At 47.4% G+C, this 143,279-nt stretch overlaps 3 protein-coding genes across 9 annotated transcripts; 2 read left to right on the top strand and 1 right to left on the bottom strand.

Moving 5' to 3' along the window:
• The first annotated feature begins 25,304 nt into the window (after positions 1–25,304).
• TMEM63C (transmembrane protein 63C) lies at positions 25,305–141,763 on the top strand. Of its 7 annotated transcripts, XM_074996722.1 has the most exons (25): positions 43,206–43,250; positions 47,330–47,388; positions 115,846–115,959; positions 116,440–116,656; positions 117,951–118,030; positions 121,845–121,932; positions 124,298–124,335; positions 125,487–125,629; positions 126,035–126,086; positions 126,765–126,873; positions 127,542–127,615; positions 128,068–128,148; positions 128,740–128,860; positions 130,351–130,484; positions 131,026–131,148; positions 131,702–131,855; positions 132,390–132,496; positions 133,647–133,733; positions 136,246–136,311; positions 136,664–136,826; positions 138,137–138,242; positions 138,682–138,849; positions 139,170–139,285; positions 139,977–140,048; positions 140,331–141,763. In XM_074996722.1, exons 2-25 carry the CDS (start codon positions 47,354–47,356, stop codon positions 140,541–140,543), a joined length of 2,661 nt encoding a protein of 886 aa, XP_074852823.1. In that variant the 5' UTR covers positions 43,206–43,250; positions 47,330–47,353; the 3' UTR covers positions 140,544–141,763. The 7 variants fall into 7 exon arrangements, with proteins under 7 accessions (XP_074852830.1, XP_074852828.1, XP_074852823.1 ...); XM_074996729.1 differs by lacking the exons at positions 43,206–43,250; positions 47,330–47,388 and adding an exon at positions 25,305–25,325; XM_074996727.1 differs by lacking the exons at positions 43,206–43,250; positions 47,330–47,388 and adding an exon at positions 25,306–25,325 and having other exon boundaries at positions 116,429–116,656.
• Positions 35,812–42,119, top strand: CIPC (CLOCK interacting pacemaker). Its single transcript, XM_074997511.1, is given in 4 exon segments — positions 35,812–35,871; positions 38,702–38,796; positions 38,798–39,083; positions 39,086–42,119. Coding segments are annotated over 4 exon segments (924 nt in total). The 3' UTR covers positions 39,569–42,119.
• Positions 54,260–59,042, bottom strand: ZDHHC22 (zDHHC palmitoyltransferase 22). Its single transcript, XM_074998785.1, has 2 exons — positions 58,481–59,042; positions 54,260–54,525 (listed from the first exon to the last, which is right to left on the bottom strand). The coding sequence occupies exons 1-2, from the start codon at positions 59,040–59,042 to the stop codon at positions 54,260–54,262; spliced, it is 828 nt and encodes a 275-aa protein (XP_074854886.1).
• Positions 141,764–143,279: the final 1,516 nt, after the last annotated feature.

Raw genomic sequence — 143,279 nt, 5'->3', positions numbered from 1 at the left:
TTTTTTAGATGTTCTAACAACGCCTTACTTTGGGCAGGGACTTGAAAGACAGGGGGGTCGCTCTGGAGTCAGGGACATACTTTCATTTGTCCTCAGGAAAAGCCACCCAGATGAGGCCAAATTAGAGGCATCTGAAAATCACCATTTCCGTAAGTTCAGAAGAGGAAGTTACTCATCTTGTGCAGTGACAGGGGTTCTTTGCGATGTGTCCCCCCATGGGTGCTCCACTCAGGATGTTAGTGCATCCTTGTGCCAGCAACTGGAGGTTTTCCATTAGCAGTGCCCTGCCATGCCATGCATGCACAGTCTATGCTTCATGCTTCCATTGGTGTAGCACAGCATGGCCCATCTGTTCCTTCTCTACCAGGGAGTCTCAGAACAGAACTCCAAGGCAGAGAAGATGAGAGATGGTAGTGAAACACCCACAGGGGGGACACATCACAAAGAACCCCCATCACTGCACAAAGTGAGTAACTTCTTCTTAGAGTGATGTCCCCATGCAGGATACTGCTTGGCCCTCTTGGATTATGGCCTGGAGCTGTGGTCGATCTTGCTCTGGCAAATAGTCCATAAGGCCCTGCAGCTTGGAATATGTGGTATGGTCATAACTAGCCAGCACGGCAGAATAATTGACTACCCCCAACTGAAGAACAGATGATGAAGACTTCTCGTTTAGGCATTTATGTTCTTTATAATGAGGAGCTGACCTGGTCTGCATCAGTTTGGAGCGGGAATGGACTGTGTCAACTACCAGAGAATTTGGTTGAGGATGAGAGAAAAGAAAGTCCATGATTATGCAATGATTATTTTCAATGACATGGCTGATTGTCAAATACTTGTACACGTTTATCAAAGTCTTAAACAATAATTAAGCATTATAATTCTGAATCATCTTTGATTGATGGACACGAAAGGCCAGTACCTCCAGAGTCTTGGAATGGTACTGTGATTATGTTAGAGTTTATCTCTAATTGCTAAATCTAGAGATTATTTCTCTCCTTTCCTAAGGGCTGTCTCCTCTTAACTACTTATAAAATGGATCCCTCAGCAGTATACCCCAACTGAACTTCAGTGATCAAAATGCTGTGTGTAAGAAAAACTTTAGCTTCTGTTTCAAATAAAAATTATGTTAGTTGAAGTTAACTGCCTCTAAAATATTTGTGGCCCTGACTAGTGTTTATTAAAGATCTTGACCCCTTGCACACTTGAGGAAAACAGTGAAGTAAATGGGAGTTCCAGGTGTGCAAAGAATGTGAGTGGCCCACTGGAGGTACTTGTAGCAAAAGCCCCATTTTCAGAGTGAAATTTAAATGTGAATATTTCATCCTAAACTGCCCTTCAGTTTTATCTAAGAACATTTTTCTTAACTTCCTGTCCTAAACTGTCAGGTAGTGCTGCTGTTATATTCCACCCCCAAAGTGACTGTGTTTCAGTAGTGAGTAAACAGCCACTTGTTTATATACATTAAAAAAAAAGATAAAGAGCGATGCAAAGATGATCTGTAAAAGCATTTTTCTGTTCTTCGGGATGAAAGATGTAGAGAAATCCATTTATCACAGATTAGTAGTTTGCAAAAACAAAATAGATAAATCATAATTATATCAGATTTGACTTTCACTCTTGTCTCTCCACATAGGCATACACTTTTATAACGGACTTGTCCTTCTGATCTTGAAGAACTCAAAGGGAAAAGCAAACAAACTGACAATCAGAATAGGTTGCTATTTGATGCTGTGAGGTGCAGAAATCTTTTTTGCATAAATCAGAAGGTATTTCTCAGAATAATCCAGTAATAACAAATTCAACAGGTAATTGGTAGATTTGTGTTTTGTTCTCTCCCCTGTCCTCCCGCACCTGGGCTCTTTTCACAGACATTTAATTTATTGAAGAATTACTAGTTGGCAATATGGAGACATGGGATTTTGGTTAATATTTCTGGACCCACCTTACAACAACTATAAAAAAACCTGTAAAGCATTTTCTCTTCCTTTCTTTTCTGTTTGCTCTCTTTCTCCCTCCCTCCTGAGCCATATTAAACAGAGGAGTGGATCGAGTGCTGTCGCATAGAGACAGTCTCCTCTCAGTACCTGCCCTGTATACTAATGATGTGCTGCCATCCTGCAGGCTGGGACATGGAGTCAGTTTTTCAAGTCATCTCAAAGCTGAGAATCAAAAGCTGCAGTACTCACTCAGCAAAAAGAAAAGCATATTGGCAGATTGCACTGTACAGGTCACCTGAGTGAAACCCATGGAAAAGAAAGAAAAATTCCTAAACTATATGAATGCAACAGAGCCAGGGCCTTTTCCTGGGAAGTGGGGTATGCATGCTGAATTCCAGCTATTCACTTAAATAATATTGCATCATTTACAAATTTTGCCATGTCATTGCTCATTTCCTTTTCTACATCACTGCTTGATATATTAAATAACAGTCCTAGCACAGTACTTTAGGGTGCCCCCATATTAACCTTTTGCTATGTAGAAAATTTAACCATTTCTGCTTCTTAGTGAGCATTTAATTCATAACTCTATTTTATCTCTCACCTGAGACAGTTTATTATGCTTATTGGCCTCTTCTGACATCACGCTGCAAGATTAATTATTTGTAAAAGTGTGAATCAAGTTCAACAATGAAACCTGTAGTCTGGGGAGTAGGGCTGTCCAGGGGAAGAGGGCAGCAGAGCAACCCCCCACCAAAGCCCCAGGCATGGAGGCCCAGGGCAACCTCCACCCTGGTGTCCCAGGCCCCGCCCCTCTCATGCTCTGTCTCCTCCCCTTTAGCCTTACCCCAGCTACAGGGGCGGGGCGATTACCTGGGGCTGGGGTTTGCATACAGTTGCCTTCCTGTGTGTGTGGGGAGAGGCGAACCCCTGTCACTGCTGCTGCCACTGCCGCATGCAACTCCTGACCCCAGGTAATTCTCCTCCTTCCCGTCCATAGGACAATTGGGGCAGCCACCACAAGGTCCCTAAAAGCACGGAGCCTGAAACGACCACCCCACCTCAGCCTATGGACAGGACAGCTGCACCTGGGGGTGTGGCCTCCCTCCAGGCCTGCTGTGGAGGAACCACTGCCCACCCACTGATGGAACCAAGTAAGGCTCACCAGATGGGGTGAAGTGGCTGAGTGGCGAAGGTGATGGACTGCTACTCCCTTGTATTCTGCCTGCATGGGTTCAAATCCTCTCCTCAGTGAATCGTTAGGGTTGAAATTGCTTTTCAAGGCAATGTGTACCTCCAAGGGGGGAGGGATAGCTCAGTAGCTTGAGCATTAGCCTACTAAACCCAGGGTTGTGAGGTCAATCCTTGAGGAGGCCATTTAGGGATGAGGGCAAGCAGATGTCAGGGATGGTGCTTGGTCGTGCCAAGAGGGTGGGGGACTGGACTCAATGACCTCCCAAAGTCTCTTCCAGTTCTAGGAGATGTGCAAGGGACACCCACCCTGATGGATGAAGAGAGGCAGGACATGAAGTTTAAAAGGTGGGCCCTAAAGTTCAGTTGAATGAGAGCTGGCAAAGGAGACTCATGTCTACAGTTGTAGCTTATGCCTGCAGGGTCTGCTGAGGAGCTACAGGGACAATTAGAGCTGGCAGCTGACAAGGATGCCAAAGAGCTGATAACTGTGTATCCTGGGAAAATGAAGCACTCCCATGAAGTGCAAGTACAGAGCAAGGGGACCATTAGAAGTAGTTCTGGGACTCCAGACAATAATGTGATTGCAGTGCCAGAGCGCTGGTTGACATTTTTCAGCGGGAACCCGGCTGCCCCAAGTGGTGGAATCCTCCACCATTGTTAAGACCCTGGGCTGGAGCCTGGTGGAGTAGGGTGGGCCCAGGTCCACATCCCCTATGGCTGCCCCACACCTGAGTTGGCTGCCTACCTCCCTTAGGTGAAAAAGTTTTCATTTGACTGCTGTCCTCCTGAGTTGGGATGTCAGGTGAAAGACTTCATATAGCCAAAGAACCTGAGTGCCTAGACCGGCTGGTGCTCTGCCTTGTCTAGAGGGTCAGAGCCTTCAAGGCCGCTAATTCACCTTTAAGCCAATCTTTGCAGAGATGCAGCAACAGAGAGGTATGGCAGGCGTGGGCAATAATTTTTGATGCGGGGGAGCCACTCCAAGAATTTGGAAAGTGGACAAGGGCTGCACTCTTCCATGATATTAATGGAAGAGGTGTGGGAGGAGTTCTGGGATGGAGATGAAGTGCAAAAGGGAGCTTGGGGTAAGGGATTGGAGAGTAGGAGAGGGTGTGGAGTCTGGGAGGGAGTTTCAGTGAAGGATATGGTTGTGACCTGGGGCAGGGGACTGGATTCAGGGGTTTGGGTTGTGACCTGGGGCAGGGGATTGGGATGCAGGGTCGAGGAGACGGTACGAGTACAGGAGGAGGGGCAGAGAGTTTAGGTTATATGGGGTAGAGGGGCTGGAGTAGAGAGGGCAGAGGGTTAAGAGGGGAGAGGGTCTAGGGTGCCAGAGGCAAGCTGTGGCCAGAAGACATACCTGGATGACTCCTGGCCAGCAGCCCAACTGATTTCACAAGCAAGCTCTTTGCCAGCAGAGCCATGGCATGGGCTGTATGCATTCTGCAACTTGCAGGGTGATGGTGTGGCCCATGTGTGTCGACAAGCTTGGGGGGGGGGGGTGCTTCAAAACAGGAAGCTCCCATTGGCAGAAACAAGCCAGTGGGATTTTGCTGGGGGGTACCATAGACAGGAGAAGGCAATGCCTACCCAAGCTGCCTCACCTGGAACCATCCATGCTCTATCGGAGGCCCCCAGGCTCCCCGACCCAGCCTGCTCTTGTGAGTGGCAATGGCTGGAGAAGGCAGTCTGGGAGCTGGGCAGCCATGCTGCCCACTGGCTCCCTGGAACTCTGGGGCAGGCAGCCACACTGCCTGCTAGTTACCTGGAGCTCCAGGGCTAGGTGCAATCATGCTGCCCACCAGCTCTGTAGAGCTCAGGAGTTGGGGACAACTGAAGCCATGCTGCCCACCAGCTCCCTGGAGCTACGGGGCTGGCTACAGCTGCACCACCCTTGGTCTCCCTGGAGTGTCAGGTCTGGGGCTGGCTGCAGCTGTGCGACGACTGGCTCCCCAGAGCTCCATAGGCTGGCGGCCAGTGGCCCCATTGGGTATGGGTGTGGGGGCTTGTGCTGTGGCCATAATGGAGGGTGGGGCCTCAGGCAGAACGGATGTGGCTGAGGGTCTTGCCTCTCCAAGATGTGAGGTCACCACCCACCTATGACTTTGACCAAGCATGGCAGAGGAGTTAAGACATTGTCAGAGAGACATTATATAGGAAAGAACAGAGGCAGTGTGAAAAGGAAATGGGGTTGACTGCAAAGAAAAAGGGAAAACATTATTCAGCACATACACACACACAGAGCTTCCTGTATTACCCCACAATTTTGCCAAAGAAAATGGTCATGGCATCTAGATATAAGACAGACCCTATCAGGGAATATTTTGAAGAAATTCATTCCACGGGTAAAAAGGAAAACATGGCAAGTGTAAGCAGTGCAAGAAGATGATGCAGGGCCTAGTTGCAATAATGAAATATCATGAGGAAAACTGTGTATGTGGAAAAATTACATGGATGAAGATATGGATATAACTGTGAGGATCAACTGGTTTGTAAATTAAATATTTCACTTTAAAATGCATCATTTCTTCAAGACACTCTCTAACGTCTTTTAGTATAAGTGTGATTTGACAAGTAAATTCCTAAGCTGTTTGCTGTGTTGGCTATTGCTAGAAAAAAATAGCTTAGCTAATCCTTAAGGCGTGTTTAATTAGTTAACTATGTTTAGAATCTGTCACTCAAGTATACAATACAGAAAGCTACAGTTAGAGAAACTAGAGTTGCTAGTTGGTACTGAGTGTTGCCTTCTTATTTTATATTACATAATAGATGCTCCTTATTTTGGAACATCATGGCCACAGACCCAGCCCCTTATGGTGATGCCATAAGTCTGTGTCATATTTTACTTCAGCATAACTCAGCTTTTCCAAGGAAACCCCATTCTATACTTGTTTTCTCAAAAACAGACGTGACAGTGATTTCTATGGGGCTTAACCCAAAATTAAGTACACTCTAAGCACAATCAGTCTTAGCTTTTTTGGTAACTTGATTTAAATCAAGATGCAGTCATGCACCTGACAAAGTGGGTCTTTGCCCACGAAAGCTTATGCTCCAAAATATCTTGTAATCTATAAAGTGCCACAGGACTTCTTGTTGTTTTTGAGGATACCAACCAAAGCAGCTACCACTCCAATATTTGATTTAAATCAATGATTTTTGGGGCTGCTTTAATCATGATTTAAATCACTGATTTAAATCAATCCACCCTGCGGTTGACATCCTTGTTATTTGAAATGTTCTATTTATCCATCAAATGAGAACAGCATTAAGTTGCAGCAGGCCAGGTGTTCTGACACATACCACCCCTAACTAAAAGTCTGACTCCTGCTTTCTGCCCTGGAACAAACATGTCTAGGAGAGGAAAATGGGCTTCATGTCCTATTCACTCCAATGAGACTGTCAACAAAGGAGATAATTAGAACTGACTGTTTGTATTCAGAAAGCCATCCTGGTAGGAACAAGACTGCCATCACTAACTCATTTCATATTGGGCCATTGTTTATAGATAGCACAGTTTTCATAGTTTTGGAATATTCTATTACTATTGTACATCCATTAGCAAGACTCCTTCTACTCTGACACCAAGAAGACTTTACCCACATAATCCTTGATCTCAGATATAACGTTACTATTATGTGCTGTGAGAGAAAATAATGCCCCAGTTTTAGCAATGTTTGGAATGTGTACGATACTACTGAGAGAAAGTTTACTGGTTAGACCAGGAAATTAGGAGCAAGGGGTCCTGGGTCTTCCTGTCAGCACTGTCACTCACTCAGAACGTTCATTCTCTACAAAAAATGTATTTTAACCAGTGTTAATTAATCCATATTATAATCATAGTGAAGAAAAGAGAGTTGTAGTTTTAACCAAAATTAGCTAGACTACGTGAACCTTATGGTTAAAAATACACCTTTTTCCCTGATGAAGACATAACCACAGTGTACACTTTGCTCAAGTAATTTTTTCTGCTTCCATTTCCTCATCGGTAAAATTATTATAATAGTTAATTACCTAGCAAAAATGTTGTTTGTCTTAATAAATGTTTAGAAGGCTCTTCGTGATCCACAGATGACAACCGCTAGAGAAAGACAAAGGATTATTGAGGATGCCCACTCAATGGGGCATTAACTGTGACAATGAGTTCATCCCACAAAACTCTAGAGGAAGATTAAAAAGCTAATTAAAAATGTGGAAATGAGGCGAGATTTCTCTCATCTCTGCAGAGCATCTTGCTGCACTGAATGTTCAAAACACAGATCTGTCATATGAAGGCCAAACAGAGCTTCCACAACTCCAAGAAAACAGTTCCAAAGACTAGTTACAGAGAGTTTGTGTTGGCCTGTATCTTCACGAAATAAAAATGAGTCCTGTAGCACTTTAAAGACTAACAAAATAATTTATTAGTTGATGAGCTGTAGTGCAACAGACCCACTTCTTCAGATCTGGAAATTCTGATCTGTCAGTTGCTTGTAGACTGGAGGCCATCCAGGCAACTGATTAAATTGAATAAGAAAGCTGTAACAGGCTTCAGACAACAGGTAAGTGAGAACCCTTCTGAGGACTTGGGAAACATAGTCAAAAATTACCAACAGTCTCCTGCGTAGCACCTGCATACTGCACTTCTCTTATCACACAGGATACTCAAGAATAAGTTTTTTACTGAAAAATTAAAAGCTAACCCACAAATTGAACGCATGGTACTTTTGTATGGGTTATTCATGGATGCCAGCGCCATTCTCTCTGCAGAAAATCCCAGAGTTTGGGTTCTCCAAATGCTTCAGCATTTTTCAGACTGCCATATGTGTGTCTTTCACCACACCAGACCTGACCTAGTGTATCTGAAGTGGTTGTTAAGGTGACCGCTGATGTGGAAAGCTGACTTAGAAGCGTAACAGTTTTAGATTTGCTCTTTTCAGACGCTGCTGACTCTGAGAAGTACAGATGGAACACCTTCTTTTCCACCTTCCACTTTTTGATTTCATTCGTTGTAGGGATCCATGACAAGTCAGAGTTCAAACTGTTTGTGTGACCCTCACAATGCAGTTCATTTGGGAGTTCAGGGTGCGGCATATAACTCTTATTGTCAAGAATGTGTACAGGAAATCCCCAACTTGTGCGTGAATTATGTTCCTGGGGAACCAAGTGTAATTCGAATTTTGCACAAGTTGAGGTTGGGGCAGGGCGCCAGCTCTACCCCAAGGAGTCACTGGGGCCAGGGAATCCCCAGACTTAGGGCACAGGAGCTGGCGGAGCACTGCGCTTCCCTTCCCCCATAAACCAAGGATTCCCCATCTCCAGTGGTGGCTCTGTGGGGCTGGAGCTGGTGGAGTGTTGCGCTCCGCCAGCTCCCATCCCGCTTAATGCCCAGGGATTTCCCAGCCTTGGCAGCTTCCTGTGTCTGGAGTTGCCACTGGGGTCCCCCTCGACTTGCATTAAAATGAGAAACATGCAAGTCGAACTGGCATACCTCAGAGGTCTACTGTACACGGAATCTAATCCCTCTTAAATATGAAATATTCTTGTACCAGGGAGGACGTTCCGTGTATAATTACATTTGCTGCTTCTGATTAATCTACAGTTGAGAGGTGATGTGCTATAGCAGTGATAGCAAAGGACTGGGAGTTAGGATTTCTGGATTCTGTTCCCATCTTTCCCAGTGACTTGCTGGGCAAAACACTTTATCTTCTGTGTAAGACAGCTATACAATTTACTTACCCCATCCCATAGGAAACCTGTGAAGCTTGAATGTTTGTGTTTTGAAATATGGAATTTCAGTATGTTGATTGGCCTATTTATTTATTTTGAAAAACCCCCATTGCTTTCATTACAAAATAAAAATATTTTTAATTCATTTGATCAAAGATCATATGGAAGAAAAAGGCAGGCTTTGCAAATTCTATAACATAGGATTTCACATCTTCCTCCAGAACAACTGATATAAACCACTACAAAAAAGAAAAAAAAGGCAGTCCAGTAGCAATTTAAAGACTAACAAAATAATTTATCAGGTGGTGAGCTTTTGTGGGATAGACCCACTTCTATACATATACGGCTGTGGTCTGAAGAAGTGGGTCTATCCCACAAAAGCTCACCACCTAATAAATTATTTTGTTAGTCTTTAAAGTGCTACTGGACTTCTTTTTTGTTTTGATAGTATATAGACTAACACAGCTATCTCCCTAGTATAAACCACTGTTAGAAACAGGATGCCAGATTGGAGGGGCTGTTGGACTTCCATGGATATTTAGATCTAAAGCTCAAGAAATACATGATAAAAGAGGGAAACCAGAACAAGAGTTGCCCTTCTCTGCTACTGACTCCTCATTTCATTTTAGCGAAGTCCATTCACTTCTGTGGGCCTCAGTTCCCCCTTAAGTGAACTGGAGTAATATTTCCCTACCTGACAGAGGTCTTATGAAGATACATTCAGTATTTTATGTAAGATACTTTGTATATTGTGATGCAAGACACAACAGAAAAGTCTATTCTTTTTTGTTCATCTTTCTAGAAGTAATCACTCCTGCCCACTGCCTGCAACAAAAATTATATATACGTTTCATTTTTCTTCTATTTTTTGTGGGAGATCTTGGGCCGGCTTCTCCGCTGTCCAGTACTTCACATCTTCCATATTCATTTACACCTGTACAAAATCATTTCTCTGATTTGATGTTTTATGTCCATATTGAATAGATGCAATGACTACAGTACTGTAAGGTACTAGAGAATTAGATCCCCCAAATTCTGAGGAGGAAATGGTGGGTGGATGGCATGCAATGGCGAACCTACTCCTCTGTACGCACAAACAAAATCCACTTACATAATGAATAATACAATGAAAAGGATATGAGTATAAAACAGGAGACTTTCAGAACCTATTTGGCCAGAGCCCCTTTTGTGTCACATAACTCCTGCTTCCCAACTGTAAACAGCAAACCATGAATTTCTAAATTCTCTCTCTCTCTCTCTCTCTCATACACACACGCACACCCCTCTTCTCACTCATACACACACCCACATACACACACGCACACCCCTCACTTCTCCCTCCCATAGACAAGTCCAGGGTCTGAAACAGGAAACTAAGCAAAAACGATACAAGAAAAGCACATTTTAATTTTAACTACACAGCTGTTTCTGGGTTCTTTAAATACATTCCGCTCTAAACGCTTCCACACATGACTATCCAAGTGCCCCAGGCAAGCTGAGCCACATCTATAAATGCCTTCCAAAAATCTTATCTGGCATCATCAAAGAAATCAAACCAAGTTGGTAAAAAAGTTATACCAGGCAAAGTGCATGCTTATCCAAATGTCCTTGGATAGACTCAATTATGAAGCTTTAAGTGATGAGTTACGGTGCCTTGGTTCATTGGGCAGATAGGAATTTTCAGACAGGGATAAAAACAGATTCCTTTTTCCTAATCCTCTCCCTCCACACACACACACACATACAACTTAGGAACCCAAGAACTCCTTTCATCTGGTGCCTATGAATGACACTGTACTACAGTGATGTAACCATTGGCCTATTCTCCATGTGCCATCCTTGATGTTGCTTCACTGTTGAGAAACCAATATGGAGATTCCAAGGATTACCAGGAGAAAAACTTAAAATATAAAAACTCACCACATACACCTAACTGCTTCATCTTCTTGGGTTCTTTTTCCCTTTTGGTTTCTGAAGTTGAGAAATAACCCTGCTCTGAATTTCAGGAGTTTTTTACTGCCATCATGTGGAGAATGTCCTAAGTATGCAACATTTTCTTCACATTTTTTTGCTCATAGATTTTATTTTACCTACTCTTGGCAAATTGAGGCTTTGTCTATATTGGAAATTGGACCACAAAGCTTTTGTCCTTCACAGGTGCTTAAACCCCCTTCTCCTCAACAACAAAAGCTTTACTACAGCAAGTACTAGTGTAAACAGTGGTTTGTCAGCAGACATCATTCAGTTTTGTCACTGCACTCCCTAACTTTTAGTGACTTTTAGACCCTGGTTGCAGCCCCCAAGTCAGGGACCATGTGCTGGGACTCATAGCACTGGCTGCAGGTCCCAGTAGAAACCATGGGGCTGGGACACATGGCCTTGATTGCAGTCCCCAACAAGCCAGGATTGTAGGTCTGGAGAACATGGGCCTGGTTTCGACCACCAGCAGAAGCAGTAGCCTTGAGACGCCCAGCTCCAGCTGCAGCCTCCACCCCCAAAGCCCAAGACAGTGCAGGGCTATGTCATACAACTCTGGCTGCAGCTCCAGTACAAGACAGCCCCTGCCAAGCCCCACACTGTGGAAATGGGTCACACAGCCCTAGCTGCAGCCCTTATCTTGCTCCCCAAGCCCAGGACACTACAGGGCTCAGGTGAATTGCCCCAGATGCAGCACTCAGTTGAAAGTGACCATCAGGCCAGCTGAAGTAGGGAGTAAAGGGGACAATTGCCATGGGGCCTGTCAATTTAAAGGGCCTGGAGCTACAGCCATTGCCACAGTAGGGGTTGTGTAGGTGCATCATGCTCCAGGTGGCACTTCAGGTTGCCTGGAGAGGCTAATCCAGCTCTGCCTGTTCCACCCAAGGCCACACCCCTTCCAGTGAGTGCAGAGCATACACACCCCCATCTTTCTCCAGGGCCTAGCTATACTGTCGTCCCCACTGGTGGCCACAGCTCCAGCCCCCAGCCAGAACCAGGACCAGCAGGGCTAAGATGTGCTGCCCCAGCTGCAGCTCTCCATCCCCCACCCCTGGAACACATTGGGACTGGGTCTCACAATTCTAGCAGAAGCCATGAGTCAGGGATTGCAGGGTCCTAGTTCCAGCCCCAGTTGCAGGGCAGGGGCACACCGTCCAATCTCCATCCCCTGAGGCCCTAAAAGCCATGGAGGTCTCGTAAAGCCACAGAACCCATTACAGTTGTGACCTCCACAACTAAATTGTAGCCTTGCTTATAGATCAAAAATCATAAACAACTGCCAAACATCAGCATAACATAATCTTTTTCTGGGGAGCTCTTATAATTCCATGGTTTGGAGCAGGACACTGAAATCTGGCTGAGGAATAATGCGACGAATAGGGAGTTGCCTTTCTCTGGCCTCATTAAAATCCATTCAGATTCAGACAAATTATGAACGGTTGAAAAGCACCAGTTCTCAGCTTGGTTTGGATTTGCTGGTAAACATTCTCAAGACCCCATTAATTCTGCCTTATGTTTCATTGCAGCAGCCCGCACAGAGTGGACTTCAAAATACCCTTTTGCCTACAAGAAGATATGTTGCACTGGGAGCTAGGAGACTGAGTTTTATACTCACCTCTTCCAATTACAAATGTTAATAATTCTGTAGCCCTTTTTACCTTAACAATGAGAAGGGATGATTTGATTACAGTCTATAAGTAAGTTTATGATGAATAAATACTTAATGGAGTCTTCAGTTTAGCAGAGAAAGATACAGTAAACCCTTTTGTATCCGGCAGTCCTGAAGCGGGGAGATTGCTGGATAGTCAAATATTCTGGATAATAGAGAGATATTCCTAGCAATGCATAACACTAAAGAAAAACAAGATTAGCTATTAAGATGCAAACAAAAATGTATGCAGAGTACTTTATTTACCAACAATAGTATACTGTAAATGTATATGGTAGTTGCTGTATTTATTTTCATTATACTGCACTTATGGACAATGTAACTAAACTTTATTTATGGTTAAAATGCCAGTTATTTGAGAATTCCAGATGATAGAACGCTGGATATGAAGGTGTTTTGTGTATAACACAAGCAAGCATCTGTAAGTTGAAGGTAGACAAATTCAGACTACAAATAGGGTACACATTTTTAAATGGTGAGAGTAATTTTCTATTCAAATAATGTAGCAAGGGTTGTGGTGGATTCTCCATCACTAATAATTTTAAAATCAAGATTGGTTGTTCTTCTGAAAGATATACTCCAGGAATTATTTTGTGGAAATTCTATAAACTGTGTTATACAGGAGGTCAGACTAGATCAGTGGTACCCAAATACAAACTTCAGGACCGCCACAGCACCACCCACCCCCAAGAGCCAGGCACACCCCCACAACTGCCAGCGATGCACCAGAGACACTGTCAATATTCTGGAGTTGCACGAGCCACACCTGGCCCCAGGGCTGGAGACACGCTGGGCCCCAGGGCTGGAGATGCACTTGGCCCCACTTATGGAGATGTGCCAAGTCCCACAGCTGGAGATGTGCTAGGCATTGTGGCTGGAGTCATGCCAGGCCACAGCCTCCGGGGCTGCCACCACTGCCACAATATGCTTATCCCACCAAGCGGTGGGGTACATGCATGGAGTGGGCAGAAGGAGCTCCATTTCATCACATCTTGGTGTCCCGTTTGCCACATGTGGTAAATAGGAAGCATATTGGATATGGCTGGATTAGATGATCACAACGGTGCCTTCTGGCCTTTGCATATATGAATAATCTTTGTTATTTAGCAACGCCTCATATGGTACTAAATGGCTGCACAACTTGAGAACAGAAATCTGATCTCGAATGTGGCAAACCCAAATAACAGCCACTAAGCAACATGTAGTACAGAAAGAGTATTCCGTGTATACAGTTTTTGCTCCACTGTCTGCAAAACAGAGCTATTCCAGCAGAGTTAACTCAGTTTTGGTATATTTTGGCTGTGTTTACACTAGCCCCCTCCTTTCAGAAGGGGGCATGTTAATGAGGCAGTTTGGAAGACACTAATGAAGTGCTGACATGAATATGCAGTGCCTCATTAGCATAATGGCAGCTGTGCACGATTTGAAAGTGTCACTTTTGGAACGCACGCTGCCTATGTAGATGGGGGCCTTTCAAAAAGACCCCCTGACTTTGAAAGCCCTTCTTCCTATTTGGTTTTAGGAAGAAGAGGCTTTCAAAGTTGGTGGGGGAGTCCTTTTGAAAGGCCCCCATCTACATGGACGACGTGGATTCCGAAAGCGGCACTTTTGAATCGCGTGCAGCCACCATTATGCTAATAGGGCACTGCATGTTCATGTCAGTATTCATGTCAGTTCATGTATTATTTTGGCTAAGATTACTAGTCCAACATTAATTCTGCCATATCCTGCATATATATGTTATAAAATAGTCTTTAATTACATGATCACTTCCTATTTTTTTTCCATGAAACCACAGCATCTTTTAACAGGACAGATGGTGCCCCACAAATAAATCAAGGTTGCGCAGTGAAAGGTTAGGCATGTAATTTTACATAAACTTGGTATAGCCCTCTTAATCCTGAAAAGAATATCAACAAGGGGTCTTTGACTGGGTTTGCACTTACCTTTGGTATTATAATACAAAGTGACAGATGACACCTAGTGGTCATTAAAGATAATTGTACATGGCTACAGAGAGTCATTTTTAATACACAATTCTGTAGCTCACAGAAAAAAATCATACAGAGTTAAGATGTAGCAGGGCAAAGTATAAGTCATAGGACAAGGCACTATGCAACTTCCACAGTAAAAATAAGCTTTAACAGAATTAGTCTTTGAGATTTATGAAATAACTAAAAAACGTAACACACAACTTTAGCTCAAAACTAAAATACCAATACAAAATAATTTCAGCTGTCCAAGAACATAAGACATAGTCACGCCAAATATTTTAAGTGCCTACTCATGTATAAAATGCTCCACGCTAAGCTCTCTATAAAAACTGGCTAGCCTGCAGATTTGTAACTTGTTTGCACACTGATTGATTGCACTAAATACTCACTTGACTTTCAGCTATTAGCACAACAATAGACTGTTAATATTCTGATGTTGCTGTCTGTATATGTTGTTTACCTCCCAAACTTCATGAATACTTTGTGTACCTGTTTTGGTATGGTCTGTGTGCCTACTGTAGCCACTTACTTCTCTGTTTACTGTCGCTCAGTTATACACAGACTGTAGCTCCTGAGCGGCAAGTGGCTCTTCAATGAATCTCTTGCAGTTTTGCAGCACATGATATTAAAACACTGTGATTTCATTCCCTCGTGGTGGTCATTGGATAATGAGTAGAACGCCTGCGTGTCACCCTCCTATTTGTGAGTCCATTGATGGTGGAGAAGCCCAATTCTGGAGACACAGGTCATATCACAGAAGGGGCAGTTGTTGGTAGCTGTGTGAAGGGCCTAGGGCAGTTTTTGCCACACTTTTCTTTTTCTCTGCCTCTCCTCATCTGCACTGCGGTGAGACCTCTCAACTTGTGCCACCCCCTCAGAGACTAATGCTCACCACTGGCAAGGTTCTCCCAAGTGTTGACACCAATGCAGCACTTTTTCATGTGTGCCTTCAGCATTTCCTTAAACCACTTCTTCTGGTCCCCAAGATCCTTCCTTCAACTCTGAAAACAGAGTCTGTTTTGGGAGGCGGTGATTAAACACCCGAACCACATGTCCAGTCCAACAAAGTTATTGGTGAATGATAATGGATTCAACGCTGACCACGTTCGCCTCTTCCAGGACACTCCCAAGAGATATTTAGGATTGTCCTGAGGCAGCACTGATGATATTATTTAAATGCCTTCATATGATGCTTGTCTGTTGTCCAAGTTTCCCATGTGCACAGTAGTACTGGAATAATCACTGCGCAGTATACAAGGAGCTTTGTCTTGGCATAGAAGTCCCAGTTTTCAAAGACCCTTTGTCTCAGGCAGGTAAGAGCATGGCTTGCAAAGCTCAGACGATGCTGAATTTCTATGTCAATGTCAATTTTAGTGGAAAGATGACTTCCAAGGTATAGGAAATGCTCCACATTTTCCAGCAGTTCTCTGTTGACGTCAATAGAAGGTACATGAGATGGTCCTGTCAGCGAGGAGTGGTGGAGCATCTTGGTCCTTCTGATATTCAGTGTGAGGCCAAGATTTTCATATGCTTTGGCAAAGGTGTTTAAGATGGTCTGAAGGCTATGGGAGAAAGAGCAGCAGCCTTGTTGTCATCTGCATATTGGAGCTCTATGATCAAGGGCATGGAGGTCTTGCTTTTAGCCTTCAGTTTCCTGAGGTTGAACAGCTTCCCATTCATCCTATACACAATCTTCACACCATCTGGAAGCTTGCCATCAATGAGTGAAAGTTCATGGTGATGATGATGCAGAAGAGTGAGGGGGCAATAACAAAGCCTTGTTTGATCCCTGTTTTGACCTCAAAGGGGTCACTTTGGGATCCGCTGTTGCTCAATACTACAGCAGTCATGTTGTCGTGAAACAGCCTCAAGATGCTAATGAATTTTTGGGGCAGCCGATCTTTGAGAGGATAGTCTACAGGGTGCTATGTTTCACTGAGTCAAACGCAATGGTTAGGTCAATGAAATTCAGGCATAAGGCTCGGTTTTGTTCGCGACATTTTTCTTGCAGTTGCCGGGTGGTGAAGATCATGTCCACTGTTCCTCAGAAGAGTTGGAAGCCACACTGAGATTCTGGGAGAATTTCCTCTGACAGTGGCAGGAATTGGTTTGCCAGGATTTGAGCTAAGATTTTGCCTGTCATTGCCAGGAAGGAGATGCCACAATTGTTTCCACCGTCCAAGTTGTCACCCTCCTTGAAGAGACTGATGATCAGTGTGTCGCAGAACTCTTGTGGCATCAGCTCCCTATCCCAGATCTTCAGAATCAGGAGGTGGAGTTGTTTATGGAGCTCTGATCTGCCTTCTTTGAAGACTTCAGCGGGGATTCCATCTAGTCCAGTTGCTTGGTGCACTTCAATCACTTTGATTGCAGCTTGAACATCATTCAGTGTAAGAAGTGTTGTAAGATCATCCCTAGGTATTTTCTTGGCCTCTCATACAAGTATAACCCTCACAGCCTACCCACCACGTGCGGCAGGGGCTGGCGCCAGCACTGGAAAATAATCTTGGCCTCTCCTGATATATCCTGTGCACAGAAGAACCCACCACCCACTGTTGGGGCTATTTTTTCATGGGTAGATGCGATTGCCGTGCTGATAATAAAGAAAGAAGTTTCTCACCCTCTCATGCAAGCATGACCCTCGCAGTCTAGCTGTCACGTGGGGCAGTGGGGCAGGGGCTGGCGCCAATGCAGAAAAAAAACTCAGACTTTCCTATTATATCCTATGTGAGGAAGAAGCCACTACCTATTTTAGAGCTATTTTTTCATGGATAGATTTGATCGCCACACTGATAATAAAGAAATGAATTCAAAATGGGGCCAGGTGCCCACTTCAATTTCCCCAGTTTTCTGGTGCTGATTTCAAATTCGCGGACTTCCTGTTACCTTCTTCATGCACACTTGGAGCACAACAAAGATGGAAGCATCCAGAATGGACAACCATGGGCCATTGTGAGATACATACAGGACACCTCTGCAGGCCAATAAAGTCAATTTAAAGAAGTGGAATTTCCACACTAACATTAATTTGACCTTTTAAATTCAAACTTGATGCTACATCGACTTGCTTTGTGGGTGTAATAATATCAACTTTAGTGCTCCCTAAAATCAACCTAATGGCATTCACTGTAAAATTGTAAAATCGAGCTAACTGCCTTAAAATTGACTTTATGATATAGTGTAAACATAGCCCTAAACTATTTTGGAGAACAAAAAAAGTCAAAAACAGCTACTCTTTATGCCAATGACGCAGAAAAGGACAAATGCTCTCTCTCTGAGATACCAAAGGCCATTGAGAAGGAAGTAGGGGCTTTCACCTTTGCAGTACTAGACAGCTTCAGGGCAGACTATATGGAGGAGAGCACATGTGCTGGGTCACTCCAATTGGCAACCATTGACTGTTGCAGCAGTGCATTGTGGCAACCTATCCCACAGTTCCCTTATCCCATAGCATTGTGGGTATGCTTGTTGGTCTTTGACATCATCTTCCCACATTGCATTTTCCTCATTCCCCTCCCATGCTAAGCAAAAGTCCATTTTCTCATTGAAAGGAAGGAAAAGTAGGGCATCCAAACAGACGGCAAGAAAGTTTACACAAATGTCTTTCTTCCAAAGCTGAATTCTCAACTGGCCATCCGACGACTGCATCCGATTCCCTGAAAATTATACAGGGCCACAGACTGTCTTCTTAAGTTAGGAGAAAAAGAATAGAAAACTGTAGCAAAAAGGATTTTTTGGTTTTCTCCTACATGACAGATATTGCCAACACAGGTGCAACAACTGTGTTCTCAATTGGCCGTCCACTGAGTGTCCCAGCTCCCATCATTGCACGTGATCCCTAAAAATAATGCAGGGTACCAAACTGTACAGTAAAGTTAGAAGAAAGAGTATAGAAAAGACTCGGAAAAAGAATTTTTGACTTTCCCCTTCACTACACAGATAATACCAACACGGGTGATGTCAGTGAAATATCATATACTGAACATATAACACAAACACGAATCTCAGCTAGACCCACCCGCCACATTTCTGAGGGGTCAAAATAAGAAGACAGATAGCAGATATTAGCAAAAAGATTTTATAACCCCCGAAATATAAAACCAGAAGGTGTCTGCAAAAGACAGCAAGCTCCGGAAATATTTTAGGAGGGAAGTGAAAAAAGGAGGAGTTCACCTCTACTGATGTCAGGGAGACCACGGCTGATGAGTAAAGTAACAATCCACCAGAAAGCACATCACAACCAGCAATCCTATTGCCAAGGAAAAACCAGCAAGAAATGACAATTCAAGCAATCTACACTCCTGGGCCCTAAACACACAGCCCAACTTCTCCCACGGAGCTCTGAAAAGCCCCTCTCCACCAGGGGGCTGGTGCACCAAAGACGAGCTGCACCAAAGCCAGGCCCAGCCTGGTCCCAGACCCTGTTGCTCTGATTTTCAAAATCTCACACCTGGTAGAAACCCCCATGGTACAAAGGAATGCAAGAACCACAGACAGAAAAAGTGCAGCAGGAAAACGACGCAAAACCAGATGTCGGAACTAGCACCGGCAAGGAAAAACAAGCAATTCATGGAAATTCCAACAATGCCCCATTCGGAGCCCAAAACATGGAGTCCAGCATCTCTCGGCTGCCCCAGAAAATGCCCTGCTGTGAGGGAGGCCACGGCTGTGGCCCGAAGCATCTTGCCATCACCTCTGTAACACATAAGGAGGGAACGAAGGGACCGTTTCACTACAGAGAGGAGGGGTCCTCCTAATCTGCCCTGTTCTCCCAAACCCAGTGCTGCACCCACTGGGCTGGAGAAAAAATACAGCCTGTGGGAAAGACTTGGTTGCGGAGTTTCTCATGGCTCCACCCTTGGCAGCTGGCCAAGGCTGCGCACCAGCTTAGCCCCCACTTAAAAGCAGAGGTGCCATGTCCAATGGTATGCTGGCAATAACAGGCATGAGTGAAACTGTCAGGGGTGGGATTTGAACCCATGCCTCCAGGGGAGACTGTGACCTGAACGCACCACCTTGGACTACTTGGCCACCCTGCTGGGAGGCCTCTCTCAACAGACAGGCAGGCACTCTGGCCCACTGAAAGTCAAGCCTCTTGGCCCCAAGACAAGCTCTGCCTCTCTCACCCAAGAGGAGACAGTGGCAACCCAAGAAACAGCACCATTGCCAATGGTGGGATTTGAACCCACACCTCCAGAGGAGACTACAACCTTAATGCAGCACCTTAGACCACTCAACTACCCTGATGGCCAGAAAAGCCTTCCCGCTTCTTTTCCACCCATTCCTGGTGGCAGCGGCAAAGGGACACAACCCAGGCGAGCAGGTGGCCTGCTTTTCCAACGAGGCCCCAGGTAGGACCTGGGGGGGCTGGGCTGGAAAAATTCCTGTCAGCAGATCAACAGGAAAACCCTCAAAAACAACTGACGCAAAACAGCAGGAAGCCTCCCTCCCCCCACGAGCAACAAAAGCCTGACAGCCCACTCTCAGCAGTAGGATTTGGAAGCCACACCTCCCGATAAGGCTGCAGTGTAAAGGCAGCGCTCTGCACTGCTCACTCATCCTGACCCAGCTGGCAAGATGTTCTCCTGGGTCACAGTCAAAGAAAAATGCCATGGCACGGCGCACTTCTGGCCTTTTCCCCTTTTCATTATTAAAATCTCCCAGATGGTCAGAGCCATACAAGAGCGGGCAGCAAAAAAACACAGCCCAAAAGGACACTCAAGCACATGCAAACAGGCCAGTTTGGCAGGCAGAGAAGGAAAGCCCACTGCTGAATGAACAAGGCGTGAGTCCTTTACTTTGGGGTGAGTGAGTTTGCTTGACTCTTGCTGCACATTCTTCTTCTCTTTCAGGTTATTTGAGTTACTGTCTCCTTTGGGATTCTGCACCTGGGAACTCTTTGAGCCTTTGTTGCCTTCCTCAGCTTCGCTTGAATCAGCCTTGTGATCACCCTCTGGGACGTTCTTGGATTTTAAAATGAACATGAGAACCATTAGTGTAACCACTATCCTAAGTTTCCACCAAAGTTGTGCCAGGTGGGCCAGCTGAGGTGTCTAATGAAAGCTGGTGATTCACTGAATCTCTTGATGCTGCTTATATGTCTGTAAGCTCTGGGGATGTGAAGTTGTCAGTAGTGGCTCCGTGCTTGTACTTGAAGTTGGTTCTGGGAGATCACCTCAGGAGGCATGGCAACCTCCTAGTCAGATGTGCTTCACAGACAAAGGGCCTCATTGGACTCCAAGCCACGTCGGAAGCAACTGGGCTGTGGTCGTGTGGCCTGTGAGACTGACAGAGGTGGAATGGCTCTCTCCTCCACCAAAGAAAGAACATGGACAGGTGACCTCCTCGTGTGATTCTCCATTTTCAATGTGCTCCAGGACAGGGAGGAACAACAGATTGCCCGTCACATCAGCAAGCGTATAAAGGGGACCCTGACACTCCTCCATTTTGCCTGCACAGTCTTCAGTCTCCGGTCTGTGGTCTTCAACTCAGCTTATCACTTCAGGAGCGCATCTGCTATGAACTCAGCCTGGAAGGATTGCTCACCCATCCCCACAGAGGATATCCTCCAAAGACTTTTCAGAGAGCAGCTTAGTCTATCTGATGCAGCTTCCATCAAGAGCTTTCTGATCAATTTGGGGGGTGGCAGAGAAGAGGACATGGCTCCCTCCAGGGAGGCCACTGGCAACTAATCTCTTCTGACAGCAGGCAGCGCTCCACCCCTCCGTTGCTTCTCTTTCAAGTTTTAAAAAAGCACAAGTTGAAAAGGGCATGGAACAGGGCAATAGATGCGAACAGACAGAATTAGCATGGCCAGAAAGGGCTCCACATCACAACCAGAATCCTATTGCCAAGGAAAAACCAGCAAGAAATGCCAATTCAAGCAATCTATGCCTGGGCCCTAAACATGCAGCCCAGCTTCTCCCATGGAGCCCTGAAAAGTCCTTTCCACCAAGAGACAAAGACGAGCTGCACCAAAGCCAGGCCCAGCCTGGTCCCAGACCCTGGTGCTCCGATTTTCAAAATCTCGCACCTGGTAGAAACCCCCATGGTACAAAGGAATGCAAGAAGCACAGACAGAAAAAGCGCAGCAGGAAGACAACGCAAAACCAGACGTCGGAACTAGCACTGCAAGGAAAAACAAGCAATTCATGGAAATTTCAACAATGCCCCTTTCGGAGCCCTAAACATGGAGTCCAACGTCTCTCAGCTCCCCCGGAAAATCCCCTCTCCACCAGAGAGAGAGAAAGAAAGAAAGAAAGGCCAGCTAGTAGGAATCAGGGCCCCTCCTCTTTGGTGTTAGGAATAATGGGCTTTGAAAGACTGGGGGGGGTCCTTTCAAATGGCTCCCATCTACACAGGAGGCACGCCATTTGAAAGCGGCTCTTTTGAATCACCATAGCCGCCATTATGCTGATGAGGTGCTACATATTCATGAGAGCACCTCATAAGCATCTTCTGACCTTGCTTATTACCATGCCCTTTCTGAAAGGAAGGGATTAGTGTAAACACAGCTATACTGTTTTCAGAATGTCTTATTATTTATAAAGACAGGTGATTAATCAGCCTACATGAGGCCTCCAATCAGTTTAGACACAGTCCTAATAACGCAAATGACAAGTACATATAAGGTGCATCTACACTAGGAAATAACTTTGAACTTAACTTCAAAGTTAGGCACTACATTTAAGTAGCCAGCAGGGAGTCTACACGCATTTTCCCTTACTTCGAAGTTAACTTCGAAGTAGGGAGCCCAATTTCGACATCCTTACTCTATTCCCGGGAATGGAGTAGTGCCCTACTTCGAAGTTTAACTTCAAATTAGGGTGTGTGTAGATGCTCTACTTCGAAGTTATTTTTGTAGTGTAGACACAGCCATAGTGTTACACACATATAGATGTGCTGGTGTGTGTCCCCGGAACTGTTATAAAAATTCCTCAGGTTTTTTTTTCCATTTACACTCTTCTTCTTAGTCCTGCATCTTTCTCTCGTGTACAGCCATTCACTAAGTTCTTTTCCTCAAATCCCCACTCAAGACCAATTTTGCTGTGATACGCAACAAAACTGGAACCTTTATAACAATAAATGTCTTTGGGCAATATCACAATATACAAAAGAAATGTTGAACCATAAACAAAAAGGCTATCTGCAGTGATTTGATTCCAATGGCATTTAGAAAGGCAGACATTTATTCAAGGGTGCAATATAAGGGACACTGGGGGATCGGTAACCTGCCACCAAAGTTTGAAAAAAAGCCCTGGATTTCATACTTGGATTTCTTGCCGCTCGGCTGCTCGCAAATAATTGAATTCACGAACATTAAGTTCACAAACTGTGAGACCCTAATGAATAGAAAGATGCATTCAGGGTTTTCAAAACTCTCACCCTCATTATCAACAAAATACATGTATTACACAGGAAAATAGCTTCAGCAATTCTCAGATGTACACAGGAAGAAGCAAAAGCCTTTTCAGCCTTGTCAATATCCACATAAAAGCTTATGGTAAACCAGATGCTCACATATGCAAAACTGCGTATAAGAGCACAAAGGAAATGGGCCTCAACATCTCACAAAACTAAACAAAAAAAACAAACCATCAATATTTTAGTGAAAGGAATGGGGTGGGCATCAAATTATTTGCTGTTTGTTTCAGGTAAGTATTTAAAAGTTCCAATGCTTATCCAAACTATCCAATGGATCCTTGAGATGCCACTGTCCCCACCAACCTTTTTTCCAGTCTTGTCTTATGGATGGAAGCCTAGTGTCATTCTTCCTAAATACTGGCATCATGTGAGGTGAATAGTTGCTCTTCACCATTTCTGAAACACATTCCTACACACAGAATGCTCCACCCCCTTCTTTTACCAACACCCAGGTTCTTAATCATATCCTGAGAGCTCAGGAAGGGATACCTCTAAGAGTCAGAATATGATTGGAGAAAGCAGGGACAATCCTGTGAGGAGATAAATTAAAACAGTATTATTATCATCTTTCCTCCTTTCCCAAATCTGAAAATGGAAAGAGATCCAAAACACTGAGGCTTGAAGTCTGAATCTGACACACACTCTGACATATCCCAACTCAAAAGGAGAGTTGTTTGGATTTAATGTTCTAATTCAGGACCAACACTAGTGCATAAAGCCTTGAATAAACAGGGAAGCCTACCTGTTTGCTTCCTTGTGTCCTTTACAACACCTGAGAATAATGAAGTTGGAGGTGCTTGCCATTCTGTGGTATAATTTCAATAGGATAAGAAATGCCTGCCTCTTCTGGGTCATCCTATCAGCTGACACTCCAAGCATTTTTGTCCTTTTCCACTTACAACTGCTTGTTTGGGCTGAAGGTGATTTCCTCCTCTTATCCATTCAGTAACTTGTTGGGCTATCTTTGCCATTTTTAATGCAGATGTTTCAGATTCTTAAACACAAAGGCCACCTCAGTGTATTCAATATTGTTTCTCTCCACTTTTGCTCATAGAATTTATTTTAGACTTTATTTGAACTCTCTATTAAATTGCTCTTCATATCCAAAGGCAAATTATCCTGTTCCTGGAAGACTTTCAGATGGAACATGTAAATCCCCATTTCTGGCAGAGTTCAAGGGACTATTATAGTCACAACATCTTGTCTCCTCTCCATTAGGCCTGAGCACCCAGTCTCTCTCCGGATCATTGGGCCTGGTTTCTCTAGCATTTATGGGGCATCATACTAGCTGGTTTTCCCAATCATTTGGAGGGAGTTTTTCTTACTCTTCACGTGTTTTCTAGGTCTCTTAATTTTCTCATTTTGCTGTTTCCCCCTCTCTATGCAAAATGCCTTAACTTTCTGGTGTTTCCTACCTCATATCACCCATTCCTTAAAGGTGCTCATTATTTTGTCCAGAAAGACTGTAGAGGCCCACTCAAGGAAGCTGTGTTGCTAACCCTTTATACTGTACTGATTATCCAACAGCCTCAAGAACATATGGTCCTTGCCAGTCTACAGACTCCTTTCATCCTGCAGTCATAAATGGTTCAAAACCCACAAGCAGACATTTGTCTAATACAGAAGACTTGCACAGTGTCATGTATGAGACAATAGTTGGGTAGGAATAATCTTGGTGCCCTTTAATGAAGATGCAATGTCCTGCCAATTCAGTGGTGGTGACAAATCATGGCCAGCCTGTGGTACTTTCAAATGGAAAGGAGTGTAATCCTGGCAACTTCCAATCCCATCAAACCTCTTTGGGTGCCCCAAACCGCCAAGTGCACATAACAGCCTTTGGCTCATATACTCCATGTTTTTTCTGAGGGTGGTACATGTTACAAAGCACGTGCAGCTCCCTCTCCCTTTGCCAGTACCCTTCAATCTCCTGTGCCTCATGCCCACTCCTGTGCCCCAGCTGAAATACAAGATGGGCCGGGGGCACCGTGATCCAGGACGGAAGCACGTCGTCGCACATACTACAGCGGGCGCGCTAGGGCGCCTCCCTCACGTCCCACGAGGAGAGGGAAGAGGCACAATGGCGCTCAAGCAAAACGGACAGCACACCTGGCCGCGCGTGCGCAGCAGAGCCGTTCAGCTCGACCAGAGAAGGCGCCACGCAAGCGCACAGACGTTATCCAGGTGCTGACTCAGGGCTCAGCCTACACAACCCCATTGAAGCCGCTCCATCCGCCATCTTAGATGCGGGGAGAGGCGGAAGGGGAGGGAGAGGTCATGTAGGCCCCGCCCACTCCAGGCATGGAACGGAAGCGGGCAGGGCGTCTTCAGGCGATGGGAGGGGGGTACTATGGTTTGCGGGTTGGACGCATGCGCGGCTTGGGAGGGAGGTCGGTGGGAGCTGCTAGTATCACCTGTGCCCAGGTGGGTGAGGGGAGAGGCGGGCAGGGCTGGATTCGCTGGTGCACAGGGGGGCTCCGTGAAAGCGATGGGATAGGGGTTGCGGTAGCTCAGTGAAGGGCGGTGAGCGCGGAGCGGGCGGAGGCCTGTGGGGCAGGGACGGAGTGGTGTGTGTGCAGGGCCCGGGGCACGCTCCTGGCGGTGGCTCAGGAGGTGGGTGCTGTGTGGGTGCGTGGAGGAGGGACATGGGGATCAGGGTGCGCAGAGAGGGGGCTGCGTGCCCCGGCCCTGGGGTGTCCCGTTTGGGCAAGAGCGGGGGTGTGGTACTGCTGGTGCTTGCAGGCTTAGCCGGGAACACGTGAGGCTGCTGGGGAAACGGTGCTGATGATAATGACACCTCTTCCGTGCGCTGTTCTGAGATGATCCCACATCGTGCTGGAAAGCCCTCCCTTTTTAGTAGTCTCTGTTACCCACACCGGGCGCTAGAGAGAGCGCCCCAAAGGCCGACTGACTCGAGTTATCCCTGGAAGGAAGCACACTGGTGTGACAGCTTCTAGTGCCTAGGTTATGCGTGTGAATTGCTGCTGCCTTCCCTGTGCCTGAATTGCTCACGACATCGTCCGTTCAGTTTACACCAATGGGGGTGGGATGTGTGAATTTCATGTGCCATTGAGCAACTGCTAGATGGTAACCACTTTCAGTGACTCAATGACCTGAGTCAGACTAAAAGAAGTAAATTCAATTTTTGAGCTTTAGCATCCTATTACAACTTTAGAATTCCATAGCTCCCCATGCTTTGAAAAAACAAAGAAAAGAAATGGTGTCTGGGAGAATGAGCAAATGTTAATTGCTTTCCTTGTCACACGTCCACATTCTTCCCCTCTCCGGAATGTGTTCAAGCTCATGGATAACATATTCCTGGCTTGCCTCTTCCTTATCCCTTATAGAGAGAAACCTTCCTGCATGATTCCATCTCTTTTTGGTTAACCTGTTCAGTAGTTAATGTGGGTTATCAGTATTTATAAACTGATTAAAAAGAAATACCTCTATCTGTTTCAGGAAGTGTTAAGTGATCAAGAAAGAGATTGAGTCAGTGATTCCATTTCTCATATAAACCAACTTAATAAGAACATAAGAAAGGCCATACTGGGTCAGACCAAAGGTCCATCCAGCCCAGCATCCCATCTGCCGACGGTGGCCAATGCCAGGTGCCCCAGAGAAGGAGAACAGAAGACAATGATCAAGTGATTTATCTCCTGCCATCCATCTCCTGCCCTTGTTCTGAAGGCTAGGGCACCATACTTTATCCCTGGCTAATAGCCATTTATGGACCTAACCTGCAAAAATTTATCAAGCTCTTTTTTAAACCCTAATAGAGTCCTGGCCTTCACAGCCTCCTTGGGCAAGGAGTTCCACAGGTTGACTGTGCGCTGTGTGAAGAAAAATTTCCTTCTATTAGTTTTGAACCTACTACCCATCAATTTCATTTTTTCCAACATGCATTACCTTACACTTACCCACATTAAATTTCATTTGCCATTTTGCTGCCCAATCACTCAGTTTGCTGAGATCTTTTTGTCGTTCTTCACAATCCCTTTTGGTTTTGACTGTCCTGAACAACTTGGTGTCATCTGCAAACTTTGCCACCTCACTGCTTACCTCATTTTCTAGATCATTGATGAACAAGTTGAACAGGATCGGTCCCAGGACTGACCCCTGGGGAACACCACTAGTTACCCTCCTCCATTGTGAAAATTTACCATTTATTCCCACCCTTTGTTTTCTGTCTTTTAACCAATTCCCGATCCATGAAAGGATCTTTCCTCCTATCCCATGACCACCTAATTTACATAAAAGCCTTTGGTGTGGGACCGTGTCAAAGGCTTTCTGGAAATCTAGGTATATTATGTCCACTGGGTGCCCCTTGTCCGCATGTTTATTAACCCCTTCAAAGAATTCTAATAGATTAGTTAGACACGACTTCCCTCTGCAGAAACCATGCTGACTTTTGCCCATCAATTCGTGCTCTTCTACGTGCCTTGCAATTTTATTCTTTACTAGTGTTTCTACTAATTTGCCTGGTACTGATGTTAAACTTATCGGTCTATAATTGCCAGGGTCTCCTCTAGAGCCTTTTTTAAATATTGGCGTTATATTGGCCGTCTTCCAGTCATTTGGTACCGAAGTGGATTTAAAGGATAGGTTACAAACCACTGTTAATAACTCCGCAATTTCACATTTGAGTTCTTTCAGAACCCTTGGGTGAATACCGTCTGGTCCTGGAGACTTGTTACTATTCAGCTTATCAATTTAACTCCAAAACCTCCTCTAATGTCACTTCAATCTGAGTGAGTTCCTCAGATTTGTCACCTAAAAAGGCTGGCTCAGATTTAGGAACCTCTGTAACATCCTCAGCCGTGAAGACTGAAGCAAAGAAATCATTTAATCGCTCCGCAATGGCACTGTCTTCCTTGATCGCTCCCTTTATATCTTCATCGTCCAAGGGCCCCACTGCTTTTTTAGCGGGCTTCCTGCTTCTAATGTATTTAAAAAACATTTTACTATCGTTTTTTTAATTTTTGGCTAACTGTTCCTCAAAATCTTTTTTGGCTTTTCTTATTACATTATGACACTTAATTTGGGAGTGTTTATGTTCCTTTCTATTTTCCTCACTAGGATTTGACTTCCACTTTTTAAAAGCTGCCCTTTTCTCTCTCACTGCCTTTTTAACATGGCTGTTTAGCCATGGTGGTTCTTTGTTAGGTCTCTTACTGTGTTTTTTTATTTGGGGTATACATTTAAGTTGGGCCTCCAGTATGGTGTCTTTAAACAGTTTCCATGCAGCTTCCAGGGATTTTAGTTTAATTACTCTACGTTTTAGTTTCTGTTTAACTAGCTTCCTCATTTTAGTGTAATTCCCCTTTTTGAAATTAAATGCCAGAGTGTTTGACCGCTGCGGTGTTCTTCCCAACACAGGAATATTAAAAGTTATTATATTGTGGTCACTATTTCCAAGCGGTCCAGTAACAGTTACCTCTTGGACCAGATCCTGCGTTCCAGTCAAGACTAGATCGAGAATTGACTCTCCCCTTGTGGGTTCCTGTACTAGCTGCTCCAAGAAGCAGTCGTTTAAGGCATCAAGAAATTTAATCTCTGAATCCCGTCCTGAGGTGACATGCACCCAATCAATATGGGGATAATTGAAATCTCCTATTATTACTGTGTTTTTTATTTTGATTGCCTCTCTAATCTCCCTTGGGCCATTAATGTGCAGTAAGTATTTTCATTTATTTCAAATGTTATTAGTTTTACCTGTGATGTCAAATGCCATTGAATATTTACCTTCTCAAAATTTATTCCCCATCAGTAGTAAGGATGCCTCAGACAGAACTTAAATTATTCTGTTTTCACAGTCTAGGCAGACTCTGGCTTGCTCTGCCATAGTTACATTGGCTCTAAATGCTAACAGGTCAGCAGATGCGATTAAACATGCAGATAGCAGGAACTGAGGCGGGGAAGAACCATTCAAGACACACTGATGCTTAAGGTGAAGAGTATACCTAGCTTATTTTTTTGTACTATAACAATAATTTTACCTCAGCACTTTTATTTATTTAGCCTTTGTAAGTCACTGCTATAAGATGTCAATGCCAAGAACTTACACATAACTAACCCTTTAGAAATTCTGCGGTGTATAAGGAAACCACTCAGTTATTAGACAGAAAATTTGTAGTGGATGTGAGTACTTATGCTTCAAGGCATAAATCAACTACTAACTGTCATGCGTTAAGAAGAAACTTGTTATGAATAGATTTATTCTAGTACAGGGTTTATGGCATCATCTTGCAGTGTCTGCTTTTGGAGACAATATTGGGGTTCGCTCCTGTCTTCCCATTTTATAGTTCACTTTTCATAGCAGAACTATTCTAGAGAAGAAAAAAACTTTTAAAAACATTTCCTATCTGGGTTTTAAATGTAAATAACTTCTAAAATTGATTTTAGTGTGTTAATATGTTAGTCTGGTTCACCTTTTGTTGCTCATGAATTAGCACAAATCGGTTGTCTGGATTGCACACACTTCGTGAGAATATTTGATTTCAAACCTCTTGTGTGGGTTTTTGGGGTTTTTCTCTTTTTAAATCACAAGAATATTTCAGTCAAAGTATTAAGCTTAGTAAATTCTTCTGTCCTACCAAACGTTGGGTATTTGACTGGTTCAAAAATAATTGGTCAGTTAACCTGTCAAATGTCAAATTTGGTCAGATGTTTCAAAGCATGAATATATTAGAACAGTAACAAAGCATGAAATGCTTGGTATTCTGTAGACTTAACCTTAGATGCTCACGCATGATAACAAAAGACAAGTTACTGGACTGAGTTATTTTATTTCAGAAAAATGAAAATTACATTTTAAAAAGGTGGGTTTTTTACACAATAATAGTTCAGCCTTGCATAATGTTCATATTTAAATGCTAAACAGTTAAACGGACATGAAATTAAACAATGAAATACATACTCGCTATAAAAACTATTTTAAAATTCACATATGCTAGATGAGCAGAAGCTCAGTTCTTCAAGTAGCTTAATGGCTTTACAGCTGTTCGCCAAGGGCCACATCTACGCTACAGTGATCCTTCAAAATATGATCTTTTGGAAGATCTTCTTTCAAAAGAGCATGTCCACACACAAAAACAGCAGATCAAAAGAGCAATCTGCTCTTCGAAGGAGAGCCTCCATGCAGCCCCTGTTCTTTCGAAAAAGCAGGCCAGGGATTGAAAAATCCGGCACCATTGGAACTGCTCTTTTGAACAGAGGGCCCCCAGAGCATCTACACGTGCTTTTTTCCCCGAAACAATCTTTCAGAAAGAGGTGCTCTTCCTTATTTGGGAAAGGAGGGGCCTCTGGAAGAAGCACCACATTCTTTAAAAAGGAATTCAAAAGAGCGTATTTGTGGGTGGATGCTCAGCTTGCTCCTTTGGAAGAGGGCCTGATTTTCCGAAAGGACTTGCTAGTATAGATGCAGCCCTTGTGTTAAAGGAAGAAGCTCTTTTCCACAATTCCCTTCTGAATTAATTTCTGTATATTAGTCTAGGCCGGGGGCTGCAACTTCCAGCTCCACAGCCAGATGCAGCTCTTTAAGGACTTCTTTGTAGCTCTTGATGCTATAATTGCAAAGTATTTAAAAAAAAAACCTGTTTTTGATGAACAGTGAACATCCTGCCGCAAATATGTCTCACATTACAAATCATTATGTGTGCACTGTTCTTAAAATAGTTATTACAAAAAGTATGGTTTGACATTATTTAAGGATCATTTCATATTCCTGTGCATTGCGGCTCTTGAATATTTTTTTACTGAACTAAGAACTTGGCTCTTCTTGCTATTTTGGTTACCAGCCCCCTTTCTAGTCAATTTACATTGTAGGCACTTTGGCAGAAGAGACTGTCTTTTAACTTGTTTAATGTGCTTCATAAACTGCTAAGCACACTGATAACCTTGTACACAAATAAAGGTATAAGTATGTGCAGTGTTTGGTTGTAATCTTCTAATCAAGATGTTGAACTTCTTGTTCTCCTTTTTTCCCTCAGCAGTAGCATGAACATGTGGTTAAATAATTTTTCTCCAATGGGACCATCATGTGATCAAAAATTGTCCAGCTATATTGGGCCATTCTTGCTGGAATATTTGGCCATGGTCAAATGATAGTCCTTCAGTTGATGTTATTTAAGTAAACATATGAACACTCTGCCAATATTAGTCACCTTAACTTTCTCTTAACAAAAGTTTGACTTACCTTATCTTGTCTTTAAGTGAAGAAATAGATCTTCATTTTCACAAGTTTGAGTTATACTTCTATTCTAAAAGAGCAGACTGAAAGGTATGAGTGTGTGTAGTGTGGGAAGTATCTTCATTTCCCTTATTTGAATAGTTTTCTTAGTGTAATTTCAGACTTCAAGCTTTCATGTTCTTAGAGGATGTGGGAGAAAGAGGCACTTTTGAAAAGCCTATTCCAGGAGCACTTCACCAGTGTAGTTACACAGGTAGAACGTCTTTGATTGAGCATGCTCTCAGCTGCTAACATCTGTAATTTGGCTGTGATGGGGTACGCCAGCCCCACACAGGTGAGGAGGGAAGGAGCTAAGCTTGCTGGGTGGAGAATGCCCCCTCCCCATGGCCCTGCTGGGCATGCTCCAACTGCAGCCCAAATATAAAGGCCAGTCTGTTAGGGCTGGCCACCAGGGGAGAAGGAGCCCCTGCTAGAACTTAGGAGTAGCAGCTACAACTGTAGCAGCAGCTTCCCAGGGAGCAGCACCAAATGCAGCAGCAGCATCCCGAGGAGGAGCAGCCACAGCTGAGACAGCGCACCTCATCGGAAACTGGGTAGGAAGTAGCCCAGGGCATGGAGCCTGGAGGTGTCCTGCTAAGTCAGTGTGTTGCAGTGGGAATCCCCACTGAGCTGGTGGTCAGGGAGACACGCCCACTACTAACAGGGCCCTGGGCTGAAGCCCAGTGGAGTGGGAGGGCCCAAGCTCCCCAACCGCCACCCCCATGACCACAAGAAAGGGGGAGCACTGACCTGCCAAGGCCAACCAGACTGCTGGGGCCTGCGAACACTGACTAGGCTGTTGGGGCCTGAAGAGGCCATGGGGCTGAACTGAGGGGTTATGGACTAGGCCTTTGGGGCCTGCGGGCGGCGTGATAATCCTCAGAAGAGGCACGGGGCTAGAAGTTCTGACACACTGGCATGATTTTAGTTACTGGATATCAGCTTATCAAGGGTGTGGCCAAGATCCGTATGGTCTCCTAAAGTTTGCTTACAGCCTCCAGCCCTGTTCTGTGCTGTTATTTAGCTGTAGATTACCCTGAAATGTCTTCTAAGAACCCAGTAAGCAGTGGAAGTGTTGGTAATGCTGCTAAACAGTATTGACCTCAGTTGGCACTGGTCAAGTCCCAAGGGTGCTGGACAGAGGTGGAAAAAGTACCCAAAAGTTTACTTGGGTAAAAGTGTGGCTGCTTTCACTTCTGGATACTTGAGCACAATAGTAATGTGCGCACATGCCTGTGTGTACTTTTACGCATGTAGTTTTCTAGAGGGACACTGGCGACTTGTGCTTAAGTAAATTCTACCCTCTGCAGCTGTACTTCTACTCAAGTAAGCTGCAGAGGGTAGAATTTACTTAAGTACAAGTCGCCAGTGTCCCTCTAGAAAACTACATGCGTAAAAGTACACACAGGCATGTGCGCACATTACTATTGTGCTCAAGTATCCAGAAGTGAAAGCAGCCACGCTTTTACCCAAGTAAACTTTTGGGTACTTTTTCCGCCTCTGGTGCCAGAATGGACAGATTCAACCTGTTCTGGTATACTGTATTGGTAAAATGCTTCTGGTGTGGACTCAGCTTATTCCAGCGAAACTGCACAAAACAAGCTATACTGGCCAAACTACAAACAACTGTATCTATACTGGAGGGTTTTTGCCGTCATAGCTATGTTTGTCGGGGATTGTGCCAATATCCAACATAATTGTTCTGGCAAAAGTCTACCATATAAACATGACCTAAGCAACCTTAATTCTTCATCATACAGTGTTTTGTGTTTGTTTTTTGCTTGAACAATCTGCTTTGTAGTCAGTTTTCTCTATGGGGAGCAATGGGAATCAAACTACGTCTTTAGTTTTCTGCCTACACTTTAAGATGCTTCTGTTTCCTAAAGGTCTCCAATTAACTCACTGACAGCATTCTGTGTGAGAAAATTAAAATATACATGACTCATCCACTTTACATGAAGGACAATCGATTTTAATTACAGATAAGTTATATATTTTATATTCACTGTTCTTATCTGTGTCACCATACTGTTGAACTTTGCAGTAATCAGACAGAGCCAGGCATTGCCTTTCCATAGTTCAATACAAGAAATTACATTTCCATTTAATAACTCAGATGTACATAATAAGGAATTAGTAACTTGTTTGAGTCTTTAATAGAGTTAGAAATATTTCTGCAGAGTCTTCTCCAGATCAATCTGTCTTATAGTATGCTAAATACTGTACTCTCAAGTATGAAACAATTTTAGTTTAGTTCAACTCAGTAAGATTGGCTGAGTTGTGCTCTCTACTCCTGCTTTCAGCCAAGTAATACAGTCGTTCGTATAAGACTTTCTGCCACACATGTGGGCCAATAGGATAAGTATGCAGATTCAGCACTATGAAGTGTGGACTAATGGGGGTAGGGGTGTCTGTTAAACCCACTGGTCACAAAAGTAGTTCCTTCCTGATACTTTCTTTTGTGGTCATAATGAAAAATGTACTGGTCAAACAGGTGGGGAGAATATAATAATGTATTGGAAAATATTTTCAAAATGTCCTTCTGAAAGGAAAACAGCTCTTCTTAAAGGTTGGTGTTCATTTAACTTGTGGGTACAGACGTAGAATCATAGTATCAGTAAAAAGTCCATTAGAGTGAGTCTCTGCCTGGCCAGAGGCAGGCTAACATCTCCAAGACAGACTGAACATAAGGTTCCTAAGCCTCAGACTCCTTTTTTTTAAATCTCTTTATTTTAAAAGGGTCTTGGAAAAATATGTCATGCTTAGAAAGCTGAGGTGCCATTAGTATTTTTTAAATGAAAATTTTAGAAATCAAACATACTTCCTGCATTTAGGCTTTGTTACTTCACTAGTACTATCCTCTGGGAGTTCTGTGCCAAAAACTAAATTCTGCACAAAATAATTTTAAAATTCTGCTGAATTTGGTGTATTTTATTTGTCAAAATAACACAATATAATCACACCCGTTTCAATTCTTTTGGTAATATATTTCAAAATACCTGTCAGCAGGTATGTGTGTGTAACAGTACAGATAATGAAGATTCAAGAGATTATTATTTTGTGTGTGTGTGTGTGTGTGTGTATATAAATATAGATTCCTTACTCGGCATATTAACAGAGCTTTGAATAATAATTCATTTAAGGTTCCATACAGAACTGTATTTCTGCACTCTTTAGAAGCAGTGCAAAGGCTCGTGGGAGTTAAGAGTCATGGAAGAGATGAGAGGGAGGGCGGTAATTGCTGGAAAAGAGTCTGAGGGTGCATAAAGGAGGGATGTTGGGTATGGGTGGGAGAAGTATGGAACAGGGTTTTTGGTGGGGGAAGGAGAAAGGATTGTTGGGGAGCTGTCCCCCCCTCCATGGTGACTCGTGGACTCATAGCCATTCACTTAGGCACATATACCACTGTTCCCATGTGTTCCTGCACTCCCACTCAGCTACCTCCCTTCCTGTCCCCATATGTCCCTGCATTCCCACTCAGCCAACCCCTTCCCATGTCCCTTTATAGCCTTGAACGCCCCTACTCCCATTCAGCCCTGGCTCAGTGCTGTCATCCAACCAACTCTTGTGCCCCTACCTCAGCCTGTCCCTGCACTAGCCCTTCTGAACCCAAGTATATGTGCCCCGCCCCAGCCAGCAGCCCTGTAGGTCACACTCTGTAAATCCCACCATATCTTGTGCCTCTTCACCGGACCCCATAGGCAGGGTATTGTAAAGAAGACTGCCTCTCTCCTTCCTCCATAGTTGGCTGAGCTATGTGCTCTCTCTTCTGGCACTGCAGAGGCCCCTGGTGGGCAAAAAGTGTAATTGTTGGGCTTTCCCAGTGAAAAGGACTTCTGTAGGAGGTTGTGGGGGCGAAATCTGCAAGGGACGTGAATTCTGCGTGTGCTCAATGATGCAGAATACCCCCAGGAGTCCTTTACTCAGCTTAATGAAACTAGAATAGTCACTTTTACTTGCTAGATCTCAAGTATTATGAAGGGTTTTAGATTCCAGTAGTATAAGCAAATGTTTTAAAAAAATGTTTAATTGACTAATGGGGGAGGGGCATCTTTTAAACCTGGACATCTGTTAAATCAGAGGATTTACTGTGACCACCCCCCGCCAGTCTCCCTGTCATACACCCCACCCAAAAAAATGCCTGCTACTCACTGCCATAGGAAGAGCCTAGAGGCCGCCATCACAGCTGGGGGCCCCGCTGGGCAAGGCAGCAAGGGTCCTGCCGCAGCTGGGGCTCCACTGCTACCACCTGGAAGAGCCGCCACCACACGCTTCTCCCACCAGACATGAGGTGCGTACAGGTGTGCTGTCTGTCTGCGTACACGCTCCACCTCAGTGGGAGGAGCATGTGGTGATTCTTGGGGAAGAGGTGGTGGTTTCCTGTAGGCTGCAGTGGCTCTGTAAGCCCATTGTGGGAAGTATTTAGGATTTTACGGCCCTGGTTAAGCAGCGTTCGGGAGCAAGTTTCGGGGCTCAAGTTGTAACAGCTGCACGAACTCATTGATTAATTTCTCTTCCATGTTCTGTCAGTATATGAACACATTATAAGCCACTTGCGAAACATGTACAACTCAAAATAAGATGCAAGGGAAGCCATGTTCCTTCATCTCTCATCTGAGCGAGAGCAACATTTCCTCAGCCTTCCAAATGAGTGAAAAATTCATGAAAGTGCAGTGGGTAGAAATGGATGAGAAACGTCCAAGGAGAAAACACAATCCAAGCGTAGTCATTCCTGACTTACTTGTGAGATGTGACAAGTTCACAGCCCAGCATGGTTTCAAGCAAATTTGTTAAACTTGAATATTGATACCCAATAAAAGTGTGACTCTGGTAAGATGAGTAATGAAAGAGATTTCTGGAGTATAGGAGGGGTAGCCGTGTTAGTCTGGATCTGTAACAGCAACAAAGGGTCGTGTGGCGCCTTATAGACTAACAGAAAAGTTTTGAGCATGAGCTTTCGTGAGAATAGACTCAATTCATCATCACTTGACCAGCATCTGATGAAGTGAGTCTGTGCTCACGTAAGCTCATGCTCAAAACTTTTCTGTTAGTCTATAAGGTGCCACATGACCCTTCGTTGCTATTTCTGGAGTAGTCATTTGTAGACAAGTCAGTGGATTTATTGCTTTGTGGTCCCACACAATTCTTATTGCAACAACTGAGATACAAAAAAACGTTTTTAAAGGAATCACAGGTCAGCCCATCAGCATTCAGTTTCTCTCTTCTCTGTTTCAGAGCAGGCCAGCAGCTGTGGAGAACTACTAGAACAGCACCATCTTCCTACATAGAAATTCAGACTAGCTCTGCAGCTCAACTGTGCTAATGTTAAAGTGAAAATGTGAGCTACTGTAATTTTGCTAAAAACCGACTCAGTTCACACTATTAAACTCAGTGGTGCACACATGCATGCATAAAGCCTTTCTGGACAAGCTCTGTATTTAAGCTTGCTTTCAAAAAAAAAATTGTAAAGTAAAGTTTCCTAATGTGGATCGGCTGAGATGAATGGAATAACTTAGGAGAAGGGAGAGAGGCTGAGATTTTTGTAGGAGAAGAGAACGTGGTGTCGGGGACAAGGGTAGGTGAATGTGGAGGGAGGAAATGAACAATGTTAGAAAAGATTTATTTGGGGGAAAGGGATCCAGGAAAGTGTAAAAGAGCAAGATAGATTGTAAAAGCATTAACCAGATTGGGGCAACTTTATTCTATATGTTGTACCAGCTCAAGTATAAACAGCAGTGTACTGATTGCAGCACTGGCAATTGTAGCGAGGCTGCACCGTGCTGAGTTCAAATTTGTCTGAAATTATTGGGTATGTATATGGCATGGCTCAGTCAGACCTCTGCTGATGCTACCCTTGCTTTTGCAGCTGCACTACTATTTATACTTGGACTGGATTGATGAGAGGTAGCATAAGGATGGAAGCAGAAGAACTACACCCTTCATGCTTGCTGTAGATGTAGTTGAAGGCTTCCAATTCTACCGTCCGCCTGTATTTCTAAGGTGTTTATGGGATAACCACCCCCTCTATTACCATACTCTGAGCACCTCACAACACCCTTGTGAAGAAGAAAGGTAGTAGTAGTCTTATTTTACAGATGAGAAACAGTTAAGTAGTTTGCCTAAAGTTACATAGTTGACATGTGGCGTAGCAGGGAGTTGAGCCTGAACCTTTTGGGTCCCAGACTAGCAGCCTAACCAGAGATCAACCTTCCTTTCCCATTTGCTGTTCATCAACACATTTAATGGTGTGGTTAAGTACTTTGCTAAATACAGATGTCGTAACCTTTATTTGAATACTTCACAGCATTGGCATCTAAATCACCAGACATTAAATGTAGATGAGACAAACAAGTGGAGAGTAAGATGGATGTGTTAGCATAGGTTTAGCTGAGGGCACAATTTTTAGCCAATTAGCCCCAATGTGATCATTTGTAATTAAATCAAGATGGTTGATGAGGTTACAAATATTTCATTTTTTTTTTAATTGTCAGGAGTGTAGCTTTAGGAAGAGAGAAGTGGTGCAGGTGTTTTTTTCCCCACATTAATAGACTTTAAGTATGTCTACACATGACGTTGCACCAGTTTAATGAAAGATGAGATTGAAAGGTTGCAACTTTGTGTGTAGAGCAGGCATTTCTCCTTGCCTCGTAGTCATTGGGTATACTTAAAAGCTAGGGTTGTATAATAATGTGGCTTCAGTAAATGTTAAAACTATAGCACTTGCTATAAGAAAAGTGATAGGATTAGCTTTGCTACAACTCAACTAACATATCATTTTAAACGTGCAGATAAAATGTTTGTGTAGCATTCATCCAAGTGTTTTTGTTGGTTTTCTTAAAAAAAAAAAAAAAAAAGGTTGTGACATTCTTTCAGAGTTTTCTGGACACTTGGGCCACATCTGCACAGCACTGCTGCCGGCAGCACTGTGCTAATGACAGTTCAAGAAATTGCAAATGGAGAACCATTTGCAAACTCTTGTGGCTAATTAGCATAGCCATGAGAGATTTCACTATTGGCGGGGGGTGCCAGCAGTACACAGGCTATGTGGGCGTGCCTCTGCCAGCTTAGCCACCCTCTGTCACCAGTCCCTCAGGCGTAAGGGACTGGCAACAGAGGGGGCTTAGCCAGCAGAGGCAGGTCCACATGGCCTCTGTGCTGCTGGCAACTCCCTGCTGACAGCGGAATCTCACGCAGCTATTTGGTGCTGTGCTAAAGGGCCATGTAGACATGGCCTGTAGTTTTCATATTGTATCCTCAGGTCCAGGGTTGCTCTCAGCTTGAGCTAGCGTAAATAAGAATGCTAAAACTGAATGGCTTTTAAATGTATTTTCTGTTCAAGAGTAAGTAGGTTCTGAATTACAGCTTTGTCACTAGCAGTGTCCTCAGATATCACAAGAAGGGAAGAATAAGTTTATATGAAGTAAAACCTACTCAGATTGCATTACAGTTGGCAGCATTTAACAATGTCTACAAGCATGGGACCAGGCTTGCCTGTTCTGATAAAGTTTTTCTAATATTTTTTTCTTACACTGTTAGTTGTGCTAATTCCATTTTTTCCACCCGTACTTCTCAGGGAAGCAGTTCATCACACCTTCAGTCTTGGACTGTTCAGCCATCTTTTGAAGTGATTTCAACTCAGTCAATGCTAGTGTTTCTTCATCCAGCAATCTCCTATTCACCCTAATCTTGTTGGTGAAAAGAGAAGTGACTCTGCTAATTACCTGCCCATCCTAAAAGCCTACATTACACAAAGACAGCACTACATCTCTGCAAAAGAGATTTTCTTGCATCTGGAGAGAAGAGAGAGAAGTGGTGGACTGAAATGGCTTTGCACAGATACTGCTATGTGCAGTAAGACTAGTTTATTGTCCTCTACTGCTTGCTCCCAAGTATCACCTGACTTTAAGCTTTCTCAGGACGCTAGTCAACAAAGTTCTCCAGCTTTGGTGGCTGGTGGGGAAAAATGTCAACTATTGATGGTTTTCAGTGTATATCTGCTGACAATCAAAAGGGACCATGTTTGATTCCCTTTTCCCCTACTGGACTCCTCCAGACATCAGACTGCTCATTTCCTGAGATAGAAAATCCAGTACATCATATGATGCAGTTTGCAACCTACAGCCCATCCATGGCAGCAGGAGAACTTTACGCTACTCCTGAGCTATTGTTGCAGCAGCAAAGCAAGCGCAAGCGCTTTCAGAATACCTTTGTTGTGTTACACAGGTCTGGTTTGCTGGAGATCACCTTGAAAACAAAGGAGCTGATTCAACAGAACCAGGTAACGCAGATTGAACTGGACCGACTGAAACAGCAAACGCAGTTGTTCATGGAGGCAATGAAAAGCAACGCTCCTGAAGCCTGGGCACAGCTAGAAGCATCTCTAACAGGATCAGATAAAGCTGACAGCATCCTTGAGGCTTCTACATGTTCCAGCATGTAGTACAAAAGATATACAGCTGTTCAAGTGATTCCTGTGCCTCAATTCCCTCTATTTCAAGTTTTTACAAGAGCATTTTCTTAGTTTGAGACTGCTTTAAAAACTCATTCACAAAGCAGCATGTCATTAATAAACTGTCTCAAATGTCAGTTGTGAAACTGACACAACAGGAGACCTGGCAGGAATTAGCACTGTTCATGTGACTTGGAAGTGATTTTAAAGTGCTCTTCTTTGGACCATATAGCTGTGACAGTGCTATGATATGTGTTCACACTCTTGTGATGAAGAACATTCAAATGGCTTGGTCCCAGCAAGCACCTTTTTTAACCCCATCTCCATTAAACTAATTCACAGAATAGGACAAGAGATCTGGTCTAGTGTAGCCACCTATGAATTGTTTTGGGGGAAGAGGAAACTCGATGAGTAACATGCTATGTCTGGCTTTGTGTTAATACTCCAGAGACATAAGATGACCTTGCTTTTGGGTTATCACCACATTGAACAAGTGGAGATATGCTTGCATTAAAGCTTCACTCCATATATGAGTAGAAACAAGTGTAATAAATAGTTCTAGGCAGCCTGCCTAAGTTAGTTTCTTTAAGGTTGTAAGCTGGATGAAAATCTGAAAGCATTAGACCTGCACTTGAAGTGTTCGTTCCAAAGTAGGTTTATTTGTACTGCCCGTTAATGGCAAACTGTATAAGCAAGGTGATGTTGGATTTCCCAGGTACGCAGCGAGTTAAACGCTGACTTTTAGTTTTAAAAAAAAATCAGCTACTGAGGGATTTTTTTTAAAATTACCAGACAATGAAGATGCATAGATTCCAAGGCCAGAGGGGAATATTATGATTTAACTATTATCTCCTTTATAACACAGGCTGTAGAGATTCCCTTAAATATGTTCATAACTCGACAGCTGGCCACCTGCTATGCATCCTCTGTTCTTGATCAGTGTTCCCTTTAATTTTCCTTCTAATTTATTCCACCCATGGATGGAATAAATATTGTTTGGTGCACCAATGCATGTGTGAATGTGAACCATCAATAGAAACACATGCTGCCCACTTTGGGTGCCTCTGGGTGCTCTACTAATCAGCTGAGTGACACCTGAATCTCTCCTGGGCAGCTGTCCAGGTGCTTAGCTTACAAGGAACACAGGTCTTGATCCAGTGAAGAGAAACTCTTTTCTGGCTGTGAAGTAATCTTGCTAAATTTAAATTAGGAGAAAAATGGTTGAGTAGGTTCTTGAGTGAACCTGTTTTCTTTTTATGAGAAACATCTGAGTGCATCACTAGAAGAGACTCCGGTCACCTTGGTGACATTGTCCCAAGAATATGATCTGAATTACCTTAAACACTTTTTAATGTTCTCTTCAAGGTGAGCATTATCATTTTTAACCTTCCTGTCTTACAGCGTGCACTCACACGCTGACTCTAGTAAAGGCATTAGACATTAGTTTTGAATGAACTTGGCAATCTTGTTTCAAAAGCTGTTCTACAGATCCACACATGTTGTTTGAATTTCACTTGTCACTGTTCTTTGTATTCCCTTCAACTTGAGCCATGTCTTTCAAATACTCCTGTATAAGGAGATTTGAAATATGGTCATCTAAGAATGAAGTGAACAGTCTCTCCTATTCTAAATTATACGATCAGAGTCTGGTCCTTTCATTTGACCATCGTTTTAAAACAAAACTTGCATGTCACGTGATCAAGTATTGCTTGGACAATCTTACATTTCCTGTATGTATTTCAGTTTCTCAAAAGAAAAAAGATCTTCACTTACAAAATTTAGAGTTGGCTTTTTATCTTTAAATTCAGCAACTTGACCCATTCATTCTTCTTATGTCCTTAGATGAATGTTGCTGGATGCTCTTAAGAATTCTCCTACAGCATAACCAGTACCTTAGAAAACTTTGGTGGTAGGAGAAGAGTCTCTTCTTAGCACCTTGCTTAGTTCACTGAAAAAGAGTTGCATATTTTCCTGAACCACGTCCCCAGTTAAATTAACAAGGTTATTAATAAAGCATGCTGAAGGGTACTGATTGTAGATGCACAAAATGCTGACAAACCCCAGTTTATGCTTACATCTCTTAGTTGCCTTTATTGCTGGAAGCCTTACTGAAGCTTTTTTTCCTATCCCAAGTTGTAAGTTCAGTAAAATAAATGGGCATGGAGCTATGATGAGAATTTGTTTTCATAGACTTGATCTGAAGCTGAAGACGGTTCTAGTCTTAAGGCAGAGGTCTTGGGCTCTGAAAGGTCACTTAAACAGTTTCTGTAGCTTTTGCTGTTGCTGTTATCACCAACTGGCTGGCATGGGAAAAGCTTGTAAAAGTTTTAATATACATCTCGAATTTTAATTGCTTTCATGAAGTTTTTCTAAACGTTGTTAACTGTGGTTTAATGTAAATATTTTCTGTACCTCAAATGCATTGCAAAAACTGAATGCTGTAGTAGAAGAACTTGATTTAAAATGTGATTTTTTGTAAAGCTTTCTGTGAACAGACTGTGAAATATTAATGAAATAAAGTATATGCCTGATAATTATGCATTGCGAGAATACTGTTAAACTGTGGAGTCTTTTACCATAAAACAATCTCTACAAACAAACATCTGGGGGAATTCTGCACCACTGGACTCATGCAGAAGTCATACTTCAGATTTTTTTTTTTTCATTACAGAAACATTCAGCTGGAAAGGAACTGTAGTTACACATTTGACCACTAGGGCCTGCTGTCAAACCAGGGGAGAAGGGAGTGGAGAGGCTGTATTCTTCACAGGGTCAGGTGCGGTGATAAGGAACATGTACAGAACAGCACGTAGAGCTGCTGGAGAGTCATACAGGCTGGGGTTCAGAGTGTTGGGGGCACGGCAGCAGTGGCAGCTCAGTACCTATAGGGTGACAACATTGAACCCAGGCTGAATAGGACTGAGTGTAGAATCATGTAAGGACAGGGTGTGGGCCCATGGGGATGTGGGAGGAGAGGTGGCTGAAGGAGAAAGAGGGTAGGGATAAATGGATATGGGGACAGGGAGCTGAGTGGGTACATGAGTACTATGGCATTGGTGCCTCACTAAAATGGGAGAGGCCTGGGGTCAGCTAGTGTCTCCCTATGGGAGGCTCTCTAATCCTCCCCCACCCCAAAAAAACCCTGTTCCCTGTTGTTCCTACCCATACTCAACAACCCTCTATGATCACTCCCAAGCTCCTTCACAGCTATTACACCTCTGCTGTGCAGCTCTTCTGTTACTCCCACCCCCGCCACCCCAAGTCTCCCCCAAGCCTTTGCAATGCTTCTGAGGGGTGCAGGAAGTATACTTCCATATTGTAGGTTTAAATGAATTATTAGCCAGAGTTGTATATTAATATGCCTAGTAAGAAATCTATTAAAAAGCATTTCCTGAATATTTTCATCAATATTATTACAAACATACATGTTGTTTTAAAATAAATTAGCAAAATAATTGAAACTGACATAGTTATATGGTTATCTTAACAAATAAAATATGCCAGATTTCACAGTTCTAAAACATTATGGGCAGAATTTTCAAATTTTTATTTTATTTTGTTTGTTTGCTTATTTTGTGCAGAATTCCTCTAGGAGTAACAATAACAAACAGCAGTAAGTTGATAAGCGGCTGGATACCAACAAGTGGCATGTAATAGCACATTTCTTCAAAAGGTACCACAAGATCTTTAATATTAACCTAGGCCTATTATGGCTCCACTAAAGGGACTTAGGATTTGGGATAAAAAGAGCTAAAATTAGATTTCTCAAAACATTCAAAATATGCTGTAGTGAAAAATCTTGCACTGGCACAGAAATGGGCTAAATAAACAAATCCTTTATATCTCAAATGTTCATAATAATGTTACAACTGCAAGAAGCATGTTGTCTGTGTGGGGGTAAACACCTACCCTGGTTGCTAATCTTGTCAGACAAATATGCAAAAGTTGAAATTGCAAACTATGAATGTAGGTTATCTCCTTCAAAGAAAAAACAAGAGTTTTTTTCAGGAGCCAAGAATTTCAGTCACTCTGGAAATACCATCACTGGACCTAACCAGGTTACTCACAGAATCACGGGCACTTTCTCATGCTCCTCTACTAACATCATATATGCCATCACGTGCCAACAATGCCCAGATGCTTTGTATATTGGACAGACTTCTAACTCCCTTAGACAAAGGGTCAATGGGCACAAAACAGACATCAAAACACTCCAGATCCACAAACCAGTTAGTCAACATTTTAATGGAATGGGGCATTCTGTCAATGACCTAAAGGTATGTGTGTTACTGAAAAGGAATTATTGCACCGTTCTGGAAAGAGAGAGAGCCGAGCTGGCTTTTATATTCAAATTCAGCACATTAACACGTGGTTTAAATCGTGATGGGAACTTTCTGAGTCACTATAGGGGCTTGTCTGCATACTTGGCTCAATCTAATTCTTGACCTTCCCCCCCACCCGTCCACTCTCTGATTTGCTCACCTTGATTATCTTTTTCTGATTTGTCCTCCTTGCTTACTGTTTTTGGTTCTCTGTGCCTTAAATATTGAGTCTGTTCTGGTCTGGCTATGGTCTGAAGAAGTGGGTCTGTCCCATGAAAGCTCACCTAATAAACCATTTTGCTAGTCTTTAAAGTGCTACTTGACTGCTTTTTGTTCCCCAAGAAGGATGTTCTTGGATCATACCGTCTATGCAAGTGCATCCAGCATTGCCAGCTATGACTTCAGAAAGGTCAAGTTGTCAGATCAGTGCTTAGGGTAAATTCGGCTCCCAGTTTTCCCTGCTTTGAGCTTCTCAAATGCCAGATAAGGAACAGAAAGCTCGACACTGTCTTGCCAGGGGTTATCCTGCCAGGCAGGAGTCTCTTGCATCCATAGAGGTAGCTGGCTTCTATGCTTTCTTCCTCATAGTTCTTGCTGTAGAAGTGGAGAAAGCCAGATTGCAGCCACTGTAGATGTGTGGTTCTTTGGGATATGCCTAGATGACAATGTCTTTAGGTTTTGGTTTGTTTTAAATCAAGTTCATAGGTTATAAACCCAGAAGGGACCATTGTGATCTAATCTGATGTGCATAACATAGGCTTCAGGGCTCTGAATTAATATTAGTTTGAGCTAAGCCATATATTTAAGACGACCATACCAGAGTGATTTAAAAGTTGCCCAAATTTTTCCAGTGATTAATTGCCCTCACTTTTTTCAAAATATATGCCTGATTTTAAGACTGAATGTGTCTAGTTTCAATTTCCAGGCACTGGTTCTTATTACATTGTTGTCGGCTAGGCTGAAGAGTCCTCCATCAAATTTCTTTGCCTGATGTAGATACTTAAAGTGTGAACAAATTCCTCTCTTTAATAGGGTAAACAGAGTTCAATCACTGTAAGGAATGTTTCCAATCCTATCAATATGTTGCTTCCTTCTTGACCTCTCTGCAGTTCATCAACATCCTTTTTGAGTTTTGTGTATCTGGGCTGAATTCAATGTTCCAAAAATGGTCACAACCAAATACAGAGATAATGTAATCTCTGTCTCCCTCTCTCTCTCTGCTTGCTGACTTCCTGATTTATACATCCTATGACTGTATTAGCCCTTCTGGCCCCAGTATCACAATGGGAGCTCATGTTCAGTGCATTCTCCACTAGGACCTTCAACTCTTTGAGGATAGACTGAAAGCTGTTTCAATGTTGGACAATACATTCCTCCAGAACACTTGAAAAAATGTGCCTGTCTCACTTCTAAGGCAGACATCAATACTAGCAGCACGATCACATTTTTTAACATACATTCTTGTTTCATATTCATATGATTATTTTGGACCCCTTAAAAAGTTGCCACAAAAATGTCCTTGTTCTCAGTTTGCAAATCAGTTCACTTTACTACTAGGGCTTCACAAATACCGAGCAGTCCTATGGCAGCTTAAAAGCCACATTTTAACACCAGCTTTAACTGCTGCTTTATCTTGGCAGAAAGCCCTACTGTATTGCTTCTGTCCAACCTTTTTAATTAACAAAGTTCCATCTAGATACCCTTTCTATCCTGTGCATAATGGCCTCACACCCTAAACCACCCTGTACATCTGGAGAGCAGGATTTTTACTTTTCCTCTCTTCTGACAGACAAGCTGACAAGTACAGTCCCTGCTTGGCAACCTCACATAGAGCAGATGAAGCTGTTAGTTTTTCTTCCAGGCACCTCTTTTCTCAACTCAGCCACGAAGTTCCTCTCTTGCTGGTGCTATAGATAAATAATCTGAGTGACAGCAATGGCAGGACTGACTGTGGGGCACCAGAACTGGAATAGCAGGGGGCTGCAGTCAGCATCAGTTGCACTGCTAAAGCTCTGGTGAGCAGGACTGGAAGAGCGAAGAACAATGCTGACTTGAGAAGCCCTTGAAAGTTTCACAGCACCTACTTAGCTTGAGACAGTTCTACATTTTTATGAGAGAAATGGCTGGGGATACTGTTGTGTTTTTTAACATGACTTGAGACTGGACTGAACAGGATGAGTGAAAGAAGCTGTACATGCTTCATAATGACTGGATAGTAGCTCCTTGGCAGCAAAAGAAGCTTTGTATTTCAGTTTCAAAAACTGCATGAGCACTGGAGAACTGAATTATTGGTAACTGGGATAGCACTCATGTAAGTAGCAGTGATGCAGAGCATCCCCATTGGCCATCTGTTCTGGGTGCAGTACTGCCTGCATACAGAACTCTTGGTAAGGGCTGCAGTGGCCTCACCCTATAGGTACCTATGCTGCAGTTCCTCATGCAACTCCTGGAAGCAGTGATTTGTGGGAGAGTTGGCAAGGCTTTCTGCGGCCTCAGGGTAATTATAAGGTTTTGACCCCATCTCTCACAACACCCTGGGAAATGTGGCTATTTCTGTATTCTCCAAACAGAAACTGGGCTGCATGAGCGAACAGCAAGTTCTGATCACAGTAAATTTTCTAATAGCAGCCCTGCAAATCAATTTCCAAATGATTCCTCTGGCTCAAGAGTGGTGGTGGCTCCAACAGTATGTGCAGAGAGCTAAAGTAAAAAGCCCTCTGATTAACAACGTTCAGACTGCAAATTTGTGTGCAGCTGTGCTCTTCCCCATCCCCATAGTAACTATCTCTGTGCATTACTCCAAGATGCTGCTCATGGGGTGGAGTACAGCTTTTGTGTCATGTGCTACAAGAACCTGTATGATTATAGTCTGACTGCACTAACAGGTAGTCTGCAGAGATAACATCCAAGAAAACAGCTGAGAGCTTTGCAAGAATTCAGTATCATTTCATTTTTTAAATCTGACCACCATGCACATCTTGCATCAATATAAAGACAAAACCACAAGGACAGATTGTTATCCAAAATTACTTGACATACCATGCCCCTGACATGATAACCATGCGTGGGTCCATCATTTTTCAATGAATGGTCCACTGCACTAACTTCAGTTCCCTTTCTTTATAGAATATGGACACCAAAGGAACTGGCTTCAGTTTCCTGGGTGAAGTTTCCAGTTGCATTCCTAACCATTACAATTACATAAGTTGGTCTAAATATTTCTAATTCAGCCCCCTCCATAAATACCTAACCTTCAGAACTATTTTAATTTGTTCACTCAACATCCCTTGCCATTGAAATAGCCAGTTCTGTTCAGATAGGTAATATTGACCAATTCATTAGGTTGCAATAACTTCTAGATTCCTAATATATGCTTTGGTACTCTATTTCTTCTGCAAGATTTTTGAAGTCTGTCTTTTAATCCATACAGGATCTTGGTGTGTAGTTGACATCAATGGCATGTAATACTTCCTGCTCAATCGTGTTTCAGTAAGTGCAAAATCTTCTTGAAATTATAAATAAAATATGATGTTTTCAAATCCCTCACTGTTCTCAGTGCACCTGTAACTTTAGAAAGTTGGAAAGGATAAAACTTAGGTGAGATATAAAAGAGAGAACTCTGAGAGAGGAACTTGTGGCCATGCAATTCCAGCTTAAAATCTCAGCAATTTGAGATGATGAAAGTAGGAGGTGAAATGCAGAAAATTCCATTAAATTAATACTGCAGGTGGGTGGTAACTGTTAATAAAGAAGAGAAAAAAAAGACACTGAAGAAGGCCAAGAGGAAAGGAATAGTGAGCACACAGCAATTTTAGAATAGCAATCATATGAGAAATTTATTCACAAGGATCCATGAAAACAGACTTTAACTGAGGCAAGGGAAAGGACAGAGCCACAGACTAACCCCTTTTAACAGAATTAAGACTATCTTGAGAGTAAATCTAAACACAAATATTTTAAAAAATATTTTAATTAATATTTTAATTTTAACCCCTTTTCATTCTGATCTAAAAAGATTAAAGTCCATAATGCATCCAGGTGAAGAGCTTTACTGAGTACTTGCCCTTCTCGGAGCACAGGAATGGGCCTAAATTATTTAGTTTAAACTCTATGGCTCACAGCCCATCTCAGAGGCCCTTGGTGCAAACTTGCTGCAGCTAATAATTTGTTATTACTTATGACTGCAGTTGAGGATGCATGGGCTCAATTCTTTAAGCAGGTCACTTCACATTTTAGCACCTTAGTTTCCCTAGCTGGAAAACAGAGAGGATAATTCTTATCTTTATGGTAACAGAGAGGTAGCTGTGTTAATCTATATTTTAACAGAACAAACCAGCAGTCATGTAGCACTTTAAAGACTAATAAAATAATTTATTAGGTGATGAGCTTTTGTGGGGCAGACCCTCTTCTTCAGATCTGGAGATAGTGAAGAAGTGGGTCTGCCCCACAAAAGCCCATCACCTAATAAATTATTTTGTTAGTCTTTAAAGTGCTACATGACTGCTTTTTTCCCCATAAAGTACCGTAAGCATCTCGGCTTACAAGTGCTAAATTATTACTCGTTACATGTCATGGATGTGCTGTCACAGCTGTGCTATTAGACTACCTTAAAAGCCTGAATACATACCTGGGCATCTCAATACTATTTGTAATCATAGTGTTATGCAAATGAAGCACAATAATGAAGCACAATGTTAGCCGTGTTAGTAAAGCTTAGAAAGTTTCCCTTACGTAGGCAGAGATTGCCTTACTATCCTCCCATATGTATTAATACCCCTCCACAGGCACCCCCTTTCATGACATCACAGCAAATGAAACTGGGGTCATAAAATCCTTGAGATGTATAATATTTGCTGTGTTTTCATATATCTGAATGCGGTTACAAGATGTTAATAGGAAAAGCCAATCTGAGCTTGGTCCTGAAAGATGCTGAGCTCACTGTGGCCTGATCTAAGAAAATACTTAAGGATGTGATTAAAACTGAGCAAGTGACTAGTTCAGCTACAGACAATAGGACTATTCACATAAAGCTAAGTATATGATTAAGTGTATGCTGGATTGGGCTGCAAAGCTCTCCATATTATGGATTGAGCCTATTTTCAGTAAGGGGTACAAAATATGTCTCTGGCTCTTAGTCTGCCACCATGTTTGTTTTATAGATGAAATGCTGTGAAATGTAAATGATTGTGTTTGCCAACTTCACTGTCCACATATATAGTTTTCTGAATCAGCTCAAGATTTCTTGGCTAGGATGACTGTAGGCTCAACTCAGACAGGTAGCTCTATATTGGATCCGGTGTTGAGGCTGTGATTGAAGGTTGGGAAGTTTGAAATGGGACCATATGGTTTGTAGTGGGTACTCCAATTTCTTGGTAGGATGAGGAGTTGCCTGGGATTATCTGAACTCAAAGCTATGGTAACTAGTCTCTCTGTTTTCCAGGCGGTGTCATGAAATTGTCAGTGGGAAACACAGCATCTCTGTCTGATTGAATACAATTCATATATCTAAATTCACAATAGTCTAGAGACCTCCAGAATATGGTTACCCAAAGTCAGAGATGATCTTGAGTGTTCAGCAGCAGGGTTCTGGTGATCAGCCTTCCTCCCAGCACTCAGGCTTCAAGCTTGTAGAAATCTTCTCTGAAAAATTTCTCCCAGGCTTTTCCACAGGGCATGTACTAGCTAAACTCTTTTATACATAACTGAAAGTATAACTCAGTGAAATCTCTAATGGGTTGGCAGATTCCATACCAAAATCAAAAAACTCATAATGTCTATTTATCAGTAAAGCAACTCCAGCAAGAAATTTATCATTGCATTAAGTCCTCACCTAACATTATCCCAGTTAAAGTTGTGTCTTTTTTATGTCGCTTATCTATTAGAACACATGCTCATTCAAAGCTGTGTGATGCTCCCTTGAAGTGTCTTTTGACTTCCCAATTAGTCCACTTCTTGCAGGATTTTCTGGAAAAGCAGTCTGCCCTTGTAGAGGCTGGGAACAAGGGTGGGCTGGCAGCCCCTCATTGGTTCCCCTGAGTTCCCTGTAAAGTACAGTACCTGTCTGGGCAGCTGACAATAGCAGTTCAGCTGGCCCTTCCCCTCCTTGCCATGCTGTTCGTGCCTTCCACCTTGCAGCTGCTCCCAGGACCCCCTCTGCTCAGTGTTGGAGGAGGAATGCGGAGAGGGGTGCTGATGTTAGGATATTCCCCTGCCCCAGACCAAGCCCCTTCACCCTGTACTCCATCTGCACAAAGCAGATTACACACAGCTACAGATTCCTCAGTTTGAATTTCCTGATCTGCAATATTTAAAAAGGTAGTGCACTAGAAGTGGAGTCAGCATACTTTAAAGGAAAATATGCATCTCTGCCTTTCTCTCTCTCTCTCTCTCTCTCACCCACACACGAAGGGTGTGGGTGTGGGTGTGTCTTACACAAACATACCCCTTGGCACTGTGCAACCATCTGTGCACCATCCAGAGGAGAGACTGGTGCACTCCAATGGGATAATGTATTTTTACCATCATGTTCACTTTCTGCAGGGAAGTGTTTGCAGCCACTGTCTTGCATCTATTGTGTTTTCTTGTTCCTGCCTCAGTCCATGTTGCTTTGTAGAGTGTGAGGCTACATTAACAATTTGTTAATCCTTGAGAGCTCAGCCAGATCCTAATTCATCATTTAGTAGCAAGACATTCCCTGGGAAATATTCTGCTCTCTGACTCCATCACCTCAGCCAAGTTTCGTAATCAACATTGCTGTGTACAGTATTATATTGTTTGTTTCAAATAATTTAAAACGTGCTGTGTACACACACACCCACAGAGTCTTTTGTCCACTGAGAAAATTTTCAATGGAACCTAACTCCACAATTTACATTAATTTTTTGTGGAATTTGTCTTTGTTTATCATCTGTTCACTAAAGTAACATTTTCAGGAACATAACTACAATGTTAAGCACAGAGTTACTGTGCAGACACCCAGACTCATGTTATTCATGTTCCATATAGAAGAGATGTCAGGTTGGTTTGATAAGTGTGAAACTCTGACAACTGTTGCTCCCAAGGGATTTGCCAACTTTAGATTTTGGATGTTGCAGTTTACAGACTTTGGAGGAGAGCAGAGAAATAAGCCAACATACATTAGCAGAATAATGTTACATTTCCATAGTTCCTTTCGATGCCCAGAAGGTATTAATTTCAAGAAGCTATGCAGGCAAAATGCATTTGATTGCCACTGAAATGTAGCCAGAACAGCTCCTTAGAAGCACATGTTAACACTACACATCTACTTAACTCAAGAAATAAGGAATAATGTATCCAGCTGAATTTGCAGGAGGCATTTTAGAGTGTCACAATATGGTTCCCCATACTGGAATTTGGCTGTGATGCCAGGATTAACACTTGCTAAAAATATTGTGGGTTTGTTTTTTTTTTCAGGATTGAAATGGTCAGGACCTTCCATCAGCATAGATGTCCCTAGTTATGAGGCTCGGGCACTGGTTACTTACTGACTTGGAGAGAATAGTGATTTTTACTGAATCACTACCATTTCTTTGTGCAATACCTGGCTTTTCTTTGAATGTTTCCCCTTTCCAAGTACCGTGTTGATCCTATCTTTCTTAGTATTCGATACCTGATTAAATAACCTGAGGTAGCATATCTGTAGGAAGTGAGCAGCAGGGGCTGACCAAACCTACAGTGCCAATAAAATTCTGCCTGCGGAGGATGAGATTTCCACAACATAATTTCATAACTTCTGCTGACACAAAGTAACTAATGGCTAAAGTCTTGCAAGTCTGCCCCTTTTAGGAATAAAAAATAGACTCCGTAATGAGCAGAGGAAGATGGATCAGCTAGACTGTGAATTAAAAATAATTCTGTTATTAGTTCCATTTTCAGAATGGGAAACTTTAGAAAGACCACATAGCATGCCCAAGATCACATAGTATAACAGTAGCAGAGCCAGGAAAAAAAAAACAGGAGACCTGACTCCTAATTTCTTCCTACTGTGCTTGTATGGTGTTAAATATAATCTTATGCACATACATGTCCACACACCAACAGAATAAAAGGGTAGTTAAAGATCACAACATCCAGAAGGTAACGTAAAAAATCAAAACACTTTATTGTTGTCTGTTAGTGAAAGTGCAGCATATTTATACATGTAAATACTGGTGTGTTCATGTGAACACTGCTTCAACGTGGAAGGGATATTGGCTATGTGTGTTCTACCTACACAGCTACTGATTTTTGCAGTATATTCTCAAGGTTGCACTGCTCATCACGATATACTGTGTGTGCGTTTATTACATGTGAACACTCTGGGATCATGATGAAACTGTGTAAAAGCCAATTGTAAAGCCTTTAAGAATGACTACTGTGCATTGGTATGAGAGAAACACAATTTTGTTTGTGGGTATTACACTCCTCCCGCAGGATAGATTAAGAGCAGTATTCAAGGAAGAACTACACCTTTCGTTGTTTAACAGTGACCCTTCTATAAAGAGAAGTAGTGGATTCCTATCTAGCCCACATGGGCTGGTGCAAAGATGACTACAACAGAGGCATCTTCTCATGACGATAAATCCGTGGCAATAGAGCACTGTGGTAAGTTTTGAAATGCAGTAGTGTCTTTTTTAAGGCACCTATGAGCATGTTATCTCATCACAGGTGTGGTGGGGTTTGCTGCAACACCACATGCTGTGATACTGGGCTGAGGAATCCCAACAGTAACTTCAAAAAGTTTATCATGGAGATACACCATGATAAATATACTCCACTGTACCTGGGCTAGAGGAGATGTCCTAAAGCATTGGTTCTCAAACTTAACTGTTCCCCATTCTTTGCATCTGTTGTAGTTTACATGTGCCCCTTCTCCAAATACCTGGCCAGTTGCTGTTACTCTTTGACCATCCAGCTCTGAAATCAGAGTAGAGAATGTCAACTGCTGGCTGGATGCCCAGCTCTGAAGGTAGTGCCGCTGCCTGCAGTAGTAAGGATGTCATGGTATGGTATTGCTATCCCTATTTCTCTACTGATGATGCTGGTGGCAGCACTGCCTTCAGACCTGAGCATCTATCCAGTAGCAACCACTCTCTGGCCACCCAGCTCTGAATGTGCAGAGTAATTTTTTTTCTACTAAATCTCACAGACCCTGCCCTGAATACATTCTGTGCCCCTCCCCCAGTTTGAGAAGCTCCGAAGAGTCTACATTCAGGGTAATGCAGGAATGTTTGAGGATTAATTTTTAATACTATTACAAAACAAGAGCAAAGTGTCCCTGTCTTTGGAGAACCTCACTGTCTTCCAGAGTGGTCTGAGCTCAGAACACCAGTCAGTATGGATGAACCATCTTTGACCATGTGCTACATCAGGAGGTACATCTAAGTGCTATGCATGCACCTTCTGTCACTCACACAAGTCACCCCCAGCCTATCTCAGTCACACAATCGCTCACTCACAGTCAGCTCTCAGGTGCACCTTTTTCATTCATGCTCAGTTTTCTTTCCTTGTACCTCTGCGTTATTTGCTCCAAAATCCATTATTAGATCTGTTTGTTGGTCCTAGGAGCTGGATACATAGTTGTGCCATGGACTGTGTCATAAGGCAAGGGTGGGGAGGAGATGTTGAAGAAGAAACATGCTGAGAAGCAGACAGTCGAGCTGCAACCTGGTGAGCCCTGTGGTCAGTCTATTAGGTGCTAGGGAAAAGCTCAAAGATAACTGAAGATCAAGAGACCTAATAAGTCCTTTCTATCCCCCATTTCTAGTTTGGGGAGAGTTGACTTTCTCTGCCTTCCTACCAGCCTGTTTCTAGAGTGCTTGGCTGCACTACGGTTTTATTGTTAAATTCTTTTTTCTGTCTCTGGACACTTTAGGCTGCATAAAACTTCAATTTGGAAACCCTCCACAGGAATTTTGCTTGCCATCCCGTCATGATGCTATAGGCTGTCAGCTAGATGGAGAAGGATCCTGCTGCTAGTTGTAGGTGAAGGCATAGGCTAGATAAAAGAGTGAAAAGGACTGTAAAGGAGGATTTGAATATTATTTTTCTGGTAGTACAGTCTATTGCCATGTACACAGGTGCAATGATATGTCTACAAAGCAGCAATGTCTCTTCAGCTACATTTATTATTTGTATTAACATAGTAGCTACGAGTCCTACTTATGAATGTGGATCCCATTTTGTGAGGCACTGTACAAGCACAAAACAGAAAGACAGTCCCTTATGCCTGCTCAGTTTGCTAGCCAATCCCTCCCCCCAGAGGCTGCAGTACTGAGAGATGGAATATCCCAACTCTGCTGTGCTGCAGTAGAATAGGGGGGAAAGTAGGAGTGTATCTCTGTGTGTGCATAGTGAAAATTTACTTATCTTTATGCCTATGATAGTCACTCCCCACATTTAGCACAGGAATTAGAAGTCCTATCAGCCACCTCTTCCCAAAGACATCCTGCAGGTTCTTATTCCAGGGTCGGGCTCTGACCACCATCCCCTTCCGCACCTGGTATCGAGTTTGTCCTTGTATAATCAACAGTATCTGGTGGGAACAGAAGCCAGCACAGGCAAGTCCAATTCCAAGCCAGAGGTACAGCATCAGAATGACAAACATTTCAGAGCTAAGGAGAGCTCCTGCAGTACCAGGGCCAGGAGAGGGAAAGAGAAAAAAGAAACAGCATTTTACACACTCCCTACATGTTAGTATATTGGTCATTCAGAAATATTCAACCCAAAGGGTTATGGAAATGGAATTATATGCTATCACAGTCAAACAACTGGAGAGTTAGAAGGTAAAAGAGAATTAATCATTCTGGTCATTCTAATAGAAATATTTTGTTCATGGTAATCAATGCAACTAACACTGTTGGGGGAAAAGTTAAAATGGTAAAGATTAGACAAGATTAGCGTTCATACTATTAATAGGTGGTGTCAAGACTTACAGGGAAAATTCCACAAAATTTAAAATGTGGTTTAATCATTATTAGTAGCATTTTCAAAAGAGTTTAAATTATGTAGATCTCATCTATATGGGATGTTGTTTCATGGCAAAGCAGATGTGAGTCTACAGTGCATTAGCTTGCCACACAGGAACATCTCATGTACATGGCTACAGCATGTTAAAAGACTTATGGAAATGTTGACTGTTCCAGGTACTTCTAATAACTGTTTTTTAAAAAGTAATGTGTAATTTTGTACACATAAATAACAAATTGGCAGCTCCTCAGCTGGTGCAAATTAGCCTTTCTCCATTGAAGTAAATGGATCTGTGAAAATTTACAGCAGCAAAAGTTCTAGCCAGAGAGATGGGAGGGTTGATATCAGTATATAGGCCAATTGGCACCCATTCAGGATCTGCCAATATTTTAGGACTTTTGTAAGTATTAAATGTATCATAACTAATTCCTTCTGAGGTTTGTAAAAGAACCTCCCTAATATTACCTTTCCCTAGTGAAGAGAAGCATGTAGGAGTGGTGCAGGGGAGACAACTCCAGCTATTCTAATCCAAATCTCTGTCAGCAGGAGTCACCTTCTGGAACAGTGCAGGAGTGCTGGCTAGTTTTATAGACAGTTCTGCCTCAGCCTCTCTCACCAGAAGTCACCAGAACAGGGCTGAGTGGCTGGCTGTAGGATGCTCAAGGTTCCTCCGTTTATTGAAATTGTGTTATACAGGAGATCCAACTAGATGAACTATTTGTCCCTTCTGTTTTTTTTTTAATTTTAAAAAAAAGCAGTAGCGATAGAGATTTGTTCATTATTCCTAATAGTGCTCTGTTACAAGCTGGGAACAGAAATTGTCCTGAGATTCTCTATTTTGGGATATGATGCAGCAACTCGCCATGCTGTGAGTAGAAGAGTCCTTTGACTCTCCTTGCAAGTATAATGATTCCCTGAGCAATAGTTAATGGATGTAAGGTTTGTTAAGCTTATATCTTATTCTTAGGTTACCCCATATCTATAGTTTTGTTAGCATGTCCTATCTGATGTGCATTTACAAAAATACCTCTCACTTGCCCTTCATTAGCAGAGACCATTTTAGACCTAAATTTACTTGTTCCTTGTGAACCTGATATGATCTCATTTTTATTACTGCACATAATCTATCTCAGAAATGCTGACTCATGATACTGAACTATATTCTGATATTCATGATGGCCTCCTGAGCACAGATTCTGGCCGCAAGTAGCCAACTAAGAATTAATCCAGCTGGCATAAAATTAGCAGATCCATCTCCTATTCCAGCAGTCACCTGACACCAGCATAGACAGCATGTCAAAGGAAGGAAAGTGCTGGTGCACTGATCCTCAGTTAATACATGGTCCCTCAGGTTCCATACACTAGCGGCATAGGTTAGAACAGCCTAGGATTTTGGTCTAACATATACTAAGGTTGATGGAGATCAGCCCACGGAGGTAAAGAGCCATAACCAACCCCATGGTGGCCTCCTTACGCCTTCCTCCCAGACTATTTTGTTGTGCCAAGCACAGCTTAGAATAGGGGAGTGTCAAGTCTGGTGTTATTCATTCTGAGGTTTATCCACTGTGATTTAAAATATGGTTCTACTTGGAAAAGTTACTCCATACCAATCTCATGGCAGGGTTCCATGTCTATTGTCTTTCAGTGACTACCATGCCAACATGTGATTTTTTCCCTAGTAAATGATTGCTTATTGGTTTTTAAAAGCCAGTCTTCTCAGCTTGGAATATGAAAATCAAGAGGGGTTCCTGCTGGCTCATGGATCATTAGCAAGATGTTGCAATAAAAATATAGGCTACGTCTACACTACTAGATAAATACGAATTTAAGGCAGTTAGTTTGGTTGTGTCAAGTAACTGTGTTCACTGTAAATAGCATTAGCTCAATTTAGGGAGCACTAATATGGATAGCATAATATCATCAGAACAGGGTGAGTGTAGCATCAAGTTTGAATTTAACTGTTCGGATGAAGGCTAGTGTGGAAGCACCATGTCTTTGAATTGAATTCATTAGCCTCCAGAGGCTGGTTGGCACTGCCGCACCTGGCTCTCAGCTCCCTGCCACTGGTGGGAGCTAGGAAACTAACCAACACCACAGTCTGGTCAGTTTTACAGCTCCTGCAATTGGTGGGGAGCTGGGAAACTCAGTGCTTCTGCTCCTGGCTCCCCACCACTCCTGGGAGCAGGGAAGCAGACCAGCACAGCACCTGACTCCTGGCTCCCCTGAGCCAGGCACACCAGTGCCGGTCAATTTCCCAGCTCCCCTATGCTGCAGGGATCCAGGAACCAGGCAGCAGGGTGAGCCCTGCCAGCGGGCAGGGGGAGTGTAGCAGGACCTAGGGGGAGGGCACAGAATGCAGGGCTGAGGGAACTGTGTGATAGGTTCCCACAATGCACTGCTGCAACAGTCAATGTTTGGCCACTCTAGTGTGGCAGCACTAACTCAAGTTTGTGTGGACTTTGTGGGAAGTGAAGATAATCAAAACTTAATTTATAAAATCCAGAGTTATAAAATCGAATGTATCTGGTAGTGTAGACATAGCCATAGTCAACAACCTAGTTGATGCATCACCCAAAACTCAATCCTCCCCATCTCCCTGAGCTGAGTGCTCCGGAGATTATTCTTCCCAATGTGTCTGCTTTGGGTGTGGGGCACTTTCAGAGATCAACAGCGGCTTTAAAACTGTGGTTTGCAAAGAACTAGCCGGAGGTCGAAAGAGAGCTGGCTGGTCACATCATATTAATTCTCGTGTTTCCACTTGCTAGCTAGCATTAAAGGAAGCTGTCATACTCCTTTCCTATCCCCTATTTTCCTTGCGAGCAGCTGCTGCCCTTGCCACGGGGAGGGGAAGTGTAGGGCTAGGTGTGTGTTGTTTGGGAGCGGAGATGAGGTGGCCCTGGGGGTGGTGATTGGGGCTCCCTGTATGTCTCGGGGAAAGAAATGGGCGCTGCGTGTGTCTTTACTGGGGCTGGAGGAAGGAGCAGGGGATGGGGGGAAAGTGTCCCACTCAGACTTTAGTAGTCAGAGACCCCTGCCGGAGGTGCTGAAGGGACAGCTCCCTAGTCCCCTGGGGTCCCTGCCGGAGGTGCTGAAGGGACAGCTCCCTAGTCCCCTGGGGTCCCTCCTGGAGGTGCTGAAGGAACAGCTCCCTAGTCCCCTGGGGTCCCTCCTGGAAGTGCTGAAGGGACAGCTCCCTACTCTCTCGCAAAGAATGTGCGAACACCCCCCTACCCCCGCAGGCGCCAACTGAGGCGCCCCTCCGCCTTAGGAGGAGGAGTGACTCCTCCCTCCGGCTGCGCTACCCGCCAGCCCCGCTTTCCCTGACACTCTGCCTCAGAGACGGGGGTTGAGTGGTTAGATTTTAACAAATGACGAAGCCGGCTGGGGCTGGAACCTGGCTGGGGCCCAGCCGCGCTTCATCTCAGCAACGTCCTTTGATCAGACTGCTGCACGCCTGCGGGAAACGAACACAAAGCCTCCAGGAAAGAGGTGCCTGAGCATAGGGCCCCTCCCTTCCCCGCCCCTCCCTCAGCTGCCTGGCAAGGAGCAGGACCCGAGTCGGGCAACTGGGGAAGAGGAGCCCGTGTTCCTTCTTGGGAGAGAAGCAGCTTACCTGAGAAGAACTGGCTGATGGAGTGAGGCAGGAGAGTGAGAAAGGCCAGCGGGTTAGCAAAGGACAGAGAAAGCTCTGCAGAAATGTAAGCCACCCCTGCCACCAGAGAGTCGAGACAAGCCAAGGAGGTGTAGAGGCAGAACATGACGAAGTTCCGCATGTTCCTGCTCCCGATGCAGTTCCCTGTGAAGAAACAGTGGTGGTCATGTCTTTGGGTGACTCTGGCGCACAGTCTACAGAAGTGGGTGCTGGGCAAGGCTGAGCCAGGGGACCTGCTTCCATCCGGCCGGGCCACCACCACTTCGGCTCCTCCGCCCGAGTTCAGCCACTTGCCCAGGTCCTCAGGGGAGTTCTGTATCACAAGGATGTAGTTCCCCAGAGCATTAGCGGAGAGGAAGAGGAAGAGGGCCCCATGCAGCAGAGCAGGAGAGAAAAGTGGGGTGGTGGAAGGGTCTTTGAACATGCTGGGGATGAAGAGAAAGAGCTGGAGGACGAAGGTCACTAAGGAGATGCACAGGAAGTAGGCTGGAGCAACAACATTGAGCACCCTGAGAACTAGCATTGTGGATTACATTCCTGCAGGGAGAGCAAGAAGAGAACAAACATCACCGCCTCGGACGGATACTTGATACGTCCATTTCCTTCAGGTTCCACCCCCCGCCGCTCCCCTTTTGCTCCTGGCAATGCCCTCTCTGATGCTCTTCCCCGCCCCCCTCTGCCACACTCACCCCTCTGTAACGCAATCCCCCCGCTCCAGTGGCGTGTGACAGAGACAAGCTCATTGGGGAAGGACTGCTTCTCATTTCCTAGCAGTTACTGTCACAGCCCCGGTGCCGGCTTCCGCGAGCTTGCAGGCGGCATTGCCACTGGGAACCCACAGGCTGCGGTGTCTGGAGCCTGTCTGCCGGCTGCCTCAGCCGCCAGCGCTCCGCTGCTGCCCTTTTCGCTACAACAGGAGTTCCTGGTGCAAGCAGGGTCATTTTTGTGTGTTTCATGTCAGGAGGAAGGCGGGGGAGGCAGGGCGCGAGAAAGGGTGGCTGCTGTAATCCACTGCAATAGGAATCAAATGTGAAGCTCTAATTTATCCTTTGTAGCCACAGACTCAGATTACCACCGCGACTGTTGATCCTATATACGCACAATTAGGAAATGCACAAAGCAAGGCTGAGGGTTGCCCCAGCTGCGCCCTTCGACTTTGGGCGAGGAACTCTGCAACAGCGAGAGTCTGTCTGGCGCTGTTGGCTAGTCAATACCAGTGACTACGCCAAACAAGGCAAATCCCCTAAAAACCGCAGGTACGAGACAGCAGCAGGCTCCAGGTCTGTGTCATTTTCCCCAGCACAGCGCTGACTACGTTTTGCTCTTTCTTTTTCCACCCGTGCCAGACACATTAAAATGTTCCGGAGGTCGGGGGGGGGGGAACCTCTGGCAAATAAAGGAAGCAGGGAGCTGCCTATTACAGCGCTGCCCGCCTTTTACACTCCTTGGCTGGACCTCACCCACCATTGTAAGGAAACTTCAGCCTGGAATTTACATCAGAATTACCTTTGTCCCTTACATCCAAAAGATTCAGTAGCCACTGGGAACTTTCTTTGGTGCCAGCACTAACAAAGCAGCCCGATCCTGCTTCTGGCAGGGCCACTGGGCAGTGTCCAGGCCAGCTTTCCCCCCACGCTCATGGGGCTGGCTGCCTACCTGGCCGGTACACGGAATCGCCTTGAAGTCCCCTTGCTGGCTGTTTTTTAGGGGGGGTTAGTTGTTGCTCTTGTTACCTGTTTGCCGGGAGCTGCGGTGGCCGGAGTCCAGTGGAGCGGGGAAGGAGCTGGCGTCCCTTCAAGGCCAGCTGCTGGCTGAGCAGCAGCCGCGGCGTGAACAACAGAGCCGCGGAGAGCTCCCCCTTAGCGGCCCTCCCAACAGCAGCAGGCTGCTCATGGGGAGCTGTCCGTTCAGCACCCCCGGCAGGAACCGCCCTGTGCTAAATAGGGAGCTGTGCCTTCAGCACCTGCGGCAGAAGCCCCGGGGGTGGGAGGGAGCTGTCCCTTCAGCACCTCCGGCAGAACACTTCCTGTGAGCAGCTATCCCTGCAACCCCAGCCACAGTATGGTGCCCCCTCCGGGTCCCAGCACATGGGTTCCCTCCCACCCTGCCAGCACCTTGTCCCTAGGGGGAAGGTACCGATTATGCGCCCGGGAACCTGGGCTCTCTGAAAGCCCCTTACTTCCACCATCTCTCGCATCGAGGAAAGGGCAGTGGGGCAGGAGACCTAGGGACTGGAAGGAAGAGGAAATGAGCTCCTGCACCCAGAACCAAGAGCAGCTCCTGCCTGCTGCAGCCTGGCCGGTCACCGAGGCACCAAGAAACTGCTGCTCCAACAGGGGCCTCACCAGGGTGGGGGAGAATGGAAACGTCTCGCCTGCTGCAGACGAGCCACCTGAAAGAGTAGCAGCCCTGAGGAACTGTCTAGTGAAGGCTGGGGAGTTCGGAACGCGATCTCCCTCTCTCTCGGCTGGCAGCCTAGCTTTTGCAGGCTGTAAATGAAATCCAGGACCTCTGGCAGCCAACTGTTGAGCACTGAAAGGAGAGGTTACAGTGGCACTGTGCTGTATGCTGAAGGGGTGCCAGGGAACCTATGCACAGAGGTTTAATTACTCCACATTCATATGTGCTGAGTAACTAGCACACCCTTCCCCCATCACACACGCTGAGCACATACCCACTTTCTCACTCCAAACTAGGTGCAGATATACACACACTCCTACAAATACCCACATGCAAGACACTGACACATGCTCACAGCTTGCCAAAGAACTGTCTGCCCTTTGAAAGGGGTGCAAGGAGATTCCTTCACTTAGTGCTTTGAACCTATGGAGACAGGATTCACATTCTGAACTGTTTGCAGGGGAAATAAAATACAGATTGGTGGGAGCAAACTGATCCTAAGACTGGACCCTTTCATAACCATCCTTTAATTCAGGCTCATTAGCAAGCTCTGCTTTCGCCAGGGAGGCCATCACTAACATCTAAATGGAGTGCACAGCAGGGCAGAACTGAGGTACGGTTCTGTGTCTGAGCTTCTAAGGAGATACACACTGCTAGACGAAGACACTACCTGGCTCCATCACACACACAATGTGGTGCTTAGTGACAGTCAGGTGTTTTTTGCTTCGTGTTTTTTTGTTTTATTACATAAATAACTTCTTTCTCAGCTCACTTTCATGATTCAACATTTCTGAGAAAAAAACATTTAGGATAATAGAGCCAGAGAAAACTAGGCCTGTGCACAATGGAGCTGGAATAAGACATGACTGAAATGCACTTCAGCAGAAATTAGGGGAAAATGGGGAAGCATTCACCCAGCCATCACTCCCATCCTGAGGGTCTCCTTGCCATGATCCCTAATAAACACAATCTTATAGTGTTTTCTTGATTCATTGATTTTAAACTAGAGCGAGCATTAAAATAAGGAATATGAGTGCCAGCCCAGCTGCTATTTTTAAATATTCAATGTTTTCTTTGTATGTTAACAGCTTACATCAAAATAAAAGGAAAAATACATTGAAGGCTTTTCATGTAATGAAGGAACATTGACTGAGGGGAATGAATAGCATGAAATACATTAATTCTTTCTATACTTGTAGTACCATGAGCGACAATTTATTAATGAAATGTATAAGAGAAAGTGAACTGCTTTTCCAACTCGAGTGGTACAGTGCCTAAATAAATTATGCCTGCTGTTTTGCTTAACATGCTCATCCAGGTTTTGATCCTCATGGTTTTGTGACTAGCAAAATAATAACTTCATATTTTAAAGCATACTGTACATTGTTTTTCTCTCTTATTGTTGTGTTTGTACTGTGGGAGGAGTGGGAAGAAGGGGGTCAGGATTAAGCCTATTATAACTCCACTGACTTCAGTGGAGTTATATCTGGGAAGGGATGACTTTGGCTTTGTGTGTATGAGAGGGAAGAGAGATGTGAGAAAGGCTAGACAAAATAGGTTGTCCACTCACTGAAATAACAAGAGCAAAGGTTAATTTTTGGATACATATTAAAATAATTTATGCCAACATTTCCTGCAGGAAATTACATTATTCTGTCCTCTCCCCCACCGCGACTCCCTCCCAACCTTGTCAAGTAACCAAATGTCCCACTGGTAAAAGACGCTAAATTTACTGACAGAGAAATGTAACTCCACCTCTCTAAGAGGGAAAATAGAAATGTGACCTAATGTGCAGGAGGCCTGGGTTCTATTCACAGCTCTGCTAAGGCCTGCTGGATCCTGTTGGATAAGTCACTTGACCACTCTGCACCTCAGTTCCCACATCTATAAAACCAAAGACAATAACATTTACCTTCTTCACAAAGGCTTTGTGATTGCTACATGAAAAGCTTTCTGTAAAAGGGATAGGTATTATTAGCATTACCCATTGACCTGGTCCTTCTTGGAGAATAGCAGTGTGAATTTCTCCCATATACCACTCCAGAGTCAGGCCCTAGTGTCTTACTCCTGATTTGGAAGGAGTGTGGTCTCCGTGCTCCCCTTATCCTTTGAAGTCCCTCCTGAGACAGGGTCAATTAGTGCCAAGCATGAAAATGATTTCTCTGATGTGGATAACTGGTCTATTAGAACACAGGTTGAAATTCACTCACTTGTTCCACACAATCAGTCAAACCAGCCATCATCTGGTTTCATCTTTTGGTCACCTCTAACGTGGGCTATGCTTGACCATAGTAGATGAAAGTCTCTATACCCTGTTCCCTGAGACGTCCAATCCACTGGCTTGGCCCATGTTAAACAAAATAAACTGCAGCACCAGTTGATTTATGTTTCACGCTCTGTGGTTCTATACCTAATGAAGCTCATCAATGAACTCTCACTAAATCATATCCAAAATTGTGTGCTATTTTATACTTTTTCCAGTAAAAATGTGCATAGCTTCAAACAGTCCCATTAGGTTTGCATTCAGGAAACAACTGGTTGGCTATATTTTGCAGAAGTGAGTGATTTAATACACGGTATTTGATGCTATAGTTTGGATTAAATGGATCCCTGTGTTCAGTGATGCTTCACATTTTCATTTAAGGTCCAAGCAAACCTTATAACTTTCTAGTTGCTTTTCTCCAGTCATAAACAGTGTTTTCTGTTTCATTGTGTTAGGTAAAATTGATTGCTGATTATATGAGGCAGACAAAGCCTGACATCTTCTGTTAACCGTGAAACAAGGTAAAGCATGAGAGTTGGAATAGCAAGATTACCCTAAATCACTCACCACCCCAAAAGCCCTCATACCTGCTTCAGTGGGGCATCAACAGATGGATATTCAATATCAGTTTAGTTTTTCTTACCTAGGTTGCTGGTTATGCTGTGCAAATTGTGCTGGTGGTATTAGTGGCATTGATACCTGATAATAAGGGAAAAGATGGAGACCAGCTTACTCACATTATGGCTACTTAACAGAAAATAGAAGGTTATGACCTCCCGATAGTATCAGACTTGTTCTGGATTTGAATCCGTAGCCCAGAGATTGAAACAAAGTACAGGTAGTCCTCCAATCCAGCCAATCTTCATCCTCCCTTCTTCTCCATCATTAGTTTTAATGTTGAAAAATACTGAATGACAGCAGCATGTTCCTATCTGTGTGGCCAAGCTTTTGTCTGGTTTACTTGTTTGTTGATGTCTCATTATGTCTTGTCTTTTCCAGGTCTTATAACTCAGCTTTAAAAATATGTGGTGGGCTAAAATTTGGCATACGAAATATTAGTGGGAACATGTTATGTTTTCATACATTGTTGCATGCCAAAAATCAGTCTGGGATTGCTTTAAGGCATCTCACTGGAAAGTTTGCTATCTAAAGACACATTGTTAACCTCCTGTGTTTCTGACATGTTTTTGTATGTCAAACAGACCTATTCAGGTAATTAATCTATGTACAAAATAGGAGAAAATGTGGGGGGCGTATTTTCATTTAGAACCATGTTCTTTTGCACCTGCTTGTTCTAATCTTGTCCAGTGACAGTTTCTTGAGGAATCATTGCACATGGAATTATAACACTCAATAGAATGAGCAAAGCTAAAAAGGGTAAATAATCTGTGAACTGATAAAGATTTAAAGAACAGGCTGTACTAGCTTTTTGGGTGGTCTGAGCCTCTCAGGCAAAATCTCACTTTTAAATTAGTGACTAAATATTAATTTATGCCAAAGATCAGGATAATGTTATTCTCATTAAAAAAGCCAAAAATCAAATGGACCAAGACATATGACTTCTAAAGGCAGCTCTAGATATGGAAAAGTTGTAGTTTAAAATGTATTAGCTATCACATTTTAACTAACATGATTTTAAACAGGATTTACACATGGTGTATGCAGGCCAAGTTTTAAAACATTGGCTGTCTCGATTTTCAAAGGCCCACCAAAAATTTAACCTGTCTATTTGAGAAATTGTCTGTCCCCCTGCAACCAAGGATCTCCCACAACAGCTGAACTCCACTTAGGCCATATCTACACAACCCCTCCCTTTCAGAAGGGGTATGTAAATGCAGCAGTTCAAAAATGCCTCATTTGCATAATGATGGCCACCTGGAGTGTTGAAAGTGCTGCTTTCTAATTGCAACCTAGCTGTGTAGATGGGGTTCCTTCAAAAGGAAACCCCAATTTTGAATGTGTCCTTTGTCCCAGAAAAACTTCTGAAATTGGGGTTTCCTTTCAAGGGAACCCTATCTACATGGCTAGTTAACAATTCAAAAGTGGCACTTTTGACAGTCAGGGTGGCTGCTGTTATGCAAATGAGGCACTGAATATTCATATCAATGCCTCATTAACATTTTCAAACTGCTGCACTTACATAAGCCTTCTGAAAGGGAAGAGTAGTGTAGAAGAGGCCTTAAGGATGTTACTGCAGGCTAATAGGGGAAGGCTTATGATCATGGGAGACAAAACCTTCACAGGAGCCAGACCAAGAACTTGGAACTTTTGCCACAAGAAATAAGAATGGCCACTAGCCTTTTCACCCCCAGAGTCATATAGAAGTCCTATCTCTTCAGTCCACCTTTCCCATAATAGTACCCTCATTCACTCAATTACTCATTTTAAAGCAATTACCTAGCCCCATTTTTGGTGGTAGGAAAAAAAAAGAGCAAAAGACTAGTGTAATATTTTAGGTAATGAAGGATATTTGGATGCTGTTTAGGTGAGGACCATATAAATACCTGGCCAGGTAACTAGACAGATCAAGTAAATATCAGGTCTGTTTAAAACAAATGTACCAAGTAACAATTTAGTGTGTGTTTTTATGTGTCATGAAAGCTGTTGCAGCAATTAACATTTGACTCATTTGCTGCCTGCTGCTGAAGTTGGGAAACACCAATTTTCTATGATCAAATAAACTTCAGCAAGCCAATAAATATATGCTTAAAGAAAATATTGGAAGTGAACTCTCCTATGGAGACAGGTGGAAAAGGAATCCCACATGAAGGGAAAGGTGCGCAGGCCTGAACTTTGTCACAAACAGATGACTGAGAGGCCAGACAGGAAGATCTGTAACAGGAAGTTCTCATGCAGTCCTGCAGAAGGGAGTGGGAGCAAATCAAACAGAGGCCAACAGCAGGGAACAAAACCAAAGGCTCAATCCTGCAAAGTCCTGAGCCCCTTCTGTAATATGCAGAATACCCCCAGTTCTCATGTTCTTCATTGGGAATGGAGAGAGCTCAGCATCTTTCAGGATCAGGTTCTGTTCACCTTAAGGTATGTTCACTTAGGATCACCTCCAGCTCCCAGTGAATTCAATGAGAATTTACCATTGTACCGGAGCTAAAGCCCTTTCAAGACAAACAGCAAAGATACCTAACTACCTCAATTTGATATCTGTAAATCCTTTTGGTAACAGCTGATTCATTTTAAGCTTTTGGGCAAAAATGCTTCCAAAAAGGCAGCAGTCTGACTACTGATGGCAGAAATATTATGGTTAGAGTCAGTAGCTGGTTAGTGCTCCTTTACCGCTTGGCCATTTCCATGTCGGATTCTGCAGAAACAGAGCACTTCTGTCAATATAGAATTTAAAATCATAAATGTAAATATTAGCTACAGGAACAGATTAGAAATCTAACCAGCAAGGGCTGTGTGAATACAATCAGCTTAAACAATCTGCTCGCAGCAGGAACAATCACCATCTCCAAGAGCTGTCCCCTCCTACTTGTGTTTACCGCTGATGCCCCCACATCTCCACCCCCATCTGCCATGGCCTGTTGTTATTTTGTGTTGCATTCTTGATCTAATTTAGATAGTACAGCCCAAGGGTGTGCACACTTAGGGCACCCTCTAAACAGTAAATTACAACAATACAATCTCATATTCGTAGTCAAGTCACTGCTCATGTGTTGAATATTCATTGCCCAACAGATGGCTAGTCTTTTGCTGCCTCCAAAATGGAAATGACCAGTTGCTAAAGATAACATATTCCTTCCCTTTTGCTGTTTCCCTGGGTCTCTTGCTTGTGCTTCCTTGAAGAAACTGCTGCTCCCTAGAGAGACAAACCTCTCAGTCAGAGGTGGAGGGAAATCAGATGTGAAATATGACACATTTCACCATGGAGAGCAGAACAAATTTCTAAAGCAGTGATAGAAAATAGACTCCTGCTGCAATGTGTCTTATGGGATAAATGCTTGTTGCTTCTAGTTTCACTTGTCACTCTCTGCCCTAGCGACTGACTGTCTTTCAGTGGTAGTATAGGAGGGTAAGTCTGTAGACTATTCTGAGTGCTGTGGAAATACAAAATAGTAATATGAATAACATGTGTATGGCACATGTTCATCATATGATGTATATCTGCTAAACAGTGCAGATATCAGTGGTTCTAACTGAAGACTAAATATTTTACACCTATAGAGCTTCTGCCATCATAAAGGCTCCTAAAGCATATATCAATGCAGGGATCATTTCCCACAACCCAACAAGATAACAAGGCAGCAAACATAAACATTGCACTCCTGTGCCTATTTCTGTGCCAGAACATCTATAGTGGGTCTGAGTGCTTTGTGTTATGAATTCACCTGCTTCAGCATGACTCTGTGAAAAGAAAGCACATGCTATCTAGGTACTCCAGGCCCTGCTTATGCTTGCTTGGGTTGAATAACATCTTCTGCAATTAAACTCATTTGCCTTAATGGGAGAAATTAAAGTGCTGCTAGTAGAAATAAATGTGGCAGAATCAGGCCTTCAGTTTGAGATTTTTGAGACACCTGAGCCTGTTTCACTTAGTGGTCTGGTCTGGATAGTCTATTTGCAGGACCCCTGGTGGAAGAATTCTTGGAGCAGGAATTCTGCTACCACATTCTGTGGGTGGCTTGGCTGGGTGCACAATGCTATGCTTCTGTCTGAGGGAAGGCACTGTCACAAACTCAGTATTCCCAGATGTGTTGGATGGAGGGGTAAGTGGAGAGGCACACACAGATCCTGTGACTATGTCTCCCCTGAGTGAGCCATTTGAGTTTATGGTGCTGGGAGACAGGGACTTCCTCTGGTTGCTTATGGATACAGACTATCTCTTCTTGAGGCTGGGCAGCTTTTGACCTTTTTACAAAATTCTTGTGCCCAGCTCAAACATTGTTTCAGCTGCATGTGAATTATATCCCTAGTGCAAGCGCAAATGTGCTGAGAGTCAGAATTCCCCAACACAGCTAAGTCACAGATCCATTCTGTAACGTGGACAGGATCTTAAGCTTGTCTCTGAACTGTCCTAAAGCCCTGGGCCATCCCTCTTGGACTGTATAGTATCCAGGTTGCCCAACAAGGTTATATATAGGTATCAAGTCTTTGTTATGGACTGGGGGAGTGGTGCCCCAACAGGGAGTTTGGAAGCATTTAGTGGAGCAGACAATTGATTGGCTGTTTTCTCACTTCAGTTTCTTGGTGTGTTATGGAAGCTGAAGACTAAACACAGCAGCCACCAGCCCTGTTTAGTTTAAAACAAAATCCTTATTACCCCTGGGGATAAGCCCAGGCAAGGTTCACTGCATTGCTACCAAGAGTCTGGTGCTTCAGATAGACTGGAGAAAGGGGGAACTTTGATCATCTTTCATTTTTTCCCCAATTTTACACCTCAGACTATAGGAAGGTTTTTGAGGTATAAAGATGGCTGGGGGAATTGATAAACTCAGTCCATGTGCTGCTTGTACACTTTGTACATATCATGTCATCCCGATGCCTCCGTACTATGGGAACAGTTATGTTAGGGATTGACGGGGGGGACAAAAATCCAAAAAGGATTTGAAGGGTGCAGAGATCAAGGCAGGGATAAATTATTTCACATAGCCCTGTACTAGAAGTTATGACGAGAAGCAATTGGATTAAATTAGGAGGGGAAAATGAAGGGTAAAAGTCAGGAAAGACTCCCTAGTAGGGAGATGGATCAGGCTGTGAACTGCGTCCTAGGGAATGGGAAGAGAGACCCCTTGCTTGAAGCATGGAAAATGAGAACAGAACGAGGCCCTCCCTCTGTGCGAATTTAACATCAACTGTTTGAAATCCCAGATAAAGCCCATAGATGGTGCTGCTTGTTTAGCTAAAATTCCCCATGATCCCCTACAGTGGGCACTGCACAATCATAGTCAAGGAAGAAGCTCAGCATGCCTAATACTTAACAGAGCTGGAATAAATCTCTCCACTGAGATGATTTTAAAAGCTGGGCTTGGCCCTCCTGGGCAGACAGTGCCGTAGTGGGCAAGGCAGCAGTCATACTCTGCACACTATGTGAAAAACACACAAAAAAAACCTCCTTATGAAATTAACAATGAAGAGCTAGAGAGATCTTGTTACAATGTTGGTTTGTGAGGCACTCAGCTAGCACAGTGATAGAATATAGACAGATACAGCTAATCTCTTCTTCCTGCCCTGGCAAATATACTCACTTTCTCTAAAAATATTTTGCCATTCTGTCATCTCATGGAAAGGAAAAAATATTAAATCATAGAGAAGAATTGGTAAAAATGAAATGTGCAGCATTTCTGGGGCCATGGGTTTTAGGAATGGGATGAATTTCAGCCCAGAATCCACTCTTACCTACCAGCTTAGAGAGAAGAAACAGCCAATTCAGAGTTAATTCAACTTGCCCTAAGAATATGGTTCTTGTGAACTCTTAGGCCAGGTCTACACTGGACCAAAAAGTCAATCTAAGACACGCAGTTCCAACTATAACAATTGCACAGCTGGAATCAGCGTATCCTAGATCAACTTTTCTGGCCATCCCCACAGAGAAAGGTTGATAGGAGAAACTCTCCTGTCGACCCCCCCTTACTCCTCGCGACAGTGAGGAGTACCAGGGATGACTACAGAGCCCTGATGGTTCAATTAGTGCATCCCCACTAGGCACACTAAATTGAACCCTGCTAGATAAGCTCTGAAGAAGGTGATCTTCCGGTAAGTGTAGACATGCCCTTAGGCTGTGGAATCATCTCCCAAGGGAAGCGCTGGTAGCCCCGTTGTTGGAGACATTTAAAAGGGGATTGGACAAAGCCCCAGTGAATGCACAATGAGCAGCAATCATGCATTGTACATGATACATTGATTGTATCATAGTTTCCAAACCTTTACCCTACTGGAACCACTCCCCTTCTAATTAGCTTGGATTTCCTTCCCCCACATAACAATATGGGGAAAACACAGCAGTCAGCCCCATGACATCGATTGGACCACGGCCCCCAGATTGGGAATCCATGGACTGGGAGATCTGAAAGATTCTTTGTTCTGTTTCTAACTTCTGGGATTCCATGATCCAAACAGTGAGCAACTGGATGAGGAAATGCAGCTGGGTTTCGGTACAGTTTTACACCACTGCCCTATGGAAAAGAACATTTTCCCACAGCTGGCTCCACTCTGATCACACAATCCAAATTTCCTCGTACCAAAGGAAATGAGGCATGGCCTCACTGGAAGGACTCCAGCATCAAGCTTTGTAATGCTCTGTGGAGCAGTGGCTCTCACACAGAGTTCTTTAAAGAGCTCCAGGGGAGGAGTTTGTTATTGGCTAGTGCAACTGCTGAAGTGAATCTGTAAAAACCTCACTGACTGAAGTATTGGGATCATATTCAGCTCTGGTGTAAACAGGTGTAATTCCTAGTCACACTAAAGAGATTTCAACCAATTACACCAGGCTTGAGTTTGGTTCAGGATCTCTACAGTCCTTTGCTTCATTTCATCAGTTTACTTGGCTGTTCGCAGTCTGGGTCTGAGAGGGGCTCTAGTCTTGGGAAGAGATTTCCTGTGCCCTTTGAGGGATGAGATGTAAGATGAGACATCTAGCTAATGAAATCCACACATGGCTTGTGGAGATCCCTTTGAGTAGCTGATTACTGTAAAAGGATTATAGTCAGTACTCCTGCCTGAGCGATTATTTCCCTGTTTAACTCCAGAGACCCCCACTACACAGCTAATATATGAGCATCATGCCTTTTGCTCAGTTTAACAAAGAATTTAACTGTAAATTACCAGATTAAGTTACTGTTCCAAACTAACTGGCTGTAGGGTTTTTAAAATGTGGTTTGCTGATCCCTCAGTGATGTGAGCCAGAAAGAGCAGTGGGGAGAGGAATCCATCAGCCCTGACAGGCTGGACTGATCTATTGTTGCAAGCACTGCAGTATGAAATGAGACCCGGTGGGATGTAGTGCACAGAGCTTAGTTTTAACCAGAAACTCATGAATTCTAATCAGAGCTCTTACACTGACTTGCTCTATAGCTTTATGCGAGACATTTCTACCCCATCTGTGCCTCAGTTTCTCCATCTGTACAATGGTGATACAAAGCCTGTAACTGACTCCACTGCAGGGTGCTGCCATGACTGCTGTGGCATGCAGCTCCCCACCTAGATGCCTACCAGTGTTCACAAGCACACAGACAAGTTCTGCATGTGCTCCCAGCAGCAGATCTACAAACTGACTATCCCAGCAGGTGCCCAAACAAACATTCCAACTCAGGGGTGATCCCTTTACTAGGGCTGCCAGAAACCACAAGGTACAAAGCCTTTCAGCCTTATTACACTAACAGTTACAACACAGGCCAGGCCCAGATGAACCAGAGGCAGGAATATAGCTGTAACAGTACCCTGTGGATTCCTCAGGCCTACTGGCAACCAGAAATACCCACTTCCCCGACACCTCTCCTGGAGGCAGAGATGTACTGGATTGCACCCCAGCAGCCAGAGCTCAGTTCTTTTGTGCATTATGTCATTGGGGCCTGAACACACAGTACTCCCGACACCCCATTTGTCCCATGCCTCGTGTGCTCAGACTGCTGGCCTTCTGCTGCCAGCCCAGCTCTCAGCCTTCTACTTCCTGCTGTCAGGCTGCCTGGTCTTTCCTCAGGAGCCAGTTCCCAGGCTGCAGCCTCTGTCATGCTGCTCACATAGTCTCTTCTCTCTCCTGAGCCAGGACCTGTGACCATTGGATGGCCTATTACCTGTGTTTTAATGATTAGGGAACCCTCTGTTGCTGACAGGATGTAGAAATGGTTAATATGGCACCCTCTGTTGGCACTTTCATGTCAGCACAGATGCACTGGGGCGAAGGCAACCACAGTGAACCGGGAGGCTCATGACAGTATTAACCCACCTACTGTGCAGGGGTGTTGTGAGGCTGAAGTAGTTAATGTTAGTAAAGGACCTGAAAGGGAGGAAGGGCTAAGAACAATAACTGACAGTGGTGAAATGAACAGAACAGGTTATCATCACATAATGCATTATGTTTCCATAGTGCCCTCAGCACTCACTTCTCCGCTCATGGATCTCATTTTGGTGTCCCTGGTGGGCTGGGGCAAGTTCAGCAAATAGATTCAGGAACATAGAATCATAGAACACTAGAACCGGGAGGAACCTCAAGGCCGTGTCTACACTAGCCCCAAACTTCAAAATGGCCATTCAAATGGCCATTTCGAAGTTTACTAATGAAGCACTGAAATGCATATTCAGTGCTTCATTAGCATGCGGGCAGCCGCAGCACTTCGAAATTGATGCGCCTCGCCGCCGCGCGGCTCGTCCAGATGGGGCTCCTTTTTGAAAGGACCCCGCCTACTTCGAAGTCCCCTTATTCCCATGAGCTGATGGGAATAAGGGGACTTCGAAGTAGGCGGGGTCCTTTTGAAAAGGAACCCCGTCTGGATGAGCCACGTGGCGGCAAGGCATGTCAATTTCAAAGTGCCGCAGCTGCCCGCATGCTAATGAAGCTCTGAATATGCATTTCAGCGCTTCATTAGTAAACTTCGAAATGGCCATTTGAATGGCCATTTTGAAGTTTGGGGCTAGTGTAGACACGGCCTTGAGGTTCCTCCCGGTTCTAGTGTTCTATGGCCATCTGAATGGCCATCTGAATGGCCATTTCGAAGTTTGGGGCTAGTGTAGACATAGACCAAGAGGCCTTCAAGTCCAGGCCCCTGTCCTCCCGGCAGGACAAAACACCATTTAGACCATCCCTAATAGGTGTCTATCTAACCTGCCCTTAAATATCTCCAGCGATGGAGATTCCACACCTCCCTAGGTAACTTATTCCAGTGTTTAAGCACCCTGACAGTTAGGAAGTTTTTTCTAATGTCTAATTTAAACTTCCCTTGCTGTAGTTTAAGTCCATTGCTCCTTGTCCTATCCTCAGAGGCCAAGGAGAACAATTTTCCTCCCTCATCCTTCTAACCCTCTTTAGAGGTTGAAAATTGCCATCACGTCCCTTCTAAGTCTTCTCTTCTCTTCTCTAAACTAAACAAGCCCGGTTCTTTCAATCTTCCCTTATAGCTCATGTTCGCTAGACCTTTAATCATTCTTGTTGCTCTTCTCTGGACCTTCTCCAGTTTCTCCACATCTTTCTTGAAATGTGGTGCCCAGAACTGGACACAAAACTCCAGCTGAGGCCTAATGAGCACTGAGTGGAGCAGAAGAATGACTTCTTGTGTCTTGCTCGCAACACTCCTGTTAATGCATCCCAGAATCATGTTTGCTTTTTTCACAATAGCATCACACTGTTGGCTCATATTTAGCTTGTGGTCTGCTATGACTCCTAAATCCCTTTCCACAATACTCCCTCCTAGACAGTTGCTTCCCATTCTATATGTATGAAGCTGATTGTTTCTTCCTAAGTGGAGTACTTTGCATTTGTCCTTATTAAACTTCAATCTGTTTACCTCAGGCCATTTCTCCAGTTTGTCCAGATCATTTTGATTTATGAGCCTGTCCTTCAAAGCCGTTGCAACCCCTCCCAGCCGGGTATCATCTGCAAATTTAATAAGCGTACTCTCTATGCCAATATCTAAATCATTGATGAAGATATTGAACAGAACCAGTCCCAGAACAGATCCCTGCGGAACCCCACTTGTTATGCCCTTCCAGCCTGAGTGCAAACCATTAATAACTATTCTCTGAGAATGGTTATCTAGCCCGTCATGCACCCACCTTATAGTGGCCCCATCTAGTTGTATTTGCTTAGTTTAGTTTATTGATAACAAGATCATGCAAGACCGTGTCAAATGTCTTACTAAAGTCTAGGTATACCACATCCATCGCCTCTCCCTTGTCCACAAGATTTGTTATCCTGTCAAAAAACACTATCAGATTGGTCTGGCATGATTTGTTTTTATAAAATCCATGTTGGCTGTAATCTATCACCTTATTTTCTTCCAGATGTTTGCAGATGAATTCCTTAATTATTTTCTCCATTATCTTTCCTGGCACAGAAGTTAAACTGACAGGTCTGTAGTTTCCTGGGTTATTCTTTTTTCCATTTTTATAGATGGGCACTATGTTTGCCCTTTTCCAGTCTTCTGGAATCTTTCCTGACTTCCAGGACTTTTCAAAGATGATAGCTAAAGGCTCAGAAACCTCCTCTCTCAGCTCCTTAAGTATTCTAGGATGCATTTCATCAGGTCCTGGTGACTTGAAGACATCTAATTTTTCTAAGTGATTTTTAAGTTGTTCTTTATGTATTTTATCCTCTAAACCTACCCCCTTCCCACTAGCATACATTATGTTAGGCATTTCTGCATCGGCCTTCTCTAGCTAGTTGGAGCTCATTCTGCGCCTCTGCCTTTCTAATCTTGCCCCTGCATACATGTATTGTTTGCTTATATATATCTTTTGTAATTTCTCCTAATTTCCACTTTTTATATGACTACTTTTTGATTCTGAGATCATGCAAGATCTCCTGGCTAAGCCAAGGCGGTCTTTTACCATACTTTGTATCTTTCCTATGCAGCGGGATAGCTTGCTTTTGGGTCTTTAATAATGTCCCTTTGAAAAACTGCCAACTCTCTTCAGTTGTTTTTTTATTTTAATCTTACTTCCCATGGGACCTTACCTACCAACTCTGAGTTTACCAACATTTGCTTTCCTGAAATCCATTGTCTCTATTTTGCTGTTCTCCCTTTCACTATTTCTTGGAATCATAAATTCTATGATTTCATGGTCACTTTCTCCCAAGCTGCCTTCCACTTTCAAATTCTCAGTGAATTCCTCCCTATTTGTTAAAATCAGATTTAGAAATGCTTCCCCCCAGTAGCTCTTTCTACCTTCTGAAATAAAAAAATTGTCATCCATGCAGTCCAGGAACTTTCTGGATAGTCTGTGCCTCACTGTGTTAGTTTCCCAACATAAGTCTGGATAGTTGAAGTTGAACATGTTGATAGTTGATATCTGAACATGGCCTTGTGTATTCAAAAGTTCTGCAGCTATGGCTCATCATGCCAAAGCGGTATTATGTTACAATTCCACTCATCTATGCTTGTTTCTCATTTTCCATTTTGTCACAGTGAACTGTTCCCTTCCTGAATAAATTACTTTGCACTTACTTTAATAACAATACTTAGACAGCACTTCTCAAAGACAGAGTATCATGTCACAAACACAGACACGAGGCTTGCCTCTAGTTACTTAGAGGCTGAGCTGGGGCTAGAACCTACATCTCTAGGAAGCCAGGTTCATGTGCTAGCCACAAGGGCATGTAATCTCCTTTATGAGGCACCTTGTATGTTTTCTGATTCACATACTACAGTGCTGGGCATGCCACAAGACACCCCCAAGGACCAAGCAGAAATCTTCCTGTGCTCTTTCTCCTCAGTATTAAAGGGAGATAGTGTGGGGGGGAGCAGTTCTAGTTCTTCACAGGTTGAGAGAAGCATTTGGCTTTAGGCCTGTGGTGCTTCTCATTCAAGTCAATACCCTCCAATGACTGAGAACACCAAATCGGTTTCAGGCAGAAAGGTATTCACAAAGAGCTAAACAAATAAACTCACGCCCAAGGAAGGTAGGGAAAGTCACCTAGCAATGAAATACAGGTGGAGACAGTAGTTTTTTTAACCTGATTTAGTGAGCATTGTAGGGTGACTGATCCTGAGTGGTAACTCCCTTATGATTTCCTGTTCCCTGCTCTTGTTCTGCCCCTATACCCTCTCTTCCCCCAAACCTCCTCCCCCTGAGTGATGCAGCCCAGAGTCTGGCTATGACAGCAGTGGTCAGCCCTGTCCCTTGGCATTCACTGGCAGTGGCAGAGAGAAGCAGAGTGACACTTCCTACCAGTGAGTTCATGGGCAGTCCATCCCCCTCCACTGAGCGACACACTGGGAGGTAGAGGAGCAGCGTGAGCTGGGGAGACATTGCTCCACTTTACCTCACTGCTGCTGGTGAGAGTGCAGGGGGTGACTCCTGCTGCTGGCAGCAGGAACCCCCTCTTCTAATCCTTAGAGGCTCTGGCCCCAACAGCTGCTGGCCCCTTGTCCCTTCTACCCACAGCATTTGGGAGGGCATGTGCCCCTCATAAACCCCACCCCCCAATTTGGAGTCAGGAAATCCACTGAAGCAGCCATTGTCACACAAAAGTGCAGGGCCATAAATCACTTGCTGCTATGCAGGTCTATGACTCCAGTCACTGTGCAGGACATGGTGTATGGCTTTGCAGTTATGGGGGTTCCCAGACTGTGGTAGAGTGATAAACAACACGATATCTCTGTTTTGGCACCCAGACTACCTTGCAGTTGGCAGGAACGGTGAATGACGCTCATTTTTTTAAGAACCATGACTGTTCAGCAAGTTATAAGCAGGGACATTTTGAACATTTGAAGTGTCACTAGTATTATCTTCTCAAGACTGGACCCCTAACACAGAGGAGGGCTGGAACAAGCCCCGCCTCTCCATGCCCCTGCTCTGCCCTCTTTCGCAGGCTGCTGCTGGTGAGTGTGGTGGGGGGACCCGTCCTGCTGGTACCAGACACCACCTCTGCTAGTCCCCAGAGCCTCTTGATGGCCCAGAGTATTGGTGAGGAAAACATGTTCCCAATGGAACAGATAATTTCCCAATGGTTACAGCTGCCTGCTGAGTCCTGTATAATATCTGTGAAGCAAAGGTGGGAAAGTTTCCATCGGGGTGGAAGTGGAGTGTCTGATGAATTTGTCCAGACACAAGCACTATTAGAAGAGTTCAGCATGGAAATAAATGTCTCAGAAATGGCTTGAAACACCATTTTAACAGTGAGGCAGGGCAATATGTGGTGTTGTAGCAGGCTTTACCTAGGTCTCCTTCTTTGTGGCCTGATGGGAACTGTGTGGCAATTGCTTGTACGTGTAGGAGTATAACACTGTCAGTGCACCTACTGATTTTGTTTGACTGATACTGAAGTTGTGTGAAACTGTGCCGTAACAGATAATTGGGTGCTTTCAGAACTAATAAAAATTTTGCGAACTAATAAAAATGAATTATGTTCCAAATAACAGAATTTTCTTTTGTAATGAAACCAGTGCAAAAATATGTAATTTTCAAACAAATGCATCAACCATAAAACTTAATAGAATGGAACTAATGAAGAGGAAAGAACATTCCTGTGCATTTCAGCTACTCATACACCAACTGTAGTTTTCATAGATCTGTACGTGCAGAACTGTGATTGTCTTTAATGTCCCCAGGGGCTGGAGTGGTAGGGTAGTTCAGTGACCTCTGATGCCACGTGGAATGTGGAAGGGAGCGTTAGGCTGTCTTGATATTAAATTCTCTATGGGCTTCAGAGGGAGATGAGCCCAGAATTGTAGAACCTCCAGGTCCAGCAGAGTCAGCAGCATCTGTGTCTGCTGCTTGAGATGACCAGTTATGGACTGGTGCATCTTCCTCTTCTTTCCCTGCTGGGATTCATGGGGTTTTCTCCCCTCTGCTTTTTGACTTTTCCAGGCTGTCCGCAATGTTCATCATCCAGGCACTGTGCTCACGCTCCGATGCAGGTCTGCCTTGCAGATGCTCACTGAACATGTCATCCCAAGTCTTTTGCTTTCTCCTCCTCATCTGCCTCACGTGCTCTGGAAATGTGGAGGGGGCGACCCTGTGGGATGCGATGGTAGTAGCTGTGGATAAAATATATAGAGCTACCGTTGCCGATTTATTCACTATGGAAAGCACAATGTAAGATGCTGAACTTATTCCCCTGGGTCCTCAAAATTTTTAGGCACTGCTTTCCTGCTTCTGCTTGCCTTTGCTTGTGCCTGGCTGCTGGTGTCCTGGCGCTGTGCAGCCCCATATGCTGATAGCATGAGTACTGCAAGGGTACTTGCCAAAGTAAGTGCTGAGTCATTTGGGAAAGTGGCCAACTGTGGAGAAAAAAATAATGCAGCCATCCCTGGAGACCTTCAGCAGAGGATTGGATGGAGGATTACCTCTGAGAAAGTTTCACTAAGATCTCTCCAAATGATTCTAAGGGCATCCCTGTGTATGCAAACAAACCACTCCAACCCAACACTAGAGGGCAATGAAAAGCAGACAGCAACTTCTCTTCTCTTGGTTGTACCACTCTTTCTTCTAGCCTAAGTAAAGTAATGAAAAGTCAAAGATGTGCCCTGCTACTCTGAGGTTGCCATTCCTGTAACTGAGAATGCATCTATACAGTTACTCAAGGTTCCTTCCTAGGCACTGGGCTTGCCCGTGTTTTACTGGTAGGACTGGCTGGACTGTGCTCCTGTCAAATACAGTTCCAGGGTCATTGCACAGCAGGATTTCCTGGTCACCTGTCCCCCATATTCCACCTTCTCCCCTTCCTTTCTGTCCATGGTAGGGATCTGCGACTTGGGTTCCTTGGGGTACCCACAGTGTTGTATGGGTGGTGGGAGGGTATCTCACTGAGTGCATCACGCATATCCTTATAAAAGCAGCAGGTCTCCAGCTCAGCACTGGATCATTATTGGCCTCATGGCCTTCTGATATGCTGCCCTCAGCTCCTTTACTTTCATGGGGTACAGCTGGTGGTCACTATCATAACCTTTCTTCTACATCCCATGAGTAATTTACTTGTACATGTCAAGGCTGGTTCAGAGTTGTGCCTGTACAGCCTCTTCTCCCCAAGAGCCAGGAGACTGATTATCTCCTGTCTACTCCAGGAGTTCCATGTTTGAAGTTTGTAGATAGCATGGTCACCTGGGCAGTTGTACTCTACAATCGAGCATTGCTAGGTGGGCTCACCAAGCCAAGGAATCAGCAAAAGAAACTTCACAAAAATTGCTGGGCTTTAAAAGGGAGGGAGGGCTTTACATCTCCGTAACTTCTGGGCAGTGGTGATCAGAGTGGTCAATGTGATTCATTGTGGGACAGCTGCTGGAGGACAGGTAAGGTCAACATAACTGATGGAGTGTCTAGACATGCTCTGCATTGATCTAAGTACATTGACCATGGCTCTATGCTGCTCAGACAGGGGGAGTTACTAATTCACTGTAACAGGGTCCCTAGAGCAGTGGGAGAACAGTTTAAGCGCAGACACATGCACATCATGGTCAACACAAGTTGCCTTGCATGGAACTCACTTTGAAATATAGACCAGGCCTACAACTGACCTGTCATGAAGCTCAGAGATATGGGATTTGTTCAAGACACGGGTTTTTCTGCACTAGGAAAAATCAGACGTGTAATTGATCATTGGCATAGCTCCACTGATGGGAGCCATACTGCAGTGCAGGCATTGCTGTTATGTCTTACCCTGCTCAGAGTCAGTAGTAGAAAACACTTGTGTCCCTGGCTACTATGAGGATACCATTACCACAGCATCCACCATTGCTCTCGTGAGGAGGACTGCATCAGTGGTAATTCCAGGTCCAAACTTTGCCAGTATATATACAGCAGAGTGTCCGACGATGCAAAATCAAAGCTCTGACCACCTGTAGTCATTATATATCTGAAAATATCTGAGGATATTTTGGAGAAGACTATGTTGCTAATACCGGTTAACACATCAAAATCAAACTGAGCAGCCTATAAATCACTACAGTATTCTACGGTAACCCAGCCCTTTACAGTTTGTGGTATGTGCCATTATTGTGGTACACAATATTACCATTGTATGAGACCAAATATACTCTGCCTATCAAAATCCCCTCTGTAGTTTAAGTTGGATAAAGATTTTTAATGTTTTTAATGTTTTGTATCAAATTTTGCACTATTAAACAGCTGTTGCCTTCCATCTGAGAGGTGGCTGCATTTCAAAGGTGAGTGATGTGATCCTTTAGGAATAAAGGTTCTACGTAGATAGAAGATTAACTATATTTAAAGTGAAAACCTTGTCAAAGTAACCAGCTCTTTGTCCCTTTGTCTTTTTGAATATCTTCTATAAATGGAGAAGGAATCTGTCTGACATTCAGCACAGGTATTTTTGATGAGAGGAACACTTCCTATGTCAGACTGGACCATTTTATTAATCCCTAGAGCAAAGGATGGAGCCATTCTGCTGCAGTGGTTACCCAAGCTGCCTCGTGTGTTCCAGCAGTGCAGATCCTCATGCCACTGAACGTTCACTGAGCACTCCATGGAGATGGGGATTGTCCTGCAACATATTTTGAATGTGTATCTGTGAGCCTATCCTGGATGATAAGCAGGTTCTTAGCATGATATGCATCTTCCTTGTGGGTTCTCCCTAGTCACATGGCTAGTCTAGATACTTACCCCGTAATCTACTAACATTCTCATTAAAAGAAATATAATTTTTGGACATCCCCGCAGTTAGTTTTTCACTGCTGGAAGCATCATTACAAATATCATTTACTTAGTAAATCAGATGCTCAGCTAGGAACTTCTTGTAATCCATCAGGAGTTGGAGGACAGGCCTTGTGTACCTACAAGGTCATTTCCCTTATGTTTGCAGGAAAGGATTGGGTTGACTCTCTGGCTTCCATGTCATGAAGGATTTATTAGGAGTCTCCAAGAAGGCTGTTCCTAGGCAAGGATATAATTTCCTTTAAGCAAGCACAAAAGAGAGAGGAATAAATTTTCCGTTGCAGGAATGGGCACAAACTCCCACATGCATGGACCTGCAAAGGGAAAAGAAAGAGATGCACATGCAGAGGGGACACTGGGCATGCTCAGAGAATGTCTGTGTCACAGGACAGATGTGTGCAAATCAGCAGTGGTTAGGGGTACTGTACCTGTCCAAACTGGGGTGCTTGAAGCAGGTGCAGGCCTGCAGGTACAGGCGAAGGTCTCCAGTGAGACGTCTCTTGGATGTTGGGACAAATGCTAAAGTTTATAAGTAACAGCAATTGAAGCAGGGAAGAGAACGTGGAGGGACAACAAGTCAGGCAAGATTGGGGGTGGCTAGTAGGAGGAAAGCAGGGAGCAGACAGTAGTCTAGGATGAAGAAGGGATTACTAAGGGGCAGGCAGCCAGGCTGTGGCTGTTGAGTCTCAGGAGAATGAGGGAGGGTGCAGGAGGACCATCAGAAAGACCTCGAGTATCAGCCTGTTAACTACAGCCACATGCTGTTTTGCCTGTGGGTGGTTTTGGATGCACAGTTATTGGCTGTAGAATTTGTGAATTACGGGTGATGATGCATGGGCAGGAGAGAAACCAGTTTGATTCTCAGAGCCCAGCCAGAGGGGGTAAGGCTGGTATTTTGACAGGCCATCCATTTATTTGTCAGCTGAGCAGATTTCACGTAGAGCCACTGCAAACCATACACACAGAGCCATGTGCTGCCACTTCTACAGTCCGTTGGCAGAGCAGAGCTGGACCGTAATGATCAGGAAACACCTGTGAGTAACTACATAGCATATTTTAAGGTCACCTCTTGGGGCCTGGCCATGATACCTAAGCAGCAGATGATTTTTGAAAATTGGTTTGAAATTACAAGAGTGCACAGGGCTCCAGCATAAGGGAACCAGCCGGGGAACAGATCATTTCTCTGCACACAGCTGGGGCACCTGCTGCTATGCTGTACAGGTCCCAGTGGTTTAGTCCAGTGATTGGTTTTGTCCTGCCCATGGAGTGATAGTCTGGGACACCCTGGAACACCAGCTGAGGTGCTTAAGCTGCCACTGAGCTCCCCTTCTCAGTCAGCCTGGGCCCCCTTTCGCAGGATCTTGCTGAGCCAGGCTCACAAGCCTTCTCCAGCAAAGTACACAGGGAAGGCCACAAACCATCTGCTGATTCAGACATTAAGATCAGATCTGGGAGGACTCAGCTTAAAGGATTTACTACAGTACCACCCCCACTTGAGATACAAGCCCAAGGTTATGTGAAGTTTACCTCCCCCCTCAATGTTTAGGAATCAGAGGTGTAGCCGTGTGTGACAGATTCGGTCACAGAGATCTCTTTGAGTCTGTTACCTGATGGGCTGATCATACCACTGAGCCCACCTACCTGCTCTCTGGGGCACCACATCATCCTGTCCTGCTGAGCCAAAACCTCTGGTCTTCCCCGGTGATAGTACAGAGTGGGGATTGCAATCCACAGCAAAACAATACAAACATTGAGATCCACTCAGCTCTGGGTAGTCTCAGTCAAACTGACGTGACAGAGCACCTGGGTCCACAGCCCCAGCGGGCCCAGAACCCCAGATAAATCTGTCTTATGCTGCATAAAAGTTTATACTGATCAAGTTCATAAGTTGTTTGTTCCCTTTGTTAATGAAAGAGATATATGCATAGCTGTTGTTCCCCCCATCCCCCAGTAACTGTTATTTACGTTAGCGTTAATAATAAAAGAGATTTAATTAAATGCAAAAGAGAAGGATTTAAGTGTTTACAAGTGATGACAGATCAAAACAAGTTACTAAGCAAAACAAAACAAAACATGCCAGCTAAGCCTAATACACTAAAAGATGTTGTTACAAATCATAATTTATCACCCTTGTCTGATTTCAGTAGATTTCAGTAAAATCTTTCAGAGATCAGAGATGTCCTTTCTGACCTGGGTCCAGCAGTACTCCTCCAGCCCCAGTATTACAATTCTTTTGCTTGCAGGCATTTTTGTGCATCTTGTTATGCGTGGAGGCAATCTCAAAAGCTAGATGAAGACAATCATTGTTTACTTCCCCTTCCCTCACATAGACTTTCCCCCGCATGGGAAGTCTTTGTTCAATTCCCCAAACCACAGTGGAAAAGTACAAAATTCAGGATGACTTTCATCACCAGGTGGCATGGTCATATGTCTTTATAGGACCAACTATCGTCCAGGTTTACAGGGAAAACAAGACTATTCACAGACCATTGTCTTGAGTGCTGGACAATTAAATTCCCTGAGTACTGATAATGGACCTTCACTTGCATATTTAGATATGTGAACATGTTTATACTTCACTGAGGAGCAAATATGCTGTACTCCAAGTCCTAAATAAGGGTGGAGGTGAGATGTGGGTGAAGTGTTGAACTGGGAAAAAAAAAAGGAGGGCTGCGTCTTGGTGATGACCCGCACCACTGGGATTGATTTTGCTATTACAAAACTGGTGTAGTTGTAGCCGTGGCTCACACCACACTACTAACAGGAGGAATAGGGTTACACCCAAAAGAAAGAGAAGCACCCCCTGAAATTTTTCTAACTCCCAGTTGTTATCTATAACAGCCCACGGGTTGGGGAATTCATTGGCTGTTCTTTATCCTGATTTCTAAGAGCTGTTATCTATCCCCAGGAAGTGAGAGTTTTGAGTTTTAGGGGACAGGACTTAAGGGTTAATAGGAGTGTGACGTACAGATACAAACAAACAAACTGTCCTGTAGAACATGGAGGTTCAGCGGACCACACTTCCCAGCTGAGGCAGCTTGTGTTCAGAACTTCCCAGTCACTGGGTCAAAGCCCTTTCAGGGGTTCTGGGGCATCTTTGCCACAGTCTTACACGTGACTCTTACAGGCTCATGAAACTAAAGACATACACACAGTAATACACATAGCTATGGCAGGGTACTAAAAGGAAAACCAGAGATAAAAATGCAAATGCTAACTTTTACTTTTGCAGCTGAGCAGGTACAGGAACAAAACAACAAAACACTGCATCTGGCTATCTAAGCTATACTGTTACAAACTTCTTCATGGTACCAATAGGTATTCACACACTGCTCTGTTTAACTCACGAGCAGGCGGGAGGAGCAGCGAAGGGTGATCAGTCCTTGTTGCAGACAGCATCTGGTCTCTCCAGGATTCGGGAGTTGCTCTCCCTCTTTTATGTTGTTGCCCCCCTTTATGGTTCTGCCATTTGCTGGCTCCACCCAAGGCCTGACACATCACATCCTGATTGCTTCTGCTTCTCTTCGCCTGCAGCCCCTCTCAGCCCCCCTCCCCATTTTACACAACCATACATCTCATGCTTATCTTTTCCTTTCAAGGTATGCAGCTGGCACCTCTGGGTTGCTAGGTCAGAGGCCATGGATCTTTCCTATATAGGTTTTTCGTGTTTGCCAAGTTTAGACGGGGGGAAGGCTGCAGATAGTGCGGTCTGCAAGCAATTCAGTAAATTCCGCTGCTGACTGATTTAGACTTGCCCAATTCACTTGGTTCCTCAGTTCTTGGTGTGGGGTTAGTGGTTTAGCCTGTTTGTGCTGAGGCATATTTCCCTATAGCAATTTAAAAGGATCTCTGGACCCTGCCTCCACCCCATGTACCTCACCACATTGTTCAAGTGCCCAGGGAATTCACCCTAACATGCCCGAGCGTGGCCGTTCACTTAAGGGTCACCAGGTAATTTTGCACATTCGTATTTCTAACTTTCAATACAGAAATAATAGAATATAGGCATTGAGGTTCCATGCCACATTCTGCATATGTGAGTTAGACATATGCATCTTCAATAACATATTTCCATAAAGAATAAGGAGGTGCAATGTCACACCATGTTAGTCTGTTTCAATAAAAACAACAAGAAGTCCTGCGGCACCTTAAAAACTGAAAATAATATATTTGAGCAGAAGCTTTTGTGGGCTGGAACCCACTTTGTCAGATACATGAAGTGGAAGCTTCAGTTTGCCAGGTATATATACAAAGATGGGTGTGTTACATTACTCTGTGGAGGACCAGTGCAAATTAGGTTAATTCAATATCTGGATGATAATGTCACACACCCATCTTTGTGTGTGTGCATTTACCTGCCAAACTGAAGTTTCCACTTCATGCATCTGATAAAGTGCCTTCCAGCCCACAAAAGCTTATGCCCTAATAAATTTGTTAGTTGTTAAGGTGCTGCAGGGCTCCTAAATGTTTTTATTGTTAAGGAAAGTGTGCAGACTGTCTTGCATCCGCCAGTTAGAAACTACATAAATTGGGTTATATTATAAACCGACAACAAGTTTATTAACTATGAAAAGGTATATTTTCAGTGATCAAAGATGTAGCAAACAAAACAAAGCAGATTACTAAGAAAATAATACTAAGTACACAATCTAAGCTAGATTCACTAAAAAACTGGCTACAGATCATAATTTCTCATTCTAATTATTTTTTCTGATAGAGTCCTTCAAAGGCCATGTAACTCTTTCACCTGGTTCCAGCAGCTCTCCCCCAGTTTCAGTTACCATCCTTATGTTTCCCAATATTTTAAGTATATCTTTGGGGCAGGGACAGAGTTAAGGCAAGCTGAAGACAACTGTCTTCTTCATTCACTGTATATAGAATTTCCATAAGCAGGAAATCTTAGTTAGGTTCTCTCTGACTCCCCTGTGGAACAGCTAAGCACTCTAAGATGTTGGTTAGTATCAGGTAACCTCTGTGGTCCATGAGTCAATATCATTATGGAGCATCCCAAGGCAGGCCAAGCATTTTCACAGTTCATTGTTGTAGCTAAGGAGCCATTTGCCCTGTCTGATTTTTCCTTTATAACACAGGTTCCTAACTTCAGATATAAAAATTATACATTCATGTGAATGGGATAATTCTAGTCCATAAATCATAACCTTTCCAAAGAGACCTTACACAAGTCATTTTTCATAACACATATCTCACTTATGGCATATTCGTATCATAAGCATATTTTCATAAGGAATATGGAATACAGTAAACTCTTACATATCTGGCATCCCTAGGACCGGAAGGTTGTCAGATATTCAAATATTCTGAATAATAGAGAGGTAAACCAAGCAATGCATAACATTAAAGGAAAACAAGATTAGATATTAGCAAATGAACAAAAATGTATGCAGAGTACTTCATTTACCAACCACAGTAGTACCATACACTGTACGCTTATACTGTATTTGCTGTGTCATGCAATCATTGGGCTGGAAGGGACCTCAGGAAGTCATCTAGTCCAGCCCCCTGCTTCAAGCAGGATCAACCCCCAGTAAGTCATCCCAGCCAGGACCTTGTCAAGCCAGGACTTAGAAACCTCGAGGGATGGAGAATCCACCACCTCTCTAAGCAACGCATTCCAATGCTTCACCACCCACCTGGTGAAGTAGTTTTTCCTAATATCTAACCTACACCTCTCCCTCTTCAACTTCAAACCATTGCTCCTTGTTCTGCCATCTGACACCACTGAGAACAGTTTCTCACCCTCCTCCTTAGAGCTCCCCTTCAGGAAGTTGAAGGCTGCTATTAAATCACCTCTAAGTCTTCTCTTCTGTAAACTAAACAAGCTCCGATCCCTCAGCCTCTCCTCATAGGTCTTGTGCTCCAGCCCCTTAATCATTTTAGTTGCCCTACACTGAACCTGCTCCAGCACATCCACATCCTTTTTATACTGGGGGGCCCAAAACTGGACACAATATTCCAGATGTGGCCTCACCAGTGCCAAATAGATGGGAGCAACCACTTCTAGGTCTGCTTGAAATGCTGTGTTTATTTGTATTTACTTTCACTATATTGTACTTCTGGAAAACATAACTAAGATTTACTTATGGATAAAATGCCATTTATTTGAGAGTTCTGGATGACAGAATGCTGGATATGAGTGAGTTTAAAGTATTATGTCACACATGGATCTGACCCTGCACCCCGGGGAGCTTTGTCCTGACACCGTGCAAAATGACTATGACAGCAGAGGAGGTCAGGAGGGTCTTCTGACTGTGGAGCTGGAAATGAACACAATGAGTCCTTCCTGGGTTCCAGGTGGGAAGTAGCTCCTTTATTACCTGAACAATATTTATTCAGCTTTCCTGGCTTTCATGAACCAGAGCCTGGGGAGTGCACTTTGCTCAAAGACACAATCTGCCACACTCTGCACCTTCTGGCCTCATTTTCAAGAAGAATTATTGTTTTTTTTTTCCTCAAGGATCTAGAGATATGGGTGATCTGGTCCAGGGTCAGGAGAAAACAGATCCATTTGGGGATTCTCTCCAGCCCAGCCAGGTCTTCCTGCCTTTTATGTGGTACTGACTCCAGAGAGAGCTTGATGGGTCTGGAGGGTGAGCTGGAGTTGGGTTTACTTGGGATGGGGAAAGCTTTGCAATAGAGAAAGGGGCAGGTTAGATGTAAGGTCAAGACGTAAGACCAAGAATTCCCAAAATGACTAGTGGTTTTGTTTGCTTGAGTTTAGAGGGGTCCAACCATAGACTCTTCCTAATGGTCTCAACTTTCAGCAGTGCTTGGCACTTTGTGAAAATCAGGGCCCTTTAATGCATATCCAAGTGGGGGGCCAAAACCAAAGGTACCCAAAACCGCGAGTCACTTTTTGACAATCTTGGCCAGTGAATTGAAAATGAATCTAATTCTCATGTGGAATCTTCAGCCTGATTCTCCCCGATGTGCATTCTGTGTCACTATTTATATCTGTGCAAAGCAGGTGCAAAAATGGGTCAGAACAGGAGCATTTCATGGCCAATCTGTACAGAGATAAATAATGTTCCATGCTGCAAGGCAGGAGAAAGTGTAGCTCCCTGGGCCTGGAAGATACTGTGGGGCTGACACCAGTTCTGTGCTACACTTGAGTAAGTTCAGCCGTTCAATGATTTTCCTTTCCCCTTGTTGGTGTCTGCTATGGGAGCTGAAGGAGATGGCAGTCCACAAAGTGAGAGACATTTCAAACATGCTCTTCTTTGAAGTTATTCTTTATACTTTGTACCATGGCAACCTTCTAGAAACTTGCATCCCACTGGGATCGGGGCCCCCTTTCTAGTGAGGTTTTATTTCATTATATGGCACTGTGTCCAGCCTCTTGTTTAGAGCATTTTCCAGTGGAGCAGAGCTGAGCTCTGTGCTGCCTTTTGACTCCTTTCAGGCATGCTAGGATTGGGCAAAGGAGTGCAAGAGAGAGGGATGGGCACAGAAAGAAGAGGCCCTACTGCACAACCTCTCTTATGTTGGTGCATGCTCAGCCTGTGGCCCTCGCTCTTGCTGGGCCTAAGTTTCAAAGTGCTGAATTTTAACCATTGTTGAAAACAGGCACCGTTTCAGCAAACATGAAAGCAGCTACCTGCAGCCTCCACTGCCAATGGTAAAGGACTCTTGGAAACTTTCGGCCCTTCATAGGTAAGGATTTAAAATGCAAAGGCAGGGAATTGGGGATAACACAGGGAGCCTTTTTCCCCAGGCCATTGCCTCCAAACTCTCCCAGGCTAGGGATGCCGTCTCTCTCCTTTTTTGCAAGGTCAGCTATTCTCTTTCAGGGCATGTCGGCTAGAACAGCCCATGAGGGAACAGTGCCAGAATCAGAACAAGGTGCAGAGATTTGCCTCATCATGGGTATGGTGAAAATTCATTCCTGATCATCAGGGGACAGGTATTCCCCTCACCCTCCCTCTTTCCCCTTTAGCATCTGCTCCTGGTTTCTGCACGTGGCCCAGATCTGCACTAGCTTGTCCGGGTGGCCACGTTTCTGTGCAGGGATCTGTAGCAGTCTAGCCTGCGTGAGCTTTGTCCTTTTGTGCAGCTCATCTCCACATCTGCATTGGCCAACGTGGTCACAGGCTGAGCCCCCCGGACCCAGGGACCGCTGACAGGCATGTAGGTAGGCCCCATTCCCTCCAACACTTTTCACGGGTCGTCTGCGCCCTTGGTAATTTGCAGACCGTCCCTTAGCTGGGGCGGGGGCGAGCGGCGGGGCAGGGCTCTTGCTGCGGCATTACTATAGTGCAGAAGGGCGGAGCTGAGCGGGGAGAACCCTCAGGGCGCCCTGCTGCCGGTGGTTCGCACGGAGGCCGTGCGCCCCCCCCTTGTCTCTTCATGTTCAAGCAGAGAAGCGGCTCTGCCGCCCAGGGCTCCCTGGGGAGGGGTTGGGAGGACACTGCACCGAGCGGCTCATTGCCCAGCCACCACCCCGAAAAGGGAGCTGGTCTGGGGAAGGGGAAAGCGAAGGCGAAGGCGGGGGGCGGGGGTTCCTCGCTGGTGCTAAAAGGGAGGCGCCGTCGATGTTTGCATCTGGTACTTTGCAGACGATCCCTGCGCGGGTTTGTTGTGGTGCTCGGGGCGCTTGCGGAGGCTGATGTCGCTCAGCCCTGTTCTTTGCCAGGTCCGGCCAGCTCGTGAGAGCCGCGGGGCGGGGCGGGGCGGTGCTGAAGTGACTGTTGTGCAGCTGGTAATTGGCAGACGCTCCCTGAGCCGGTGGGGCTGGCTGGCTGGTTGCTGCTGCTGCTGCTGCTGCTGAGGCGGACTGAGCGCCCCGCTGCCCTCTTGCAGGTAGGGGACAAAAGCCTTTCATCTCTCCCTCCCCCAGCGCAGGGGGACGCCTTTCTGCGCATGGGGAGAGAGGCTTCAGGGCGCAGGGCAGCTGCTTTCCCCGGAGCCCGCTCTTCCCAAGGCAGGCGCTGAAAGAGGCAATGTTGGCATTGCTCGCCCACGAGGAGGGCGCGGGGTCTGGCCAAGGAGATTGATGGAGGGGGCATTGGGCAGATGGGCGAGGAGGTCGCTCAGCGTGGACGGGCTTTCTCCCCTGCCTGGTTTTCGAGTTAGGCTAGAAAAGGGGCCGCAATGGGGCTCAAACTCTCAGATCATGCGGACCAGTGGCTGAGCTCTAATTCCGTGGCAGCTTGTCCTGGGTCAGCAGGACCTCGTGCAAGAAGGTGCGTTTAAAGCAAAGCAAAAATAAAAATTTAAAACCAAGCCCTGTTGAAAGGAAAGAGGGAGGATCTCTGGGTATCCCCTAAGGTTTGCTTGGAAGATCCTGGCTGCAGGGGGGGAAGCATCCCTGTGGAGCTCTGGGTGTTGGAAAGGGGCTGGAGTTCTTTTCGGCTGCGTAAGTTAGGTAGAAAAAACCCGAAGTACTCCCAGAGCCTGGAGTTGATTTTTCTTGCTAACCCCGGCTTGTACAATTTGGCTGTTTTCTTACACTCATAAGGCTTTCTAATGGCACCTTCTGTGACTTATTGCTACTCCTTATCCTTGTCCACATTTCCCATTTCAAGAAAGCAGGGTGGGGAGAGGGTGATGTATCTGGGATGCAGATCAGCATTGGTTATGGCAATGGGGGTGATTTTTACATAATTACACTTTTAGCTCTTTTCTATAGAGTGGTGATGATGATGATGATAAGTGATATTTACAGAGCATTTCAGCCTTAGATTCCAAAGCACTTGCTTAAGGCAGGTAAGCAATGTTATCACAAGTGGGGAAACTGAGGTATAGCTAGGTGGCTGGACTTCTCTGAAATCGCACAATATGTCAAATGATATAGCCAGGTATAGACCTCCCATCTCTGGACTCCCACTATGAGTCCTTATATGTTGGACTGTGCTGCTCCTTCCCTGCATGGTTGACAAAAATGTTGTGCTGCCTCCTCTGTGTCATTCCAGGGCTTGTTGTCAGTTTCCCACGTCATCATGGCTTCAAAATTCTCCTTCCTGGAGCTGTGCCTGGTGATATGGGAAATGCCAGGAAATGCTTCATACTGACAATGAGAGAGACTTTTTTACCTCAGTTCACATCAAAACACTATGCGGGGGAGGAGAAGGCACTGGGACATTGATGACCCCAAGTGAAAGTAGCTGTGGGCTTGGGATGATCTAATGCTCTGGCCTAGCTGCTCACTCATGGTTCATGACTTCATCCAAAGCTGTCCAGAGATAAGTAACTCTGCTGTCTCCTTTGCTTGCTGCCTCTTTCAATGTAATGAATGGCTGTGGAACACGGTGTGTTTATAATGTACGATCGTTTGCTGATAGATTATTTTTCAGGAGGCAAAGCCTTGGCTGGCCCAGGTTCTGTCTTTGTGGGTGTCTCCTTTTAACTGTTAGATGTATTGATTGTTCAGTGAGATCTTCCTCAGTGTTCTTGTGTTCCAGACAGTTCCAGCAGGGAACGGTGTTAGTGTCTAGATATAGGTTCTCTCTGCAAACTTGGCAATTCTGCTGTGGTGGGGCGGAAATCTAACTAAAATCAGGCCAAGAGAACAAAGAAGCACGAATAGCTCCATTCCCCAGCTCTCAACTGGGGGAGTGACTCCCCTTCCCAAAACATGCAGGGGCTGAAAGATGATGTTCCACTCAAGACAAGGCTGAATTTCTGTCGGGGGTGAGTGACTCCTAGGTATGTGTCATGTGGAATGAGAGGTGCTGGGGAAAAGTGCACAGCTTTTATTGTTATTGGGGAAAATACAGGAAAAAGAGTCACACAGGAGTAGAAAGCTGTGCAATGGACAAGTGCAGCCCACTGAATCATGGGTGGAGACAGGGAGAGCCTTGCTGGTCCCCTGCTATCCTGCCCCTCCTCAGGCTGACGCGTCTAAACTGGCATGGTGCAGAGTAGAACAGGGAGTGGGTGGAGGGACAAGAGGAAATCTCTCAGGAAGGAACTGCTGTGATTGGTCCAGAATACATCCTCCTGCAGGGCAATGCAAAAATCCAGCATTTCAGTGTCTTTCGTCCACAGCCAAAACACAGCCTTTCAGCCTCTGCAGTTTTGCTTCTCTCTTATTTATGTAGCAGTATCTTGGCTTTCCTGCAACTATGGTGTAAGCATACCTGAAGGCATTCAAGCCCTTCATATTACACAGTAACACTTGACTTTTCTGTAATGTGTTCTCCTCTTCAAAAACATTTACAAAGGTTAACTAATTAATCACCAGCAGCTCGAAGCATATGATGATCCTGCAATGTGTGATTGTAATAACAGCTCTGGTGGCCGTTGTTAGTTATTACATATACAGAGGTGTGCATGGTGCCTTACAGACAAATAAAATATGACAGGCTTTAGCTCCAGGAGCTTCTGGTTTGTTAAATTAAATCAGATTTGAGACTGTCTCTCCCCTCTCATAGAAAGAGGGATTGTCAGTGTTTTTCCAGTATTACCCCATTTCTCCAAGAAAATATATCCTTCTTTACATTGTGCTGATTAAATAAAGTATTGCAGAGACAGAACCAACTTTCTACCACCCACAACTGAATTTAACTGATATTAAACTAATCAGTCACGTCAATCCTTATGAAAATGTCAGTATTTTCATGGTGTAAGAGCTAACTATTTTATATGAATCATGTAAACAAAATTGCATTCTACATTAATCAGTCTTGCCTTCTAAGAAGCAGCACTTCTTTACATTAAACATTTACAGAATTTAAATGTGTGTCATTCTTATAGCGTCATTTGGAGGAAATAATTGCATCACTTAAGAGAGAAGCCTGAGGAAAGGCAGGTTTGATTTTAGACTCTTACAAGACTTAAATTGCATTTCTTTTAAATTGTTCATAATTCCTCAATTCAAAAATCTAGAACTTCTAGAAAAAAATCTAGAAAAAGTTTACTTGTGATGTTTGAAAACTGGAGAAATAGCCTTCAATCCTTTGCTTGTTAAGCTCTATCGGGGTAAAGTTTGCAGTTGAAAGGTCTGAGCAGTGGTTCCCAACCTTTTCACTAGTGCGGACTCCCACTTACCCTGCCTCCAAACTGTTTCTGGATCCTCAATCATCCGCAAAACTGTTGGCAGACCTCCATCAAATCAGTTGTATTTTCTGTGATCATTTTTATTTATCTTTTATTTTTTTCGTGAACCCCCCACAACCACAATACTCTCACAGACCTGCAGGGGTATGCAACCTGCGGCTCTGGAGTCACGTGTGGCTCTTTAAGGGCTTCTTTGGCTTCCAGCTAAATAATTGCAAAGTTTTATAAAACAAAAAACAAAAACAAAAACTGCCGATTATTTTTGATAAATGATGAATGTCTAAAAGCCCCAAAGTGAACAGCTCCTATTGAGCTAGCAAATGATACGTGATCTTGAAAGGTTGGATAACTACCCCCAGCGTCCTCCAGAGAGAGAGAAGATACAGGAGTGAAAGTCAGGAAGACAGTGGTGCAAACGCACGCACACAGAAAGTGTGAAGAAACAGATTATGTAAAAAATTTGTGAATGTCCTGCAGTAAACATACATCACATTACAAATCGTGTGCGCACTGGTCTTAAAACAGGGGTTACAAAAAGTATGGTTTGACATTATTTATTAAGGACTGTCTTTTATTCATATGCGTTATGGCTTTTGATTGATTGAGTTTTGTACTGAATTGTAAAAAATGGCTCTTGTTGCTATTTTGGTTGCTGACCCCTGGTCTGGAGTGTTTGGGGCGCGGACAGTGGGTCTGATAATGACATATGGAATTCGTCTGGACTAAGGACCAAATCTGTAAAGGCATTTAGGTGCTTTGAGGTGCAGGTAGGCACCTCCTGTGATTTTTCAAAAGTACCTGGATGCCTAATTCTCAGTGAAGCCAGTGGGAGTTAGTGCCCATATGCTTTAAAAGCCCACCAGATGTCTATCTGCCCCTATAATGCCTGAGTACCTTTAAAAATCCAGCCCTGAGCCATCAGTTCACACCTACCTCTGATTTATAGTTTGACAGTGACAAAGTATGGTTAGCAGGTGGTGACTTTCTTAGTTTATAACTGAACTCCTATCACAGCTAAATGTGCCTGTAGGAACTCTTTGTCTTGCAGTAGCCCCTACGGGCTTAAGCCAGGCCTGGGATCTCCACGTGCTAGATGCTGTGCAAGCACTTAGCAAAAGACTAGCAGAATGTACGCAGACAGAATGGGAAGGGAGCAGAGCCAGAGAGGAGAAATGGCAGGTTACTGGCAGAGCTGGGGTTAGATCCCAGCTCTCCTCATTCCCACTCCAGTGCTGTGGCTCCTAAAACACACCTCCTGTTGGTGCCTTGGGCTTACACAGTCCTGCGATCTCTGTTACTCATCCTCCCGTGTTTGTCACACACTCTTGTTGTGTCTCTGTGTGTGGGTCTTATATCAGACTCTGAGCCCTTCAGCAGAGGGATCGTTCGTACCGCACCAGGCACAAGCCCAGCTGTGGTCTCAGAATACTACATTAGTATAATTTACTGCTAATAAAAAGTGCCCTTTCAAGTGTCCGCCCTTACGGCTCTTGTGGACGGTCCCATGGCAGCCCTCTGCTAAGTAGCACATGGGTGCAATTTCTCCTCGTGCAGAGCATACAGCGAAACCCTTCAAACAAAAGCCAACATCCATGTGACACTAAAGGGCTGGTGGGGCAGAGGCAGGAGCCAGGAACATCAGACTGAAGCAGATATCAGAGGCTGCCACAATGGACGTGACCTCCGCAATGATGGAAGGGCCCCGTGTCATCCCAGTGGGCGCTTCCCTGCCTGGGGCGTGACTAGCAGGGTTCATGCTAAATGCTTCCCTTGGTTTCCTTGCATGGTTCAGGTTGGCTGTAGGGAGATGAAGGTGCTCTGAGCTGCCTGGATCAGAGAGGACAGTAGAGCCCCATGGGGTACTTCACCACCAGAGGCGTTGTCTCATCGGCTTTGTGGCAAGTGCAAGATGCCCCGAGGGCGATCCTCACAGCGCAGTTTGTGGGGGTGGCCAGAAGTTTGCATGCTTGTGCAGTTCTCTCAGACCTGCGTATGTAACCCACACACCGAGGTGTGGTTAACTGTCCTGTGGAGGGGCATCTAGCGTACTTCTCAGAGCGAGTAGGAGTGTCCTCTACAGCCTAAGCTGAGAGGCAGCTGGTCTTTAGCTCACGCTGTAGAGTTGCCTGTGCTAAGCTCCAGAGGTCCCCAGTTCAAGCCTGCATGTGGGCATTACACAAACACAGGCTTCAAAACTCCTTGGAAGAGATTCCTGGATTTTCCTGCCTCCAGCTGGGTTGGGAATCCACTCAGAGCGGTGGTTGGTGGGTGTGTCAATGCATCAGCTTCAGTTTGCCAGCAGAGCTGGGCAGGAGGGAGATACCAGAGTGCTGGAACAGCAGCGTGAGCGTGGGTTTGTGCTTCGAGCAGTTCTTGCCGCACTTGTGACGGGGGTAGCCTTAGAGCTGACTCGACACTTTGGTCACCAAGGGTGTGTCTACTGCAATTAAACACCCCCAGCTGGACCATGTAAGCTGGTGTGGGCTGTAAATTGCAGGGTGGATGTTTGAGTGCAGGCTGCAGCCTGGGCTCGTGGACTCTGTGAGGAGGGAGTGTCCTACAGCCTGGGCCTCGGCCCCAGCCTGACCCTCTGCACCTGAATTTTACAGCCCTGTGGGCCTGAGTTGGCTGACACAGGCCAGCCTTGGGTGTTGAACTGCAGTGTAGACATACGTGGTAGTGGTACCAGCTGTCTCTTCACTCGAGGAGACTTCACTGAGGGAATGGGTGCTCAGCGGCTTATGTTGGCAGGAGGATGGCCAGTTATGAGAGCAATCAGCCCATCAGCTGGAAAGAGTTAAAAGCTGGGGAGGAGAGCAGGGCAAAGAGCAGGGGGTGCACATGGGCTACCCAGCCCCATCCCTGCCCGCCCTGCTGGGGATTACCTGGGGCAGGGGACAGCCAGACAGCGGCAGCCAAAGGGGATCGCCTGTCTGCAGCCTCCCAGCACTCACCATGGGACCTTCCCCACCCGCTGAGCCTCACTTCTCTGTGGGCGGCTGGGGTCTCATTTGCAGTGAGAGAGAGGCCAGAACTGTCTCCTTTGACCCAGACCCAGGGGCGTCTGGAACAACTTGTGTAGCAAAGGTGCTGAGATCCATTGAACCAGACTGTGAATCCTGCGGTATGTAGTGGAAAACACTTCAAGCTGGAGCAGCAGCTGCCCTCCTAGTTCCAGGACCTGGGCTAGATCCAAGCGTCCCCAAAGCCTGAGGGCATTTGGTGCTGGGATTTGGGTTTAGACTCCGCTCTCGTTTTCACGTGGGAAACCCCCTAATCCTGCACCTGGTCCTGTGCCAGAGTTGAAAATCTCTCACGCCATGTCTTCTATTTTGATCCAATAGTGGGAGGCAGTGGGAGCAGAGCTGTGTCAGCGTGTTGTCTCTAGTCCAGGGTTAGTGGGACTAACCTGTGTAACTGGATTCTGTAATGGAGCCTCAGTGACTGGCCTGAGGGGTAGGTGGCAGAACAGGACGTGGGCCAAGTCCGTCCTAGGGATGAAGCATGCCCACGGTTTGTTTGTAGTGGTTTGAGTTTTCTCCAATGGCACCTCTCTTGGCGTGTAGATTAAAAAGTTAAAAGGCACCTGCTCTGCAGCTCGTGTCAGGTGCCTGCTGCCTGGGCCAAAGGAAACATCCTGTCCAGAGGATGCGTAGCTCACCCCTTGCTTACTCAGTGACAGAAATGGATTGGCCATGAGGAATATGACTAGCAAGTGTGGCAGTGCTGGGGCTTTTGGAGATCCAGCTGGGCCCCTTTCTCTGCTGGCGGGAGAGGGGCTTCCCTTCGATGGCCCTGCAAGGGTGACTGGGGGCTAACAGCCTGCTGCAGCTGTAACTGCCCACAGGCGGACTCAGGCCTCTGGGATCTCTGGAGCTTAGTGCATGGGCCTCTGCAGCTTGAGCTAAAAACTGAGGCCTTCTCAGGTGAGGCTGCAGAGGACACTCATTCTTTTCCTCTGTAAGTGGTCTAGGTGCCACTGCAGGGTGGTGAACGGTGCCCCTCGGAGCGTGGATTACACAGCTCCCACTGACGTCCACAGCAGATGGGTGGGTGCAGCTCAAGGGCTTGTCTAACAGCTCTTTCTGAATAACTCTGTGTTCCAGGCTAACGGTGTCTTACAAGTTCAGTAGTCCATTCCTCTCCTGGGCACTTCCTCTGCTAGAAGAAGCAAGCGTGTGCAATCCCAGGCAGCGTCTCCTCTAATTTTTTCCAACCCTGTGTAGAATAAATTTTCTTATGTGCATAGACGCATGTACAGATGTGAGCCACCAGTGGTAACACATGCTGACTGCTGTGGGCAGCTCTGTGCTCTCTGGGCAGCATTTCAATCTCTCCTGGAGGCTGCCCACAAGCGCAGCTAACAGGAACTACTGATCAAGACCTGTATCTTCACAGAACAAAAAAGCAGTCCGGGAGCACTTTAAAGACTAACAAAATGATTTACTAGGGGATGAGTTTTCGTGGGACAGACCCACTTCTTCAGATCTGGAAATTCTGATAAATGAAAACTGAGGTGAAGGGGGTTTAACAGAAAGATAGAAAAAAATGAAATCAAAGCTGCCAAATCAGTTGTTTCATTTTTTTTCTATCTTTCTGTTAAATTCTGCTTTTGTGTTTAGTGCAGGAAACCATTTCTCTCATAACTCCCTGGCTGTCCCCCTGCAAAACCTAGGAACTGCTGAGTCCTCTGATAGGACCCAGGCCTGTACCCAGTGCCCCACAATCTTGTGGCAAATTCTGCTGCAAGCTGCATGTGTTGCTGCAGCTTCACTTAAATCTAAAACCAGGATTTCATGGTGAGTCACGTGGAATAAAACCATCCCAACAGGGGCCTCTGAGTTGTTCATTTTGATACTCAATTTCCTTTCCCCACAGTCAGTTTTCCGAGTGGTGCAGATTTCGGTACTGACAGGGCAGGGCTGGGTTGTGGAAGCTGCCCCGGGGTGGTTGGGGATTTTGGCAGTTGCCTAGGGGCCAGAGGGGAGGAGGGGGGGACTGGCACCTGACAAGGTGTAAGAGGCAGCGTGAGTTTGTGAGAGAATGGGTTAGCTGAGCAGCTCCCCAGGTGGGCTGGCTGGTGGTGTTTGTGACCCGCCCCTACACACACACACACACACAGAGAACAGCACACAGCTAGCCATCTTGGGTGTATATTAAAAGTCCTTTTGTAAGCTGTCTCCCCCGTCGGCCCAGCCTTAGCACACTTGAGTGCGAGCTGGCAAGCCTGGCCTCACACACTTGCAAGCTGTCCCTTGGCCAAAGCTCACCTGAGCTGAGGAAGCGGCGGAGATGCCAAGTGACGCCTTTCCAGCCCTCTGGCTTGGCTTGGCTTTCTGCTGTTTTCTTTTGCAGCGCAGCATTAACAACACGGAGAGTCTGCTGGAGGCGGCCCGGGGATGCAGCTTTGCCAACTGGGCAGAAGGGGCTGAAGCTTATTACCCTGAGTGGAGCGCTGGCAGCACTTCAGCAACTGCTGAGCTAGGCTGGCTTCACCAGATGGGATCGGCCAGGGATGTATGTGGCTTTCTGTAGCCTCCCCTTCCCCCCCGCCCCGGATTTCCTATCTGTGATACTGACACCCTTCTCTTCTGTCCCTCCCATGTCCCTTTGTGTAAAGAGGGTCCCTGATGTCAGAGGCTGAATGTGGAACATCCTATGATCCAGAGACTTCAGGCCTGACTGCCCGTGAAGTTAGCTGCTTCTATATGCAACTTCCCCCACTGTTTGCAGGGTTGATTTCTTCACATTAGCTCATCCTCCCCACTCCCCAGATAGCCCAGGGTGTGCTCAGCTCTCTCACCTAATCCAAGAGGAGATTCCAGTTTGCCCTGCCAGCCCACTTTCTTTCTCCGCCTCTTCTGGTGCCTCCCACGCCTACCAGCCTGGCCTGTGCATGTGCCCTGACCTGGCCATTTCTGCTTTGCTGCCAAGGGAACAGTCTATGTCTTGTGTTTTCTCGGCCGTATTAATCAGCTGTGAAATTCCTGCAAGTATCTGGGAGCTGCAGCTAACCCGATATTGCTGTGAACATGTGTTTAGAGAAGCAGAGCTCGACAGCTCTGGTCCTGACAGAAGGAAAGCCTGACCCTGCATAGTGCTGTGTCCTTAGGATAAGCCAGCTGGGGTCATGCAGGGGAGGAAGTTCACACTGCCTCTGCCTGCCTCCTTCCCTCTTTCTGAGCAATACAATCTGCAGAGGGGTAAATCCAGGATTTCCAGCCCCCTGAAAGTGATCCTCGGAGTGTGTGGGGATGAGGGGAAGGAGCTTAGCTGCCTGCAGACACATTACAACTTACTCATCCAGCACTGGCTAGAGATGTACTGAAAATTCCCAGCCCTAGCACCTTCCACCTTTTTTCTAATGCCCCAGCTGCTCCTTAGCAGAGGTTTTCCCCGGGGGAAAAAGGCTGGCGACTGCATGCCTGTGGCGTGCCTGCCCATGGGGAAGTGGCTAAGGATTTGCTCGGCTGTGTGTGGGGGGTGGGGGTGGGGGGGATTCCCCTGCAGTGATCAGGACAGGGTGTATTCTCAGCACTTGGCATTAGCATGCTGGGAAGAGGTGGAACACAGAGTGCTCTTCAGAGCTGCATGACTGCGCCTCTCTGTGTGCTTAGAAGAAGCCATGTTGTTTAGCAGTGGAGTCTGTCTTCTGGGTCCCCCCCAGGGTGTGAGGGCTGGAGGGCCGTTGTGTGCCTCCGTGAACGGGGAGGCGGCCCCAGCTGGTTGCCTCGTCCGCAGCCTCCGGCAAGAGAAACGCACCGACTGCTTTCTCCGAAGAGAGCTTGCTCGCCAGGCATGGGGAGCAGTGAGCTGGTGGGATCACTGGGTGGCTGAATGCAATGGCCTCCCCTGGAATCGGCCTGACTCTGGGCCTGGCACCCCGTGCCTGGGAGAATGCCATGCAATCGCTAATTCCCACTGTGCTAGAGCGCTTGTTTTAATCTGCCTTCAGGAGAGAGCATCTTCGCTGGCAAAGCTCTCCTAGCTCCGGCGGGAAGAAAACCACCCACCGACTACTAACCTCTCTCCCTTCAGCCCAGCGAAGCACCGGCTCAGTGGGGCGTCAGAGGGACTGTTACCCCCCCTGAGTCAGTCACACACCCACTACCGCCCCCTGGGGCACTGGAATCAGCACTGACCGAGATCAGCTGCTGCCTCAGTTGAGTCCTGAACACCAGGCCTGCAGCACTGCACCTCCGAGCACTGTGCAGAGGAGCCAGGGCTTAGGGTGTGTCTGCGCCATGGCAGGGCTAGCGAGAGGGGAGGCAAGCAAAGGGCAGCAGAGGTGACATGTAACCAGCCACTGCCTGGCACCTGCCTGCATCCACTAACCACTGCAGCCAGTGCCAGCTAGAAATGGGATGGAGGGCAACTGCTAGCAGAGAGCCGTCACGCAGCAGGGCTGAGATGATGGGCTGACAAGGGGAACAGCTGGCCCCACCCACTGCATCTTCACCCTGCCACCAGCCTTACACACCCACCCCATCCCCAGCCACTGACCCCTCCCTTCTCAAGGCTGGTGGGCAGGTGGCTGGTGAGCAGGATCCATCTGACCAGCAGCAGAGCCCTCCAGTGCTGATGGGGGTGGAGACAATACAGGACAATGTGCCCATTTTTAAGAAAAAGTTTGGACCTCCCCAGGGGGCTTAAATATGGGACTGTCCCTTTAAAAGCGGGACAGCTCATCACCCTATGTTTATTTCCCAGGGGCTTTCAGACCTCCTCTTGGTGGGACTGAGACATCGCTTCCGGGCTGGGTCCCTGGCCTTTCTCCGGCTGGGGAGAAGGGTGTCCCCTGTGTTTGTCTGTAGTAGGTTTGCTGCCTGTGTGGGCATTGTGTGGAGCTGGGAATGGCTGTGTGCTGTATCTGATACTCACTAATCCACCCACGCAGTGCAGCCGCCCACGCCGCCAGCCAGCAGCCAACAATGCCTGCAACCGGCAAAGTGCAGGAGAGGTGAAAGAGGTGAAACCAGATCCCCTGCCCCTTACTGTCAAACCGGGCTCATCTTGTGCACTGCTTCCCGGCTCAGCCCTGTGTGCGAGGCTTCCCCTGCCGCTCTGCTGTTTTTCCTCCTCATCCAAGTCTCCAGATCTGGCAGGTCTGGGTCCCTGTGCGAGGGGTGGAACGGTTGGGTAGCAATGCTGGTTCCAGCACCCTGTGATGAAATTCATCCTCCTCTGTGCAGAGCTCTCTCTCCTTGGCAGCCACCCGGAGCGGGTGACGCTGGTATTCCACTGGGCGGGGGCAGAAAGGGTGTGTCACTGAGTTATGTCCTCACTGGCCTAGAAGATTTAGGTTCCAAAAGCTTAGGTGTTCCATAGCGCTGCTCCCTGTACTGCTTCAGTTCCCTCTGTGATCCCACAGCCAGGAGACAGAGCTGCCATCAGGGACTCCAGCATTGCCCAGTGCATTGTTTCTGCTCAGCTGGAGGCAGGTGGAGCAGCAGGGACTTGTGAGTGGGAGAGACGGGTCCTGCTCTCCGTTTCGGTCTGATATGGCTGCAGAGTCTGACTGTCTTTTCCCTCGGGTGGCTGTTTGGTGTCTGAACTGCTTCCGAGTGGGACCAGAACCCACAACGCAGAGCAGCGTCAGAGCTGGGCAATTTGAGCACAGGGGCCAGGACTGTTCTACTGGCCTCAAAGGGCCTCCCAGAGCAAGGTAGCAGAAGGCGAGATCTACTCCTGCCCCTCCTCGGTGGATACGCAGAAGCCCCCAGGCATGGGGACTGTCAAACCAGGACTAGCTCACTTGAAAGTGAAGGCTGCGGGTGTGAGTGGGGCCAGGGCAGTGGGGGCGAGAGAGGTCACCTTCCCCGAGTGGTACCATTCCCAGCCTGTGTTTGTCCAGCTGGCTGGCTCTTCCCTATGTCACGACCATGGTCTGGGTTGCCCCCGCTGTCTCTCTGTCCCAGCAAGGCATGCACACTGCTAAGCATGCCCCGCAGACACAGTCACAGCTCAGTGGGGGAAGAGCCACAAAGGCCTGGTAGGAGCTGCCCTGTCTGGGTGCAGAGGTTGGGCAATGCACTCCCCTTTGCACCGTGCTTTCTTCCATGTGTCTGGTAATGCACATGGAAAGGGACACCAGGTACTCCCTTGTCTTGCCTGTATATCTCAGTGAAGTTCTCTCCCCCACCCCCACATCAAGAGAACACCTCACCTTTCTTCAGCACTACCAGCACGGAACACCACTGTCAGCTTGCTTTGAACTCTGGCTGGCGTATGTTATTTGATAAGGGACAAGAGTTAAGGCTTCCGTTCTCCCCACACGGCACAGCTCCATGGGCGGCCTCCTGCAGCTTTGGCAAGGGGCACAGAGAGCAAGTGGGTGTGCCAGCCCTCCCCACCACTCACAGCGCTCCAAAATCCTGCCAGTCTTCTGGAAAACAGCCAGGTGTTCTGCAGCAACGTTCCCACCAGCTCTCACTGACTCTTAATAGCTGGATTCCCCCACACAGAGGTTATGTTCTGACCTGGTGCCCAATGCACAGAGACAGAGGGACTCTGCCCAGATTCTCTTGCTTTCACTCCAATGCTCTGGTCTCTGTGTGCATATGGCTGGGATTAGGCAGAGCAGACCAGATGCTGGCGAAAGGGGTGGGCTTTGCCTGACTCTCTGAACAGAAGATGTTTCAAAGCCTTTTTAGATGCTGGCGAGATCATTTATTCATGGCTTCTGTTGTGTTCCTGAACTTGGTATGCTCTGATCCTAACTTTTTGCTGTGCCTCAGTCCCCAAGTGAGAGAACAAGCAATAACTAACAGGGGCCAGGAGCTGTCTTCCTGCCAAGGGCTGAGTGGGGCAGCCCAAGGGTGTTTCTAGGATGGTTTCAGAGGCTGCTGTAAGTCTTAATTTTAGCTGAGACCTAGCAGCTGGCCTCAGCTGGGCATGTGGTTGTTAATTAAGGACCACTGCTGCGCCATGGCTGCTCCAGGATGTGTGGGCACCTCTCCATTTCTACTGGGTGCTGAAGCCCTCTGTGGTATCTACAGCCTGAGGGGGACTGGAGCAGCTGCCTCCCTTTCGACGCGCCCTCTGGAGACTATGTTCCGAAGGGACATTGCCAGCTCAAACGGGGACCCAAATGTAGGTTCAGTAAAAACAGACTCTTGTGAGTCCTAAAACCGGTAGAATTGTTTCTCTGCTTTGGTTTGGTTTTTGAATATATTTGAACAGAAGCCATTTTAATTTAAGCAGATGAACATTCCCCTTACATTGTGTGCAACCCAAATGCTGCATGCGAATTGTGCGCTGACCTTATTTAAACTTCATGCCTAAGCCGATAGCATCCCTAAAGGGACAGCTGTTAACAAGACAGATCTGGGACAAAAGTGGAGAATTTTACTTTCCTGTTCGGGGGCCTGGGAGAGAAACAGTGCTAAACTATTATCCCAGTATGGGCAGGGGCAGGATAACCCAATTGGCGAGCATTGGATTAGGAAGTGGGAGCCCTGAATTACCTTTCCAGCCCTGCCACTGATTTACCATGTGACTTCAGAAGTCACTTCAGCCCTTTCATTTCCCCAGCTGTGAAATAGGAATAGTGATTGTCATCTGCCTTGATAACACCACCGGTGAACAGCATCTGTGTTAAGTATTGCTGAGGCAGTGGGGTGAATGACACTTAACAAATTGGTCCTTGCCTTGGGGATCTCGGTCTGACTAGTTAATACTTCTCTGGGGCTTTCCTAATACAAAGTGCAGCATAAGTGCTAAATATTGTCACTGTAAAGGCACTGAGTGTGCACAGCAGGGTATTGAAATAGAGACCAGAGACTGGAGTCATAGTGGGACGGCTTTGCAGGACGTGAGTGGGTAATGATATTTGTGCAAGATTGGGAAGCAAGAGCCTGGAGGGAAGGGAAGAGCTACACTTCAGCTTGGCCCTGCTCGTAGTGCTCGTGCACATTCTGCTGAGGAACTGGGACTACGCCACCTGCTCACCTGCGCTGGGAGGAAGAGCGGGGATGAAGATCCTGTTCTGCTCTCAGCGTGCCGAGACAAAGAGGCGCCTTTGGCTCAGCAGATCCATCTCATAAATGACGTGATCTGAACCACTTTTCTGAAAATCTCCAAGAGAGAGCCAAGCGTGGCCTGATCCTCCATCCTGACTCCTTCCCCTGCTCCCGGGCAGCCAAACGTCTTGTGTGGAGCAGCGCAGCACGCAGGGAGCAGACTCCTAGCAGCTGCTCAGCACGTTCCCTCCAGAAGGTTTGTGTTCCTCTAAGAAGGGCACTCGCTAAATACAAAAACAAAAACTCGGAGTGTGTCAGCTGCTCTCCCTGAGCAAATTCAGCTGAGACAAAAGGACATTTTTCAACCCAAAACTTCCTTTTCCAAACATTTCCATCAGCTCTGCTAAACGCATACAAATATCTTAATTGCCATCCTAGCTTTCAGAAAATCTTGAGCCCTAATTAGAGTGTCCCTAACTGATTGCATGGCCCATGAGCAGCAGGAATATAGGATTTGTATATGCCCTCTGCTGGGTTTCAGCCAATAGAAGGTAAGTCTCTCCTTTGCATGCACACCCGTTCACCTGCCATTACACCCGGAAGAGGACAGTGGTGATAGAGATGCAATAACCGCTACAGAGCATTTCCTCCATTCTCTGTAACATCATTCCTTTAAGAGATCTGAACTGTGTGGGGTTAAATTCCTATTTGCTGCTTACAAAGGCAGCTTCCCATCCTTCATCGTCCTCACTCCCATCTTGATACACATCACATTTCACAGAAATGCCATGGCTGGAGTGGCAGGGATGTAGCCACACCCCCTTACACCCTGCACAAGGAGAGAATGGTAAACCTTGAGAGCGCGTGCAGGGAGCCCTCGGTTGTGAATAAGTACCCAACTGTGTGACTGTATCAACAAAGTTTATACGCGGGGATCACTTTATCTTCCATGAAGATTCAGCCACCTCTGGGGTGGGATGAGACAGCTGTTTAACACACTATGTACCAGTTCTAAAGAGGAATGAAAGTGCAAGGGGTGGGCCAATGTAAAACGAGGGTGCTGGACTGTGCATGGGAGCTGTGAGGCACAGAGAATTAGTGTTCGTAGAATGCTTTGAGAGCCTGGGATAAGAGGTAAAATGGATAAAGAGCAAAGATAAAAGGTGATTTCTACCCCAGGAGCAGTTTCCTTTGAGAGCTTCCTCACCAGCCAAACATGCTCCCCCAGGCTCCACAGATAACTTCCTATTCCCAAGCAGCCTCCCAGCTCCTTTGGTGAGCCAGCTCAATGCCATGATCCCCATTTGACAGAGGAGGAACTGAGGTGCAGAGAGGAAAAGTGCCTGGCCTAAGGTCACACAGTGACTTGGTGGCAGACCTGGGATTGGAGCCCAGTATCTTCTCAGCCTGTGCTCAGACCACTAACCACACTTCCCAGCCAGGGCTAGGTTCTGCAGAATTGTCTCAGTCTCCTGCTGAAGCTGTTTTTCTGGAGAAACTACATCTGATGCCAGCCAAACCCAAGGCACCAGGAAAGGGCCGTCCCAATCCAATGCTATGCGGTGACGCTGCTCTGACCCTGGCTCTGAGCCAAGCAGGTAGCCAGTTGCTTATAACGTACCCTGAGGGACAGGAGAGGAGGCCCCTCTGCCTCCCTTCCTCCCCACTCATAAGCTGTGTCCTCCCTCGGCCAAGCTAACGGACTCCTTGTAGCGGGAGTGATTAAATCACTAGTGCTGAATCATACAAATCTGATGAATGACTGCAGTGACCAGGGGTGGGAGGAAGGCTGCGGGGAAGGAACAAGGCAAAGTGAGGGAGGCTTGTCAGGTTCCTCTCTCCCCTTGTGCCTGTCTCACTCTAGGTGTGGAGCGTGCCGTTCCTGCTTGGCACCGTGATAGCACAGAACCTTTGGCAGGGGAGCAGGGGAGGTTAGAGAGGACGCCACGTCGTGAAGAAGAACGAGCAGAATGCCAAACGCTGCCTGGGGCTGAGCTGATGTTCTCGGAGGCAGGGGGCAGATGCTGCTGAGGTTGCAGGTGCTCCCTCAGGAGCATTGCCTGTTGGATAGTGGCCCTGGCACTGAGTCTGCTCTGGGGATGCCAGCAGTTTACCTCAGAGCCTCTCCTTTAAGGCCTGGGCTCCTCTCCTTGGCAGTGCTTGTGCAAGCTGCAAGCAGCCATCACATCCCTGCTCAGCGGAACAAGCTGGGCAGTCCCCCTGCTTCTGCCCCACTCTGGTCGTGAGTGGTGGGGTTCCCCGGAGACCTCCACTCCATTCCCCAAGAACGCAGTTGACTCATCTTGTGAGGCGGGTTTCTCTATTTGGCACAGAGGAGAGCTCTGCTGAGTGGATCAGACTTGAGGGTTGGGGCTGGGCATAGGTCACATCGCACATCCAAGGGTACCAACCTCCCCACCTGTGCAAACATTTACACATCGCAATACGTTCACTCTATGTCCCTTGATTTGGGATTGGCTTGGATACTTTGCAGGAGTCAGTCCCTGGCCTGCATGCACTGGCCACTCACTGTGAATGTGCCATGTCGTTCTCCACCTTGTCCTTATGCTTCCAACTTCTCTTTTCCAGTCCCGAGCAACAGGGTGCACCCCCAGCAGCTCCTGTGTGCACAGGAGGTTGGGTGATTAGGTTACAGTACAAAAAGAGGTTCACAGAAAAGCAGAAGTCACAGCTCATCGCTTACCTAACCAGGGTGACAGCAAGAGATCCTGTTTCCCCCTCTCACTCCCTGTTGCCCGAGTGGGGAATGGGAGAGCCCTGGGCAGGGCATGGTGTGTTTGCTTTCCTGCCGTACTGAACTGAAGCACATTAGAGGTCACTGCGCCCTCCTATGCTAAAGCCACGTCTCCCTCTTTTGTGCTGAGTTCAGCACTGGGATATTGATGTGCTTGTTCCAGCCAGAGCTTCTTATTGATCCCTGTCTGTGATTCTGAGTCAAGGTAACCAGCTTAGGTTTCCCTCCCTACCTCTCCAGAATCACCACTGACCTTCTACTAATCACACAGAGCTGTAGATCTGAGCTGTGTCAGCTTGGGCCTGGCAAGAGGAGTTTAAGTGGCACTGACCCTGACCTTCACATTACATCTCTCCCTACATCTCACTCCCGCTTGCTGGAGATAACTCCCCCAGCGAGGACCTAGGCAGGGCAAAGAGAGCTGGAAAAATGCAGCTCAGTAAACAGTGTGATCTAGTGGGCAGAGCACAGGACTGGCCATCAAGGCTTCTAATCCCAGCTCTTCTATTGGCTCTCTGGGACCACCATGGGCCAGTCCCTTAGCCTGTTTGGGTCTGTTTTCTTATCTGTGAGCAAAGCTGATAATCCCCCAGAAATAGATGAGGGTTATGATCAGCTGTAGGTAACTATTGTTCCCCAAAGAGACTGACTGTTCATTTGAATATTGCAAACAATTTGCTTTAATGTGTTGATGATCTTTGAGTATGCATTTTCCACAAATACTCTAATGAGCGAGCATGCTGGCAGACATATTCCAGGGGAAGGGAAGTTAAGTCACTATTGGACAATATTCCTGTAAATTTCCTGTTTTTTGGAAACATGACTATATGCATATCTCACAGAGTTGAAAGGGGCCTCTAGGGGAACCATTAAGTCCAGTCCCCTGCACTTACAACAGAATCTATCCCCAACCCTTTCTCCCAACCCCAAACTAACCTACCCTAGAGCCTTGAAAGGCTCCTTCAAGGATTGAGCTCACAACCTGGGATTTAGAAGGCTAATGCTCTAGCCTCTGAGCTATTTATAATGGGACAGCAAAGTGTCTATATTACACACATCTAAGCAGACAGCAGAACTATACGACGTGTCCACAAATTTGCAGAACTCGTCTGGTAAATCATTTTGCATAACACATCTAAGAGAATCACAGGCCTCTCGTGGACAGTTTGGACAGGGAAAAAGCAGAATATGCCAAATGAATGATGAATTATGCATAAGTCAGCCCATTCTAGCTGTGAGATTTACTTAATTCTTCTCTTGGAGGTAGTGACCTCCTTTGGAGGGTCTTGACTTCCAGTGCAAAGCGTTGTTATTAATCTAGTAAGTACATAAGATGTGAAGGACAAACATTTTGTCCAAAAACAAATGTCCGTACTAAGTGAGAAAAATACAAGGCAGGGCACTGATTTATTTCTAAATTGGATAAAATAGGTAATTTTATTGTGTATCTATTTCTTTGCCATCTTTAGGATCTTTCACTTGTCATCTTGCTTAGACAAATGGTGTACTGTGACTTCTGCTTTTCCGCTAAACTCACGTTTATTGTAATCTCAACCAGACCCTGCCCCCAGCTCATTCTGCTGTTTCATCCACCTGTTGTGGCCTACCTGACACACAGATCGGGAGCTCTGAGCATATCATCTACACGTCCTCCAGGGCTGGTGCCATCAACGTTCAACATCAAAGTGGCGACAGAGAACATTGAAAGGAGCCGCCTTGGAAGGAAATGTAGAGCATCCACACACACAGTGCTCCACGTTGAAATAAGGGGCCAGCAAAGCCCCAAGCCGCTCCCTTAAAGGGCCCCTCCCAGACACACTCGGCCTGCAAAGCACGAGATCCACAGAGCCAACAACCGGTTGCAGACCCTATGAACACAGCATGGACCCCCAGCTGCAGCAGCAGCAGCAGCCAGAAGCCCTGAGCTAAGGACTGCTGCGTGCGGTGACCATAGACCCCCACAGGGGCTGGACAGAGCATCTCTCAACCCCTCAACTGATGGCCGCCATGGAGGACCCCGCTATTTCGACGTAACGGGACACAGATCATCTACACACGCCGTACTTTGACGTTCAACGTCAAAGTAGGGCACTATTCCCATCTTCGGATGGGAATAGCAATTTCAATGTCTAGCCACCTAACATCGATTTCAACGTCGAAATAGCACGCGGTGCGTGTAGACTCGACACGTGCTATTTTGACGTTGTGCCGGCTACTTCAAAGTAGCCAGCTAGTGTAGACGCACCCTTTGTGGGTCAGATTTAAGGACCCTTTCAACATAGGCGTTGTTATTGTGATTCTGACTCTGTGAAAAAGGGTACGTAATTGCTGCCTTCTCAGTTGAGAGAGTACCTAAGCATGTCTTGAAGGACAGAGCTACGGCAGTTATTGGTAAGGTGAAATTTCCACAACATTATTGCTGGCCAAACATACGAAGCAAAGATCACAAAATATTTCGGTGAATCACCTTCATCTGGTTAATCTCACAGTAAGTCGGAAGTACGGTCGTTTGCGTCAGAGCGTTAACAACGTCTGCAGCCTTCGCTCTAAGGAAGTCCAGCTGTTTGTTTTGGATTACCTGAGCGGAAAGGGTGCCTGCAGTGGTGTCAGGAGAAGGAGTTGTCTGGGGTGGGATGAAGGTTGATTTAAAAGTGCTGGGTGATACACTGGCACCATCTCAGAGCTCTAGGCGGGGTGATGGGCCTGGAGGGGTTGTACTGGAGCTGAGTAGGGGCTGGAATCGAATTGCAGAGGGGCAGGGGCTCCAATGGGAGGAGGATGGAATGGAGCTGAATGAGAGGGAGGCCGTGGCTGCTCTCTTTCTGTTCCTAACAGGCTATAAAGTGCAGCTGCCAAATGAAGTAAGCTCAGGGAATAGAGGGGCAGGAGTTGGTGTGAGATGTGCATGGAGCTGAATTTGCAGGGCACAGAAGAGGTTTGCCTTTGGGAGGGAGAGGAAAACTTAGTGGGAAACAAAATGCAGCATTTACAAGAAGAATTTGCTGCTGGATGGATGAAGATCAGCCAAGCTATAATTGGCTTCTCTAGTTAGCTTGTGGGGAAAGAGGCAGCATCAGGGAGCTAGCAGGGAAGGAACATCCCACCCATCCTCCAAGCAGCTGTGTCCTTTGCTCACCAGCTCTCTCCTGTGGCAGGAAGAGTAAGCAGTGCTCCTAAGGAACATCAGACTGACCAAACTGTATTAGATCAAAGGTCCATTTAACTTCGTATTCTGTCTTCCAGCTGTCAGCATTGCCAGGCCAGGTGCCTCAGAGGAAATGAACAGTAACAAGTGATCCATCCCCTGTTGCTCCTGGAAACAGTCACAGGTCATAGGATCTAGCTCCAGAAAAGCCAGTCAGAGGTGGGAGAGGAGCTGCGGGTTGCTAGGAGCCTCATTGTTTATTTGCTGAAGGTCCAGCAGCTCCATCCACCAGAGACTTATTCTCCGTGTTAACAAAAGGGTGATAAATTATTTAGCAACTGGAAATGCCACATGGTGGCAGTTCTGTTGTTTACCTGGGGAAGGGAGTGAGGTAAAGGAGGGAGACTGCACCCAGCAGAAGAACAGATTGAGTGGCACTCTACAGGGAAGAGCCCAACCTTCACTGGGCCTATGCCTTCCTCTGCTCCCTGACACCTTGCCAGCCTTCTGTGCCAGCTTTCTTCTCTTATAAGCCAATGGACTGGGGCACTGGCAGGCTGGAAATAAGACTACAGTAAATTCCCAATTCCCAGCTCACTTTTCAAAGGGCTCACCTTGCTGGCACTCACCTGCCCCAAGACTCACTGTCTCATTCACCCTGACTTGGTAAGGGGAGGAGACAAAGGATGGATGGGAGGCAGCCATACTTCAGAGGTCTCCTCAGCCCTCATGCAAACTAAGAGTTCAGCCCCTGATCCCAATGGGAGCCAAGTGTCTAGGGTGGACACAGCCTTAAGAAAGACACTGTCAGTCCAAGAAGATGACCTAGATAGACTGTCCCCCAATGGGAGGCCAAATTGATGGCCTGCAGCCATCCCACCTGGGGCTGGAATCTTGACACACTTCACGTTTTAAGTAGGATCAGAACAAGTCAGTAAATAGTGGATGTAAGACCTTCAAGGAGAACCCCAGGTGCTGCTGGGAGCAGTTTGGTGACTCAGTCATAGACAATGAGTTGGTGCTGACACCACTGCTCCACTGTGATGGTAGGGGAGCTGGGTCTGCAGGGAGTGATGGGGGTGAGTAGTAGGTAGCACTGTGCTGTATAAGATGTAAAGTCTGAATGCGTGATCTCTCCTGGGGCACATTGACTTTTCCAAGAGTTAGCATGACAACTAGATCCACAAGAGCCTTTCCCAGCCAAAACCCAAGCTGCTTAAGACTTTGTGAGTTCCAGGTTCGAAGGTGGAAGCCAAAACGTTTTGCACACATACCTATAGAGGCAGGTTTTGTTTGCAGAGGGATATGCATTTGGTTTTGTAGCAAAACTAATCACTTCTGGTCCCAGGGGAGCAGCACTTCCAACATATCATGCACATGCTTAGTCCCGTGGGCAAGTCCATCAGGTCAAACAAGTCTTCCTGCTTTCACATTGCTGAGCATGGCAGATTGTTTTGGTTTTCACTTTTATTGTTGCTTGGGTGGTTAGATCGATAACATAAAGCTGACTTCTAGGGAGAAGTGTGGTTTCATGGGTGGCACACTTGGACAGCCTGGTCCTACAGCTGAGCAGCTGCCTAATCTTAATCTCTGTGTCCCTATTTTCACCTTTCTAATGCAGCTTTCCTGCAAAACCAGGGCTATAGTTGCCTTGGAGCTGTTAGTTGATACCTGGTGAGACTGGAGAGAGTCTGGGTAACAGTGAATTGGAGTCTGTCAGTGAAAATGTGACTCTTGCTGTGAAAACATTTGCCCTGGGTCTACACAAGCCCCTCCTTTTTGGAAGGGGCATGTTAATGAGCAAGTTTGAAAGATGCTAATGAGGCACTCCATGAATATGCAGCACCTCATTAGCATAATGGCGGCGGCGGTGATTTGAAAGTGCAGCTTTCTAATCACACGCCACCTATGGAAACAGGGACCTTTCGAAAGGACCCCCAGTCTTCGAAAGACCCTCCTTCCTAGCACCAGATAGGAAGAAGGGGCTTTCAAAAACTGGGGGGTCCTTTTGAAAGGTCCCCATCTCCACGGGTGGCACGATTTGAAAGCTGCACTTTTGAACCGCCGTGGCCACCATTATGCTAATGAGGCACTGCATATTCATGGCAGCACCTCATTAGCATCTTTTGAACTCACTCATTAACATGCCCCTTCTGAAAGGAAGGGGCTCATGTAGCCACAGCTTTGAAGTACCCTGACACGTAGGATGGTTCTTCTGTAAATCGCTGTTTGGTGTTGCTGTTGAACGTTACACCTCAGAAGTGCCTGCCTGCGCTTCAGGGAAGACTGAGCAATCTCTGTCAGGGAAGAGCCGTCTGGGGTTTTACAGGATGAAAGAGGCTTTAGAAGCATGCGATGTTATTACTGAGTGACTCACCTGTGGTCTGGCTTGGGACAGGAGTAAAGACTGACTCACACGGGCCCCTCACCTGGGTTTTCCCACTTATCTTTTGTTGTCAGGGCTGTATCTCCTAGATTTCCACCCTTCCCCTGCAAGAAGGCCCCACGCTGGACCAAATCTTTGGAAAATGCTTTTCCTAACAAGTTCATTAAGATTTACCACAACTCACTTTCCACACAAGCATTCCTGTATTCATACAAAGACTACCTGGTGTTTGTTACACCCAAAATATGACAGGCATGTATATGCACACAGGGATTCCCTGTCCTAGTAACAAAACAGTTTATGAGCATTGGCCAACTTATTTACAACAAGATCACAACTGAGAGACTCCTTCCCATCATGGTCTCACCCTGGAGCATAAGGAGAAGCTCTGACAAAAACCCCTAGAAAATGTTGCTTTTTTATCTATTATATATTTGAGAGAGTGTCTGTGTCTGTCTATGTATCTGTCTGTCCATCTGCCTGTTCAAGAACTCCCCCTAAATGGTAAGACCTAGGACCACCAAATTTGGTAGGCAGCTCCCTCTTATCATAACTTACAGTGAGGTCAGGGTCTGGTGGTGCCAGGACAATGGGATGTGCCTGGAATGCAGCTGTTTCTCATCAAAGGGAAAGGGAGTGGTCTGGTAGCAGGGATAGCTATACTCCAAAAGGGCCAGTGTGGGACATCTAGCAAGCACACCCAACAAGCCTTGAGAGCCACAGATCAGCCACCACCTGGGCAGCCTTGCTCCTGCTGCTCTGAGTTGGCCCAGGGCAGCAGCTGCCAGCTGGCCAGTATGGTCTCCACTGCCCCAGGGTGGCCCTAGGGAGCAAATGCCAGCAGCCACCTCCAGCCTATGTCCTGAGCCTCCCTCCACTTTCCAACTCCTTCCTATCACTCCTGCACTCCCACTTCCTGCCTTGAACGCCAGCTCCTCCCAACCTGCTGCCTTGATTCCTCCACCCCCCACATCTCCAAGCCCCTGTCCTGTCTCCCACAGCCCAACCCCCTTCCCTGAAGGACACAAGTTATGCCAGATAAACCTTTTAGTACACAGTAACATACAAGCAGGGCCACTGCTCATTAGCTAGAGTTAGACAAGGCAGTTTATGGCTGTACTCTGCTCTCGTCAGAGTTTTCCCCCCATCTTACTTTGCCATACGTTTTCCCAACTAACGGATATCTCTAGCCAATTACACATTGCCTCAGTGCCCTGCTAACTGTGTTTTATTTCTGTTCCTCAGCCCAAACCTTAAATAACACAACAGTGCCATGACTGGGGTCACACTGAGGTAAACACCAACATCTTTTTTGTTTTGCTTGATTTCATTTCTTATGAGGACACGTCGTGGGCCTATCACATATGCAGAAGTCCAAATCTAATGTGGGCCCATCTTCCTACAAAACAGGAGACCTGGATGAGGAGGGCTGGACTCAGCTGTCTCAAGAGCCCATCATAACTAGCCCAGGCTCAGCCAGAATCAGTTTGGTCTAGGGTAGCTTGTGGGAGAAGGACCCATTTCCCCTGAGAAATGCAGCAGGGGTTGTGCTGCGTCTCACTCACTACAGTAAACTCTTTCATGTCCAGCAGCCCTGGGACAGGGAGGTAGCTGGATATTCAAATATTCTAGGTAATAGAGAGGTATACCTAGCAATGCACTAGAGAAAAACAAGATTGGATATTAAGAAATAAACAAAAATGTATGCAGAGTACTTCATTTACCAACAGTAGTGTTGTACACTGTAAACTTATACTATATTTGCTGTATTTATTTGTATTTACTTTCACTCTTCTGTACTTATGGAAAACATAACAAAAATTTACTTATGGTTAAAATGCTGGTTATTTGAGAGTTCTGGGCGATGGAACGGCAGGTGTGCAAGCATTTACTGTATCTGGGTGTAACATTGACAGACGTGGGTTGCTGGCCCTAGGGATAGAACCTGTAAGCAGAGGGTCTAAAGCCCTGCACTCTACCACAAGAGCTAAAGGCCAGCAGGCTCTTAGCTGAGGCTGTAGAGCAGAGACTTCACTCACCCCAGATGAGGTCTTAGTGCCTCTGGGTACTACATGGGTAAGTACTAGCCCATCTTTCATGTACATTAGCAGCAGTGACAGCTGCACCCAGCCACTGCTTTGGCAAGCCAGGCAGGAAAGCGGGCAATTAAAGAGAATGGGGGTGCAGCAGGTCTGTATATTTTTGACCTCAAACTTTACTGTAGAAAACCAGAGGGAAAATCCTGTCCCAAAGTCTGCTTTAATGGAGGGTCCAAATACAGCCTCCTCAGAGGTTGAGGATGGAGTCAGAGGGTTGTGGTTCTCAACCAGGGCGGACGGATACAGCAATTCCTGTAGGCATTGGTCTAGTTCTACAAGAGGCTACATTAAAAATACTCGCGAAATCAGCGCAGACTAAAATGATGTGTGTATACAGTTCTGTATGAGATACACTGAAATGTCAGTACAACATTTATATTCCAGTCGATTGATTTATCATTATAGGGTAAAGATGAAATAGTGTGCTGTGACACTGTTGTGTTCTTATGCCTGATTTTGTAAGCAAGCAGGTTTTAAGTGAGGTGGCACTTGGGGATGCGCAGGACAGATCAGACTGCTGAAAGAGGTACAGCAGTCTGGGAAGGTTGAGAGCCACTGTTAAAAGCAGCTTGGGATAATTAAATGCAGTAGATTGCTAGGCCCAGATGGGCTGAACTGATGGCTCAGCAGAAAAGAGAGTGAAATCAAAGCAAGATTTACAGAGCCAGTGGAAACAAGCAGAAAACCAGCACCTGCAGGTAACTGCTAACATGCTAACTGTTAACATGCTAACATGCACCTGCAGGTAACTGCTAACATGGCACCTGTTTTCCAGAAAAGCTGCTTTGAGAATGTGCTGGAGGTCTCAGACCTGGGGGTCTCCCCAGGTTACCAGGGAAAATGGATGGAATTAGAAGAAGGGTAAAATAGTCTGATGTGATAGAGTCCAGCTGACCCAAGGTCTGGAGGGCCGTTGTTGAGACCTGTTGGCGGTATCATTGGATCATACAGTTGGAAGAGATCTCAGGAGGACATCAAGTCCGACCCCCTGCTCAAAGCAGGACTAGTCCCAACTAAATCATCCCAGCCAGGGCTTTGTCAAGCTGGGACTTAAAAGTTCTAGGGATGGAGATTTCACCACCTCTCTAGATAATCTGTTCCATTGCTTCACCACCCTCCTGTTGAAATAGTTTTTCCTAATGTCCAACCTAGACCTCTCCCACTGCAGCTTGAGATTATTGCCCTCATTCTGTCATCTGTCACCGCTGAAAACAGCCTCTCTCCATCCTCTTTGTAATTCTCCTTTAGGTAGTTGAAGGCTGTTGTCAGATCCCCCTCTTCTGTACACTAGATAAGCTTTAAATGCCTAACCCTAGCCTTGTAAGTCATGTGCTCCAGCCCCCCTAATCATTTTTGTTGCCCTCCGCTGGACAGTAGGAAGCCTTTTTGTGTTTAAACACTACTGCGAGGAGCAGAGGCAGCTCACACAATGCCAGCCATGCTGGCTGTATGGCAGCTATGAAATCAGTCCCAGCATGTCAGGGCCAGAAAGTTGTCAACAAGTTAGGAAGGTGTCAGAGGAGAGTGACCAAAGTGAGGGAGGGACTGTTCTGTGAGGAAAGATTACAAGAGCTTGGGAAGCATGGCTTGGCTAACCAATGACTGGGGTGTGGGTAATGGGTCACAAGTGTTTGAAGGGTGGAAGCCCCAAGGAGAGCAGAGGATTGCTCCAAGATATATGGCTAATGGGGCTAGGATGTGGTCATTGACTGTGAATAGCAATGAATAATTTCTAATAGCAAGTTCTGTGAGGCTCTCATGTGATTTCCCAGGGAAGCATAGGGAGCCCTATTGCTTGGGACATTGAAAACTGAATTGTAGGAAAACCAAAGAAATACCTCCAAGTGAATGGTCCTGTGCTGGCAGGAAGATGGCTGGAGGAGCCATCAGGACTTCCTTCTCTGTCATGTCAGAGACTCTGGGTTTTGATGGGTGTGAGTTGTTGGGATGCCACAGAAGGTAAAAGGAAGGTGGTGTGGTAGCCAGCTCAGCAAAGCCCTCACGAGAGAACATCTCTCTCCTTTGTAGCAGCCAGGGAGAACAGTTCAGTGCCTTGCTCCTGTGCTGGGCCACACCGGGATGGCCAAGGTGGATTCCAGCCACCAGGACTGAGTGGGGAAGGCAGCGAGGGACTTTGGTCAGGTATGAATAAAAACAAGATGGCATCTGGAAAGCCAAATGACAACAGATCATGTATCACCTAATGGAGCAAAGCCCTGGGCTGGAGCAGATGGGGTTTCTGCACAGCCAGCCCCTGCCATGGCACCAGCTTTGCGAGGAGAGGTTGTGCGTGGAGAAGCTGTGTGCAGCTCTCCGCCAGCCTCCTGCCCCGTTTCATACGGCACCTCCTGCCCCGAGAGGTGGGGACTGAGTCGTTGGAAGGTCTGCCTCCCCGTGTTCCTGCTCTGATCCCTGCAGTGCCTGCTGCTGGGCAGGGCTGGGGCCGCACTAGCTACGAGCTCACTCTGACGGCTCCCTGCCCTGCGCGCATACCTGTGGTGCCTCATGCTGAGAGAGGGAGGGCTCTGATAGCTGTGGGGCTGGAGTAGCTCCTGCCAGCTAGCGCTCTCCCACTTCCCAACTTCATGCTGCCCTGATGGACTCTGCCCAGGTGTTTTGCAGGGTCTGCGCAGAGGCACAGATGGATGGCCTGAACTTGTCCGAGCTTGCACCCGAGGGTGCCAATCCCATCTCCCTGGACGTCCTCAGCTTCCTGGACCCTCTAGCGAATGGCACAGAGGAGCAGTGCTTCAGCGCCCGTTCCCGCAGCACGGTCCTGGAGGGGCTGCCGTTCGGCGGTGTGCCCACCGTGCTCGCCATCAACTTCGTCCTCTGGCTGGTGAGTACAGCGGCAGGGGTGGGCAGGCCAGGGTGTCCTTCTTCTGCCCCAGCTCCAAGTTCCTGGACAGTGCCCCAAGTGAGCACCTGCTGAGGAAGGAAAGTAGCCGGTCTCAGGGTAGGAGTGACTCAGCGTGACTAGGACCAGGCACAGGACTCGGAAGTGCGCGACGTCACACTGCCTATCCCGTGTGGTCAGGTGATAGAGTGCTCAGCATGCCTGAGCCCCGTCTCCACTGCAGCTACTGGAGCTGCCCAGGTGGTGAACTATAGACCCTGGTTTTCCTGGGGCGGTTGAGGCCGTGTGTGCAGGTGGAGCCCCTGAGGAGAGGCAGGTGTCATAATCGTGGCCATGTGGGTGTATCATGTGAGCCTGCAGCGGGTATCCAATTCTGCCTGTAGTCGTCTGGCTGTGTGCCAGAGCGTGTTGTGCCCATGGTGGGTGTATGGCACAAATGGGCCTGGGAGGCGTGGGTGGGACGTATTACGTGACTATGCTGGGCCATACGGCTCTGACCACAGGGTGCGAGGTAGTTTTTGTGTGTGATTCTTGTTCTGCCCGTGCAGATGTGTGACGGCGGGGGGTTGGCCCGGCTTTCTGAGCCTTTCGCTTGCTCCCTCTGTGTGTAGCCACATTGGCTGTGTGGGTCTGTGGGGGTATAGTCACCTTGGGTGCGTCTACACTTGCATTCCTCTTTTGAAAGATGTATGCAAATGAGGTGAATCACAAATGCAAATGAGGTATAAATTTGCATATCTGGCACCTCGTTTGCATATTCTAATTTCCAAAGAGTTTCTTTCAAAAGAAGAAAGCCAGTGTAGATGCTGCTCTTTCGAAAGTAAACCCATCTTTGAAAGAATCCTTCTTCCCTTTATTTAATGGGGAAAAGGATTCTTTCGAAGATGGGTTTACTTTCGAAAGAGCAGCGTCTACACTGGCTTTCTTTTTTTGAAATTAGAATATGCAAATGAGGTCCCAACTATGCAAATTTACACCTCATTTGCATTTTCCAATTGCCTCATTTGCATGGCTCTTTCAAAAGAGGAATGCAAGTATAGACACACCCCTTGGGTGGCTGCCTGCGGGTGTGTTATCCCCTAGCGGCTGCGGACTTCTGGTGGGGTGTACGAGGGCAGTCCTGAGCAGCTGCAGTGGCGTCACTGGAGCAGAACCTCAGTCTGGCCTTTGGAGGAGCTTTGACTAGTTCTACTGTCATGACTGGGCCCTTCTGAGCGGAGGAGCCTCGACAGAGCTGGTGCTGGGTTCATTAGCCCTTTGCTTTCTCCTGCTGCAGCTCCTCCTCCTGGTCTTCTCCTGCCTCCGGAAAGCAGCTTGGGACTATGGGCGCCTGGCTCTGCTGATGGATAATGACAGGTAAGGACTGAGCTCCCTCCCTGGGGGCGCTGCTCAGACCAAGGAGAGGAAGCAGGCGGGTGTCTCTTCCTGGCCCTTATTCCAAAACAAGCCCAGTGGCCTCAACGTCAGGGCTGCTGGATGGAGCCAGACTGGCAGTGGGGGCAGGGGCTGATCACCTTGGTTCATCCCCAGAGACGAGCACAGTCTAGATGGCAGCAGGGCAAGTATAACCCATACAGCTGTATGGGATTCATTCTTCCATGTAGTAGCACCTAGACCACTGCACAGAGAGTGCATGAGTGTCCTCTACAGTGTAAACTGAGAGCCGGCTGGCTTTTATCTCAAGCTGTAGCAGCACCAACACTGAGCTCTAGAGGTCGCAGTTCAAATCTGCCTCTCGGCTGTTACACAAGCTTTTCTCACAGGCCCTTCATCCTTGTCCCAGAGAAGCACTGGCTGGGTGGGAAGACGGTTCAGCCTCTGCTGTCCGTTCAGCCTCTCTGCTGAGCCTTCCAAGGCGGAGCCCGCTAGAGCCCGTTGTGCTGCAGGGTTTCGAATGTGTACCCGCTTTGGGGGCAGTGCAGCCACTGGTGAGCCCTGGAGCCCTCTCCTGCCCCCGCACTGCAGGTGGCTTGAAGGGAAATTCAGTCGTGTGGCAGTGCTGTCTGTGTGCTGGCAGGGCCAGGTTCTTTGGAGGGACACTGGTGGGTTCATCAGAGCCAGGGCAGCTTTGGCTTTCATTTGTAGGTTCAGAGCTAAGGAACAAGTTTCTTCCTTGTTGCACTGCAAGGTGAAATAACAAAGCCCTTATGAGTCCTTTAGGATGTGCGGCAATTAATGAGCCACTAATGTTATGAGGGACGCTATCCTCTCCCTCCCTTTCATCCCTTAGCTATAGGCCCTGACCCTGATCCTGTGCCTGCTGAACTGAGCATGGGGCAGAACAGCTACTGATGGAAACAGAAGGGCCTGGCCATTTGGCTGGAGACGGTCATCAGTGGGGGCATCCCTGAGGGTTGTGGAAAGTTGCTGGCAGGTGGCTCAACACTCTGGCCTGCTGGCAAAGAGGGTGCCAGGGCCAGAGGGGCACAGAGCATACACCTGAATGAAACGTGTGTGCTGTGATACCAGCAGAGAGGGGGGCGGTGGAGGAGTTTGGAGGTGTGGGTTTTGGAGGCAGGATGGCGGGGGGTGGGGGTGGTGTGAGGAGCGTGGGAAGCGTCGGTGGTGGGTGGTGATCATTGTTGTTACCGTCTTGCTTCTGGTCTGAGGTGAGGGTGAGGGTGAGGGTTCTGGGGAAGTGCAAGTGCAAAGGACTGCAGGCTGGCCGGTGATAGCTAGCTGGGGAGGTACCGCTCAGAAGAAGGATTGTCAACGAGGTAATGGGAAGGATAAGCTGGGAGTGATGTAGTCTCCTGGGTGGTCACTGACATGTCTAACTGTCCTTTTCCCCTCCCGTTCTGAACCAGCCGAATCCCGCCAAGCACGTGGAACTCCTATGAGTAATGATAATGGTGATCTGGTGGTTTTGCTTTTGGTGCCAGGGTAAATGGCCTTCCTCGGAAAGAAAGAGAATGAGTAGCTGCTTCCCCAGAGGGGCAAGAGGTGTTTTCGCCAGCTGCTGTGTGATTCTGGTATAGCTGTGGGGTTCTCCTGGTGGTCTGGTCAGGGCAGAACTCAGGAGAAAAATGTGATCATCACAATTAAAAAAAAATCAGACCCAATGTTTGGTACTGAGCAAAAGAACGTGGGGAAAGCTGGCTCCTGAGAGATGTGGGTCTCCAGTTGCAAGTCTAACCCCGCTTTGATTTGCAGCCTGAAAGCAGACCAAAACATCAGGTGCTCTCCCCACACGCACCATGTTCCCAGCACCTCACGGCCATCCAGCTCCCCACCCCTGCAGCTGTTCCTCTTTCTTTCCCTGGGCTGATATTTTTGGAGGGGGCTGGGGGAAGGGTGTCTCTGAGAGGCATGCGGCTGGCTCTAGGGAATTCTTTCCAGAATCCTCTTCTGATCCTCATTATTCTCTGATTTTTCTCAAGCACGGGCTTTGGTTCTAAATCTGGAAATGTGTCAGGGATTTTTTTACTCACTGGAGAGATTAAAGAGATAGTCAAGATTTAAAACTACAGACATGATTAAAAATAAGGTACCAGAATGTCACATAGCTGACAGGACTGTAAAGATCCAAGTCACTTTTCCCCAGTGGTCCCCTGTTTGCTTTACTCCCTGAATTTTACTCTTCCTGGGCAGTGATATTAGCCTGGTCATGTTCACTTCCTTGTTCCTGTCACTTTCCCTTGCTAGTCACCCAGCACTGGCCCAAGATTGCTGGTTTGAGGCTTCCTAGGCTGCCAGGAAGGGTGCAAAGTGAAACAAAAATGTTTTCCCATTCAACAAATGGAAACCTGGCTGTTCGTAAGGGAACAGATACTGATCTCGTTTGTAAAGCACCCTGAAATCTACTGATAAAAAGCACTAAGAGCTAGTTATTGCAATAGTGTTGTCATTTGATTATTAAGTTTTGAAAAACCATTTCTCTCACACAACCTAAATGCCAGCACAAATGACCTAACATTGTCCCCTTAAGAGTTTAGTCTCTCCCCAAGCCCCTTCTATTCTGCTAAGATAGTGCAAGTGGTGTCCTAGTGGTGAATTAGTGACATTGCTGTCACTTCCATGGTGGTCACAAATATGTAGTTATGACCTCGCTAGAACAAAGAGTGGGGAACTCTTCTTTAACCAAAGGAGCTGCGGTAACAGAAGAGAAGCAGGGAGACAACCAGACAATGGAGCCTCCTGCACGAGTGGAATCTTATTTTTACTTTGATCTGACCAGATATTCCCTATTCGGTATTTCCAGAGAGTCCCAAGTGCAAACCAAAGGGGACTTTCCTAGGAAGCAGCCGCCACAGGAGGAAAGGCTTGAATAATTATTATCTTTCCCCCACTGTCCTGGATTCTGAGGAGCCTCCTTTACCTTGTCCTAAAGGTAGTGATTTCACATGGGTCTTGTGAAGTGCGAGTAGTGCTTGTGACCCATTGAACAGATGGAGCTAGAGAAGGACAGAATGTTATTATAGCATAACAAATACATGGCCGTTAAGGGCTTCACAGCAGGAGCAAGGAGGGAACTCGGCTGCTCCCACTCTAAAAGCATACAGCCCTAGCGCTTGAACTGCATCAGCTGCCAGCACTATAAGGACCATGACACACAGTGAAACAGGTCTGACTCTGCTGTGCAGCGGGCAATGTCTGCCCCCATAGGCAGACACACATGCACCAATTCGTTACTATATTATCATTATTGACTGACCTGGTGTCTCGTTTTTCCTGTATGCAGTGGGCATCGATACCATTCAATACATCCTAGGCAACGGCAGCGTATGTGGCTGTGTGTGGGTAACCACAGTACCAATGAAACTGAATCTGTGCCATTGGCAGGGGAGGAGCAGTTATTTCCTGGGGGGAGCTCTTGGGGGCTACAGGTTCTTGGGCAGCAGTTGCTGCATGTGTAGAATTCTTTTGCCACCTGCTGACTCACCTTCTTAACCAGCTGTCTGATGACAGAGGTGACCCCATGCAGCTACTGACCTGAAAAATCCCTCTCAGCCGCTGGGCTAGACAGCCACAAGTGCTGTCCTGGCTGATTTCCCAGGAAGGGGTCGATTGCTGTGGGGAGAAGTGTCACTTGGAAGTGGGCCTGATCAGAATTGAAGGGTTTCCCCATCCTTTCTGCTCCCTCTCTTATGCTTCTCCCTCATCCCCTCGCCCCTTCTCCTCATCCTCCCCCCTTTCGTGCCCTCTCTCTCCTCCTGCCTGCGCCTGGAAGCTTGACGTCACTGTTCTACGGGGAGCAGAGTGAGAAGGAGAAATCGCCGTCGGAGACCAGCCCGCTGGACATCGATAACAAAGATGTGGTGAGTCTTAGTGGGGCGTGGGAGGGAAATTAGCTCTCAACTGTGCGAAGAGGAGCTCTCTGTACCACAGTAGGTTTAAAATTAGATTGGGTCACGCATCTGAAGTTTCCTGTTTAATGCGAACCAATTGTGGAGCCAGGAGTTGCTCTTTGTTTTCCTGGGAAGCAAATTTTTTCTAATGTTTTTCTAATGAATGTCAATGTTTGAGAACTCGCTCCCCACCCCCATTGCCCTAGCACCAGCAAGCTCTGCAGATGGTGTCAGCAATGGGAGTGCTAGAGTAGACATGAGACTGGTGTTTTTGCCATTGTGTCTTCTAGATCCATTCCCAGCAGCGTTAGACAACATGATGGCAGAAGAGCCTCTCCTGAGTACTGTCTATATCAGTACTCCCGCTGTGGAAGATTTCCCAGGGTAGATGCGGCCTGTCTCTCATTTCCTCTCCTCCATCTCTCCCTTGCCCCCTACAGGATGCCTTCTACAGGAGGCCAGAGGTCTTGCCACACCCCATCCCAGTGAGAGTAGCAGAAAAGAGGTCCTCCAGGGAGGACAGAGTGGCTATCTCTGCAGCAGCCAATCAGGACTCAGCAGGCTGGCATAAAAGAAGCTGCTGGGCTAGGGCCTGGCAGTTCCTTACCGGAGCTCAGCCTAGGCAGTTCTGTATACTGACTTGGAGACCAGCAACACTATAGACAGCTCCAAGTGTGAGCTGAACTTAGACCTGGGTAAGGCCCAGGTCCAGTGGCCAGAGGCTGGCCACAAGGCTACTACAAAGAACTGACAGCAGCGTAGACAGGGCTAGTCAGATCCTGGCACCAGAACTTTGAAGAGGACCAAGAAAAGACCTTATATGACACTGCTTTGCCACCAAGGGGCACTCACAAGGAGGTGGACTCCGTTACAGCCATACTGAAGCATTCAGACCTGGCTAAGAGAGATGAGCTAAACAAGCTTTGGCTGTGGCTCTGGTGACATTCCTGTCCTCACTCCTTCTCCACACCAGGTCTTGGTCATTTACTGAGAATCCTCCTGTTTCTGGGGAGTTCTCCCAACCTTCCACGCCTGCAGGATATAGCCCTCTCCCTTTCAGGTGACCTGACCCATGGAGGAAAGAATCCTTTGTACCATGTGCTCATGAAGTATATGCAGCCCCTCGCCCAAAATGACAAGCAAACAGGGTCATGGGCGGTGTTCCCAGTAAGCCTCTTGGTGTTCCCTCTAATCTTTCCATCCATGGGCGGAATAAATGGTTCATGTGCCCCGAGACGTGCAGATGTGCACTGCCGACAAACACATGCTGCCTACTGTGGGTGGCTGTGGGCACTCTGTTAATAAGCTGGACAGCACCTGAGTCACTCCTGGGTGGCTGCCCAAGTACTCAGCTTACAGGGAAAGCTGCTTGTGACCCTATTTGCGTGTCATTTGGGGTCGGGGACCAGGTATATTTCAGGAGTACAGGCTGTGAAGGACTCTTTCCTCCATGGGGTCAAGTCACCTGAAAGAGAGTGGACTGTGTCCTGTGGGAGTGGGAAGTGCCCCGGACATAAGCTCCTCCGCAGGGCCAATGCCTGCGTGCGGTGTTGGGAAGGAGGCTGCTGAGCTGTCAGAGGAGCTGTGCTTCAGAGGAGTCCTGATGTGCTGCCATGCCTGTGGGTGCCAAGGAAGGCTGCGTGATTTTGCAGAATTCAAGCCTCTGTCTTCCCCACCTACCAATACCATTTGCCACCTACCAAACCTGCTCTCGGCTCTCTTCAGAGATGGGGCTCCCCAGTCCTAGCCTCTGCCCTGGTCACACTTGCTATGAAGACAGATTCCCTAATCATCAGCCTTGACTTTTCCTTCCATCACTTCAGGGCCATCCTTCCTTATCCTGCCATTTCCTGAGCACATTAATAATTCCCTTCTTTACCTTGTACTCTCACCCTGACAGCTTTGGTAGCCTGTGATCATGTGCCCTTGCGCCATCTTTATCCTAGGCAGTGCTGGTCGGGTTTCTGTCCGTGGACTTGGCCCAGAAGAAATGTGGCCAGATGCAGTTGGCTTTTGGCTCCTCTCTGCTCTCCTTGTATGTCTTCTCCAGTTCCGTAGCTGTAGGGCCAGTGGCATTTTCAGAAAACCAGAGGGGATCACTTCTGTGTTCTGCCGTCACTGACATTAGTTGTTCTGTCAGGGCCAGTCAGGGAGTGCAGAGCAGCAGGTCCATCACTTTAGCAGTAGTTGTGAAGCAGCCAGCCCCCAGATGCTCTCCTCGGTCATGATCCCTCACAGCAAGGCCGCAGTTCCCCATAAAGTGAAGGGCTCTGCAGCCAAACTTGTACTTTGGTTGGCTCTCCACAACCTGATCCTGCTTTATCTTCCCTTCCAGGGATTCTGCTCCTGGCTCATTTCCATCTACCAAATGAAGTAAGTACGTGTCCTTTCCTGTCGGCATTGGATGGCAGTTAGTCCTCTCTCTGCCATGCTGCATAACAAGATGCTACCTTGGATACCTCTCATCATTAATGAGTATCCTGGTGCTGCTGAATCTGCTTGGCCTCCCTTAATCAGAAAGCATCTCCCCTGGGAGTGAGGAGAATATGGGCTTCTTGTTCATCAGCTTGTTGTCCCTTTTGGGTTGTCCCGTCTCCTCTCTGCTCTGGTTCTGGTGTGTGCCCTTCCCACCTTTTGTGGCATTCAGGAGGCCCACAACATACTCAAAGTTCAGAAGAAGTTTAGCAGACTTGTCTCCTCCCACTCTCACTTTGATGGATGCCCTTGGTTCTGATCAGGTCCAGCAGAGTGTAGCAGCAGCCGAGATGTCTGTTCTGAGGGCTAATGGGGATCAGAAAGGGCTGGAATGCCTCGAGTTGGCCCAGCTGGTGGACATGGCCCAAGGCAGCACACTGACCACAGGGCCTGGCCAATGGGTGGTGGATGCTATATTCAATTGAAGCACAAGCCCCTGAAGGCATGGAGCCCAAGGCAACTGTCATGCTCACCTTGCTCTCAGGCCAGGACTGAGAATGCCCATAGAGGCCAGAGCCAGGAGATTTCCACCTCCTGTTTAGCAGAGTTAGTTCAGGAAAGCATCCAGGCTGGGTGGTGGTTCATGGGCTGGAATCGCCAGGTGGTGGAAAATCACCATACGCCTTAGTGGCCAGCTAGGGGTCTGGCCAATGGAATGTGAGGAACATGCTATCATGTGGAAATTGGATATGGAAATCTCCCATTAGGTGCCTTCAGGAGCTAAGCTCAGGATTGTTCCTCTCAGTGTATGTTCCAGGGCTTTGTCTGAGCCCAGGCTAAATGTCCCAGATGATTGGGCTTCTCCAGCCCTTCTCTTGGGGACTAGTCAGCAACCCCTAGATGTCCCAGATGCCCCGTTCCACAAATACCAGAATGCCATCCTCCACGGGGATCCCTTATGTGCTCTCAGGAGACATGGCACGAGTTTGAGCCCTACAGTATCTGGAGCTGGTGTTTGCCACTGGAGAGGGGGGAGCCGTGCCCCCTGAGTGTGGAGGGGCAGTTTCACTTCTTCTACGCAAAAACACAATCCACCTCTGTCTTCTCAGGGACGAGGAGCTCCAGAGCAAGTGTGGGATCGACGCCACCATCTACCTCTCTTTCCAGCGCCACATCCTGGTGCTGGTTATGATTGTCTGTGTGCTTTCTGTGGCCGTTATCCTGCCCGTCAACTTCTCTGGGGACCTCTTGGGTAGGTCATTCTCCAGACCCCTGGGGTGACCCCAGTGGCAGGGCATAGATTCCCACAGCACATAGGTGGGCATCGTGCACCAAACAGGATTGGGACATGATGCTCTCAGTTAGCTGGGAATGTGGAATTCAGGGTGGGGTGTGGTGCCCAGAAGAGTGGTCCAGCACAGGGGGTCCTGGCTGGGAGATGGTGGCCACCTGTAGGGTTTAGGAAATGGGGGACATCAAAGAAGCTTTGGGGCTTGCAGAGGAGGCAAAGAGAGGCCCCCTGAGGAAGCAGCAGAGAGGAAAGAGCCATGAGGATACTCAGGCATCTGCCACAGATCAGCTGTTAGTGTTCTGGGCCTGAACCTCTTGAGATGTGGAGCATTCCTGTGACCTCTGTTCTTCCTCTCTTCTCTTCCAGGCAGCAGTCCAGCTCATTTTGGACGTACGACCATCGCCAATGTCCCGACACAGTACGTTCTCCCCGCCCCCCCATATCTTGTCGCTGCGTTCTCCACTTCTTGTGGGGCTGGCTGCCGGGAGCGAGCAGCTTTAGGCCATCAGCAGTGTGGGGAGTGACCTCAGAGACAGGGGACAGGGTTTACTTTTACATGACTGCTAAAGATCCCTGGGTCTATTGCACTGCACAGAAGTGTGAGCAGCTGATGACCAGACCACGAACAGCTGTCCACAAAGAGATGGGAGCCAACACTCCTATGCCATGCATGAAAGCACTTCCTGCTGGAACTGCCGTAACTTGGAGGCAGCACCTCCCCAGCCAGCACCCCTACACCATGTAATACAGCACCTCCTGAGTCTGGAGCGTCTTGAGCTTACAAGTTCTCCTGCCTCATTCCTTCAGCATCTCAGCTAGTGCTCCTGCGGCCTTTCCTCCCATGCTGCCCATTGCAAGAGGCGAGGAGTGCGATGACTGAACTCCCAGGGCTTGCCCTCCTGCACCCAGCCCTCAGAGCACCTTGTGCTGGAAGAGACTGGGACTTCAGTAGCAATGAACATGGATGCTTTGGGTTTGCACTGGCGTGGGGCAATAGCTTGCCCTCTGGGTGGAGGGGAGGGTGCAGTGAGCTCCCCTGATCTCCAGTGAGGGGCTGCTTTGTCAGGATGCGGGTCTGTTCCTTTTTCTTGCACAGAGACCGTCTCCTGTGGCTGCACAGTATCTTCGCACTCATCTATTTCATTGTCACCATCCTCTGTATGGCTCATCACTCCGTCCAGCTGGAATACAAGGAGGATGAGAAGGTAAGCTTCCCCCATCCTCTTATGCCAGCCCAAGGGGTCCCTGCACAGCGCAGCTTGTCCTTTGCCCTCTATGCTGTTGAATATGTTAGATCTTTACAAGTGGCCTGGAGGTGGGTTAGCTGGGAAGGAAGCACTGGATTTCTCCCTAATACTCTTTAACCTGAAAAAAAGACCCTCTACTGTGCTCCACTTCGCCTCTCCCCTCAAGTTGAAACTTGCTTGTGTTGCTAGTGAGGCACCGAGCTGAGCCCAAGGCCAAGCAGCGTAAGAGGTGGTCATGTCTAGTGGTTACAGCAGGGCCCTGTGTGTGTGTGTGTGTGTGTGTGTGTGTGTGTGTGAGAGTGCATGCGCATGCGCTTGAGTAGTTAGAGCTTGGAACTAGAAGTCAGGACTCCTAGTTGTGCTCCCAGCGCTTGGAGGGAGTATAGTGAACTCGCTAGGGCTGGGACTGAGAATCAGGACTACTGGATTTTATCCTGCCTTTGCCACCAGTTCACAGCGGGATCTTGTACACATCCAGTTCCCCCTCTGGGGATGGAAGAAAGGACACTGACCTTCCTCCTCGGGAGAGCCTGAGACGCTGCAGAAGCAGAAGTGCTGTGGCTGCAAGGGAGAACACGGTTCTGCTCCCTGATCCCTCCATCTCAGCTCCTCTTCTCCTTTCCCAGGTTGCCCGGACATTGATGGTCACCCGGATTCCCAAGGAGATCACAGACTCCTCCCTTGTCATCAAGCATTTTCAGTGAGTAGTACCCTAGGCGGATGCCTGATCTGTGCCCATCTCCCAGAGCTTCCTTGCCCTGGTTCTGCTGATTTTTGACAACTCACTGGAAGGAGGCAGGTCAGGACACCCAGGTTCTGTGAGCAGTAAAAACATTAGAGGAACATCACTGTGGAAACCAGGTGATGGTGCTGGAAACCAGAGGTCTCAAGTAATGGAGCAGGTGGTACTGTCCCCTGCTAGGTGCCATGACAAAGGCAGGTACTGAAAATACAGCCATCCTCCCTTCTCTTCATCCAGCATTGCCCAGGAAAAGACTTGCCTTCTGGAGTCTGGTTAGCCCCTGGGGCCAGGAGGCTCCTAGCCCTTGTGGAGCTGGGGGTGAGGAGAAGGCAGGGCTGGAAGTACTGAGTGACTTAAGTCTTTTCTGTCTCCTGGAGAGGAAAGTTTCACATGTCTGTCTGTGTCCCCAGCGAGGCCTATCCCAGCTGTACCGTCACCAACGTCCAGTTCTGTTTTGACGTTCGTAAGCTGATGAAGCTAGATGCAGAGAGGTGAGCCTGTGCTGGGACCCTGGTGCTGTGAACTCCTTAGGTGCCCCATGGAGCTCTCTCGCAGTGCCTGCACAGCACCCACAGATGAGCTCAAATGTCTGCGTGACCCCTGCCTGGATCAGCTTTGCCTTGGCAGAGAACAGAGCACCCCACGTTCTCCACAGGGCCTCAGGAGACCTGGCTGCTGCTGGGAAACATCTCATACATCATGGGCCTCCCTTGGCATTTGAGGCACCTTTATTTGAGTTTCCTGGTGCCCTTCCCTGACTGACTGGCTGTTCCTGGGGTACCCATTGTCTCTCTGGTGCTAGTAAGCACTGTCCCTCCTAGTGCTGCCATGGCAACAGGTCCCCATGCTGGGAGGAGTATGCCCAGCAGGATGGGTACACCAGGCTTCCCCTCTGTCCCTGTCTGCCATGCTGTCTGGGATGATCCTGGCCTGGCGTGCTGGGCAGGGGGAGACACGTTATGAAAGACGGGGGGAGCACCTGGGTGCCTCTGGACAAAAGACTCCTTTCCAGTGAATGAGGGGAGCTGCTCTTTTTGCTGGGAGGTCTCATGAAGTGTTCTCTCCCATCCCTTGCCTGGCAGGCGCAAGGCGATGAAGGGACGACTTTACTTCACCACCAAGGCCCAGAAAGAGGGGAAAATCATGATCAAAACTCACCCATGCGCCCGCATCTTCTGCTGTCGCAGCTGCGCCTTCGAACAGGTCAGAGCTGGGAGGGGCAGGGGAGCTGGGTAACACTCCTCCCCAGGGACCTGCCTGGAGATGCTCTCGTGACTTCCCCTCCCCATGCTGCTGTGCTCTTGTGACAGCCACCAAGTGGTGCTGCTCTCCAGTCTCCTTCCCACCATGCACACTGGAAAACAGAGGCTCAGGAGAATGAGCTCCAGCCCCTCGCTGCAGGGAGGGGCTTTCCACAGATCAGCAAACCACCCCCAGCATGCGTGGGGTTCACTGGCAGCCAGAGTCAGGCAGCTACCTGACCGGAGCTGGAGTTCTAGGTATTCAGGAAATGCTCACCCGCTACTGCCCTCTAGAGGCACAAACTGTGGCTTGCAGCCGTTGTTCCAAGCCAGACGGGGGTCTCCTTGGCAGACTTAGTGTTGTGCTTTTGCAAGCAGTGTGTCTACCTGGAGAGCCTGGAATGACGCCTGGCTCCTCTCACTCTCACACACAGTCCTGGGGCATCTCCCCATCTCAGCTGACTCACTACCACCGTGCATCCTGGGTTAGCTCTTGTCAGCCATTGAGCACTGTTTCTTAACATCAGAGAGGTAGCCGTGGTAGTCTGTATCTTCGAGAACAGCAAGAAGTCCTGTGGCACCTAGGCTAACATTGTTTCTTAATGTCTCTTCCTGCACTACGCAGATGCCATGGTCAGTATCAGGACCCTGTTGCACTACTGGCTGTATGTGCCCATGGGAAAACATAGACCCCCCTGCAAGTCGCTTCTCATTGGCAGATCACTGTGTGCGCCAGTAGAGGCCCCGCCCACACGGAGCAGCTCCATTCAGGACAGGGGACATCTGAAGCGTGATGGGGGAGGGATACAACCAGATAGTGGCGCACTTAAAATCCATAGGTGGTTCTGCAGGTTCTTTCCAGCAGTTACACAGTGTGAGGGCCAGCTCCTCCTACTCCCCAGGTGTCCCTTGCATCATTCACTGGCCGATGTCTCCTCAGCACTGCAGCTGGAGAGAGCCCGGACAAGGACTCTGAAGGAGGAGGACATAGTGATCTGATGGCTTAGTACACCTCCTTCTGCCACGTTTTCTTAGGGGGAAGATGGACAGTGTGGGGGCCAGATATCTGCACCCAATGGCGCTTATCCCAGTGATGCTGGAGTTATACGTACTCGGGGGCAGGGAGAGAATTTCAGCTCCTTTAGCATGGTTCCCAAACACTGCCTCCTTAGATCCTGCATGAAGGCATCTTCTGCCATAGTTTGGACCGCAGGTCCCAGTTCTCTCCTGGAATCCAAATTTCCCTCACCTGAGTGAGGGAGGAGCCTGGATGAACCAAGCCAGCTCCAGTCACCCCTGCATGTTGCTTGCTCAGCCCCTTCCCCCAACAGCCAATCCAAGTGTTGATGTGGCAGCCCCCAAATTTCATCCCCAGTGGTCCTCTGGGACGTCAGTCACCGTCCCTCCGGGAGGAGAGCTCCTTTTTAAAGTGACCTCTCCTCTCCCCTTCAGGTGGATGCTGAGCAGTACTATGGGGAGCTGGAAGAGAAACTGACTGATGAGTTCAATGCCGAGCGCAACCGCATCACGCTCAAACGCCTTGACATGGCCTTCGTTACTTTCCAGGATGAGAGGATGACAGCTGTGTGAGTGCCAACCTCAGCAGAAGCTGGGCTGAGGCCCTGCTACTACACCTGCCCTCTGGGCAGCCTGTAAATAACTTTCTCTACACATTTTCCCCCATCTGTGGGAAGCAAGCCTGAAATTCACCCTGCTCTGGGCAGTGAAAAGAACAAGCCACTTTCCCCTTAGCTCCTTCCCCTGCTGGGTGTGGGAGCAGGGATTGTTAGTCTGTTCTTGCCCTTACCTGCTCTGGGGGTGGGGCTGTCCCTGGCCATGGTGCTCTGAAGCCACCTAGGGGCACTCGTGAGTATTTCCATAGTTCCAGGTGGACTCTGATTTTCAGTAAGCTAAACCCCAATGGTTGTTCCATCTCAGCTGGACTCTGCCCATCATGTCAGGAGAGGAAATGAGCTCTGAGTACAGCAGAGGGCCACAGCCTGTGATGGTGGCAAGAATGTTTAGGGTGGTGGAACACTCCTCCCCACACCCCACTGCTCCTCTCCCCTGCGGGAGCTGGAATCTGTCTCATGAGCCAAGGTCTCCTCTGCCTCCTCTCTCCTGTAGGATTTTGAAGGATTACAGCCGCATCCACTGCCGCAGGCGCCCTCAGCAATCCTCTGTGACCACAGTGGTAAAGTCCCACAACTGGGGCGTCCGCTACGCTCCTGCCCCCGGTGACATCATCTGGTAAATCCCCACACAGCTCGATGGAGGGGGTACCAGGCACAAGGTGGATCCAAGAGTTTAGTTCTCTCAGACCTTTGGCAGCGCTGAGGGCTGAGAATCTGCCTCTGCGGGGCCTGAGCAGTGACACCAGTGCAGCAAGGTGGCAAGGCTCAGCTGGGCCAAGCCAGGGGGAAAAAGCGAGGTGTCCCCCAGGTTTTTTCTGGGACTGGTGAACCTTGGAGCCTATTGCAAGGAGCACAGGGATCCCATTATGCTGGCTTGCCTGGTGATGTGCCCAGTATGGGATGCAGGTGGGACAGTGCAGGACAGGGTGGTGTTGAGATAGGGTAGGATGGGAATTAACAGTTGGAAATCCAGAAGCAGAAACACTGGAATAGTCAAAAATAGTCATCCTTATGTGGGGGGCAGGTGTAGGGCAGAATGAACACGGGAGCCACGGGTCAGGCTTTGAAGGAGAAGCCCCTTCCCTGTCAGGTACCAGCATGGACACTCCAGCCACCTCTCTGCTCTACCTTCCTGGCCTCCACCTGCTGGATACTCTGTTTTCTCATAGGGAAAATTTATCCGTCCGTGGCACATCCTGGTGGGTGCGATTTGTCCTCCTCAATCTCTGCCTCTTCATCCTCCTCTTCTTCCTCACCACGCCTGCCATCATCGTCAACACCATAGACATGTTCAATGTGACACGGCCAGTGGAGAGCCTCAAGGTAGCTGATTCCCAGGGGGTTCTGGCTCCCAGACTCAGGGCCCCACCACAGGGGTTAACCATTTCCATACCGGCCTCTTCTCTGTGCTCTCCTTGTGTGTAAAGCCATCTTCTTGGCAAGAGGAGAACCCAGATGGCTGGCAGCCACATGTCCCTGATGGAGGTGTCCTCAGGTTCTGTCTCTCTGTATGTGGGCTGGTGTGTGCACCTACCAGGGAAATGGGGTCGTTGCCTGGGGAGCATGTGGAACCAGTGGGGTGGGGTAGCTTTGTGAGTGTGCTGAAGCAATGGAAGTGTGGGGGACCCATTACAGACTACACCAAGCGCTGGGCTGCTCCAGAGCTGTCATTAATCCAGCCCCTTCCTCCCCGGTGAGCTGTGAGCTGCAGCCACGGGCCTGGGTGCTTTCTCTGTCCCAGTAGAGCCTCCTGTCCTCAGCCTCGCCTCCCTGCCAGTGATGGGACAAGCATCCCAGCTGCCCCTCCCACCAGCCAGGTAGGGTCCTGAGATTGTCTCTGGTGTCTCCCCTCCCTAGAATCCCGTCCTTACCCAGTTCTTCCCCACGTTGATGCTCTGGGCCTTCTCTGTGTTCCTGCCCTTCGTCGTGTACTATTCCGCCTTCTTCGAGTCACACTGGACCAGGTAACTCATGGCCTTTACATTCTGACCTTTCCCCTGGGGGGCTGCCTGTCCCCTCAGAGTCACTCAGGATCTGAATGTGAATGAAAATCCTGGTAGGTGCCATCTAACCCATCTCCAGGTGTCATGGGGGCTTGGTCCCTTCAGCCTGTTTCCATGGGCACTGTCCAGTCTGGGTGGAACAGGCCACCCGTCCATCTCTGAGGAGACCATTCCGTGCCCTGAGAGATCACACCCTACACTAGCCGGGTTACAGTGCTCGGGGCTGTACTGTTCGTTCCTGTCTCAGCTGGTCATCAATCACTGGTGTCCGCACATACAAGTGCATCAGTCCAAACAGGCCCGGAATTTCCAGGGCTGAAGAACACGTGAAGCTGAATGGGCCCAGGCACAGTCATCTCCACGCCTCTGTGGATGGAGATGCAGGCACCTTCCTTGTAAAAAATGACCTGCTAACAGAGGGGTTGTCAAAGCTCCCTCCCTACCCCACCCCCCACACTGATGAACCTCCTTTAATTACCCAGTAGTTCCCTCTCCTCTCCCTTTCTGTAAACCTGTCCCTGGGCTCCACTAATGCCTCGCCATGGCTGTAACCAGCAAGCCAGCCATGGTTGTCCAGCTCCAGTCCCGCTCTGGTCCACTCCCAGTGCCCCACTCAGCAGCATCCCCTGCAGGCAGCCCAAGCCACACAGTGTCCTCCAGCCATGCTCCTTCCACCGGCATCCCCTGCCAGTGTCATATCTCACCCTCCGGCACGAAGTGTGTGTCTCCAGGCTCCAGCACTGAATGTCCTAAGCTGGCGATGCAGCCAAGGCTCATTGGTGAGAGGGAAAGCTGGCAGGTGCGGCTCGTGAATGACAGGCAGATTTCTAACTGCAAATACAACAGTGGGAAGTGTGAGAAGTGGAGAGAGATAGTGGGAGTTGGGTGCGGGGGGCTCCCCAGATGGCTTCTCCACACCCTGTTCCCTCCCCGGGTTCTCTGCACAGGTTAGAGAACGAATCTCCCCCTTCCCCAGTTCATGCTCTGCTCTGCCTTTGATGATTAGGCAGATTCCCCGGTGAAGAACCGGGCCCCAGCCTCAAGCATCTCTCCTTCCAGTTTCTCTTCTGCCTCCAAAATGCATGAAGATATTTTCCTTTTTTTCCTGTAGGTCGAATGAAAATCAGGTTACAATGCACAAGTGCTACTTCTTCCTGGTGTTCATGGTGATCATCCTGCCCTCTCTGGGGCTGACCAGGTACAACCTCCTGCATTCTCCTGCAGATGAGGAATTGTGTGCATGTCCCTGAAACTCTTCACCCTGATGGATCAATCCCAAAGTATTCGGCAGCAATGGTGTGTGCCAGGATCTTTTCCCCCACCACTGAAATGCAGCCACCTCTGGAACGGAACCCAGCAGCTCCTAGCACTGAGCAACTTGGCAGACCAATTAAGGCAGGAAGTGAAGTGTAATGTACCCATTTGAAACCTAATAGTAAATTAGGCGTTAGGAACTGCCCAGGGTGGAAACTGACCAGAATGCCAGAATTAACTCCCTGACTCTTAAGCAATGTGCTGTGCTGTCTTTAATAACCATGCATATTTCAGGGGGCATCACTGTTACCCAGGCCATCCCTAAGGTTTATGGGTCCTGACGCAGTATTATTAATCTGGTGCCCCTGTGCCCAATGGCTGCTGAAGGGGAGCAATTTTTTGAGAGATGTGATTTTATAATCTTCAGCAACAAACTAATGAAACATTTTTAAAGCAAATTTTAAGCTACGGTCCTGTCAACTGACGCAGTAAATTCAGAAACTGGCAGTGTGTATCTGGGGTTGGTACATGCCAGCTCAATGGCTTCAGAGCCACTTGAGTGACTCTTCCACAGGGTCAGAGTGCTGCTTAATGCTCTGATGAGCTTTTCACTTTTAAGTTAACTAGATCCTCTCTGGAGGAAGCGGAACCACAGAACAGGGCTAGGAAGATGTGGGTGGACATTAAGACCCAGTGGTACCCCCAATTTTCAGGTGCCTCGTGTAACTGCGTATTCTGTGTATGGGTAAGGACAGCCGGAGTGTTATATCTTCTCTGCAGGACTGCCACAGCACAAACCCCCTGGAGGATTAACTCTTTAAAGAAGAAAATATCTTGAAGAGCAATAGCTCCCTACTTATTATTCTCCGTGTTGTTCTTTGTGGCCGCTCGATAGCTTTAGGGGATTTGGAGTGGCCCAGTTTGTCTTTGAGAGAGAACTAAGCATCATCCCCTGGGGAATTTCCCGATCTAATTGACTAATCGTGTGTATGAAACAGAAATGGCAAAAGCAGCAGAGCTCTTTGCGGACTCCTGCTGAAGCCCTTACTCTCCAGCCCTTTAGCCAGAAAGCTCTCACTTCCCCTCTCAGCACAGTCACTGTCTGTTCCTGTAGTCTTTCTCTTCCCCAGGCTCTCCCCTGGAGAGCCCCTCAGCCCAAGGACCTTTCTGCACCTCCCCTTCCTTTCTGTGTTTGAACTAGATCAAGTGACCTGGGTATTAAGCCCTCATTTGTCCAACTGATTGGCAAAGGAGCTCCTTGGCCAGGTGTGCATGTGAACCTTGTTCTCAGCTCTGGTTAAGCTGTGATCAGTTCACGATCCTGGGAGTATCCTTATTCCAGAGCCGGCTGGGATCCATTTTGGTTCCCAGGACAACTTAGAGAACCCATTGGGCAGACTTGCTCTCATCTGTGGTGGTGGGTGGCTCTAACAGCTGGAGCTGGTCAGAGCATAACAATCCATCAGTCCTATCTCTGATGCTGATGCTTAGGGACTCTGGCTGTGCAGGGGCAATGGCCAAGCAGCTAGTGCTGCCTTGCAAAGCTGGAGATGTGCAAAGGGACCAAAGCGTCAAGCAGGAACAACAGCTGCTCCAGTCAGCTCTGACCAGGCTTCTTCATAGGTTTAGCCCAGGGGTGTCCAACTGGTGGCCCACAGGCCAGAATCTGGCCTGCAGAGCCTTTTTATCTGGCCCACAGGGCTGGCTGCCATGGCAGGACTGGCTGGTACAGAGTCCCAGCAGCTGGGGCATGGAGCCGCCCCTGGCTTGGGGGCAGATCCGCAGCTGGGGCATGGGGCCAGCCACAGAATGGTTTGGGGCTGTGGTGGGGGGTTAAGCCTGGGGGTGGTCATTGGGACAGATTGGGGCTGCAGGGTTTTAGGGCTGCAGGGTGGGGGGTAGTTTGAGGCTGCGGGGGGTCCTAGGCTGGGGGTGGTTTGGGGCTGCATGGGATTTAAACTTGAGGGTGGAGGGGCAGTTTGGGTCTGCTGGGGGGGCTAAGCCTAGGGGGGACAGTTTGGCGCTGCAAGGGCTTTAAGTCGGCGGGTGGTTTGTGCCTATTGAGATCAGCCCCCCAGAATAGATAAAAAATTGCCACGTGGCCCCCAGTGGAAAAAGGTTGGATACCCCTGGTTTAGCCCTTTCTGTGGAGAGTCGGAACCAGGTCCTTCAGTAAGTGTCACCTTACATGCCAGTGTTCTCAGTATTTGCACCAGCTGTTCCTTCCCAGCCCAGCCTTTATTATGATGAATGTTCTTATTATTCCCCCAATGCAAAAAAACAACCTGCTGGGCAAGCTCACACTGAGCTCAGGCCCCTGCCAAAGGGAGTGGAGAGACGGGCGAGGGAAAGTTGCAGTACAAGACCTCTCCCACTCTGTGGCATGAGAGAGACGGACTCTCCGTTCTGTGTAACACATTTCTAACCAGCGCCTGTTCTCCCTGCTCCTCCTCCAGTTTGGATCTCTTCTTCCACTGGCTCTTTGACATCCACTTCCTGGATGAGGCGAATATAAAGTTCCAGTGAGTACCAGTGGACCTGCGTTGAGTGGAGCCATGTTTGTATGGGGAGATGCTGGAGATTATGGGGAGCCGCATGCGCAGCAGCGTGGGTATAGGGGCAGAAGAGGTGCACTTTGCGCTGTGGAGGTGGGGTGCACTGCTTTGGGACACTCCATGTTTTAGCCCCCATTTCTGAGCCATTCCTGAGCAGCAGGGCCCAGCTCCTGAACCCAGCAATCCTGCAGCTGCTGCCTTCTGCACTGCTGGGAGTGATTCAGGCATGAGTTCTGCAGCCTCCAGCCTGGCACAGCTCTGTTTCAGCCATCTGCTTGGGGCACTCCTCATTCTCTTCCCTCCTTGTCTTTGGGACCAGGTGCGTTTTCCTCCCTGATAACGGCGCCTTTTTTGTCAACTACGTCATCACGTCCAGTCTGATCGGGACAGCCATGGAGCTACTGCGCATCCCCAACCTCATCGTCTACACAGCCCGCCTCTGCTTTGCCAAGTCAGAGCCAGAGCGACTCCATGTCAAGCGGGTACGTGGCTCGGCTCCCTGCATACCCACACCCACACACTGCCCAGCTGCCGTGCCCCTCCTGGGAACTCAGACCTGCCAGATCCCAGGGAAACACCCAGAGGCCTGTCTTCAGTGTCCTGGCCAGGAACGACTTCTTGTACTCAGGCAGCTGGGGCTCTGGTCGCAGTGCCTCTGGGAGAGGCCCATGTCCAAGGGCTTCTTGGCGCTCTGGTCACAGTGCCTCTGGTGACAGGTCCGTGGCCCAGGGCTGCTCCAGTAGGTGGCGCTCTGGTCACAGTGCCTCTGAGGACAGGCCCATGGCCCAGGGCTGCTCCAGTAGGTGGCGCTCTGCTCGCAGTGCCCCTGAGGACAGGCCCATGGCCAAGGGCTGCTCCAGTAGGTGGCACTGTGGTTGCAGTGCCTTTGGTGATAGGCCTGTGGCCATGGGCTGCTCCAATAGGTGGTGCTCTGGTCGCAGTGCCCCTGTGGATAGGCCCGTGGCCCAGGGCTGCTCCATTAGGTGGCACTCTGGTTTCAGTGCCTCTGAGGACAGGCCCATGGCAAAGGGCTGCTCCAGTAGGTGGTGCTCTGGTCGTGGTGCCTCTGAAGACAGGCCCATGGCTGAGAGCTGTTCTCGGAGATGGGACTCTGGACCTTCTGGCCAAGAGCTGCTCCAGGAGGCTAGGGCCCTGCTTCCAGAACCTCTGGGGGCAGGCTTGTGGCTGGGGGATGCCGCAGAAGGCTCAGCTTTAGTTCCAGTCCCTCTGGGGCTGGCAGGGGTAAGCTGTGCAGGCCTTGGAAAGCAGCAGGGTGAGGGAGTGCAGCATGTGACACCCCCACCCCCAGCTGTGTGAGAAGCAGCAGTGCCCGGCTCTGAAGGGAAATCCACCCTGTGGTCAGCGGGTGATGGTTGCGCCATGTTGCTGGTGGATTATAAAGGAAGAAGGGAAGCACAAACAACTGGGAGTTGCTGCCTGGCCCTGGAAGAGATACTGGGGAATGTGGGGTTCGGGGGGAGCCAACGGGCTGGGAGATTTGGAGTCAGTTCCTATCTTTGCTACACACTCTCTGGTTGAGCTGGGACAAGACCTGCCATCTCAGAGCCCCGGTTCTCGATCTGTGGTAGGGACACAATACATCCTTCTTCTGCCTTTCGTCTGTCCAGGTGGAGTACCAGCTCTCCAGAGAGGAGCTGTCTCCACTATTCGTATGTACAGCACCTAGTAGCGGGTGCCGCAGTCACAGTGGGGGCCTCCAGCTGGTGCTGTACCAGACACATAACACTAGTCTGGAGGCGACTGGGTAACTTTGCTGTTGGTTGTGTCTTAGAGCCAAGCCTATGAGTTCCAGTTCGGGCTGGAGTATGCCTGGACCTGCTGCATCTTTGCTGTCGTCATGACTTACAGCATCACCTGCCCCATCATAGTGCCCTTTGGTGAGTGTCTACGCCAGTCCCATGCGCTACCAGCCCAACCCCTCAGCTGTCTCACCATCTTTTCGGGCTGGTCCTGAGGCTGAAAGCAGCCTCACCTTTACTCGTGTTCCACAGGACAGCCTGTCTGTACCCTGAGGAAGTGAGATGATGATCAGAAGGCAGCGCTATCTGGTCTCATTAGCCCCCTGCTGTATACCTCCCCCGCTGCTCACGGTCATGCAGTGACTGGTGAACCATTCCTGAGTACAGAGAGGTGGGCAGGGATCAGCTGCCAAATCCTTTGGCCCAAAACTTAACCACTGACATCAATCCCGTGAATAGTTCTCCTTGACCCAGTCCCCCATCTCCTCTCCTAGCTGTGTGCTCCCTCCTCACTCCCCCGACCCACTTTGTCCCATGGCAGCACCTGTCCTGACCCCCTTTCACCCTCCTGGCCCAGGTCTGCTCTACATGCTGCTGAAACACATGGTCGATCGCTACAATATTTACTACGTGTACATCCCCACCAAGCTGAACCAACGCATCCATTCGGCGGCCGTCAGCCAGGTGGTGGTGGCACCCATCCTCTGCATGTTTTGGCTGCTCTTCTTCTCAGTCCTGCGCCTAGGTAGGGTGGGCTCAGGGCAGAGCATCCCCTGGGCTAGACCTTATCTGCCTCGGGGCTCTCATCTCTAAGGGACACACAGCCAGTGAGCCTCACTTCCTCATTGAAACAGGAGAAGGAGGAACGGGGAGGGCAGGGAGGAAGGAAACAGGGAGAGGGTAACGTTGGGAAGATCTTGACTGTACTAACCATGTCAGAGGAGGGCTTGGCCAGCTGTGGGGGAGATCGCGCCTGGTGCTCAGAAGCTGTTGTGACTGGTAGGAAATGGAGCTGGTGGAGGCTGATGCAGACATCAGTGCTGGCTGGCTGTTTGTCTGTTCCAGGTCCTGTCCGTCCCATCACCCTCTTTACCTTCGTGATCCTTCTGTCCTGCATCCTCTTCTCTTTCTTTGGCCTGTGTCTGAAGAAGCTGCAGCCAAGGAAGCCCTCTAGCTACCAGGTGAGAGACAGAAGCAGCCCCTTTGTTCTCAGGCCCTGACTCATCATCTCTTTGTCCTGATAGTTCAGTTTGTGTCTTGCGTCTCAGGGGTAAATATTCATGGAGGTGCCTGAGGATTTAGTTGCATCTGGCGCAAACCCAGGGCTGACTCCCCAGTGCACCATGGAGCATCTCCTCTGCGCCCATTCACCATCACCAGCTTTGTGTGTCTGTGCTGCAGTGGCCTGGCTGGAAGTGGCCCTCCTTGGCTCCAGCTCACAGGCTCCATACCCCACAGTGCTCACCCCATAAGCAATGATGGGGGATGCTGCATTGTAAGAGGTGCCAGTACATGAGCTCTATTCTGCTAGTGAATGCAGGCCACTTCCTAGAAAACGCCAGGCTCCTGCCTACCAGGCCCTATGACCCAGGCTGTGAGAGCTGAGGAGTAGCTGCAGCATCCCCAGTGGCCACTGTCTAGCCCATCTCTGCGTTTTCTAGAGCTGTGAAATCAGCTGCGCTGGGGCTGTCTCTTGGCCTGGGCTCTGTGGTCAGCTCCGTGAGCCCTGGCTCTCAGCTAGGAAGTGTCAGCGGCTGAAGACCTGGTCCCTCCCCTCCCTCTCCAGGCTGTCTCAGGGTGTGTTCAGGGTTTTGCCCCCACAACCGCTCCTTTGCTCCCTGACTGCTGCGTATGTCCCCTCTCTGCCTGCAGATGTCTGAGCAGTCAGAAGGGGCCTTCAACGACGCAGAAAGAAGCAGCATCTCCTCAACCCCTAACTCCAATGTGAGTATATCTGCTCCCCAGCTCCCCTCCTGCCCTCCCTGGCCTCGCGCCTCAGGCGCCTCACTGCAGGGGGAGCAGCCAAACTCTTCACACATTGCTGGCTGTTCCTCTCCTGGGGGCTGCTCTTGCAAATGGAAGGCAATACGCTCGCATACCCCAGTCCCAGGGCCAGTCAGGCCCCTCCTTTCTTCCAGCCTGGATTCAAGGGGGAGTCTTCTCCCAAGCCCTGAAACATGGCCCCTCCTGCCTCGCTGCTAGTCCATTGTCTGCTTTGTGCCCCAGATGTTTGTGGCCACAGTGCTGCAGGAGCCAGAGCTGAGCCTGACACCGGCTGCCTCCCCCGCTCACCAGTCCTATGGCACGATGGGCAACCGGCCGGAGCCAGTGGAGAACAGCGAGGAGGGCGGCCTGCAGAGCTTTGAGACGGAGCTGGAGACTGTGGAGGGTGAATTCAGAACCGGGCCCGTGGTGGAGGACCAGGTCCGTTACCACTGAGCAGCCTCCTGCAGCGGCAACACTAGCCGGACAGAAACACGGCCATCAAATACTGAGAGCGGGGGAACTCCATCTTGTAGGCCCCAGGCTTGAGCTGCTGTGTCGACCCTGCCCCCAGCTCTCAGGCGCTGGTGAGGGGCCAGTGCTGCTGACTGACCAGATCCAACCCGGCTGAACAGCAGCAGCTTCCCTGGCCTGTGAGAGCCCAAGTCCCAGGGCTGAGGCGCAGCGGCATCCCCCTTGTGCACACTGATAATACTGGGGTCTAGGCTGCAGCTGTGGAGACAGAACTGACCTGCGAGAGAGATCCCAGGAGGCCTCCTGCTTCCATCCTGGGCTCCAGCTCTGAGCGGCTGGAGCTGACTGCTCGTGCATCTCGTGCTCGGTAGCTTGCCTGCCCTTCCCCTGCCTTCTCCTTCGCCTGGAGTCAGGATCGGTCGCCACAGACCTCGGGCGCCCCTCTGGGCGTTCCCCAGCTCGCCCTGCCGTTCAGCATCCCTGAGGGAAGGACACCGGCTCCTGGGCGCGCACAGAGCGGTTGCACCAGGGCGGACGCGGCGGGGAACCCTTTTTAGCTCTGTATTTTGGAGCGAGCAGGGGTGGGCTTGGGGAATGGGACTGGCCTCCTGCTGCCAAGGGACGAGGCCCAGCCAACTCCCATGAATGCGTGCAACGCAGAAGCGAAGGCTGGCACTGCCTTGGTTGCTGGGGGCGCCAACCAGCCTCAAGTGCAGCTGCCAACCTCTTAGCTTTGTGGCGTACTTGCTGCTGCTGCTGCTGCTGCTCCAAGGAGCAGGGGAGGGGGAACCCCTCTCAGCTGGGCCAACAAGGGAGCCTGGGTGTCACCTTCTCCTCCTCCACCCCCACCCCATGTCTGTTTGTGGCTGGGTGTGTGAGTGCTGAGCTTTGGCTTTGAATCTCCTTGCCTTGGTCATGTTCTGCTGGGACCACTCACCGGGCTCCCCAGGGTATGAGAGTCAGACGGTGGGTGGCAGGGAGAGAGGGCTGAGGCCAGGGTGGACTAACAGGTACTGGAAGGAGAGGCGTGGGCCCTGAAGCATTAACTCTTTGTACACCAGCATGGTCCAGACTGCTGGCTCTTTGTGCATGAACCCTGGAGCTGCATGTAGGCTCCACAGGACTGAAGAGGCAGCTGGGCACAGGAGAGTGTGATACATGCAGGGGCTTATGCCTGTGGCTGAACACGCTGCTTTGGGAAATCTCTGGGCTCATCTCCTGGCCTTGAGAAAAGGTGGAGGAAACTCCCAAGCAGGCTGATGAAAGCTTGTTTCAGCTGGTGGTGCAGAGCGCCCAGGGGTCTACAGCTGGGGGGGCAGGGGCAGCCTGAATGAATCATTGCGGGGGGGAGGGGGGGCAGCGCTGGCTTGGGCGGGCAAGTGCCAGCAGGCTTTAATAACAAGGGCTCCTGCAGCTCTCCGGGGGAACCAAGTCCATGGCTAAGCCTAGCTCTTCCGCCACACTTCTCAGTTGTGGGTGTCGCAGCCCGGCTCAAAGGCAGGCTGTGCCATTAGCCCATTGTACAGCTGGGGCACCTGAGGTGAGGCGTGGGAACCCTCCCCCGACCCCGGGGAGGGCATGGTGCCAAGGGGGAAAGGCAGTCCAAGGGCAGGGCGTGTGCAGCACAAGTGCTGGCGCCGGTGCACCTGGGAAGGGGTTAAAGCCCAGTGAAACTGGTTTCCAGTCAAATGCTGTTGCTGCCCAGCTGGAGGGGCTCACGCGCACACCCCCTCCCTGCCAGGCGCTGCCGCCAAGTGCCCTGCGCTGAGCAAAGGGGTAGGGCAGGACAAGCCACCAGGGTGAGTAGCTGCTTATGCTCCCTGCCCCCCCGACCCCCCCCCCCCCACCCCCGACCCCCCCCCCCCCCCCCCCCCACACACACACACTGAGGCAGGCGTTGCGCCGGCTGCCACCAGCTGCCCAAGGGTTTGCGGCTCAAAGCATGCTGGGCACGGTTGGCTGTGCATGGGCCTGGTAGTCTGTACGCAGGGTGGCAGGAGTGTTCCCTTTAGGGCCCCGCGCGGGTGGGCTCGCTCAGCCAGCTGAGCGCTTGGCAGGCTCTTGGGACTGCTACCCTCAACCTGGACAGTGTCTGTGAGCTGTTGACCCTCCTTTGCTGTGGCAGGCCCGCCACCCACCAGCCCAGCTGAGCGCCAGCACACACCTCAGGGCAGGGCCAAGCCGGGCTTATGCGCGAGGGACGTTGGCAGCAGAATGGCTGTGAACGCTGAAATGCTGCGCATTTGATGTGGTGCTAACTGTGGCAGCGCTAGCCTGGTGGCAGGGAGCACAGGTCTCTGGCTGCAGGAGGTGTGTGCTCACCCTGCACTGCCTCCCTCCCTCCCTCCCTGGGGTGAGGCTAGGCCAGCCCTGACCCAGCACAAGGGCTGAGTCTGCTCCTGAAGCACCTGAGGCCCTGTTGCCTCCCACCAGGCCTAGCAGCGTGGGCAGGCAGGTGCGGCCCGGCAGGGGCCAGGTGTGACTGGGGAGAAGCTGGGTGCAGGTAGCTCCGTACTGGCTTGCCGGCGGGGGGTGGGGGGGAGCAGCTGAGTACAGGCTCATTCCAGAGACAAGGGTGGGGCTGAGGCTCAGTGAGGTGGGAGATTGGGTGAGGCTGGCTTGGTCGTGATGAGGGAGGTGGCTGGGGCCAGTGACACAGGGGTTAGCTGGACTAGAGAGCAGCACCAGCTACACACCCCTGCCCCCTGCCCCGACAGT

This window comes from Carettochelys insculpta, chromosome 6, assembly GCF_033958435.1.
Source record: "Carettochelys insculpta isolate YL-2023 chromosome 6, ASM3395843v1, whole genome shotgun sequence".
Taxonomy (NCBI): Eukaryota; Metazoa; Chordata; order Testudines; family Carettochelyidae; genus Carettochelys; species Carettochelys insculpta.
The sequence above is the reverse complement of the archived record's forward strand: the minus strand, read 5'-3'. Positions and strand labels throughout refer to the sequence as shown.

Coding starts and splice junctions, on each gene's coding strand:
- TMEM63C (XM_074996722.1), top strand. CDS start 47,354: ATGGCATGTAATACTTCCTGCTCAATCGTGTTTCA. Junction 115,960..116,439: donor CAGCGAGGGACTTTGGTCAG/GTATGAATAAAA, acceptor GGTGTTTTGCAG/GGTCTGCGCAGAGGCACAGA. Junction 138,243..138,681: donor CCCCATCATAGTGCCCTTTG/GTGAGTGTCTAC, acceptor CTCCTGGCCCAG/GTCTGCTCTACATGCTGCTG.
- ZDHHC22 (XM_074998785.1), bottom strand. CDS start 59,042: ATGCTAGTTCTCAGGGTGCTCAATGTTGTTGCTCCAGCCTACTTCCTG. Junction 54,526..58,480: donor CATCAGCCAGTTCTTCTCAG/GTAAGCTGCTTC, acceptor CTGGTACTGCAG/GAGCTCTCCTTAGCTCTGAA.